At 42.7% G+C, this 144,179-nt stretch overlaps 6 protein-coding genes across 6 annotated transcripts; 1 reads left to right on the top strand and 5 right to left on the bottom strand.

Moving 5' to 3' along the window:
• Positions 1–2,181: 2,181 nt before the first annotated feature.
• On the bottom strand, positions 2,182–10,980 carry LOC139294532 (E3 ubiquitin-protein ligase RNF166). Its single transcript, XM_070916444.1, has 6 exons — positions 10,778–10,980; positions 7,773–7,929; positions 7,212–7,324; positions 5,838–5,952; positions 4,890–4,997; positions 2,182–2,360 (listed from the first exon to the last, which is right to left on the bottom strand). The coding sequence occupies exons 1-6, from the start codon at positions 10,978–10,980 to the stop codon at positions 2,295–2,297; spliced, it is 762 nt and encodes a 253-aa protein (XP_070772545.1). The 3' UTR covers positions 2,182–2,294.
• A 10,314-nt stretch (positions 10,981–21,294) lies between these two features.
• On the top strand, positions 21,295–31,113 carry ctu2 (cytosolic thiouridylase subunit 2 homolog (S. pombe)). Its single transcript, XM_070916090.1, has 13 exons — positions 21,295–21,354; positions 22,249–22,309; positions 22,439–22,548; positions 22,641–22,882; positions 23,148–23,283; positions 23,478–23,609; positions 26,453–26,544; positions 26,776–26,873; positions 28,493–28,591; positions 29,038–29,146; positions 30,160–30,226; positions 30,337–30,395; positions 30,549–31,113. The coding sequence occupies exons 1-13, from the start codon at positions 21,334–21,336 to the stop codon at positions 30,607–30,609; spliced, it is 1,287 nt and encodes a 428-aa protein (XP_070772191.1). The 5' UTR covers positions 21,295–21,333; the 3' UTR covers positions 30,610–31,113.
• A 2,258-nt stretch (positions 31,114–33,371) lies between these two features.
• Positions 33,372–40,140, bottom strand: cdk1 (cyclin dependent kinase 1). The gene is made up of 8 exons (XM_070915526.1): positions 40,100–40,140; positions 39,314–39,355; positions 38,983–39,139; positions 38,535–38,658; positions 37,286–37,456; positions 36,937–37,100; positions 35,649–35,790; positions 33,372–33,667 (listed from the first exon to the last, which is right to left on the bottom strand). Exons 2-8 carry the CDS (start codon positions 39,348–39,350, stop codon positions 33,551–33,553), a joined length of 912 nt encoding a protein of 303 aa, XP_070771627.1. The 5' UTR covers positions 39,351–39,355; positions 40,100–40,140; the 3' UTR covers positions 33,372–33,550.
• Positions 40,141–45,022: 4,882 nt separating this feature from the next.
• LOC139294077 (heterogeneous nuclear ribonucleoprotein L-like) lies at positions 45,023–89,401 on the bottom strand. Its single transcript, XM_070915856.1, has 14 exons — positions 89,180–89,401; positions 71,745–71,863; positions 68,052–68,161; positions 67,830–67,957; positions 66,910–66,995; positions 66,721–66,817; positions 61,367–61,439; positions 51,110–51,181; positions 49,703–49,920; positions 49,008–49,129; positions 46,837–47,038; positions 45,968–46,025; positions 45,662–45,760; positions 45,023–45,157 (listed from the first exon to the last, which is right to left on the bottom strand). The coding sequence occupies exons 1-14, from the start codon at positions 89,399–89,401 to the stop codon at positions 45,102–45,104; spliced, it is 1,662 nt and encodes a 553-aa protein (XP_070771957.1). The 3' UTR covers positions 45,023–45,101.
• An 8,513-nt stretch (positions 89,402–97,914) lies between these two features.
• Positions 97,915–108,684, bottom strand: galm (galactose mutarotase). The gene is made up of 9 exons (XM_070916055.1): positions 108,625–108,684; positions 107,207–107,400; positions 106,462–106,616; positions 104,869–104,982; positions 104,229–104,321; positions 102,796–102,877; positions 99,999–100,149; positions 99,264–99,438; positions 97,915–98,299 (listed from the first exon to the last, which is right to left on the bottom strand). Exons 2-9 carry the CDS (start codon positions 107,391–107,393, stop codon positions 98,222–98,224), a joined length of 1,035 nt encoding a protein of 344 aa, XP_070772156.1. The 5' UTR covers positions 107,394–107,400; positions 108,625–108,684; the 3' UTR covers positions 97,915–98,221.
• Positions 108,685–116,439: 7,755 nt separating this feature from the next.
• LOC139294260 (rap1 GTPase-GDP dissociation stimulator 1-B) lies at positions 116,440–135,711 on the bottom strand. Its single transcript, XM_070916110.1, has 14 exons — positions 135,699–135,711; positions 130,893–130,997; positions 129,608–129,730; positions 127,296–127,421; positions 126,784–126,912; positions 126,140–126,265; positions 124,918–125,061; positions 123,011–123,142; positions 121,583–121,717; positions 121,032–121,157; positions 119,966–120,105; positions 119,692–119,818; positions 118,232–118,360; positions 116,440–116,567 (listed from the first exon to the last, which is right to left on the bottom strand). Exons 1-14 carry the CDS (start codon positions 135,709–135,711, stop codon positions 116,440–116,442), a joined length of 1,683 nt encoding a protein of 560 aa, XP_070772211.1.
• Between the last annotated feature and the right edge of the window lie 8,468 nt (positions 135,712–144,179).

Raw genomic sequence — 144,179 nt, 5'->3', positions numbered from 1 at the left:
CACAACCTGCCTCCATAGAAGTATGTGTGTCAGTTTCAGTATGGCTCTGCATGCTCTGCATGTCTGGAGAGGGACTGCCATCTATTGGTTAATCTATAGAAAACACCAGTGTTACATATCTGACCCATGTCTGATATTAGTCCAGTGGTTTGAAACGGAAACATTTTCCAAAAATATATCTTTTTATACGCATCTATCTTGGCAGATAGATCATAAAAATATTCCTTGTAGAGCTGAAGAAGCAGATAACCGTAAAATGGAGGTTAGACCTCGATCCAGCACTTCCATCCTTTCTGATTTTTTTCCAACTAATATCTACAGATCAATCTGGTAGAAAACAAATGTTGATAAGGGCAAAAACTCACATGAATGAAAATAGGAAGTGGCCAACTTTGCTTTTAGAGGAGACAGTGAATGGGGTGCTAATGTCTGTTGTTGTAAACGTTAAAATACTATGGAGTTCATGATGATTGGCATTCTGAGCTGTTATGGACATGACAAATGATCCTTCCTTCATTGGTGCAGTTTGATTGGTTCAAGCTGCACATGAAGCTCTGAAGTCTGTCTCTTTAGGTCTCTCCTGGTGTCTTCAGCTGGGAAGCTGGGATGGACAGTAATGGATAAGCTACAGCTGAGCTTCCCAGGATTTGTATCAGCCAGTGAAACTTCCTGTTGGTGTTGCTATGTCAGAATTATGAGTAAAATATCAATTTATCATCGAAACATTTGAAACTAGTTCAACATCACGGTAAAGAGGATAGACCACTGATCCCACACTCAGCTTTTTCCCACAGGTTTGGATGTCAGCTGGCTGTCTGTCTCTGACAGCTCTGTTAACTTCAACACTTCCATATTTGGCTCTCGGGGTCACTCTTACCAATGAGTCCAGCTGGTCTGGGATCCAGTTAAAGGACCATATCGTATTTTCAGCCCCTGACATAAGTCGACTGACAAAGATAGGTGCATTGAATGTTGACAGCAGCAATGGATTACCTGATTATTCTGTCAATGCTGTTCCCTTTGGAGTAGATTTTACATTGCCAAGTCTGACAACCTGCCATTAGCATCTGACATCAAGACCGACTTCCACAACACTCTACACTCATTTTAAGTTTTTATGTCTACAGTTTGGGAGTGAGCCTTCAGGCAAAGAACTGAGATGACAATGAGCCAAGGAAACCAGGGATTTAAGAGAGTGTATGTTTGAGTTAGTTAGTTAGTCATAGACTGCGCTGGTAAGAGGCTAGGGCCAGATGGGTTCCATTTATACTACAATGGGTGTCTGCATACACGTTTGTTGCCGTAGACGCTCGTGGACATGGACAGAATTATCATTACCTTACCATTAGAAGCCGTCATGGACAGTACCATTGCGGGTGTTACCATGCAACCACACTACGAGCAGCTCAGTCAACATGTCACCTGAAAGTCTTTCATTTCCTACAGAGCTGCGCAACAAAACTCTTCTGCTGTGTATGTGGTCAACAAGCATGCCAGTGCTTTTCTAACTAATAGGATTTTGTTTTGTCTGGTAAGTGCTAAACACCATATACCAACTCTGGAGTAAGTGGTAACAATTTGTGGAGATGAATAGAAGAGCTATTCATTCATTGTGTTTTGTTTTTTTTACCTTTGCAAAATGCAAATTAGCTCATCGTGGGCCTGACTCGATCACTGCAGACCATTCTATAGAAGAAACTGGATCCTGTGGCCCTGCTCACTATTTCTCAGACTGACCATCAATGAAGTTACTTGACCATCAATGAAGTTACTCGCAGTGAGTACCAGCAGTCAGGACTTCCTAGTAAGTGACTAGTGGTCAGAGACCACTGTTAGTTGAAGTGAAACTGTGAGTGGATGGACTGTTTCCAAGCTGTAGGTTGGGATTTTTAAAGTCAATGTGTGATGGGTTTTGTTTGGATTGGTACAAACAACTTAACACCGCTTATCTTGATATGGTCACTGGATTAATTCCAAAGCCACAGGATGTTTTGTCATCAAACCACCAAATCCAAATGAAGCTGTGAAGATTCATACAAACTGGTTTTGTTTTGTAGTGTAGCAAACTGGCTGTACTGCTACACCAGGAAAACACTTCCTTGGCATGAGAAGGAAGTGAGGTTATCACCAAATCCGAAGCTGGCTGGACTTCTGTGATGTCACTGTGTGAACCCGGCTCGGTCAGGTGTGTCTGTTGGCTGGATGATAACTTCTGAGCCATAAAGAAACAGCAGCAACACAGTAATGGTGGAGTTGATGCTAACGGTGAGAGGATGGTGGTGGTGTGACTGTTGTCAGTTTTCAGCCAGTGACAGTGCCAGAGCTGCCTGCAGTGCTGCCTCTTCATCAATGCTGTAGTCCTGACAAAATGCAAAGAGAAACAGCTGCTTGTGACTGCAGACGAATGCAACCCTAATCTAATATAAACACCATCCATTATTTAAGGAAGTCGATCCATGCACCATGTGAGCATTTTTTACCACAGATCCAAACCTTTCACTTACATTTAGACATAAGATAATAACTCTGATTTTGTTAGGTCAAACCCCCAAGTTTCTTTGAGCATATCATTGAGGATCTGAAACTCGTCCGTGTTATGTTTAAAAAGCTCATCAACATCACTGGACACATAAACAGAGCTGTCCCATATAGACGTATAAATAAGTATTACTTAAATCAGTCTCAGTTCCTAAAAAGTTACTGAGTTACTTTTATAACGAATCGTCAACTGGGAGAAATCTACTAATGCAAGCAGGCGGTCATGGGAATTAGACATTGGGAGTACAATAAGCCCCCTCCGAGAATGGCTACCATATCATGGTGGAGAGATTTGTGTGTCCCTGTGACCCTGGGAGCTGTGTTGTCTGGAGCAATAGCTCCTGGTGGGGTCTCCCTAGGCAAACTGGTCCCGGGGGAAGTAGAAAGAAATTGGCTAAGAAGGAGCTGCAGCACTTTGAACAGCACTTTAACTGTTCCTGGAACAGGGAAACTGGGGCCCCCTTGCGGAGCCAGACCAGGGAGGGAAGCTCGCTGGAGATCGTCTAGTGGCACAGCCGGATAAAACCACCACAAGGATAGAAATCCCTGAGGGTGGTTTCTCGGGTCGGGTGCATTGCCAGCAGGGCAGCGGGCAAAGGTGGGGTCCTAGGCATGTTGACCCCTGGCGTTGCAGACTAGTACTAGTACTTAAGCGCTTACGCAGGCAATGATGGAGAAACCTGGAGGAGGGTGATTGGGAGGAATGGCCTACCCTATCTAAACCCAAGTGGTGCTTTGTTATTGGACTTCTGTGCTAGCCATGGATTGGCAATAACAAGCACCATGTTCGAGTATAGGGTGATTCATAAGTGTACTAATGTCCTTATTTATGGTGTACCACAGCACCACAGACCAAAAATTGATGATCGACTTTGTGATCATATCATCAGATCTGTGGCTGTATGTCTTGGACACCTGGGTGAAGAGAGAAGCAGAGCTGTCAACTGATGACCACCTGGGTGAGTTGCATCCGAGGGCAGAGGAGGCTGCCAGACAGACATGGAAAACCCAAACGTGTAGGGTGAACTGGGAACGTCTGGCTGAGGCCTCTGTCTGCAAGGTCTTCCACCTCCGGAAGAATGTCTAATGCATCCTGGGGGAGGTTTGGGACATGGAATCCAAGTGGGCCATGTTCAAAGCCTCCAGCTGCTAGGACTTGTGGTCAGAAGGTTGTCTGTGCCTGATGTGGCAGCAACCTAAGAACCCGCTGGTGGACACCAACAGTGAAGGAGGCTGTCAAGCTGAATAAGGAGGCCTTTCAGGCTTGGTTGGGCCAAGGATCTCCTGAAGCAACAAACACCAGGAGGCCAGAAGGGATGCGGCTTCGGTGATCACGGACGCAAAAACCTGGGTGTGGGAGGAGTTCGGGGCAGCTATAGAAAATAACTTTTGGTTAGCCTCAAAGAAGTTCTTGCAAACTGTTAGACGACTCAGGAAAGGAAAACGATTTGGCTCAGGCTGTGTTCAGCAGTGTTCAGGGCTGTGGAAATTTGACAAATGGTGAAAAGAGCACCTCGAGGAATTCCTGAACCCAACAAACATGTTCTAAGTGGAGGAGGCAGAGAGTTTGAAGACTCAGGAGAAGCCTCACCCATATCGTAAGCCTCTGGGCTAGGTGCTAGGTGTGGGTGAGATTCACCCTGAGCTGCTGAAGGCTCTGGACATTGTTGGGCCATCTTGGCTGATTCCAGGGTGCCGCTCCTGGAAAGGAAGCCCAACTGATTGTTGACCTGAGATCCAGGAGGAGCAATGCGCATTCCGTTCCAGTTGTGGAACAGTGGACCAGCTCTTTACTCTCGCAAAGTTATTGGAGGGGGGTCATGGAAGTTTACCCATCAAGCCTGTTTTGTGGACTTGAGAGTCATCTCCAAGTCTGAGGCCATGATCCTCTGCCAGAACAGTGGATTGCTCCCTCCAGGTGGGAGGAGGTTGCTGCCCCGAGTGAAGGAGTTCAAGTATCTCAGGGTCTTGTTCACAAGTGAGAATCGTGAGATCAACAGGCGGATTGGAGTGGCATCAGTAGTAATGCAGGCATTGAAAAAGGAGCTCATGGTAGGAACTGTTGGGTCCCTGCAAATAATATTATATAGATTACGGTCTATCTTTACCTGCTCTATATGTAAAGTGTCATGAGATAACTTTTGATGTGATTTGGCACTATATGAATAAAATTTAATTGAATTGCAAATTCATTTTACTCAAAGAAAGACATCTCCAAACCTGGACAAATATAACCAAAAGTATCTGACTGGAGACATACCACTCAAGGGGAAGTGAGAGAATATGTTTTCTTTCAGCGTTGTTAAAATTTGTTTGAAAAGACAAAAAAATCATGACAGCACTGGACTTACAACAAAGGTGTCATAAGAGAACTTGTGTCTGTGGAGGAGATGCTGGAGGAAGTTGGAGCTCTTATAGCTGGGGTCTCCCCACGGCATGGCTGAACACACCGGACACACCTGGAGATGCAAACACACAGCTCATTTGGTCCTGCTTCTCATGAATCCATACAGATCTGGGTCTTCAAAGTACAAGTAGTATCTGCAAAGTATGCTTCTGGTTTAATTCAAATACACTTCATTTCACACAGTCACTGGCTCGAGGGGAACTGAACTGCAGCCACTGGAAGAAATACGGGTGCACAGCAAAATGAGTTACAAGATTAGGGAAGCTATCAGTGAACACACTCAGCAATGGTAAGAGTGAATTACATTGTAAAAGCCCACTTCAAACCAAATAGTCACAAGAGCAGGAACTGGTCTGATTTGTGTACTAAACAAATTTTTCCACTCTCCCTTACTTTTTCGCCGTCACTTTTTAAAGTACATTTTTGGAAAGTAGACGGCAGTCAGGAAAAGAGGGGAGAGGAGAATGACATGCAACAAAGGTCCTTGGACGGACTCAAAATGGGTCTTTTGCGATCACGTGGTCAGCACCTTAAACCCCTACACCACCAGAGTAGCCCCTCTTCACCTTTTTTTTAGATGATCTGGGAAGTCAGCTACAAAACTTTTGTTTAAATGCCAATAACATTAGACTACACTATTAAAGTTCCTGAGAACCGGAGCCTTGGTGGCCAAATGGTCACAGCGCATCCCAACCGCAATGTTGCCAGTTTGATTCCAGCCACGGACCTTTGTTGTCATACCCCCTCTCCCCCTGTTTCCTCTCTGCCTCCTCACTGTCCAATAAAGGCAAATATGCCGAAAAAGTACTGTTTCCCTGACAGAATGAAGATTTAGGATCCCTTAAGTTCATTTAGATAATGTAATCTTGTGTATTACAGCGTAGTCTCTTACCACTTTATTGGGGTCATTACGGTGGTTGTCCATACAGTGCTTCACCAGTTCCTGCTGGTCCAGGTTTCTGGCCCCACAGAATGGACACACAAATGTTGAGCGGTTTGGAATATTGCTACATATGGAAGGACACACATACACATAAAGACACACATACACGAACAGAAGACATGAATTACCACAAGCTTAAAGCAGCTAATTCAATACTTCTAACATTTATTTTATTTTATAGGTGCTGGCCTCTAACGACTCACAATGTTCTGTGTAATTGTTTATCACATATTTTATGATTTGCATATGAGTTTATTTCATTGCGACTTCGATGCCTCTACTAAAGCCGGGTTCGGACTACAGGAGTTTTAAAATCCTGCATCACGCACATTAGGACAAAAGTTCTTCTCTCTAATCTCAAACATGCACACACTACAAGATTTAAAAATAATGGCACATCACACACTACAGTATTAAGATTATCATGCCAGAGGGAGCAATGCACCACCTCACGTAATCTCATGTGATCTCATGGGGAAGCAGATGTAAACAAATGGAGACTGACATGGTGCAACAACTTGCTGTAATAATGCGTTGCAGTGAGAAAAAACAAAAGCAGAAGGCTAAACGGGTCTGGATGAGACGCGGTCAACAAGGGTTGTCTATTCTTCAGTGAGAACTGGAGGTGAGAACAGTAGTATGCTAGCTAACATTAGCCTCAAGGGGCGAGAATGCTTTAAGCCTCGTTTATGCTCACGTGAGCTTTGAGATTGCACAGGGGCGTTTATGCTTATCGGGCGATCCGTTGCAGTATTCCCCGAAACACCAGGGGGCGTAAAATAAAATAAAAAACGAGTGCAAGATCATGATAAACAAACATGGCTGCACTCTGCACTAGAGCTTGTTGTTGCTGAGGAATAATGTATCTGTCTTTATCTATTAAATGTGGAGGCAGTCTCAGAGTCATGTGGCTATCCCGGTGGTCTCTCATGGAAGGGTCGTAGAGGCCCTTGAAATGACGTACCGGCTCGGCAAGTCTAGTTTCACAGGCGTCCATGTTGAAATGTGTCATGCCTTCAGCATGGCACAATATAATTTTAAACAAAAAGGAACAATGATAATTGTGTTTAAATTCAACAACTTACAGCTCAAATGAGGCTTTGATAGCACCCCTATGGCTGGGAATCATGGGAGCTGAACTTGTTGAAAGCAAAAAAAAGAGATTTTGGCAGTTTGTGTGATTGTTTAGGCATATCAGTGTGCCAAGAAATTTTAGGATAATATCCTGAAAATGCTCATGTGAACATACATTGTTTGTGCACGTAAACTGCATTTTTAAGATTCGGTGAGGCAAGCATGGACGTGGTCTGTGTGTATGTGTACCTTGGTATAGGCTGGGAAGTGGGTACCACAGGGACAAACTTGGGACAGTTGGCCATCTGCTCCTGTACTTTAGAACAGGAAGCAATGTGGGACCTCATCTTTACCAGAGCCACCTGAGAACAGGCAGAAGCAAACTCTTAAACTCTTGTTAAACTTGCACAACTCTGTGCTCATGTACATTTTTAATTGATGCAGTTACTTTGTTATTTTATGTCAATCAATGATGATGCTTTATATTTTGTATTATTATATTTATTTTATTTGAGTTCTTTTGTTGTTAATTTGTTTTCTAAAATGTCTTGCACCTCAGGGCACCAAAAAGTAGATAGTAGTAGATAAATAAAATGCTTCTTTTTTCTTTTTTTTTTTTTACTGTATATGCTGCAAAAATAAAATGTAAACCGTATCTAGTGTGACACTGTATAAGGTGTATATCAGTTACACTAGACAGTCACAAAATGATGATTTAATTATGTACCAAATAATAAACATACACCCATAATGTGTGTGAGAGTGGCACCTATGATTTTTGAACATGGGTAGTGAATGGCTAATATCTACCTTCTTGCTACAGCCCCTGCAGGGTGCTTTGTATGAAGTCAGCTGCTTCTCCACACTGGAGGAGCGCTCCACTTTCTTGGGGTCAAAGGGCACGCGACAGAGAGGACAGAGGGGCGAGGTCACCTGAAGACATGGCTGCAGACACTCTCCACAGAACCTGGAACAGCAGACAACAACAGTAAAGGTTAAGTTCTTGCTCAAGGGAACCGCAGTGATGGTAATGAAGGAGGGGCAAGCACTGCTCCCTCTCTTTTTTGATCCTGATTTATCCTGCTGGTCCAGGGAGCCCCTCCCTGACCTTTCGGCCACCTCTGCCCCACAGTTACACCGATGCTCAACAAAGGTATGTACAAACAGAACCTCATGGAGAGCTTGGTCAATGTGTTCTCTCAGCACTGCTCACAGAGTACAAGTGGACTGCTGGCTCCATCACTATAGCTGCATTTCCACCACAGGAACCTTTGGTAGAATTCAGTGCGTTTCCACCGCAGGGACCAGGGTCTAAATTAAATTCCGGGGACATTACTGTAAAAACAGCCATCGCTTTTTCATGTATCAGCGGACTAATTTGCCTTATCTTCGGGCTGAAGGAACCTTTCAGTTACTGGGTGGAAATGCGGCTTATGTTACCCTAATGGAAATCTTGACTTTTGTTTTTATTATAATAGGGTTGTTGTTCTACAATGCAGAAACCTGAGAGACACCTGGATAATAGCAACATAAACATACAAAAAAAAAAGTCCCAAGACATTCAATTTACAACTAATCCACATTTGAGAAGCAGTTACCAACAAATGTTTGGGTTTTCTGTTGGTATTTAACAATTAACCAATTATCAACATTCTCATTGATTTTCGTCCAGTTGACTAGAATAGTTTAATAGAATTTGCGTTTTGGCACTAAAAGATAATATAGGGTTATGTTATAAAAGATTCAATTTTGCTACACGTTGCCTGTTAAATACCACCATGAGCCTAAGTGGTCGGTTCTATGAAGAAGACTCCAGCCACAGTTCTGAAATTAGAATTCTACCATATTCAGGATTCTTCATTGTATAAATCAGAAACTTCGATGCATTATTGCTCGTCAATTCCTCATTATTTGCTTCAAATTGGTGAAGTGACTAAATGTCACACGATACGGTACAACACATAGAACCTGTCTGTCTGTAAGGAAAGCTTGGGTTGTGACTGAAACTGAGTGAAAAGGATCTGTTCTAGGCAGATACATTAATTCAACAAGTATTTGGCAGATGTCGGCTTTAACTGGAGACACTGGGAGTAAAAATAGCTGCATTTTACTCCTCTGCTGCATTTTTCCTTTAACTAGAAATAGAACTGAGGCTACCTGAGGTCTGCTCTACTCTTTGTTGTTCTTTCCGGCTCCAGACTGAGAAAGATTAGAAATGCAACTCTCCGACTAACTCTCTAATTAGATATGGTAGGAGCTGATAATGTCATTTTCCCATCAGTTACACATGTCACATCAAGTCACCATTTACTTGACTGCAAATGGCGTAAGATCACCTTGATTTTAAGACCCCCTATGTTCAGGTATAAATAATAAAAAAAATACAAAGTGGAAAAGCTCTCAAACGCAGCTCAAAGCAGAGGTACAAGCCTCCAGGTTTCTGTTTTTGGTATTTTAGTCTGATGTCCGTCACCAAACCCTGCAGAATTTTGGCCTTGTTTTCTCCTTGTGAACCGCAGTCAACTGGGGAGGCCTGTGCAGAGCTGCAGATAGATAGGTGCTATCTCTGTGTCACATGATGCCAAGTCAAGTCAAGTCACTTTTATGTAGCACATTTAAAAACAACAGGAGACACAAAGTGCTTTCCAGTCAGGTATATATGATTAAAGGAATAATACATTCAGCATATGTAATACAATAATACTATATAACACCTTTGGAATAATTATATAATACAGAGAAGGCAAAACTAAAATGGAAAAATATGAATCAAAGTAATACAACATATTAAAACGCAGCAGGTACCACTACTGGGAATCAAGCACAACGGGTCTCCACAGAGGGGGGTGGCAACTCCTGCACCTTAACAAATCTGTTTGACTTAAGGCTGCATTCAAAGTATCATAAAAAAGCACTCAAAAAGGCATATGTAAATACACTTCAGTGATCTCTCTCATACCCAGAACATGAGACAATGTTTTGAGACATTTTTGAGTTGGTTATAATAAAATAATTACATTTTTACGATGTAATATATGTGTAGCCGAATCTTCTGTTGATTAATTAACCTGAATAACCTGATTACAAAATAAGAATCACATACTGTATGAGTTTTTTGTGTCTTACTATTGCAAATACTGTGTTTTCTGGACAATCCAAGCATAGTAAAAAAAAAAAAAAAAGGACCGCCATTTCTTTCCCAGCCCTCTCAATTAACTAGGCACCGTGTGTTACAAACCCAGCTGAACTTTGACCTGTGAAATAGTGACACTCACCAGAGTGTTTCCCCCTATACAGGGTCTTATCGCACAGAATCAAATCTATTCATAAAGGCTGCAGTGATCGGTGCATTTGTGCTGAAAGACAATATCCAAAGGAATGAGGAGCGGTGGATGTCTAAGAAATGCACAAGCAGCCTAAATGTGACTTCACACGTGCCAGGTGATGTGTGGAGCTGCAAAGAGGATTCATGCCAGATAACCCCATAGAAGAGTTCCTGAAACTCCACTTGCCCTGAACTGTTATCATGACCCGAGTGTAATAACTGTAGTGATGAGACTGACCATGTGACAACATCAGAGCCTGGTGAGGCTGCTGACAGATGCTGCTGATGCTGAGTGCATCGAAAACAAACAGCATGAGCCAAATGAACTCAGCCAGGTCAGCTGTTACGAACATATAAAACACATTACATTAAAACCGAAGCTGCCTCCGGCGGGACAGTGGAGAAGCGATAACATTACACCGCCGTAACGTTCTGCATGTCCACAACAACAACAACAACACATATCCAAACAAGAAGTAAGCTACTTTACGTGTGAGCACAGCTGGCGATGCTGACGGGTTTATGGTAGACCTCCAGGCAGATGGGGCAAGAGAACTGGCTCTCGATGCCTTCAGCCGGGGCTGCCAGCGAGCCTGCGCCGCTGCTGGGTGGCTGCTGCTGTTGCTGCTGCTGCTGCTGCTGCTGGAGGAGCTGAGTGCTCGCCGAGACGAAGCTCCGAAACATCGCCATCATGGAGCCGGAGAGGAGCTGCAATTGTCGACAACAGCTCGCGTGCCCGAGAGAGGAAGCCGTCCAACTGCTCCAACTGCTGTTAGCTAGTGCATTATCCGTACAGCAATTTGAATATGTGCCGTACAAACATGGTGGCTTTTAAATTTAGCTACGTCTCATAAAATATTGTACAATAAGCCGCAGCATTACTTTTCCCTGGCTGGAGAGGACACGCCGGAGAAGTAAACATTGGGAGCGGTGCTCGTTGGCGAGTGTCAGCGCGGTGCTACGAGGGTGACCTGAATAAAACACATCAATCTGTAAACTCCTGGAGCAGCTACAGCTAATGCTGTATCCACTTGGTTGTCAGATTAGCCGCTTTTGGAAAGACGCCAGCGAACGCTCGCGAACAGCACGAGAGGCTACAACAAAGCCCCTCTTCTTCTTCTTCTTCTTCTTCTTCTTCTTCTTCTGCTTTTTCTTCTTCTTCTTCTTCTTCTGCTTTTTCTTCTTCTTCTTCTTCTTCTTCTTCCGGGCGGATCATTATCGCCATCAACTGTCGTGTTATATTGGATATTTGGGAAGATTGTATTAAAGTTCACATGTTTAATACGTCCCTGTCTTTCATTTCCATATTTAGGACAGAGAAGAATGACATGATGTACACACACGTGAGAACATGTTCCGCCTGGATACTTCCCAATGAGGAGTTGCGATTGATTTCATTTAGTGTGTCCCAGTCTAATCCTATTAATCAGGCACTCCTCTTTCCTACTTTTCCCCACTGACCTCCTCTCTCCGACTTCTTGCTGGATCTAATACAAATGTCTTCCTTTAGTACCTTTCTCCCATAACCTCTGCCACTGCCTCTTAATTTCGTTTCAAATGAAAGCTTTGGTTTCTGCCTCACTTATTGCCATTGCCAACTCTTCTTGATTTGCTTTGAATCCATTTTTGGCAAGATGGTCTACTGTTTTCCTTGGATGCCGATGTGAACTGGCACCGAAGTCCTAGCCTAATAAAGATTGCAAAATTTCATAGAGAACATCCTGTCTGCATCCTGAAGAGGTATGTTTAAGACTAGGGATGCACTTGATCCTGAACATAGTACTCGCAGGGGTTTGATTTCCAATATCCACTGTAGAGTGGATAAAATTCATTCAATCATTTCAACTGCATTTGCTCAAATATGGTCAGTTGTTCTCTTGGTCACCTTAACTTTCAATTCTGGAACATGAAATGCACTAGCTTTTCCATTCTCTGGATTTTTAGGCCCATCAGTAAATCTATGTGCATAACAGTTTGACTGATGACCCAATCATTGACGTCTAATTCCTTAATTATATGTGAAATTGTATGTATGGCTCTGCAGATTTGCCCAATAACTGGCCATTAATTGTTTCCTTTTCCCCCGAAGAGGCATTTCACCCAACTTCCATCTGAACTTGACTGCCCCACAACACAACCACAGTGCTTGAGTCTGAAGTCTGTCTAACCATGCATCTTTATTCAGGACATACAATAACATAGTAGTTACAAAATCATTCCGGGAGCACATGGTTTTGCAGCAAATCATATTTCAGAACGTCATTCAAGCACTTTTCCTAACTACTAACTATCAAAAACAACAATTTCCAATATTGCTAATAGGTGAACATAAAGTTAATATTTAATTTGATTACGCAATACAGTATAATAAACTACCATTTTACACACTTACAATTGCATCCTTAGTAAGTGGTATTCTCTACGGTCAGTAGATGGCACTGTGACCACATGGTACACAGTGTATTAAACATGAATTAATAATTCAGCCGTCTTACATCATACAGAGCTCAGAGTTGCACTATTTTCCAGTAGAACATATGTTAAGTAATGCTAACTATGTTACTGATTTTGATTTACCTCTTATTTTACCTTGATTAAGGATTAAGGCTGGGAAAAGAATATAACAGTGATACTTCCTCAGGAATGCACTTAAGTCTTATGACCGGCCTGGTGGTCATTTTATCTCAGACCAGATCAGAGGTGAAAGAGACAGAGAGAAGAGGTTGCATGTGTGTGAGAGAAAGAAAGAAAGGGGGGAGAGTGGTGTTTTCAGTCGTTCCTCTTTGCCCTAATCTCCAACTAAAATAATCAGAAGAGTGATGTTGTGACTTCACATCTTGACAAGACGTGTATTTCTCAGGGGTAGAAAGTCCTGGTACTTTCTCTGGGAAGTGTCCCAATGACACCTTTACTATTCAAGATTTGAGAAGTCAGCTAACAGATCAGGAGCGGTGTCACCAAAGGGAGATCTTCACACCCCTTGGAATTCCTGAAAGTGAAGAGTCAGTCCTGCAGGATGTCTATGAATCTGGGGGAGACACTCTCCTCCATTGTAGTCACTACATTGTTCAATATGCTCCCCAATATCTCTCTCCCAAGCCAATTTAAGACCATCAAGTTTAGGTGCATTGCAACCTCGCTGTCATGCTTGGAAAATCCAGAGTTGCACCATTAAAACAAACTACAATCTCCAGACTCGAAATTGCAGCTGCTCTCTTGGCTTTTCGAGTTGACAAGATGCTCAGGAAAGAGTTGCAGCTTGATTTGACTTTGTATGTTGCAAATGAAACCAAGAGATCTGACACGTTTTTGGGAAACAGAGTGGATGTTGTTGAGTGTTCCACCTGTGTTGTGTCCGAGTCATACCCTCACCCCCCCTTTCTCTTCTAAGTAACACTTCAAACTCAGTTGATATGTTCAAACTAAGTTCAGCGAATAAGGACAGGAAGTGCGTTAAACCGACCTCTTCTCCAAAAATGTCTCAGAACAACCTGTCCCTATACATTGTGTTAAACTGACGTCTGGTAGGCACAGATACGAGTCTTGTTTTTTGCATCTGCCTGACACCCTACAAAGTGAGAAACCTCACACTTGCTAAACAAGGAAGATGAGGTACTCGGAAAATGTGTTTTATGATCTTAATGTGATGAAGCGATGTGTTTCTCAGAAAATAACTGTTTTGAACCCCTGGCCCCTTGGAGGGGGGCAAGGGGTATAAAAGAAAAGGAAGAAGAGGACAAGAGGGCGGGTGCGAGCAAAGAAGACCTGTCACCTCTGACTGACTGACTGCTTAGGCTTTTGCCTTAGCTGTTCGTGAGACTTTGTTATCTGATTGTTGTATTTTCTTCTTTTTGAACATTTTGTATCCATTTACTCTTTTTGATAAAACTCCAATAAAATTGGGTTGTACTTTGTACACTCCAACCAAAGTCTTGTGTTGCTCCTCTCTGAGATCATCTAGGTAGCCTCCCTCAGGTAAGAAGACTCCTCTCCTCGAGATATGCTGACAGTAGATAAAAATTTGGCTTTGATTAATGAATTCTAAGAAAGCTGCTATGTATATATTATGATGTTTAACATGGAAGGACATGTTGAATAGGTTCAACTCAGTTGTCTGATGTTTTGCTGCTGCTGTGGATAGTTTGGTGGTTACTGTTGAAGTTTCTAAATAGTTGGGACACGGGGAGGGATTTCCTAAATTTATCTCTAAATTGTGAATTAGGGATTTGGGCATTTGAGGCGGCCCAGTGTGAAACCAGGCGAGTGTCTGCCACCCTTCACTGTGGACCTCCCCCAGTATTGATCTTTTCCTTCAGGGGACTTACTGGGGTACCACCAATCTTCAAACACCTATCACACACAGATATTCCTGCTAATACCCGGTCGTTGGCACATAGTCAACTATATAGGCCATATTGTAATGATATTCCGGGAACGTAACCAGGCTCCCTCAGCAGGCTAAGGCGGTCTTGCGTGTAGATTTTGGGAGTCCGTTCGAAAACCTAAAGATTAGGTCGTAGAACAGCCGTCACTCAATGTGATATCTGCGTTGGGTGGGGGTATCGGTTGTAACACCTAAGAACCTCTTCAATGTGATACATGGGGCTACAGATGTTACTCAGTGGAGACACATTGCAACAAAGTTGAATCCTGCTGATGAGGCCTCAAGAGGATTATGATGCAGAAGCACTTCCTGGAAAGTAAGCGATGGTTAAAAGGACCAGAGTTTCTTCTGAAGTCACAAGACCAACCATTTATTTCAATGGATGAGAGCTCAAAAGGTATGTTATTGTCAATGCTTCCATCTGCAAGGACTCAGAGTGTGCTACCAGCAGGTTGTTGCACCACTTTTCTGATTGGACCAAACAGAAGGTTTCAGTCAATGTACTTATGGAACTGAGAAGACAAAGAAATCTATTCAAGGTCTATTCAAGCTTCTCTCTGCAAGGATAAGAATTCCAGCACACTGTCAGAGAAAGTTGGAGAAGAGATGCAGAAAAGCAGATCAAAGATAAAGGTTCACTCATTGACTCCAGATGATCTTTCCAAAGCAGAAATGGCCATCATTCACTTTTGTCAACGAGAAAGACTTCAAAAGGAAATCTCCAATTTGGAAAGTGGGAAATCCGATGACAGAAAAGTCTGTGATATCTGTAAACTGGACCCAGTGCTTCTGGATGGACTATTGAGGGCAGGAGGACGATTGTGGAAAGCAGCTATGCCCGAGGAAGGAAAACACCCCATCATTCTGTCGAAGGATCAACATATCTCAAGTCATTTTACAGCACATTCACAAACAAGTGGGCCATGCAAACTCAGCTAGCAGAAAAATCAGTGCTGACTGTGTTGTCTGCTGCCACCTTCAAGGGAGAGTTGGCCGACTTGCCTGTTGAAAGAACTCTGCCAGATTTGCCACCATTTCCCAATGTAGGAGTGGAATACCTTGGACTGACTGAAATTAAGAGAGGTAGTAGTTGGGTTAAGAGAGATGGAGTCGTCTTCACATGTATGACTAGTAGAGCAGTACATCTCGAGGTAGCCTACTCCCTGGACACTGGAAGAAAGTCAGCTCCATGGTATAACACCCAAACCCGCAAATTAAAGCAATCAGTGCAGAAACTTGAAAGGAAATAGCGCTCCACCAAACTGGAGGAATCACGTTTAATTTGGCAAGATAGTGTTAGAACTTATAGGAAGGCCCTCTGTAAAGCCAGAGCAGCCTATTACTCATCATTAATAGAAGAGAACAAGAACAACCCCAGGTTTCTCTTCAGCACTGTAGCCAGGCTGACAGAGAGTCACAGCTCTATTGAGCCATGTATTCCTATGACCCTCAGCAGTAATGATTTCATGAGCTTCTTTAATGATAAAATTCTAACTATTAGAGACAGAATTGATCACCTCCTGTCTTCAGGTTGTACCTTACCTTCAAACACAGGAATCTCAGAAACAGCTGTAAAACCTGATGTATATTTAGATTGCTTTTCTCCCATTGACCTTCACCAAATTACTAAAACCATCTCTTCATCTAAGCCATCAACCTGTCTCTTAGACCCCATCCCAACCTGGCTGCTTAAAGAGGTTTTACCTTGAGTCAGCACTTCTTTACTAGACATGATCAATCTGTCTTTATTAACAGGCTACGTACCAAAGTCCTTTAAAGTAGCTGTAATTAAACCTCTTCTTAAAAAGCCCTGTCATTAAAGTCTGTAAGCGATTGGAGGCATAAGAACTGTTGGTACCTAGTCTGACTCACTGGATGTAGGCTGCTGGGATAAGTCTGGCGACTACTTCAGTGGCCATTCTCCTCCCCCTCAAAAATCTGTGCGTTACTGTTTTCAATGTCCCTGTCCCGCTACATGAAACATCACAAACAACCTCCGAGCTAGCAGCCTACACGATGAAAGTGGCAAGTTTTGACTTGGACTGACTGTGGTGCTCCTCCAGAATTAAAGTATAGGGAGGCTTCACCTCTAGGACACAGAGGATCAAGTTATGTTTGTCTTTTATTTAACAGTCAAAGTTGTATCACATAGCCTACAGTACGTCATTTACTATTTTAGGTGGAGTTTTCTTTAGCAGGGATTTAACCATTTTAATCCCAGGGCTCGCCTCCCCATGAGCAAATGTTCCACCAAAACAAGTCTCTCCCCTCCCCGACACTATTTTGCAAGGGCACCGTTGCTGAAAGATGATTGTGATTGATAGGTCTGGCTATGCAAGACTAGTAAAGACCAGATCTTAACTTGGCTATGTGCTAGTAATCCCTAACCAAAAGAAGATCTTGAGTAAGTAGTTGTAGGTGCACACCAACACAATTATGGGGCCGGTGTGTATTCATTATGTACTACATATTGCACACTGCTTTTCATAGTAGTATGCAGTGCGAAAACGGCTGACTAGTTCACTCGGTGATGAGTAACTTTGAGCAGGAAAACAATAAGTTGTCAGTGACTCCTATATGTTTCCGTGCACATAGATACACCATCACTCCCTTTAATGATAGAAAGCCAGAAATGAAGACTCAGCATAGACTGAACAGGGTGATGGTTTTTATCGAATGAAAGAAGAGGAGTGATGGCAAAGAAGCAGAAATTAGCAGAAGAGGGTAAATAATTATTCCTTGTCTAAAATTTGGTCATACATTGTTTTGTACCTGTTGTATCTTGTTGTTGCACCTCATATGTAGTCTTAATAATTGCTCCACTCCCACTAAATGTTGCGTCATTCATTCTTTTTTGTTTTGCACTGGGGACCAGGAGAAACACAATTTCATTCCTCTATGTACTGCACAGTACAACTGTGTGCACTGTATACACATATCTAGTCTCTCTAGATATAATATAACACAGGGAGCAGTGTTTTTTTGTAAATAACAGACATTTAAACCAATCAATAAAATGCGTTGATTCCGTGTCTCAGATATTATGCTGCCAGAAGTGACTTCTGAGCTGTAGAGAGCTTCAATTACATTTTTATGATTACTTTACAGAGGTTTTATTTCAGATCATCTGATTGAATCAGAATCAGAATCAGAATTACTTTATTGATCCCCGGGGGGATATTGTACAGTACTGGTGCTCCCATTCAAGAGTAGAAAGTAGCAAAAATTTAGAACTAAAAGTGTGTACAAAATATAAAAATAAGAAATAGAAAATAAAAAATATACACATTTACAATATTTAAGTAAAAAATTAATGTAAAAAATATATACAATAACAATGTATATGTATGTATATATATATATGTATTGCACTGGTAAATTATTGTACAGATTATTGTAATTTTTAAGTCAGTAATTCAAAAGTAAGATTGACAGGATATTATTATTACATAATACTCTTTGTAGTCGCTATTATTTTATCATGTTATCATTTGTATTTATATAGTTAGTACTTCTTATTTTGAATACGAGAGCATAACATTTTGAATCCAGACCCACACTCCACACCAGTTGGTGGCGGTAAAGCGCCTTTCTGTTGTTTGCCAACCGCCATAAATCATAAAAAGAAGATTCTGTACGTCATCAAAAAGAGCCACACGATACTGTCTTGCATGGGTGTGTTACCGAAATAAAGTTAGTAAATGAAATATATCTCACGGCTGTAATACCGTATGTATCAAGTTTATCTCAACGCTGCTTCAAATGAGTCAGCGGGACCCGGAAAGACCCTCTGCTAAAGATTTCGCTGTTAAAAGTTAGAAATTAACGTTAGTCCTGCTGGAAGCTATTATTCGCACCTTGTTTTCTGGTTCATTATAACCAGCGATTAGACTGAGCTGTAGACAGCTGTCGGAGCTGTTGTTAGCCATCTTTCCCAAATGTGCCAGGTGGATGAAGACTACCATGATCCGCTGGAGCGCGTGGAGGTGCCCAGGTAGGTAACTTTTTTTTGGTCATCACGTCAGCGCGCCTCTCACCGCGAGCCCACCTAGTGTGTTGAGCTCGTGTGGTCATTTTCACACGAGACTGACCTGTTGGTTTATACAGTGCACGTGACACTGGATATGCGTGTGTTCGCTATCTGGAGTCAACCAGGCTGGCAGATACTGAAGCTGGCATGTGTCAGAATGCTGTGCGCGCGGGACGGGATGTGTTAGAATGCTGTGCGCGCGGGACGGGAACTTGACCAACCTGTCAAAGTAGATGACCCCCCCCCCCACCTAGAGAGTCTGGTTCTGCTCGAGGTTTCTGCCTCTTAAAAGGAAGTTTTTCCCTGCCACTGTCGCCAAAGTGCTTGCTCATGGTGGGAACTGTTGGGTCTCTGTAATAACATCATAAAGAGTCGGTCTAGACCTGCTCTATTTGTAAAGTGTCATGAGATGACTCTTGTTGTGATTTGGCGCTATATAAATAAAATTGAATTGAATTGAATTGGATGCAACAGGTTACATACACAGTGAACTGAGGGGGGTTCAGGGGGCCCCCCCAAATATTTGCCGCAGGGCCCACTACAGGTCAATCTGGCTGCAGTTGGGAGTCATTTCCTATGTAACGGAAAAGACAAGAAACACTTGTGGAATTAAGTAATGCATTTGAAACCGTGAAGGATGTCTCCATTACTGTTGTGGTGGTGCAGCTATTGTGACATTCTAGTTCACACACACACACACACCTCCACTGTGTTTTTGCAGTATGAAATGACACACACATAAATGTGTCGTAACATATTAAGCCATGCACGTGGGTTTCTTAGATGTCTTTTGTTTCCTCCTTTTCATTAGTGTTTCTAAGAAATGTGTCAAATGCAAAGAGGCGACTGCAGCCGTGGTCATCAGAGCAGGAGATGCATACTGCAGGTAAGACTGGTTTACTGCTATCTACTGTGGCACTGTCAGGCAGTGTGTTATACCACAGACTGAGAATATGTTTGTGGTGATTGAACGCAATGAGTTTTGGAGGCTGCAAGGTAACCCAAAACAAATGTTTTTGTGATCATAGCACCATTCAAAAGGTTCTGATGGCATTCGTTTGGTCTTCCTAAAGCTTCATTTTTATTGTCTGTGGGTATAATTTGTAAAATAAATAATGACAAATATAAAGAATGGTTGGGACACATCTATTGGGAAAGTTGCACTAATACATTCTGTATATTAAAGACAGTTGGTTGTACTAAATTTGACCAAAATGACTGCTATCTCCTATCATAAAAAATGCTAAAATAAGAATATTTCAAATGTTGCACACTAAAATTATCTTGTTTGTCAAATACATGATGCACTGTAATTTTGTGTCAAATCGTGCTTGAACACTGCATGCCGGTAGATTCTCAAATAAAAGCCTGGTAGTTTAAATAGTCCTCTCAAAATAATAGCTGGGGGAGGCGGGACACTCACTCCATCAGTGCAGAGTCACTCTCTTCTCATTTAATTAATTATTAAATATTAAAACTAATTATTCCCACTCACCCGCAAATTTCCGTTTTTAAACTCAAGTGTTCCTGCAGATGTTTCACATTAAAAGCCTACTGTTGAAGAGAGGAAGTACACCTGTTGAGCCTCTGGAAGGCTCTCACTGTGAAACTTCTGTGCAGGAAGTAGGGATGCTGATTTAGAATTTTTTTTTCCTGGCCAATAGCCGACCCTCGTCATTAACCGTTAACCGACAAGATTAAAATGTACAATTTAGAATAGACGAATATCTGTGACCCATTTATTAAAAAAAAAAGCTCTACAACAAATGTTTTTGGGTTTTTTTTTAAAGAAAGGGAATTATTTTTTACATGCGACAACAACAGAACATGGGGATTCACACGTCGTAGGCTGACACACATTGAATCCTCCAGCGCTGAGACCGCTGTATAGAACCTTTAGTAACAGCCTGGATCTCCTGTGTAGAAAAATATTTTATAACTTATTAAAATAAATAGCGTCGCAAACTAATTACTATCGCTAATTACTGATCAAAAGCAGCCGACTGGTTAACAAAACGGAAAACATTTCAGACCTCAATTAGTCCTGCAATAAAATAAACAGGCCAGGCCTACCTCAGTCCTGACTCGCGGACAGCTTGTCTACTGGTTTTTATTCAGAAATAGCAACGTGTCCACATGCTGGGGGGTTAGTCTGGTTCTCAGTCGGTCGACTGCGAATGCCCAGGTCCGGGGGAACGGGGCCAGCATCAGGAAGAACGCCTAGATACATTTATCTCGCTGTGTTGATTATCTTACAGTGTTTACATGGTTTGAGAAGACATTTGCTGTGTTTTACTGACTTTGTTCAGCTAATCTCCCTGTTTGTGTTAGGGGCTGTTTCAAGGAGTACTTCATTCATAAGTTCAGAGCCATGCTGGGCAAAAACAGGATCATCTTCCCCGGAGAGAAGGTGAGCTGTGTGCTTTATTGGTACACTCCAAATACTTAATTCTCTGACAAAACATAACCAAATAACTCACTGCAATTCATTTTTCTGGATTTGTTTTACACACAGAATCATTTGCATAAACTAAAGATGTGATGTGTATATTTGCAACTGCTCCATATGTGTGGGTGTCTACTCTGGTTGTAGGTGCTGCTGGCTGTATCTGGAGGCCCTTCTTCCTGCTCAATGCTCAGTCAAGTCCAAGAGGTGCACCTGTTTTGTCTCTCAGTCCATCCGTCTCTATGTAGTCACCATGAACAGAACATAGAAGATGATAGAAACTACAATAATCCATGCGTCTCTGGTGAATGTTTGGCTCTGGTGCTGCATACTTTTAACTGCACATGCTTCTTGTTGAATGACAGCTAAGGGCCATGCGTATTAGAGCAAGATGAACAACAAGTCAGATTACCTCTAGCTCTGCAGCAGCAAAATCACCTGTTTGTTGTTTGTTCTGTCTAACGCGTTCCTTTTCTTGGGCTGTAATGAACTTTTCAGCCTCTAGGGTCCACTAGGCAGGGCTAAAAAATGTTATGAGAAATGTGTTTTAATAAGTAATAGAGTGCTGCAGGAATGGGTCCTAAAACCCAGAAATGAGTTTGCATTTTTACACTTCCTGTTCCCTCGCTTTTAGTTGAGGGAAACAAGGCGATGCTAACTTCAAGGTTTGCCTACAAGAATACGTCATCCCTGCAACACTCTTAAATCTATAGACACCCCAAAACTCACGCAGACGTCCGATAAACATGCTGTTGGTGTCAACAGTTGACCAGGTTATGTTACTGCCACCGTCTCCAGTGCAGCCACAATGAGATTTGAGAAAAGCTCTAAACTAAAACGTGAATGGCTTTTGTGCAGCATGTATCATTCAACACTGAAATGTCAGCATGGAGCACCAGCGACTTAATGTATGAGGACAAATGGATGATTTTCACTCATGGGCCAAAGAACCAAAAACCTTGGCCCTGTTTCCCTAACATTAAATGATCTAATAGATGATAAAATCGAGATTCTGTATAAACCTGTTGATACAATATAACCTTGTTTCCTTGTTTTTGTTTTAATATTATTAATGCAGCCAAAAACCTTTTTCGTTCTCAGGGTTTGAGTCAGAATGCTCACAAGAAGTTGAGATTCTTACCTGGCATCGTCTACATTGACGGTAAGTTAAATTCAGAGTATCGCCCTTTTAACGGAGGGCAATCATTTTCATTTTTGGTGGGAAGAATTTTGTCATTTCTGAAATGATTCTGGCTGAAACATTTTACACTGACTGCGTCTTTGTTCCCAGAGGGTGGCGCTGTGGGTCAATGTGTGGAGGAGAGACGAAGGACGGTGGCTGAGGTGCAGGCTGTGCTCAAAGCCACTGGTTTCCCCTTCCACATCGTACCTCTGGAGCAGGTCAGTAGTGGACGCAGGAGGGGTGTGCTAAATCTCAGCAGTCTGTTACATGAAATTCAGGTTGAGTCTAAAGCCCCTTTTGCACTTCTCAGGTTCTGGACCTTCCCAGTTCAGCTGTGGTGGCGGCCCCATCACCTTCAGAGCGACCAGCCAGCGCCTACAAAGCGGCTGTGGATCACTACATTCAGGCCGACGGCAGCAGCTGTTTGACACCACAGGGACAGGAGGAAACGCTACGGCCTGATGTTCAGGAGTCCCGCACGCAGTTACTGCAGCAGCTGATCGGCTCTGTGAAGACGCTGACGGCCAGAGAAGACCTGCTAAACACATTAAGGTCAGACCAGAGGGGCCCCTCTGCAGTACCTGACACGCGCCTCCATTGTCGTGACATGTATGATGAAACAATTGAAGATGAGACGTCAAGATGACCTCTCATTCTTTTTGTGCTTGGTGCGCTTGGTGGCCCTCACCTTATTGTGAGGATTATGATGTTGATTAAAACACGTCAAAGTCATGTTGAGAATGTCAAGTCTGTATTTTTTTACATTTTTTTTAGAGTTGCCCGCTCTCAAACCGCTCTGCGTGTGTTCTCTTTAAAGGCAGCATCTGCTGGTGCACACAGCTCGCACTGAAGGCTACAGTAAACTGATGCTGGGAGACAACTGCACCAGACTGGCTGTTAAACTGCTCACCAGTATATCACTGGGCAGGGGAGCACAGCTGGCTCAGGACACGGTGCGTATAGATGATGGACAGAGACGCAAGCCTCCTGTAGTCAGCCTACAAATCAGAATGTTTTCTTTCCTCTCCTCCTTCTTTAGAGTGTATCATGATGATATTGGATATGCGATTGAAAGTTTCTCTATGGAGGCAAATCTGACTTCCACAAATAATGTTAATATTGCATTTGTGTGTGTTTGTGTTAACAGGGTTTCGCAGACTCCAGATATGGTGACATAATATTAGTGAGGCCGATGAGGGACTACTCAGCCAAAGAAATAGCTTACTACAACCGCATGTTCAACGTGCCCTCTGTGTTCATACCAAGCCTGGACACTAAGGTGAGAGGGAATGAAGAGAGAATCAGAATCAGAATCAGAAACTGTTTATTGCCAAGTAACATACATTACAAGGAATTTGCTGTGGTCTGAAGGTGCTATTGTTTTGATAACAAATAAGTAGAATATAAAATCTAAAATAAGAATAAGAATAAAAATAGAAATAAGATAAGATAAATAACAACAGTGCAGTGACCAGAATAAAGTAAAGTGTCCAGGTAAAGTGTCCAGTAGGGGGTGGGTGCGTTAATGTAACGCAGGGGGGACAGGGGTGATGTACGTTAATATAACGTATAAGTAGTGTTTGTGTTCGGGGGGGGGGGTCAATGTAAGTTCATCAGGTTGACTGCAGAGGGGAAGAAACTGTTTTTGTGGCGGGAGGTTTTGGTCCTGATGGACCGCAGCCTCCTGCCAGAGGGGAGGGGGTCGAACAGATGGTGTCCGGGGTGGGAGGGGTCGGCAGCGATCTTCCCTGCTCTCCTCAGGGTCCTGGAGGAGTACAGGTCCTGAAGAGATGGGAGGTTGCAGCCGATCACCCTCTCTGCAGAGCGGATGATACGCTGCAGTCTGCGTCTGTCCTTGGTGGAGGCAGCAGCGTACCAGACGGTGATGGAGGAGGTGAGGATGGACTCTATGATGGCAGTGTAGATGTGAACCAGCATTGTTTGTGGCAGGTTAAACTTCCTCAGCTGCCTCAGGAAGTACATCCTCTGTTGGGCTTTCTTGATGAGGGAGCTGATGTTCAGCTCCCACCGGAGGTCCTGGCTGATGATGGAGCCCAGGAAACGGAAGGACTCCACAGTGTCCACTGAAGAGTCACACAGGGTGATGGGGGCGGGTGGGGCTGCGCTCTTCCTGAAGTCTACAACCATCTCCACTGTCTTTGAAGCGTTAAGCTCCAGGTTGTTGTTGTTGCACCAGGTCACCAGATGGTCAATCTCCCACCTGTAGGCAGACTCATCCTCTCCAGAGATGAGTCCGATGAGGGTGGTGTCGTCCGCGAACTTCAGGAGCTTGACGGACTGGTGACTGGAGGTGCAGCTGTTGGTGTACAGGGAGAAGAGTAGAGGAGAAAGAACGCAGCCTTGAGGGGAGCCGGTGCTGATCGTCCGCGAGTCTGAGACGTGTTTCCCCAGCTTCACGTGCTGCTTCCTGTCAGACAGGAAATCTGTGATCCACCTGCAGGTGGGGTCAGGCACGTTCAGCTGGGAGAGCTTGTCCTGAAGAAGAGCCGGGACGATCGTGTTGAAGGCAGAGCTGAAGTCCACAAACAGGATCCTGGCATAGGATCCTGCGGAGTCCAGGTGCTGGAGGATGAAGTGTAGAGCCAAGTTGACAGCGTCGTCTACGGACCTGTTGGCTCTGTAGGCGAACTGCAGGGGGTCCAGCAGAGGGTCGGTAATGGATTTGAGGTGGGACAGGACCAGGCGTTCAAATGATTTCATGACCACAGAGGTCAGGGCGACGGGTCTGTAGTCATTTAATCCTGTGGGCCCTGTTTTTTTGGGGACGGGGATGATGGTGGAGGCCTTGAAGCAGGCTGGCACGTGGCATGTCTCCAGTGAGGTGTTGAAGATGTCCGTGAACACCGGAGACAGCTGATCGGCGCAGCGCTTCAGGCAGGATGGGGAGATGGAGTCTGGTCCAGCAGCTTTTCGCGGGTTTTGTCTCTTGAAGAGATTACATACACACTTTTACATTACATTTTAAATTTTTTTTTGAAGCCTTAATTTAATGAATGAGTGTGAGGGACGCTGCCCTGCTTCTAACAGTGAATCCACTGATACATTTTCGCATCGGTTTCACCATTTAACGCTATTTGTTGGTGAATTCCGCTTCCTGTTATATCTTGTCTGACTCACCTGATGTAGGCTGCTGGGTCGCCATTCTCCTCCCCTTCCGCTAACTGCGGGTGTTTTCAAAGTCCGTGGTTTTAACGGATCCAGCAAGCAGAACTAGTATAGTATAGGTATAGGTACGCTTCACCTCTAGGACACCTAGGATCTGGATATGTTCGTCTTTTTTAAAAATAAATGTCATAAAATTAACATAGCCTACATATGTTATTTACTGTTTTATGTGGCAGGGAATTAACCATTTTAATGCCAGGGCTCGGGTTAGGGTTAATCCCAAAGTTAGCTGGCTATCTCTCTAATCCTGCTCTATGAGACAGGCCCCTGTCTTGCTATAGCTGCCCCAAATCTTGGTGGTACCAGTGGGCACTATGGAATACTGTCGATTGATTTAAAGGTCCCATATTGTAGAAAGTGAGATCTCCATCTCTTGTTTGATTATAAAGCAGGTCTCGGTGCTGTATAAGTACTGTGAAAGTATCAAAACGCTCAGTCCACAGAGAAATGCACACAGCCCGTATTCAGACACTGTGCCTTTTAAACGAGCCGTCAGGACTTCTGTAAGGTTGTGATGTCACAACTATACAGTCACCGCCCTTAGCCACGCCCCCCAGTAGGTCATCTGCTCCAGGCACAGCACTCCCACCAAGTACAGGGATTTGACCACTCTTCAAGTTTTTGGAGGTTGTTCAGTTTGTCTAAAACGGCTTGTTTAAAACAGAGGGGGGAACTGAGGGGCTGCAGAAAGGGCCAGGAGAAGATAAAGGAGGACTTCTTTTGAACTGTGAATCATGTAAAGCTGCTCTAGTGGAGTCCCAGAATAAAAATATAAAGCTGAAATGAGCAGAATATGGGACCTTTTTTAATGCCTTTGAGTTTGTGTAATCCTACAGACATAAATATGCCCCTGTTACTGCATGGACAAGTGACTGTGATTCCACATGCACATCCCCAGACTGTTGCGTTCAGGGTGCGTTTGTGTCTGTCCCATAGACGACCGACAAGGCCAGTATCCAGCGCCTGACCGAGAGCTTCGTCACTAAACTGCAGGCAGACTTCCCCTCGACTGTCAGCACCATCTACAGGTCAGTAGGAGACTACGAACATCACGCAGATAAACATGGATTGAGCTGAAGTACTCACTCTGACGTGAGGGCCTTTGACAGAGCATCTTTTGGATAATGGATGCTGGACATTTACAGCCTGCTTTTTCAAATAATGTGTGTTTTCTACACACACACAAACACACATACACACAAAGCAGCTTTGGAAACTCGCCAGAAGGTCATTTAAAAAGCCTACTGTGTGTCCTGTAGGACCAGTGAGAAGCTGCAGACAGCATGTAAGAGCTCCACCACAGCGGACCACTGTGACAGATGTCTGCTCTGTATGTGCGCCCTGGATACTGCTGTTGGTGAGTGCTAATAGACTGCTGCAAGAGCTTTTAGAAGAAACATGAATACATGCAGGGCCTTTTGAACAAGGAGCTGAGTTTAACGTTACTGCCATTACAATAAACATCCAACACAGCAATAATAAAATGTACAAAAATACACAAAATCCTATTCAAATAAAAGATTATTGTGCTGAAGCTTAACCATTCGAGAGTGGAATAGCCTCAGGAAGTTCTCTAAGAGCACTTAGACTCATAGCAGAGGAGCCAACCGAGCCAACCTGATGTGGTCCTGCTTGGGTAGCGCCCAACCCGTGACGGCCTCCTCCTCTTAGCTGTGTCTTTTGACTGCTCTGTGGTCAGCTCTCAGTTCTTTTGTAGCTTCTACCTTTTAATCTCTGTGGTTTGGAGTTAAAGTTTCACTCGCTGTGTTCACGTCTGTAATTCCAGGTATCGGCCTCATTTTACCGTTTACTGATCGCGTAAACTTTTGTTTCTGCAGTAGTCAGACCAAACTGTTAGCAAAAGTTCGCCTCACCCCATGCATAAAAAATATAATGAGCTGATTTCGTAAACAGTGCTGTCCCATTTAATGTTCGCAGAGATTTAACCTCTTTTTAAGAAGTAGTTTCCCTCCTTCCCCAGTCCTGAAGTTGATGTCCTTAGTTTTTCCCAATGTGGAGCTGTAAGTTATCAACCCGATGCACCAGATGGTTTGTTACAGAACCATCTGAGAAGTCGTCCTTGGAAAACTGTTTGGAAAAGGGCACTTTAAAAAAAAAATGACTTGGAAGGTGATTGGATGAAGCATTTGTCTATCATAGGCTAACTTCAACCAATCCGATCGCACTGAAGAGGAAACACAACAACAAGCTGAGGAGCTTTGGAAGCCAGCAAGTGACGTAGCTAGCTATGAGTTAGCATGTCGATAGAGGATTCTTCCAGAATTCAAAACTTGTAAAAGGCTCTCGCTTCTCGCTTCTCGCTGCCGTCACACCTAAGCTACGCCCGTAGGTGCCAGCAGATCCTCATGTGATGCTGAATGGCTTGAACCACTGTGGTTTGGGCCACAGATACGTAACTTGAAGCCTGGCAAGATGGATTCTCGCGTGATCTGTCGTGATTATGTGAATCCAGCTGCTAACAATCGAGATGTTTTGGCTTCACTTTTGGGAAGCTGTCGCGTCGTCCATCTTTATATACAGTCTATGATAGTAACGATAAGAGACACCCATGTTATCACAGAAAATAATGACAAATAACTTGTACCAGACCTCTACAGAGCACTTGCTTAACCTCCCAGCACAATTTTCACCCCACAAATCCTCCAGAAGGCCTTTGACCTATTGCTGTCTTAACAGGATCCAAAGTATGCATACATCAAACACCTCCAAGTCATGCTACCGAAGAGACTGCAACTGCTTTGAGCAAAAGATTCAGGGAGAGGGTGTTCACAGATCCTGAATCACTGATGTACAGAGAAAGGGCACATGTTTTAATACAGAAAGTGCTACGGAAAAAACACATCTGACTGATAGAATTATTCTTTATCCCACATGAAGCCCTTGATGAGTTTGTCCTCTGCCCCTTCTTTTTCCCTCTCGGCCTTTGTCTCCCTCTTCTTTCTTTTTTTTCTTCAGAGAATGCTTCCGCCTTCAAGGCCACACTGATCTCAGAGCAGCTTTCCCAGACTAAATCTCCTGGTGCTGTCAGTGCTGAGATCGCCAGACAAAAGCCAGGTACAGCATACTCTCCCGATCAACGAGTACAGTTCACCTCCACTCATGCCTCCCATATTTCTTGTAGCCGTTGTCTCTCCATGAAGCGGCCATTTTAACTTTGAGTGTTTTCATTTGCAGTCCTTTTCCAACAGGATGCGGAGAAAGTTCAGGAATATGTGCACATGTCGTCAGCACAGTAATACGGATTAGCATTAAAGCTTCTTTAGAGGCTTAGCTCAGTTCTGAAATGTAATTTGAGTCGGATACTTGTGTGTATTTCAGCGCTGCGTTTGTATAACAGCACAGTCACAGGCAGAAACCTTCTCCAGCTGAGGTCACATGATGTGTTTGGGCCTTTGGGACCCTGCAGTGGGAAAATACAGTGTAACACCAGGCAGTGCAGTAGAAGTCCACTATTGAGTTGTTAGGCGTTCATAAATCTGTCTCTTGTGTTTCCGTTAAAGCTCCAGTGGAGCCAGAATCAACTGCCCCCCCTGGACAGTGCTGTTCCTCTGGTGGAGGAGAGGATTGTGGGACAGCAGCAAGTGGTGGAGGCTGCTGTTCTTCTGCCAAGTAAGCGTTCACGATTAATTTCTCTTGATTTGGGCAGTGATTAATCTCGTGTCGTCCTGTAAATCGCACGTAACGGGCAAAGATATGTCAACAAGCAAATTCCAACGCATCACTCTGCATGGGACTCAGGATCTCGGCCATCATACTGTCTTTTATTCATACAGTTTCCCTCTCTTAAGTCAATTAGCGGAAAAGGTTACTCATCTCTGCATGGTGTATGATAAGGTGTTGCCCTTCTTTGATTGTCAGAACCACTGGTATTTGTCATCTTTAAAGGGACTGTTCACCCCAAAATCAAAAAGACATGATCGGTCCCTTTTTTAAAGACTGTGTCAGATGTCTCACCTTTGCCTCCATTCGCTCATTAGCTCAAGCTAGCTGCTCTGTGAGGCCGTACCATAGGCTGTATATAAAGATGGCCGACGCGTCCCCACTTCCTCCCACTGTGCAAAAATGAAGCTAAAATATCCCAGATAGGGAGATTGGTGGGTGGAGCCGGGGCATCAGGGTCCCGCCCGACCCAATCGCGATCACACCACAGTCAATTTCAGCTGTCAATCCGGTGTTTTCCCCCCCGTTTTTATAGCATTAAATAACTAATTAAAAGCAAACTTATCAGAAAAATGAACACTTGAACAAACATCAGTGTGATTTGAACTACATGCTAACATGCTGATGTTAGAATGTAGTTCAAATCACACTGATGTTTGTTCATCATGCTGATGCTAACATGCTGAGGTGCAGCAGCATAATGTTAACATGTTCACAATCTTAGTTTAGTTTAGCATGCTAACATTTGTAAACAGAAAGTGCAGCTGAGGCTGATGGGAATGTGGTGGGTTTTGCAGGTTTGCGTCTGCGTTCTCATCATTAGTTACTGTATATTTTGGGTGTCAAGTGTAAACAGCGAGTTACCAACTTACCTTGCTTAAATGACTAAATAAACCCTATTATCTGCTGTATGGCAGACCAGTAAACTGTCATCATCTTCACGGTGTGTTGTTGTATTACAGAGTACCAGAGACAAACGATCTGAAGAGCCTGTTGTGTTACAGCTGTCAGCTGACCATCAAAGACATGGTGAGTGAAACGCAGGAACGTCGTCATGATTTCCACATACAATCTAAACTTGCATGTTTGTTGTTCATCCAAGATCTAAATAAATCATGGCCTCTTTTTTTTCCTTCCAGTCATCAGTGGAGCGTCTTCCTCAGTACATCCTGTCAGAGGCTCAGAGGAGGCGGAGGAGGTGAGGAGAGCGGTTGGTTAATGTCAAACATCACAACCGCTGATCAGTTGTAAAACATAAAATAGTGCTGTTCTCGTTTTTGAATGCATTTGTCGGCCCGTGTCAGCCCAGTATGAATACCTAGATTCTATGAGCCTGTGTTTTGTTGTGCAGGTCTCACATGAGAGAGGAGATCAGTGAGTTCCTGCTGAATGACGGTGATGAAGGCGATTAAAGGAGAGGAGAAACGGAAGTGAAGCTGAATGCAGTCCACTCTGACAAAATGTGCATCACAATTATACTCATTTCAACCTGCAGGTTTGCCTGCGTTGTGCCGCTGAGACGTGAAATATATCCAGAATGTCCAGTTGAACTTACAGATCAATGAGTTTGAAGGTTGATCTATCACCCAAAACACCGTACAGAGGTTTCTAATGATCACAGCAGCAACTCTTTTTATCTTTTGTCATGTCAGTCACAAGGTCAGACAGTAGAAACATAGCGTTCCCATTACAAAGTAATCCACCAGGAATCTGCACTCAAATGTATGTGATTGGTCACTGCAGCGTGTTGCACAGCAGCCAAAGTTAAGCCTAGTTCAACTTTTTTTTTTTTTTTTTTGCTGGACAAGCCTGCATTTTATTTTGTGTCTGATAACAGATCAGTTTGACACTGAGATGTTGTATTTGTTATTGCTGTTATAATAAACTTAAAGTTGCTCACAAGCCATTAAAATGCATTCTTTCTGTGCTGTTGACTCATTCAAAACCGTCTGGTAACCCCTTAATGCAGAGGACAACAGTGAGCTTATTTTCTGCGGTGCTGTGTACCACACCATGTTTCGTACCTCAAAGAAGACACAGTGGTTATGTATGGAGACTGATTTTTAGAGCACACCTTCCTTAACACAAAATACTATAGAGTGCCAACCCATATGTTCTGGATGCACTGGATGGATTAAACAGTAGGAGTTATCCAAACCTGGCCAGTGTGGTTGGGACTGAGGATGTCGTGTGACATGCAGCCACTCAGCCAGCACACAGGCAGACAGAGATCCTCAGCGTGTCTCATTATTCAGTGCTCTGATGTGCATATATATATATATATATATACCTGCCTAATATTGTGTTGGTCCCCCTTTTGCTGCCAAGACAACCCTGACCCTCCACTAGACCCCTGATGGTGTGCTGTGGTATCTGGCATCAAGATGTTAGCAGCAGATCCTTTAAGTCCTGTAAATTGCGAGGTGGGGCCTCCATGGATCGGACTTGTTTGTCCAGCACATCCCACAGATGCTCGATTGGATTGAGATCTGGGGAATTTGGAGGCCAAGTCAACACCTCAAACTCGTTGTTCCTGAACCTTTTTTGCTTTGTGGCAGGACGCATTATCCTGCTGAAAGAGGCCACAGCCATCAGGGAATATCGTTTCCATGAAAGGGTGTACATGGTCTGCAACAATGCTTAGGTAGGTGGTACGTGTCAAAGTAACATCCACATGGATGGCAGGACCCAAGGTTTCCCAGCAGAACATTGCCCAAAGCATCACACTGCCTCCGCCGGCTTGCCTTCTTCCCATAGTGCATCCTGGTGCCATGTGTTCCCCAGGTAAGCGACGCACACGCACCCGGCCATCCACGTGATGTAAAAGAAAACGTGATTCATCACACCAGGCCACCTTCTTCCATTGCTCCGTGGTCCAGTTCTGATGCTCACGTGCCCATTGTTGGCACTTTCGGCGGTGGACAGGGGTCAGCATGGGCACCCTGACTGGTCTGCGGCTATGCAGCCCCATACGCATCAAACTGCGATGCACTGTGTTTTCTGACACCTTTCTATCAGAACCAGCATTAACTTATTTGGCAACTTGAGCAACAGTAGCTCGTCTGTTGGATCGGACCACCCGGGCCAGCCTTCGCTCCCCACGTGCATCAGTGAGCCTTGGCTCATGACCTTGGCACTTTTGATAGATACTGACCACTGCAGACCGGGAACACCCCACAAGAGCTGCAGTTTTGGAGATGCTCTGACCCAGTCATCTAGCCATCACAATTTGGCCCTTGTCAAACTTGCTCAAATCCTTACGCTTGCCCATTTTTCCTGCTTCTAACACATCAACTTTGAAGACAAAATGTTCATTTGTTGACTAATATATCCCAGGTGCCATGATAAAGAGATAATCAGTGTTATTATTATAAAGAGTCGGTCTAGACCTGCTCTATTTTGTAAAGTGTCATGAGATGACTTTGTTGTGATTTGGCGCTATATAAATAAAATTGAATTGAATTGAATTGAATATTCACTTCGCCTGATCGGTGTATATGTGTATATATATATATACATTTGTCTTGCTTTGGAAGCGTGTACATTACATTCTTTTAGAATTAGTTCCTACAGTATAAATATGCAACTGGGACAGTGTTTGTTACAGGCAGTTCATGTTTGTACTGTGTAATGTTTTTAACAGCACATTTATACAGTACCCATTCAGCCAAATTCAATAGTAATTGGATGTCAGATAATTATTTTAGTCACAGAAGGGCGTGTACAAGTGGATCATTAACGATCCATACCCACTACCACATATTCCTACTGTAGCATCCTCATCAGGTCAGCATACAGCAGATAAAGCACACAGTGGGGGGGGGGGGGTCGACTTGCTTGTTCTCGTCTCAGATGAGGAGGATGAAGATCTTGAGTTCCTCCATCACAGCCAATGACGGATCCTGTGTGTAATGAAATGGTTCTGGGGGGCAGCCCATAGTGAAAGGTGGCATGTTGCTTGCGTTTGTTGTGGCGTCCTCACGCTGTATGTGTTCATGTACATTTTTCTGGACTCTGGCATTATTACAGCTTTTCTGATGCAGCACACCGAATCATTCAGGGACTTAATGGAAATAATTACTGCAGTGAGGCCTGCCAAAAACACACAAAGAGCAAACTCTTGTGTAGAAAAAAAAAAAAAAAAAAAGACATAAAAACGTTATAAAACACTAAGTTTAAAGTTTAGAGAATCACAGAAAGTGCTGGTTTATTGAAAAGACATTGTTGAAAGACAAAAACCTCACCAAAAAAAAAAACAAAAGGTCTACAACAATTTTCACACACAAATATTTACAGAATGATAATTCACAATGGTTATATGAATGTGTTTGTATGGAAGGTCATGTATGCGTTTCAGATTTTGTTGATGCTGGCAGCAGGCAGGGTGGATTTGTCCAAGTCGTCAAAGTAAGGGTGAGTCATGGCCTCGCGCGCCGAGATCCTCTTGGGAGGATTGTAGGTCAACATTTTCTGAAAGGGGGGGGGACAAAACAGTAGCAAAAAGGAGGCAGTGTCATTCAAGATATTTTATGTGTAGTAACATTGAAAGGTGGTTACAACCTGATTTATAGTGAGTCTGAAAGATGCTAATTGCTGACTGCGATTCCCATTCCTTTATTTTACCTCGAGCTGCAACAATTACTCGATTAATCGATCCAATGAAAATTAGTTTTGATGATAAAATGTCAAACGCTTGCTGGTTCCAGCTTGTTAAATGTGAGGATTTGGTGCTTTTCTTTGTCGTTTATGACGGTAAATGAAGAGTCTTTGGGTTTTGGACTGTTGGTCAGACAAAAGAAGCAGGTACTAAAAACAATGAATCGTGACAATAATGGGAAGATTATTCGATAATGAAAAGAATCATTAGTTGCAGCCTTAATTTTTTTACCGTTTTTCTGTGTTTTCAGAATTGCAGTCATCTGACGGTAGTGCCAAAGCCATTCTCAAATCTATAGTTCATTTTCTCACAACAGTGTATACATTTGTTGTTGCTGTCAAGTGCACAAGTGACCCAGTCATTGGAAGGAATGCATTGTGTAAATCCTCAACTACAAAAAAGTATTACACACACACCACACACACCCACACACAATGTGGTGTGCTAGGTGAGAGGAGGAGGTGGACACAGAAGGACAGAGATCTTGTTGTCCATTGTCCCCATCCCCCCCCAAAAAGACCCGAAACCCTCATCATGAAGTGCTTTGAGCGGTTAGTCAAAACCTTCATCACCTCTTCTCCTTAATCACTGGACCCACTGCAGTTTGCTTACATGCCAAACAGATCAACAGGTCATCCCCATCGCCCTAGCCCTCCACACGCCCTCTCCCAGCTGGACCACATATGTAAGAATGCCGTTCATTGACTAGTTGATTCAATACCATTGTGCCCGCCAAGCGCCTCATCAAGCTCAGAGACCTGGGACTCTGATTGGATCCTGAACTGAACAACCCCCATCTCAACATCAGAAAAACAAACAAAACAGCTAATTGTGGACTACAGGAAGTGACAGGGAGAGAGGCAGGTCACATCACCATCATCACAGCTTCAGGTTCCTTCTGGGTTCACCTCAGCGAGGACCTGACCTGGACTCGCCACACCAACATCACCACAAAGACAGCGCAACGCAACGGCTCCTCTTCCTCCGCAGGTTGAGGAGGCTCAACATGGACCTCCAGGACACTCCAACCTCTACAAGTTCATCATTGAGAGTATCCCGACTACCCTCAACCGCAAAAAAGGCATGTTCAGACCAAACGCAACTTTTTGTTTGCGCGACACGAATATATGCAAAGATGCAAATAGCTGTCTGAACACAAAATGTGCCGCAAAAGCCTTTCAGCGTTGAGATTCTCCCGACGTCACTGATCATCAGAAATGGAGGACAACATTGTTGTCGCCGCCTGTGGGTATCCGTCGCTAACGGTTGTATTTTACTACAAACCAAGTTAGCACTAGCGTTAGTTGCCTTCCCCAGTACTCCCATTGACTGTTAAGGGCAAATATTTGCAGGTTACTCCATAAAAAAAAAAACAACACATTACAGAATATTCACACTTACCCATCGACCATGTGTGCAGTTTGTAAATTTAGGCAGAATGTCAATCAAACCAGTGGCATTTTAAAAAACATCGATTGGTTTAGTTCATTATTGACAATTGAGTCAATCGTGATTGTGTTCATAAAAGCCATCCGGTGCACAAGAGCCCAGAATTTGATGGAATCTGGGGAGGAAACAAAACAAAAACAAAAAAAAACACCCTCCCAAACATAAAACCCGAACTGTGTTCAGACACAAGACGAGGTTTAGAGGTGATTTCATACATTGTCAGTGAAATGACAATTAGACGTGACTTTACAAGGGACAACCGTGTGAGTTCAAAACGAACCCTTGGGTGTCAGAAAAAGTCAGAATTATGATGCTAAGAATGAATGGTTCAGCCCTAGTCCTTACCGCCAGCAGGTCCAGGCCATTCTTATCCAGGTTTTTCACCATTGATGACAGGTTGCCAGATTTCCATTTAGGGAAGGTGTTTTTGTAGTCGGGTAGGCTCTCTACATCAGGCCACACGTCATTGTTTGGGGTTCCCAGAGTCCTGGAAAGAGCAGAAACAGACAGGAGTATTCAGAGAGGGAACTGCAGGTTACAGGTCATTTCCACCGCAGGAACTGTCCCAGGTGGACCAAGAACCTCAAGAACTAAACCAGAGTTATGACCAGAGGAACCGGGGACTAAAGCCTAATTTCCAATGCATGGTACAGCTCGGCTCGACTTTTGGTACCAGGTACTTATCTCGATTTAGTTTTCCACTGCAAACAGTACCCCCTGAATGTAGGCGGGATTCTTAGCTCCATTCTTAGCAACAACGGAGGACATCGAAGGGATGGTGTTCTTGATTCTCGGTTAGTGTCGGCTCAGCCCAAAAACAAATGGTTCCCAGCGAATCAAGCGTTATCATGCAGTGGAAACAAGGCATAGATGTAGTTCCTGTGTGATGGTTTCAGGTGTAGAATTTAAAGAAAATAGTGCTTTTTGATAGCTCAGGAACTTTCAGGGAGGGGTTTGCAGGAAGAGAGAGAGGAGGAGTGATGATGACAGAACTAAGTGAGTGAACACGAGAAACAAAAGCTGATTTGCTGCTGGTTTTATGGCAGTTGCACACTAAAGCAGATATGAATAACCGCCAAACTCTCAGCAGATCATCACTGTGGAGATTCTGCAGTCTTTTTCCACCTCCGCAAGTCTCCTTTTTATTCATTCATTCATTCATTCCGGCCAACTCAAACATCAGCATCACAACAGTAAATACAAAGAACGCGACTGTGTTGTCGCTTCATTGTGTGTGGAAAAAAGTGTTTTAAAAACACTGTCTAAATCAGTCATTGGATTTAATTGGCCAATCTTCTTTACCCAACCTGACCATATCTGTAATAATAAAACATATCTCAAGTGTGTTGCTGTAAATGCATCACTACCAAACTCATCAATCAAATACAAACGTGTGGTGGTTGTTAACAGGATGATAACACTATGAATGCCTTACTGTTTGGCCATTTTTAAAAATCAGAAAACAGGGCTACCTGTATACTACATATATTTACATTCTTCTCTGTAGCCTGAGTTGACTGATCTCTTGTATCAACAGCTATTTCACTACTTTCCATGCTTTCATTCACATGTGGAGTTGAACAACTGACGAGGGTTCTACCAAATGCATGTAGGTATGCTCTGGTGCATCTACCTGAAGATCCTGAAGAGCTGGTCTATCTCCGAGTCTCCATGGAACAGAGGCTTCTTGGTGGCGAGTTCAGCAAAGATGGTCCCAGTGCTCCAAACGTCGACAGGGGTTGAGTATCTGGGTGAACCCAAGAGGACCTCTGGAGCCCGGTACCAAAGAGTTACAACCTGGGAACACACACACTTGGGTTCATTCAGCTCAGTGGACATTTTAGAGCCTTTTTGTTTGTTGGCAGTAATCAAATATCCCCTTAAAACATCTTCCACTCAGTGTTGGTGATCCTCTACCTCTAACCTCTGTGTCACAGCAGTTTTAGTCCACAAATCCCAGTGATGTGTGAATGGATTCTCACCTCGTGGGTGTAGACCCTGACAGGAACGCCAAAGGCCCGAGCTAGACCAAAGTCCGCCAGTTTGATAACTCCCTTGTTGTCGATCAGGAGGTTCTGGGGTTTCAGGTCCCGGTGAAGGACTCGGCGACAGTGACAGAAGTAAATTCCCTCCAGGATCTGGTAAAGGTAGCTCTAACAAGGTAGTGAAGGGTGAGCATGGAGATGGACACATGTTTAGAGTTGTGAAACTGTTAATGGGCAGAACAAGACAAGTGGGAGGAAACACATCTGTTTGAAGAGCAGTGGCTCCCAAACTTTGTTTTAAACCTGAACACCGCTTCATAGATTTTTCTTAATAGCACCTCCCCCTTCCACTATAGACTCAAAAAGGATGGTAATAAAGAAGGTTGTTTTTTAATCAGCTAATCGTTTCAGCTTTACTTCAAATTATGAGATTGGTATGAAAAGTCAGTGTCAGCTGTACCCCAAAAATGGCAATACCACGCTCATCACAATTACAGCAACAAATACATCAAATGCTTGCTGAGTTGCCATTTCTGACTGTCCTGTGAACCTGGAAACCTCATGCACCAGAAAAAGGTGTTACTGTGACAACCAGCACGCATGAAGCATCATGCCATCAATCTTTGCTGCACATTGAACAGTTTTTGAAATAGTATTTTTTTTTTTACTTTTGTTTATTTTTTTCTCCGTTTTGATGTGTTTGAAAGTGTAATATAAACAAAAACATAGTTGACTGTTATAGCTAACCTGTTAGCAAGCAACTGCCTACAACAGGCTGTTCTGAATTCATGTGCGAATTACATTTTGTGGCAGCAAAGACTTAATTGCGGTAAAGAAATGGCCTGTTGAGCTGGAATCATTGCAGACCAAAAATTGACATTTAGATCATTTCAGATTTACAGTAGGACTTCTTGGTTTTACTGCCAAACATTTTATCTAACAGACTTTACCAGCACATCACATTTCAAGAATAATTATGAAAACATTAGAATATTCCCTTTTTTGGAATGTAAAGCCTTATGTGTAGGCTTTGAAAAAGTCTGACTATCTGGGCACAACAGCCAAGCCGCCTCCCCAAAGTTAAAGCACATGACTGGTGTTACTGTTCAAGAAGTTTAGGTGACCACGTTCCTTAATCCAATTCAAAACCAAAACAGACTGCTGTACTACAGGTGTCACACATAAACAGACATAAGATCCCCAAGATTGACTACTGAGAGTGTCTATGAATCAGAAACACAATTACCTTGACCAGCATAGGGTCCATGTACTGGCCAGAGGGGATGGAGTCCAGGTACTTCTTTAGGTCCATGGACAGGAACTCGAAGATGAGGTAGAGACGAGACTCCTGCATTAGGACATCCAGGAGTCTGGGATGCACACACAAGTAGTACTGGGTAAGTGTGTGTGTTTGTGTGTGTACTTTGTTTTCATAATTGGAAAAAAGACCCAACATAGTATTTTTGTTGTTCTGTAACTGAGCAGATACTTTATACTTGCAGATTGAGTGGAATCTACACAGTGTCAACAAAACCTGACCATTATAGGATTCACAAAGATAGCATTTCACGCAGGGCTACTTTACCAGATGGCAATATACGCTGCTGCACATTGAGGTCTTCTTGTGATTTCTAAAATAAGTTGGTGACATTGTTTAGCATGACCAAAAAGCCTCCACACCAAAACGAGTGTACCTTACAACGTTGGGATGCTTCAGCTCTTGAAGCAGAGAGACCTCTCTGACAGCAGTGCTGGGAACCCCCTCTTCCTCACTCTCCAGACGGATCTTCTTCATAGCCACTACCTGCCCTGTGGCCTTGTGCCTGCCCTTATACACTACCCCATAGGTACCTGCAAGAACAACAAGTTACCAAAGTAATTCTGATTGTATTAAGCAGAGCCAAAGTGCAATTTGACAAGGTAACTTTATTTCCTTAAAGCCAAAACCTGCCATCATTTCGGCAGCATAACATTTGCAGCAATATGTTCGAATAATTTAGAAGAAGAAGAGAAGACAAAACCAACCTTCACCAATTTTCTCTATTTTCAAGTAGTCTTCCATTTTGCCTGAAAGAAAAAAAAAATGTCAAGAGTGTTATTTCAACAACTATCACTAGTTTCCAGTCGCTTCAGCTAATGCTTGCCTTTTTATTACAAACTTACATTTTATTATTGGCACATTCTAGTTAATGACATTAAAGTTAAAAGGGGCCTATTTTACTTCCAATGTAAAATGTGGTCTAAAAACTAACAAGGCCGTGAAAGGGTAACGTGACGTCAACTTGCATAGACATAATTAACAGCTTGAATTAGGCACATCATATAACTAACTGTTCATTCAACAACTTACAGCAGCGAGTCATAGGCTTCCACTTAAAGATAGCAAGCTCGTATTGGTAACTGTGACACCGAAGCAAATTAACGTTGCAAGTTACCTTTCCTGTATAATGCTGTAAGTTATTGAAGCTAACGTTATAGATTTTCGGTGGCTCATGTCTACGTTTACATATTCCTTTTAGCATCCGTTGTTAACTGTTAACTAATGTTTCGACAGTAACGTTAATAGACGGCAAGGGTATAAACTTGTTGCCCAGCCGTTAAAGTTGCCGTTTTCTTCATGCTAGGCGAGCAAGTTAAGGTCACCAGCGTTAACGTTGCTAATGCTAAATAGCCAAGGCTAACGTCACCTTCTATTGATATTCTAGTGGCATCTGACCCACTTTCTGTCCATATTGAATGGTCTACGTTTTCACCTACCCTGACAAATCATTTAATTCATATTTAAACTGTGTAAAGTTGAATAATAATTACCTGGCTGCCCTTCGCTTCGTGTCGTATGTACTCTCTGTGCAGTGACTGCCGCTGGAATGCTGACAGACTCTTTTGAATTCACCGCAGTACAGCAGCGGTTCAAAACAGACCAATGAGCTCACACGATGTGTTTCAAAACCGCCAATCAGGCAACGGAAGGCTGTCATGTGGTCTGAGCGGGAGAGAACGCGCCGACGTGAAGGGACCAACATCTATGTCCCGGGTTTTGTCTTCCAGGCAGGGATCACCTTCTCTATTTAATCTACAGTATATCCGAAAAGCATTTATTCTATCGGTGGCGTTTCAACTGGTAGGGTGTTTTGCGGAGGGACAGCACGGCATGGATGCATGTGTACATCCATGATCAAGCATGTATCTTTTTATTTCACCTATTAAAGTGATGCCTTAATTCATCGTCATTGCTCAATCTGTTCCAGGCTAACTTCTTTCTCCACACTGTCTGAAAAGCTGATACATAATACTGGGCTTTTCTTTCCTCATGTTCAAGGATTTGTGTCTACTGTCATAGTTGTTTTGTCTTTGTCTTTTTTTTGCTCAAATTGGACTAACGTGCAGTTATAACGTTATCCAGTCGTTTTAGAATATGGACAGAAAAGCACAGCAACATATTTCAGGTTATTTAGACAGGCAGAAAGAAACACTGAAAAAACACATGAACCAGGCTGGTCGAATAGAGTCTACAATACTGAAGACACCCAAGCTGATGAGATGTGATGGTTAGGCATCAGTGTTGAACAGCACTGCTGGAGCACTGAAGTGTTAAATTACTCTTTGTTATGAATGAAACAGTTTTAACTGGACATTCACAAGGAAATATCTCATCTCTCTTTGTAACCAAATCTGTTGGGCTTACAGAACATTTGTGTGTTTGTGTGTGTGTGTGTGTGTGTGTTTCTAACAATAGAAAACAGCAATTCACAAGAAAACGTCTGGTGTAGTAATTTCTTTAAAATGTACACTGCCAAAAGAATGAAAAGTACCATTTAGATTATTTTTTTTCTGTTGATTCCTCGAATGTGGTGGAAAAAGACAAATAAGAACACCCTTTTTTTTACGTGAAAATACCACGTTTAGCTGTAAATGAAGACGAGTGAGAGACGGCTTGTTGAGTTGAGCTGCATGTAGCTGACCTTACAGCCCCAAACCTGGATTTATTCAATTTGAACATGTACATATAAGTTACAACCACACAAATTCTTAAATGAATGGAACAATATAGTTGTATGTATTTGTCTAAGTGTTTTATTAGTGATTACTGACTATTAACATTAAACCTTTCCAGCCCGAAAATCATGAGATATCAGTTTTGTGATTTAAAACTCACATCTGCTTCAGAATAACAGCAGCCCTCATTTATCAAACCCCCTTAAAGGCTTAAAAAAACTTTAAAAAAGAAAAGAATAAATAAAACCTCCTTAGAAATACAGTAAGATCCAAGTGCTGTAAGAGACGTACAAACAACATCTAAATGAGCAATAATTTAACAGCAGACTAAGTGGGATTCATCTGTCGAAACTTTTCCTATTTACATATGTACAAAAAGCATGCCTTAATCAACAAGTGCGACCTAAAAGAAAGACTTGGAGCAGTAAAATGTGCATGTCCTGTATGAGATACACGGTCGAACAGAGACAATATGCGTTTTTGTTACTGTGCTTCACCAAAGAACTGGCCTCCGAGAAGCCCAGTGTGTCCCAGTCCAGTCATCCACTCTGCGCCTCCACAAGGAGCCTTTGCATCTTCCAGATTTTAGGTAGCCTAGTCACATATTTTAAGTAAAATCCACACACAACAAAAATCTTGTATGTATTATTATAAAAATAAAAGATTGCAAGAAAAAAAAAAGAATATGCTATTTAATATGACAGAGCAAAATGTCCTTTAATATTATGTAATTCCAGTAGTTTTCCATGCGCAGTGCAAGTAGGTATATAATTCTGTCTTTGAAACGAGCATAAACATTTTCCGCACAGACATGACACTGCTTTTAAGGAACGACAAAGAGGGAACTGACACACACCGAGTTTGAAGGTAAGATCGACCTAGTTTTTAAGAAAGGTGACCGTTTGAATCAATACCCAAAAACGGAGAGCTCCTTCCTGGTTCTACTTTGACATACGTGTAATGGATATCTCAGGCACATTCAACCCCTCTTTTAAAAAGTGAAACTGGACTTAGTTAAAACATGTCTTGTGTTAAGTTGCACCATGGACTCAATTGTAATACTGAGCACAAGCAAGTAAGTTGATGAGTGAACTGTTACCATGTTTCCTGACTGGAATGGAAAACTTGCCACATGGTAGAAAACAGTATGTTTTTCAGTGGTGACTTTATGCTGCACTAGTGGGTGTATCGAGTTTTCAACAATCCTGCCTTTCCGATCCGTCACTGTGTCTCGCCCCAACTGTTTCAAGAGGGAACACATCACATGAAGGAAGTAACAATAAAAAGAGGACTTTTCTTCAAAGATCAGACTTGAATATTGACAGGTTGATGCATTATGTCCAGTATCTCTAGTCAAAAGCATGTAGCAAACACTGACTGTGTTTACATGCAAGGCAGAACTCTGGTCTCAAGCCCATCACTTCTCTAATATCGTTCTTGGCTCAACGCATATTAAGATCAATACTGGGTTTGGAAAACAAAGCTGACCTCATGCTCAGATTCTGATGCCTGACTTTCCAAGGAGACATCGTAGACCTGCTCAAAGTTCTGGTTTGTGTCCACAGCAGTATCTAAACAGTAACGACTGGTAATAACTGTGAAGTGCCAGCAACTCTAATGTCACAATAACCTACTAGTTGATTTCTGGATGGGATTCAGCATGGAGTCAGCAAATAATGAGGCCCTGAGACCCTAAGAACTAAAACCCACCAACATTTATACGTTATTTTTAGTGAAAAGCCCAACATCTAGCATGTACAACACAAAGAGCAGGGCACTACCTCATACTGAATATACTGAGTATATGAACAGTTTTTGTTTTTTTTACACTGCTGTAATTCTACTCCAGTCCACCATATCATTAGCCTTCCATCAAAAAAGTCTCGGGCCGCTCGTCAGACGGCAGTAAACTTGCACAATTAGCTGATAACTCTGTTGCTGTGTTTTTGCTCACAGACAGTAATAGAGGTGCCATAAAGTCAGTGCCACATGTGTTTAATGTGGTCATTCTGATAGTGGGCGTGCGTTTTGAACACCCTAACAATGAACAGACCCATGGGCAAAATACAATTCAAACAGTCTGATACCACGTGAGAAAAAAAGCACCTTGAACCTACTGCAACATGTATGAAAAATAAAAACATTGTATATATCGAACACTGAGTGACAGAGAAATATAATGAGTTTTTAGCCTATGAAAATATTTCAAAAATATTGTGACATGTTTTTAAGTGAATTCTAAACAAGATCACAGTAAAGTCAAGAAACCAGATACACCTCACTACTTGACGGTTTATTGTGTGTTAATGGAAGATGTGATAATGAAATACTCGGGTTAATACGATTAGTTTTGTCTCGAGGCTTCTCTGGAATATATAAAGCTGAAATAAATGCTCACGGTATCAGTAGTTTATATATAGGTAGTGCACGACACTCGCAGCTCATTGTTTTTAATTAGCTCATCTCTGCATTAACTTTGACCTTGCATCACTCTTTTTAGCGCTGCCAATAACATGTAGTGCTTCTGCCGCCAAACATCTAAAACCCTGCTAGCGGCCCCACAAGTTGAAAGACAGGACAAAAAAACCCCACAATAATAACTTTGCTATTCCTCACCAGAGAAGTCTGGCTGTCCTGATGGGTGGTGCTTGAGAAAAAGGTCATAGAAGCATTGAAATCAAAAGGATCTCTTTGGGAACATGAATGCGATTGGGCAACATTATGGCAATCCACCAGTTACATTTTTGGGTATGCAAAGTTGATGTTTTGGCCTGAGGTTGGCGCTGAAGGGAAGATCACGGAGTGGCCAAAGTGTCGAGAGGTTATCCTCGGAGAAGAATAAATCTCAGTAAAACTCAAGTAAATTTCATGACAATCTGCCCATTTGATTGATTTCTAGTGTCTAGGTTAGAACATTTGGTGATTACAATTCATCCTCTGGGAAACATGAATATTCTTGGGGAATTTATTTCATGGAACTCCTGCCATTAGCTTTCCAGATACCAAGAGACCAAAGTGTTGGCTGAAAATTCCGATCTTGTGCTGCCGATAGGGAAAAAATCAGGTAAGAGGGTCACCAAAACCATAAAGAGTCTTCGTCTGGGGAGCATGAATATCCACTTCAAACTCAACAACTGGTCAGTAGTTGAGATATCTCACTCGGGGCCAAAGTGCTTGACCAAACAGTGGAGTGACACCTCTGTCTTTTCATATAGCACTAATGAGAACTCCTAAATGAGAACTTGTGTTACAAATCGTATCCACGGTTACTGTACATATTCAATGGCAATTCAAAACAAACACACTGTATTTATCCTTTTTTTTTTGAAGATATCATTTCAGTCAGCACGGTGATGTCTGACTCACATGGAAGTGGACTCAGTGTTTGTACACTTCGGAGTGGGTCCCTGTCTCTAGGTCCACACTCAAAGACAGGTTTGCCATGCAGTGGTGAAGACTTCTGGGGCAAACGCTTGAGCAGTGTCCTCCAGATGTCCCACATGACAGTATAAACACATTATCAGAGTGCTGCAGACAGTCATTAGTCTGTCCGCTTGTTGAGTTGTGACTGGATGGTGGGATAACAGGTGTGCCTCTGATGGACAGTTCGGTGTCTTCTTTCTTTCCATCTTCTTTATCTCCTTTAAAAGGCTGTCTCTCTCTCTCTGTCTCTCTCTCTCATTCTCTTCTTCTTTCATACCTCTGTGTGTTTATCTCTCCTCAACTTGTCTGTGTGTCCGTCTCTCATGGTCCCTCTCTCAGGTCAGAGGTCAGCCGTCATCAGGCTCAGCAGCCTCCTCTCGTGCTCTGCAGCTTTTTACAGATGAGACGAGGTGGAGAAACACAGTTTCAGGGTGTATGGGTTGGACCCATCTGAAACCACACACACACACACACACACACACACACACACACAGTTTTAGAGCCTGACTCAGACATTAGTCACGCCCTATCACAGAAATGACGGCAGAAACAGCAGGAACAGGAATGCCAAAAACAGGTATAAATGAATACATAAGGCTGAGTCAGCAGTCTGTGACAGGCTAGTTAAACTAGCTGTGTCAAAGAATATATAATTATCATATTTTTTAAGTTTTCAAATCTAAAATATTGGCAGTTTACAAAATGGTAAGGAAAAACAAGTAGAAAACCAACACCACAGAGTGATATCTAACAGTGTAACGCAGAACATTTCAAAACATTACATTTTTAAAAAATGCTACTAGGAAGTAATCAACAAGGAAACTACAAAATGTGTATTGGATATACATATATTTTACTCTCAGGTGTAAATACAGTCAAGCTGTATGAGATCTTGACAGAGCGGACAGTATATGAATGCTTGTAGGACCGGAGGGGTCTTTCAGACAGACTTACTGGGTATCCTGATCTGGTAGTGGTTGAGTACAGTAAGAACCTCCACAGCCTCCGTCTTACTGTCAAACTCCAGCAAGCCAGAGATGGTCTTCGAGGAGGCTGAGAGAGAGAGATACAGAAAGAGAGGAGTAGATAAATAAAAGCAACGGTAGAGAAGCATAGACACAGAGGGAATAATATGTAACCCTAACCTTTAAATTCATCAGTTCACACAGAGAAGTAAAGGAATCAATCTGGACTGGAGGAGAACATGTACTTTATAAACTTGAACCTAATGAAAAAGTTATACCTTGAAGTTCTACTTACGTTTGGCATCAAACATCTTGAATTTGACGAAGCCGGGCACGTCATGCTCTGTGCACAGCTGTCAAGACACACACACACACACACACACACACACACACACACACACACACACACACACACACACACAGCAGCTAAAGCACGAGTAAAGCTGCATCAGGCAAGACTTAGATATGAAACTTGAGTCATCCTAAGGCCGGATCTGGAGGTGGGTTCATCTGTCCCCGGCAAGACATTCAGACACTGCCCCCTCCCTGCATCACGACTGTTTCCAGAGCTGATTTACATATGACCTGTTTATTTGGCTTGATGAACCTGCAAGAACATGTTCTTCAGGACGATACTTAAATAATTAGGAATAATAAAGTATGTTTACCTATGTGGACATTATATATATTTTATATATTAATATCTGTTTTTCACACTTATTAAAAACCATTATGTAATATTGTGTAGTATGTACATTATAATATTCATGATGGTGCATTTCTCAAACATGTTTAATAAACTAGGTAAATAACACAGTTTTGGCATATTTGTGACCTCAACAACGTAAGAAACAATATATATTATATATTCTATATTTTGGATATTGAGAGACACACACTGACATACATATTACATATGTCATTTAATGAGATTAGTGTCAGATTTTTGGACAATTGGGGACTCTTTAATACATTCTTAACCAAGTTTTGTTTAAGAGCACTGTCAGGATTCAACAGCAATTATTCCATAATGTAAAGACAGTTAACTTTGTCTAAGAACTGTTTAAGTTGACGTTCACCTCGCCAGAGAGACAGAGGGAGGAGGGACAGGCATCCTGGACGTATTTTAAACTAAAAGGTATTTATCAGACAGATGTACCTTACCCTCAGTAAATGGTCCTGGGATACGCACGGAGGAACATTGTAGTAGTGTAGCACTGCAGATGGAGGCTGGATGATATTTTTGGAGGCCTGTCCGGCGCTGCTGAAGCGGTTGTTCCTGGTCATGGCGAAGTCCTTGTAGCTGCTGCTGCCATCCTCTAACTCAAACACCTGGCTGGGGATCACTGCATGCTGCTTAGACACACTGCACACAAACACAGTGCCGGTGTAACCTGATCTGATCAGATCTGTGCATGTCAAACCTGCTTTTTTTTTTGCATAAAAAGAGCAAAAACACTACAAGCACATCGACAACATGTCACAGACCAGGTTTGTATGCAGTCATGACATCGTTTCACATTCAAAAGCAGCATTATTCAATGTTGAGACTGAACTGTTGAGCTACTAGCCAGACGACATGACCAGGGGCCTCATTTCTCTACGGAATGTTTATACAAGCTCATACATACTGATAAGGCCATGAAAGTATTAATAATGAATACAATTTATTATAAATCCGCAGTGGGAATCGGCCTTACTGTGCATCTATGATTTTATTTAAGGGTTCAAGGGTTCGTTTAATGGTCATTTTACAACACAAGGTTGTATGGGAGGCTTCCCATGATGCACTGAGCTCCTCTCCTTCTCCATCTGTACGTGTTCTTAACCCATTAATGCATGTTACTGACTGGACATCTTCTCTCTCCCGTAGTTGAGTGCTCCCTCTGTCTCTCTCTTCCTGTTGCTTTCTGCAGGTATTTCTGCCTCCAGAGCTGTAGAGTCTGGATCTATGACTGCAAGCCACCTACTGCCCCCATGTTCCTGCTCATCACCCGCTGCTACAAATATTATTATTAGCAGGTGGCATGGCGGTGCAGTGGTTGGCACTGTTGCACAGGAGGTAGGGCGGGCGGTTCGCTCCCCCGGCTGAATATATGGGAAATTGACGATTGTTGGGCTGACGGTGGCCGGTTGCAGTAGTATTATTAAAAAAGAACCTTGTCTACTGATCATAGGGTCGATGGTTCGATCCCCACCTCCTCCCGTCCACGTGTCAAAGTGTCCTTGGGCAAGACACTGAACCCTAAGTTGCTCCTGATGGAGGCCAGCAACTTGCATGGCGACACGGTCGCTGTGTGAATGGGGTGAATGAGACCAATCCGTAAAGCGCTTTGGGAACTGTTAAGGTTGAAAAATCACTATATATGAAGACCATTTAGTCTCATTACTTTTTTTATCAATATCAATATTATTACCACTACCATTACTATTACTTTACATCTCTATGCCACTGTATGTTCTCTCTCTGGGGGCTTTCACATAAGGGACCTGGGCCTGGATCAGATCACACTTGACCCCAAAGTCCAGTTCGTTTGATTAGTGTGAACACTGTGTACCGTACCCGGGAACGGATTAGCGAACCGAAAAGGTGGTCTAGGGTACGCTTCATGTGTACTCTGGTATGTCAGGTGTGAAAACAACTGTAGCTTCCAAAACACAGCAGAAGATCGCTATTTAGAATGTGAGGCCATAACTATCCGACTGTACCGTTCGGGTAGCACCAATCTCATCCTTTGCACTGCGCGGCCATGGCTGATAAAGTAGGAAGGAAGGCGAGCAGGTTGTTCCTGACTTTGTCTCCACAGTAGCAGTAATAGTAGGCAGAGTGCTCATAGTACTCTTTTCTACACTGGAGCGACAACATGCGCGTATGTGCGTAAATGATGACACAAGTGCACTCTTCTTCTTCTTCTTGATGTGTTATGGCAGTTGCAAACAATGTTATGGCGCATTACCGCCACCAACTGCTACGGTGTGTAGATCAAGTGTGCTCAGGTACGGAGCAATGTGAAAGCTGACCAGTGGGGGCAATCATACTCAGGCACGGTACGAATCAGTCATACCTAATGTGAAAACGCCCCCACCCAGAGCCTGGTTCTGCTCGAGGTTTCTGCCTCTTAAAAGAAGTTTTTCCTTGCCACTGTATCTTCTCTCTATTCATTCAATCTAACATTGATTTAGATAGATGTGACGCATTTTGGCTCCATAATTTAGCAATATCACATTTGACTCACATTCACCTTTACAACACACATGGTGAAAGACAATGAGACCTCAGAAATAGTCAAATAATGTATATGTGTGTGTGTGTGTGTGTGTGTGTAACATCTCACCAGACGTTGAGTCTCTTGCCAAACACCTTGATGCTGTTGAGGTGTGTGATGGCTCGGTCCACAGCATACTCATCTCCCATCTCAACCAATGCGGTACCAGGAACACTCTTCATAAACTTTACCTACAACACACACACACACACACACACACACACACACACACACACACACACACACACACAGTCACAGTTAACAGCTATCTTGTGAAAGCGACATACAGCATGATCAAGCTCCACTCACCTTTTCAGAGATAATGGTTCTGTCTTAAAACAATAAGACATTCAGGTGCCCAGACGAACACTGAAACTGAACACCTCCTCCTGCACTTCCAAAGTTGATCTGACGCTAACATGAGGAAAATATTTCTTAATTTGTGTTTATCAATGAAACGAGGTGGTAATTTGCAAATTCTACAGGGTCCTTACAGAATTGAGGTGTAACAGTAATTAGATTAGAGCTCTATAGAGGTTTTATAAAATGATCATGTTCTATGGTCCAGTTCCGCGTTTCTAACCATATTGGAATGAGGATGTTACACAGCTCTACAGTGGAGTCATTCGTGTGTAAACCTGCACCCTAATCATCCAAACAGCAGTGACGGCTGTGAAGCCAACAGTTACAACAGTTGCTCTTGTTTCTATAATAGACATGGAAGAGCAAAACCTGTCAAACATGTTAAGAATACACACACCTACCTTTTCAATGTTGCCGTAAAGGCAGAAGAGGTTGAAGATGCGGGTGCAGTTCATTTTGGATGGATGGAGCCCACTCACCATGGCAACAGAGCTGGGGGCATGGCCAGAGTATGAGGAGGATGACTGGGGCAGAGGGTAGGACACCATGTCTGGAACGTCCACTGAGGTGAGCTTGTACCTGCTGTTGCCGGGCAGAGGCAGCAGGGGGCAGGGCGGACCTGAGGGGGCAGAGGCAGGTTCTCAATCCTGTTTACTGAACAGTACTGCCTGTGTCTTTGCAGTTGGTAACGTTATCAATATGGTTTGCTATGCATGCCTTCAGTCCACAAGCTGATCTGAACACACACTTTATCATCCGTAATCAAGACACTGAGAGCTTTTATATACCTTCTGCTCAAAAATCTGCACCATGCATGATCTCTGTGCAGGGTTCTGCTCCTGAGAACCCCAGGGATGATGGAGATATCTGACTGCCTGAGGGGATACAGCCTTGGACGGCTGACAAGTCGACAAGCTTGGTGGTACATTTCCTTGGTGGTACAAGGTATTGTGTGCCCGTTTGGTCATCTCAACATTGGGCTGATACGGTTAATTGGACCAAAAGACACTGATGTATAGCCGCGCATTTTTTTTTTTATTACATTCATCTTTCTGCTTAATATCTAACTTTGAGTCACCAACTCGCCTGGTTATTGTCGATTCAGGCAACTAGTAATTGGTTAAAAAAAGAAACTTCAGATACCTGATCTCATACACATAACACGTAAATAAACAAAATCATCTGATCAAATTCATATCTGTTTTCATCATTTGGAACCTGGGGTGGGGCAACTAAACTAAATGTTGAATATTCCAGTCGCTCACTATTTTTTTGTATGGAAGATTTAAAATGCCTGATTAAAAACAAATCAAACAAAGTGAAATATAAAACACAGTTATGCCTGTTTCCTTTTTATGTATGCATTTACTGCGTCATAATTCAATGCAAAAACATGTTTAAAGGAAAATAATCTGGCTTTTGTCTTTAATAATTGAATGTTGTTGTTATGACTCTTCTAACGCCCCATAGTGTGTGTGTGAGTGTGTGTGTGTGTGTGTGTGTGTTGTGAGACTGCTTAAATTAAAGAGAGAATGTAATTGGCAGGGATCAGTTTCCAAATGCTGGTGAAGATATACCTACTGCTTCACCTCTGGCCATTACACATGACTACACCTATGCTGAGTGAATGAGTATGTGTGTGTGTGTGCAAGTGTGTGTGTGTGTGTGTAGGAGAGCGTCAAGTTTCACTTCGGAGGTATGGGGACTGTAGATGAAGAAGCAGCCTTGTGTGAGGCAACGGATTCAGTTACCAATGTCATTTTAAGTGTGTGTGTGTGTGTGTGTGTGTGTGTGTGTCTTAGTCTTACCATAGCCGTTATCACTGTAGGATGATGGGTGTTCTCCTAAAATGGCCTGTCTCTGCCTGCCCTTTCCACGGTCTGAAACGCGCACACACACACACACACACACACACACACACACACACACACATTATTAGATTGTGAACAGGGCCCACAGTAATTTAGTTAAAAACAATGCGCTTCTTTCACAGATGTAGACTTTGCATTTACTACTCCTGAAGGCTCCACAGTAAAATTGAAAAAAGTATTTAATCCAGAACAAGGCCACATCAGTGTCTACTATATGAAACTTTTCTCATCCAAACAAGTCTGACTAACTACTTACAACCAGCCTGACTGTCTGACTGCTAGTGTTTCTTGACCCATTGGACCTACTCTATCTTTAGCGATGTAGATGTGTTCCCAGATCTCAGCAATCAACTTGATAGAAATGACACAAAAAACAACAGGGATAAGACCCAAGTTCGTATATCCTCCATTCGACAGCCACAAGCTTACACCACAGTAGCATAATGCCACAAGATCGTGTTTGAGGTAAACTGTGATGTTGTAGCATAATGCGGAGCGGGAGCTGTTATTAGTCGAGGCTCTATAACATGGAAACATGAACACTAAAGGACCATTCCTATAAGCAACCCAAGTAACCACCTTATTAACAGTGGCCAGATTATCGTGTAATGTGTTCCAGGGGTTTGAGCGCACAGCACAGTCAAAGGTGCACTTGTGGCCAGAAGTACAAGGTGCATTAGCGGCACAGCTGGAAATTCCTCACCCTTGAGCAACATGAAAAAATACAGGAACTTCCAGGAAATCCTTGTTTTCATGATTTTGTCTATCATGTCTACCCATCCAGGGATGGGATATGTAATCCCTCACTGTATGTTCTGGGTCAGCCCTGGGGTCTGCTCCCACTTGGACGTGAAACCTCTAGAGGGAGGCCTTCAGGAGGCATTTTAATCAGATGCCAGAACCACTTCAACTGGCTTCTTTTGAGGCAAAGGAGCAGCAGTTCTACTTGAAGTTACTTCCAGATGTCTAAGCTATTCATCCTGTCTATAAGGTTGAGCCCAGAGTAATATGTCCTTTTATGTTCTGTTGATTGGTTGGTGGTTATCTTAACTAATGAGATCATTTGTATGGCTGGTGTCCTCAGTATGAGCCCTGAGCTCCATCAAAGAGCTACCCTACCCTGCTCCCAGATGTCTGAGCTACTCACCCTGTCTCTAAGGTTGAACCCAGCCACCCTGCCAAGGAAACTGATTTCCTCCACTTCTACCCACAATGTCAGTGATTTGGTCACTACCCAAAGCTCACAACCATGGGTAAGGGTTGGTAAACTGAGATCTTTGCATTCAGGCACAGCTCTCTAATCAACACATATGGTGGCAGCTTATGTAGTGACTCGGAGCACTGGGCCCAGGTGCTCAGCCCAAGCGAATGGCCCCGCCTACCAATTACCTATACCTGCGAGAAACAAGGCCAGAGGGCTGTCACAACCACCAGTAGGGTGGACTTGGAGGTCCTGCCACTTCACACTTAGCTGCAAACCGCCCCAGTGTGTGAGGGGTCACAGGTCAATGACGCTAACATTTGCAAAAAGCTGCAATTCTAAGGCCACCATACTGGAAACAATGGCTCTGCAAATGCCATTCTCACCAAGCTAAAAGCTGGGATCTGAGACACAATAACAAACCACTCTTTTGGGCACCAATCTCTGCCATAAAGCATCCTATAAACTGTGGTTCTAATATTTTGGTTAAATAAAAAACAAACACACAATGAAACTGACCCCTGAAATATTGCCCTGACAAGAGATGGCCTTCACTCATATAATGTGCATAGCTCAAGAAAAAGATGGACTTTAAAAAGCGTGTCATTTCTGCCTCTGCGCCGTCATCTGTAATTCACAGATTAGAAATACAAAAACAAATCGAAATGGGCAGGAGGTTCTTTTCCAAAGGAGTGTGAGAAAGGGAAAGGTAGAAGGACACTCTGTAGTCCTACACACATGTTCATTTTTTTTTTGTGAGTTGTAAATATGTGAGTTGATTTCAAGTTGCATTCACTTCTATAAACCACACTCATGAGTAATGACCCCCCCCCCCCCAAAAAAAAATAAAACTTCAATACGCTCTCTATGGTAATGATGGAGGTGAGTAAATAAGAAATCATTTATTCAGAGAGTGATACAGAGGGGGGTGATGTGAACAGGGACATGAAAGAGACAGTACCTGTGAGGCATCAAGCTTTCTCTTTTTTTCTCCCTCAGCACGAAAGAACATCAACCTGCATTACATTATCATCATAATGATAAAAACATCACCATCGTCACTCACTGGCTGTCAAACACAGTGAAAGCATTACACACTGCAGTATATGTGCTACATTACATATATGCTACATACAAGCTATACACTACATTGGAGGCACATTGAAATGACACTGAGAGCCCGAGTCAGCTGATAGGAACAGAGAGATCTATCCCTCACCCCACACACACACACACACACACACACACACACACACACACACACACACACACACACACACACACACTGGTCAACAGGTCAGCAGATATGTGGCTAGAGTGCTGATGCGTTGCTGTGTGATGTCCTGAAGACAGACACACATCAACATACACAACCATGTGGAGGAGAGCTGCTACAGCAGTGAAAAATGAGAAGGCCTGGAGATAATTCAGTCAGCAGGATGTCCATCCACACTGACCTTCACACCACAGATTAGGAGCACACACACAGTCAGCGCACATGCTTCTGTGCTATGTTCAGGGGACCTGGTTAATCACAGAGGCAGCCGAGCTGAGCTACTGCGTGCATCAGCGAGTTGATGACACCAAGACCAGCGTCTTCATTTGATCTTCACTGCAATGAACACAACTGACTGAGACGAAACACACAGTCATTAAATGTTTCATCTCCTCAATTATGCAGTCATAACGTTTTATAAAGATACAAATTGGACACAGAGAGTGGTACTGCATTTCCAGGTTATTTGAGCTGCTTCTGAACAACATCACAGAATTCAAAATCTAGACCATGAGCCGTCACTCCTCCTTGAATATGGGGAGTCCTTGAGTTTCGGAGATATTCAGGAATGTTAAATATGCAAAGAAGACTTTTGTATGTGTACCAATGACTGATGTGACACAAATAACTAGATATGAGTACAAATATGTCACCATCTCTAACAGCACAGGAAAATGCTAGGAACGCCAAGGTCCTGCAGGAGGAGGTAGGAAATAAATGACAACAACAAAGAAGTCATACAAGCAGAATGCAGATGTAAATGCGACCCCCATGTTGTCGCTGGATGAGGTTGCATTTCTGCTTGTTCAGTCCACCTCAGATCCCAAACACAAACACAAAAAGCTATCATCTCCCATGTCTGAGAGGCAACCACTCAGACATCTCCAAAGCCACAAAACAAAAACCCTTCAGTTACGTTGACTTCAACCTCTTTCACTTTGATATGTTTGTTAACTTAACGGCTGATTCTTACCAACACTCACTGGCTGTAGAGAGTAATACGTCCTAAATCTTCCAACACAGCAAGGATCTAATAGTAACTGACCTTCTCTGCTTTACACTGGTGAGATGTTCCACACTGATCCCACATTTATACGATGAGAATAATTTGTATAGCTGGTGTCCTCAGTATGAGCCCTGAGCTCCATCAAAGACCTGCCTGGGTCAGAACTGGTGTCTAGTTTCAAAGGCCAGGACTGAAATAATCGGAGATCAGTCTTAACTTTATCAAGACAAGCTAAATATTTACTTGGTCTTTCCACCACATTAATACAACTTTCAATTTGCACTCTCTGTCTGCTGCTTCATCACTGACAGTAGCCATTGCTTTGTTAGCCAAACACCACCACACTTACAACTTCCTGTCGACTTAAGTTTTGTATCATTTGCAATCTAATTCTGACATGTTTTTCAGTCTGTAATGGGTTCACACTGGAAACGCGTAGTGCAGACAAAACTAAGTACGTGAAAAGGCCAGTAGAGCGTGCAGACTAAAATCAGTGATTGTGGTGCTGGCAGCTGACAGTGACAGAAAGACAGAAAAGTAATGACAAAGAAAGAAACAAACCCTGGCTCACTATTTGTGATGTTTTCAAAGATCTAATGCATCCTCACTGCCACTACTTTTTTTACTTTTATAGTTACTATGTTTTGAGAATCACGTGACCTCCCACAATGAGTGTTTAATGAACCACGAAATCAAAGCAAATCCCTCTCTAAGACCACAACCCCTGGAGGTTTGATTCATTACCAGCTGGAGTCAGCAGCTGCTCCATGAAGGTTATTACTACCAGCACAACAGAGAAGAACCAAATCTACAGCAAGCTACAGTCACTTTGCACCCCAGTAGACCCAAGCGGACCTGCTGTGCCTATAGACTGGTATCTGACTGCAGGACAGCGTTTATATGACTGACTAAAGCTTCTTCTCTGTCCTCAGTCGTGACCTTGTGAAAGCTGATCTGAAGCATGAGCCTTACAATGCCTCAACACACACACACACACACACACACACACACACTGTGGATAATGTTGGCTTAATGTCAATGACATGACAAGAGATAGTAGGACAGGAGACGGAGAAAAGGGGAGGAGAAGAGTAATAGAGAGGAGAGGGTGACAAAAAAGGGAAGGAGAAGGGAAGGAAGCTGTGGAGGGCAAAGGGAGGACAAAATGGATGTGAGCTGAACAGCAAACAGAAAAAAAGAGAAGGAAGGAATAAGTGAAAGAGGAAGGATGTGGATGGAGGAAAGAGGATAAACAGATTGTTGAGGAGCAGGAGGGAGAAGTGGGGGGGGGGGGGTATGTCGGAGGAAAGACGAGAAGGAAGTGACAGGAGGAAGAGGAGGATTAGCAGAAACAAGACGACAAGAGTGTAAAAGATGAAGAGGTAGCAGCATGCATGAGAGGGTTAGCACAGAGGTGGAGGGAAAGGTGGATGAGCTGAGAGGAGAAGAGGGACATGGCGGGGTGAAAGCTATTACCAAAGAGATGAGACCTGTTATTTGATCCTCTACACTGTGAGTAAGTTAGCACGAACATCTTAGACAACAGTATAAAAACATGAAATATTACAAGCCTCATAAAATACTTAATACATAGTATCTTTTAGAAGGGCTGTCCATTATACAACTGTGTTCATCCCTTTACTATAAACTACATTTCTGACTCTTTGGCTGTGTCCCTATTCTCTTTCAGATATTTTCTAAATTCTTAGTACCAAATGTAGTGCCTTTATAAAATCTTATAATAGAGTGCTGCAGGAATGAGTCCTAAAACCCGGAAATGAGCTCGCATTTTTACACTTCCTGTTCCCTCGTCTGGAGGTCAATGGGTTATTTGAATGGGTTTTTGGTTAGATGCCTGAAATAAGGTCTGTGGTTAACACAAGCTTAAGAGTTTTCAATCTTTTGTTCTATGACATAAAATACGTCAGTAGATACCCTCACTCGTGAATTTTGAAGCTTTTACGTGTCTTAAAAAAGGTGGTTGCTAACAAGCGGCTAAATGAGACTACAGAGATTGTCGGGGACATTAAACACGGAAAGTCATCTACTCACTAGTCCGCCTTTACAGCCTCGTTGTCTTAATACACTATATCTATCTGTCTATATATCTATATCTATCTAAATTGTCTTAAAAGTTGAGCTTAGTGGTGGTGACGAAGTAATGCGACCGTGGTGTAGTTCCTTTATAGCCTAACGTTAGCTTTTTACTTCTGGTGATTCCATTTACGCTTCAAAAATCCTAGAAGTGGTGTGTCAAAAGTATCATAAACTTTATCTTCTGCAATAATCCAAAATCCCATGGAAAAATCCCATTGAGCCATTTTCCTCTGACGTCACGCTCAGTGTTTCAGGTTTTAAGTCGTATGATTGTAGGCAATCTGACAAATCGTTATCGTTTCACTGCTTCCCATTTGATCAGCCACTGAAAAGACAATAGATAAGTGAAAAACCTGGAGGGACATTGGGCCATATTTCAAGGTAAACAACATATTTAAATGGTAATGAAAGCTAGGAAGTGGTTGATGTGCCTCTGTTGTTTTACCTTGAACCTTCCTTACGTTTATACGACTTGCAACCTGGATCACAGCAGTACGGCATGATAACAGCATTCGAGCTTCCTACCCTGAGCGTGACGTCAGAGGAAAATGGTATATAGATGGAATATGGTGTACGGAAGGGAAAATTCTGACAACAACGTACTGCTTAACAACTTTAAGATAAGATAGATCTTTATTTATCCCGATGGAAACTGTTGTGCAGCAGTTGCAGCACAAAGTAGAAAGGAGTGCAAACATATAGAGTGTGGGGGGGGGGAGGAAATGAAGGAAAGGAATAACTGAACAACAGGTCTACACACAAATTTGAACAAAACATCTGAGAAATGTTTCAGTTCATCCTTAAAAAGTGATGGTCTAAGATGGGATATTAACTAAGGATTTGCAGACACCGTTTCAAACAGCCACATTTGTGTTTGTCCTCACTGAAATAAAACCGCACCAGGTTTGTGCAAGTATAATGGAAAAGAAGCAGAGTGAGAGAGACTAGCCGAACAGCGAGAGAGAGAGAGAGAAAAGGTGCCTGATGAGAATGTCTTTGTAGTTCAGACAATGAAAACGTTTCAGTAACGGGAGTAAAGATCATAAGGCCACTCTTCAGCATCACCAGACAAGACTAAAGGGCAGCAGGAGAAGCCTGTTACTGTTTTACACGACTGCTTGAACATGTATTGTTCCTGAAGTCTAGTCTAGTGATCACAACATTGGGGGGGGGGGGGGTCCTGATCCTTTTATTAAATAGTATCAGGCTATTGGTTGGGGGTTTGATCCCCGGCTCCCCCCCGTCATGTCGAAGTGTCCTTGAGCAAGACACTGAACCCTAAGCTGCTCCCGATGGAGACCAGCACCTTGCATGGCAGCTCGGTCGCCATCGCTGTGTGAATGTGTGAGTGAATGGACGAATGAGACTTCGCTGTAAAGCGCTTTGGGAACCATGAAGGTTGAAAAGCGCTATATAAGTGAGATCATTTACCATTTACCTTCCCCCCTCCTTTCTGTCTGTGATGAGCTTTCATTTTACAGTGTGATTCCCACAACAGCTTAAAAGATAATGTTCAGTCAGGACTTGGTCCCGTCTGTGTCCTTGCAATGTGCCTCCATTGAAAACATATAACACAGTAGATACGCATTTATTTAGTGAATATTTCATCTATAAATAGAGTTGGGATCAGTTCACAGTGCTATCAATCATTTCATGAATCATTGTGAAACTGCATTTGTCTGCATTAGTGAGTCCGACAGGCTCCAGTGTTCATCATAGACCCTGCAATATCCCATCCCTAAATGTTCCCTGTGAAGCCTTCTGTTGTGTTTTGTTTATCTCGTGCACGAGGACGCACATGCACAGTCCTACTACTGGCTTCACACTATTTTGGTGATAGATATAGTGCTCTGGACCAGAGTTGGTTAGAAACATGGACAGTGTCATCACCGTCCTTGACATCGCCGCTAGCGAGAGACAAGAATGTGAAAGAGAAAAGTGCAGCAGTTTTTAATAGTTTGACTACAAAGAACCTTCCGATGTCACATATATTTTCATTCATGTTTGTCTGTAAGTTCATCTGATTTCCTGAATTGATTGAATGAAGAATGAACTGACCCCCAAACATTGATCTCATCACACAGTTTCAGACTCTTCAGAAAGAATCCTCAGTTACACACCAGATAAAGTACAAAGAATGCAGCATTTATAGCAGTTCACTGTACACAGGACCGTGCATAGATTACACTGATTGGTCATATTACAGTAGGTTGTTTGGCTTAGTTATAAACAAGACACGATACATTCCAATGAGTCTCAACGCACATCCACGCACTTGTCTGAATGTACAGCTAGAGTAATGAGGGGATTCAGATTAGGGGTGTCACGATATATACTGGTTTTCACCATTATAACGTATAAATAATAGCATTGCGTCAATTTAGTCAAACAGTACAGTTACTTTTCAAACTTGCTTGAATTTGTGTTTTATTTTTCTCAAACATCGATCCGTCACGCATCACTGAAGGTGAGTGTGGACCCAGAGGAAACATCTGACCTCACTAACCATCCTCTGCAGCCAGCACCCTGCTGCACTCCAGCTGAAAATCAGCTTTTCTTTCTCATATTGCATCCAACAACCTGGTGTTACATTAGTTTAGCAGAACGGCCTTCCATAAAATATCAGAGTGATAAACAAACGAAAAAAACAAGAGGGAGTCAAGTCAGATCAGGTGAAATTGTATTTTTGCACTGATGTAGCCATGCTTTAAAGATTATTGTTTAATTCAATGTTACATGTTTTCTGTCTAAGGACCATGGTTGGACTGCTGTGTTTTTTTCAATAAATCCAATCAAATAACATCATTGTACTGTATTATTTTGTACCGAATAGCAAAGCTGCAGTTTCTTTGTCGTTGACAGGGTGGCTCACACACTTCTTTTATTCCGCAGGTTTTCTGTGGTTTGTTCTCTGTTTGCACAAAAGAGGATGTCCTTTTGAATTTGGCGATGAAATGGTCAATGAAAAGTTAAGTAACAATTGTTGTGGTTCTTGGTTCTTAATATTATCATGTTATTTATAGTACAGTGTTATCATTATTGTGATTTGTTGTGCCGCAATAAAGGCCTAATGAGAATCGTGACAGCCCTAATTCAGATGGAGTAAAAAAAGACTTTTATACTATAGACTCGCATAGCCAGACTTCTGACTATCGGCATGTTCAGTCTGGTCCACAATGCTGAGCGTTTAACCAGAAACATCTTTTTTTTTTTTTTCTTAAATCAGATTTTGCAGTGGAAACAAATAAGAAAAAGGCAGTTTAGGGAATACAGTACATTTTCACTTGTTTGCTGGAAGACCCGCATGATCGTCATTAAAGAACCAGTGAGAGTAAAATCTAGACCAGTGCTTCCCAACATTTTTCTTGTGGGACCCCTATTTTACCATTGTATATACATTGGACGACCCCCCCCCCCCCCCCCCCCAACCCAAATAGGGAAACTAAATACCTGCCTCAGTTTGTGTAAAACTAGCAATTTGTATAAAATTTCCTGTGGATATTGCAATGTATCAGACAATTTTTCTTTATATTTTTATGAACACAATTCTATGTCAGTTTTATGATTCTCTTTTAATTTCACTATCATACATACGTTTTAATAGTCCAAGCTGTCTGGCTTTATAATAAATAAGTAAAGATATAAACTTCCAAAATAACCTTTACATTGAGTTATCTTCTTCACAGATTTTAATTAAATGCATGTATATTATATTCTATAAACATAAAAATTCTTAAAATCAAGGGGGGTGGTGATCTTAAAATCAATCACCAACCCCTGTAGAGATTTGGCGACCCCTGATGGGGGTCGGGACCCCCAGGTTGGGAACCACTGATCTAGACTCTAGAGGCTCTGAAGAGCTCAACACACTGTGTGGACCAGACATCAGGCCATGCGAGACTCCTTCTCCAGACAGAAGAGAACATTAAAAACTAGATAGGAGGAGGTGCTACTGGAGTCCTGCAGACAGAGGAGGGGCTGAGGCCTCCTGGGCATGTTGAAGCAGCAGCTGCATGGTGGTCAGCAGGAGTGAGATCCATCTCTGTTTCTCCCTCTCTCTCTCTTTTTGCTGGGTTGCAGAAGGTGAAGATGGAAGAAAGCTGCTGTGCATGGTCAGCCTGACGTCCATCTCTCTCTCTCCCTCAATGTTTCTCTCTCGCTCCTCATGGTAAGCAGGGGTGCAGGCTTGTGAGAGGCCGGTGATTGGCTGGTGTGAGAGTGTTTTGATTGGAGATGGAGAGACGGGAGGCGGAGGAGTCTCGGTGTGATGGAGGTCTACGGTCCAAACTGTTTATGACTACAATCTTAATCCACAGTTGGAGACTGACCCATAATGACTGAAGATCTGGACTCAGTTTTGCAAATTACTGCGAAAACTAGACCGCTTTCATCTATCGGTGTAACGTGAATCAAGGCTGGCTGCAGTGGAGGGAAATGTGCCACTGCAGAGAATTCAGACTAAAAACAGAGTCCTACCTTCCACATCACAGGATCTCCCATATTGTAAATAATAGGGTCATCCCAAAAGCTCCAGTGGTCATAGTCTGACTTTAGAGTAATAAGAAATAGAGACAAAAGAGAAAGAGAGAAAGAAGGAGATGGTGTATGTCTTACCTCGTCTGACCAGGTATGGTTTAGTGTAGTCCCAGCTCTCGTTGTCGTTCTTAATCACGTTCAGACGCGTTGGCTGTTCACACAAAGATGAAAAAATGAATCAGGATCCACTCAAATGTATCACAGTTAGATCTGCTCACTGTATATATAAAGAACATCATCTCTGCCACTCCACATTGTACGGTACTATTTTATGCAGATGACACAATTTCATACGTAACAGGCTCTTCTCTAAATGTTGACATTGCAAACCTACATTTCAAATCTCTGTCAATCAGCATGCGCTCGTCTGTTGAAAAAAGCAAAAACAAAAAAAAAGGTACACTGTTTTCAAGAAAATAGAAGAGAATCCTGCCCAAAGCCCATACCCTAACCCTCCAGGATACTCAAACTGACATTTTTGAATGCTATATGTAGTATGATAGGAGTCTGGCTAGATAACAGAGCCATGTGGAACACCTGACTGACTTTCACATGCAAATTGAATGTCAAAAACACATGCACATTTCTGCACAGAAACATCAATCTACCATTCCACCTGCACTTGATTATGTTGATATTGTATATACAATAGTTAACTCGTGTTTTTCTGCCACTTTGTTGTTGCATGAATGCCGCAAAGTGTAAGCGAGGCTCTCTAGGGCAGAAGAGCGTCAGAATGGAACCGCCAGTCTGATTCCCAATATGGCCGCGTCATCTCAGACTGTAAATTAGCATTTACAGTATATTTATTATTTAAGATTTAAGATTATTTAACCTTATCCAAGGGGTTGCATTAACTTAATCATAATCACATGAGAGAGAGAGAGAGAGAGAGAGAGAGAGAGAGAGAGAGAGAGAAGGCTGCACAGGTAAAAGACCTTTTGAAGAATTATTTTTTAGACCTGAGCTTCAGATTCTGATTTATTTATTTTTTTTTAATAGCCAATAATTGTGAAATTGTCAAAACGTGGCCCTTATTAAACTTCCATCAAGACTGACAAACTGTGAAATGTTCCAGAAACAGTTTGAAGCAACAACCTACACTTGTTTTTGTGTGTATGATGGTGCATGATGACTGACGGATGTGTTCAGTGTTCGAATTACACTGTAGCTTTTAGGGGTCCCTTTCCTTTCAAATAAGCATTTAATTGAAGTTCAATGGTACCAATTTAATCAATTTGTCACTAGTTATTATGATAATGATTTGGCATTAAATGTAATACATCAAGTTATTTCTTTTCTTATGCAAAAACAACAAAAAACAACAACATGTATCCTCAAACTGCCAAGTGCAAGCCCTATAATTGCTACTTGTAGTAGACCTTTTTGGTGGTAAATTGGTCAAACATGAACACTGGCTGCTACAACTTGTGTACACCATAATTAATTTACACAGGCTCTGGCTGTTACTACTTTTTAATTATTTTGCCTTCGTTATATAGTGGCAGTGGAGAGATGGGGGATGACATGCAACAAAAGGTCTCACCTAGATTCTTAAACTCAACTAGTATCAATAGTAACACCAGAGGTGGACATTTCTTGGCATGTTTATTGATATTAAAAACAAAACGATACGTAGCAGGAATTCCCCATGAGCGAGATGGAGATAGAGTGTGTGCAAGCAAGAGAACATGAGCAAACAAAACTTAATTTGCTAATTGATCCATCGTGGCTGCATATTTGGAAGCAGAAATGAAAAACATCGGCAACACTCAGCAGATTGTCTACTTTAGGGGCAGCCCCAGTTTTTGGTCTCCTTTTTCACCCTCTGCATCTCCTTTACATTCATTCGATACATACGCTGTGTTGCCGTTTCCTCATGTAAAAATTACGTCTCAAACAACACCATTGGTTTTTTATCTGCTATCGCACCAATTAGCCTATAGAGTGTTGCATATTTCTGTAGGCCAACCCAGAAGTTAGCAATCATAACAATACAACTGAAAACCTGAAACACAGCAGTACATGATAACAGCATTTGAGCCTCCCAACCTGAGCGTGATGTCAGAGGAAAATGGCCGCTGTGTGAATATGGTATTGCATTGATTTTTTTAGGCAAACCCAAAAGTTAGCATCGCCCTGGTTCCCTCGACAAAAAGCAAGTGGGATTCTCCCATGGGATTTTGGATTATTGCAGAAAATAAGCTCTGTGGCAAACAAACGTTTATGATACTTACACGTTTTGTTCAGCAAGATAAGCTTCACTAATGAACACCACTTTTATGATTTTTGAAGTGTAAATGGAATCACCAGAAGTAAAAAGCTAATGTTAGGCTATAAAGGAAGTCCACCACGGTCGCATTACTTCAACGTCACCACCACTGAGCTTAACTTTTAAGAGAATATAGATAGATATAGAGTATAAACACAACAAGGCTGTAAAGGCGGACTAGTGAGTAAATTACTTTCCGTGTTCGGCATGAAGACGTTAATGTCCGCGACAACCTCTGTAGTCTCATTTAGCCACTTGTTAGTAACCACCTTTTGTAAGACATGTAAAAGCTTGTCGTATTTTATGTCGTAAAACAAAACATTGAAATCTCTTAAGCTTGTGTTAACCACAGACCTTATTTCAGGCATCTAACCAAAAACCCATTCAAAAGACTCATAGACTTCCAGACGAGGGAAGAGGAAGTGTAGGAATGCGAACTCATTTCCAGGTTTTAGGACTCATTTCTGCCGCACTCTATTTTTAGTAATGCAAACAGGATTTTGTAAAAGGAACTTATATTTCCTGATTTAGTTGATTAGTTTAGTTCCTGAAAGAATTTTGTCAAAAAAGGTGCATCTGACTCTGCTCAGAGGATGACAGCGATCCATCTATCGCAATCAAAGCGGCACGTTGCAAAGTCAAGAAGGAAAATACATTTTATTTTCTTATTTTGTGTTTTTGAGGGCAAATGTCTGTAGCTGGCTCAAACCCCTTTTATACAGGGGAGGCGTGTATAGCATGGCTGAACTGGCCCACTTTGTACCCGTTTACAGTTGTCAAGTGTTCATCTCATCTCTCTGGTAGCAGTGCAGATCCATACACTGATGAACCACAGAATTACACTGAATCACATGATAACCAAATGAAGTTTCAGTTTCACTTCTCTCCTTCTGTCCATACACACTCTCTCTTTCTTGGGGAGTTGGTTGACTGACATTTAAAGGTCCCGTATTCTGCTCATTTCAGCTCTATATTTTTATGTTGGGTTTCCACTAGAGCAGCTTTGCATGATTCACAGCTCTATATCTCATGATCTGAACCCTGTCCACAATCTTGTACATTGCATTTTTTGTTATCAGGGAAGAGTCCAAACCAGAGATCCTCATTTCACTGGCAATCTTACCCCCCATTAAGTCTGTGGCTAATAATCTAGGGGGTAATCTTTGATTTAATTGTGCAGCACAAATTCTAAACGCTTTTTACCACTTAAAGAACAATGGGCCTCATGCAGGAAGCACTATACAAAGAAGTCTTCCACTTTTGTTCATATCCACGATTTGTTCTAGTTTTGTTAGTACCCATCGATTTCTGGGATTCACCAGTGTTTTCTTATTTTTGCTCTTGTCTTAAGAGAAAACTTACAAAGATAAGATAAAAAAACGTCTCGCTTTCAGAGTCCACAAATTGTTTGTTCAACGCAAGGAAACAAGGCAACAAAGTTTTACATTTGAGGATTACGTTGTGCTGCATATGTATGTGAGTAATTATCATGATTGGATTATTAAATTCCTGGGATAAAGAAATACTATTGGTCCACTGATCCCAATTAAGACTATAAAAGCGCTTGGCTTGGGCAATGCGTTTTTTATCTTCCATTTTCATGTCACACCCTTTTAATTTCAGTTACTGCGCGTCCCTCTGCTGACACGGCATTTACAGCATCACAAATGTTTTGATGTTCTTGTAACGCAGTAATGACGCTCTGGAAAAATCACGTTTACTTTGTTTAAAGAGGACCTATTATGCTTTTCCTTATTTTCTGTCATATACAGTGTTACAATGTTGGATATTCCTATTAAACGTCTACAAAGTTGCCAAATAATGAGGAGAACGTATGTAAAAGTGATCCCTGTGAGCCAAAAGCTCAGTCTTCAGACTGCTCAGAATGCTCCCTTCGCTTTTTGTGTCTTACTTCTGTGAGACGCATTGCAAAATACATCCCGGATTTCCTCAGATGGTCATCTGCTCAGGCCACAGCAGTGACAGCACGCCCACGAAGTAGAGGGCCGCTCATCCACCCGCTCCGTCTGTCTAAGTTGTTGGGCTGCTCTGCTCAGGACTACTCTTAACTAATACTCAGGTTGTTCAGTGTCTCACAGAAAGAGCTTTTTCTGTTGTGATGGAAAGGAGGTAGGTAGGTAGGAAGTTTCTTGACGGACAGATGGCTTTACTTGTTGCTAAAGGGATCGTTAACTACTGCTAACTGTAGCTGCCGTTCGCTAGTTAGCTGCGCATCTAGTAGTCCTCTTAGCCATAGATGTATATCTATGTTCTTAGTTAGCTGACTTTAACCTTCTGACTCTCGGAAATGTCCTGTTGCTGTCATGCAGTCGACCACAGTGGCTCGAGTATGAAGCGGTGCACTGTGCTCAGGGCTCAGAGGCGTCCCCCTCTGCAGGGAGCCGGCCAATCAGAGGAAAGTGGGCTTTTAGGGAGGCGGGCATTGAAGAGACAGGAGCTCAAACGGCTTGTGTCAGACAGTGGGTGAACTGAGGGGCTGCATGAAGGGCCAGAATAAGATGAAGAAGGATTTATTTGATCTGTGAATCATGCAAAGCTGCTCTAGTGGAGACACAAAATAAAGATGTAGAGCTGGAAATTAGCATAATACCTCCTCTTTAAGTTTATTGAACAGTAGCTCGATTTCACTACTGCTGAGGCTCTTCTTCTTCTTCTTCTTCTTCTTCTTCTTACAGCCTTTTTTGGTGGCATCTCTCCAATTCTTGGGCATGAGTATTTGCACACAGCACAACACCTGCCCTTATGTAGAGTTTAGGGGGGCGTTACCTATGCTAATAACAAACAATTGGACACGCGCCTCCAATTTATCATCAAGTGGGATTCATCATCCAGCATACCTGGGTAAGAGCAGATTTCGATGGTTAAGAATGTTTGGTGCATCTGTAGTTGGACTTCTCTTATTTTTTCTCTTAACAGGAAATTAAGAGAAAATATAAGAGACATTTAAGAGAATGTTGCTGAATGAGGCCCACTGTCAAAGTCACACCATTTGTTTTGTGGGACCTACAAAAACCTACAATTTCATTTCTGTCTGTAATGTCCTGGAGGGAACCCTGCAATCGCAGCACACCAGTGCTAATATCAACATTATAGAATGACACCAGGCTTGTGACTCGCTGCTGTGTTTTGTGTCTCTCACCCTTGCGTATTCAATCTTGAGTGTACAGCAGCCAGCGTAGATGTCGGCTCCGTTCAGAGCAGCTTTGGCCTTCTGAGCACACTGAACGGACTCAAACCTGGAGGAGCCATGGGGTCAAGGAGAGGACACTGGCACATTCCAGCACACAGCATGGAAAGACACACATGCTCACACACTCAGTAAGGATACTCCACCATGGCCTGGATTCCATTTCGTTTAAAGATGACGATCCTCAGCACACTGCCGATGGGGTTACACACTGTGTACAGAACATCCTGGACCAAAAAAAGCAAAGAAAGAAAGAAAGAAATTCAACATTCAGCACAATTGAAAAGGTTTCTGATGCTGCAGTTTGTCCTAACCTGCATGAGGCGCTCAGGCCATGTGGTCTTTTTCTGGGGTCTGGTGAATTCTTCTCTAAGACTCAAAACTCATATTCTTGACAAACTATTTTTGGTTTGCTGACATTCAGTAAATCAGCGATTCACTCCCAGATAATGCAAACACACCTCAAGAGAGTTTCAAGCATAAAGTACTGTGTTTGTTTCATTACTCTTGTCCCAAAAAGTACCTCATACCACATTGTAATACTCACACCACACACAGCGTACAGAAAGAAACTTTCAGTCAACCTTTGATGATGCTACAACAAGTAACCTTGAAATGTCAAATGTCAGTGTGTCAAACAGAAAACTCTGCCAAATTCAATTTTGTATCATTTTGGATTTCCTAAGAACATTTTTTGTAAAGCCCTCCCTCATCCAGTGACACACTTTATGAAGCATGTAGTCAAAAACTGACTGAAACTTGGTAGCGAGTGGTGAAATTGGCAAGCGTTTTTGGATGGATTGAGTTTGCCTTGATTCTTAACATCTTCACATGAATGTGTGAACCCAAAGATGTTAAATAATCTGAAATCCAACCCATAAAAGGTACCATAATAGAAAAAGAGTAGAAACTATTAAACCACTTGCTTGGTTGTTATATAATCTATCATTCTAATCTAACATTTTTTTTTACAGATCTATGATCAGCCATTCAAATGTCAGCTCATCTTCTACGAAAGATATGATAGAAACAAGTCCACATAGATGTGTGTGTGTGTTTACCGTGGTTATAGGGTAGAGGGGGTTCTGTATGGACAGCAGAAGGACCTTGTTGCCACTGTTGGGGTTGTCAGCATTGGTCGGCCTGGTGATTCTCTTGGATGTGGAGTAATTAAAGTACGCCTGTTGGCCTATTGAACAGATGGATGAAAATATGAACACATACAAGCATGTGTAACTAATCAATGAAGTAAATCTTGACAGTGAAAAGCCTAGGAATCGAACCTGCGATGTATACGGGCTCCTTGGCTCCACATGACACACAGCGGTCAGCGCTCTCCACCGCAGAGAACTCCACCAGTGCCTGGCGCTTGAATGGCATCATCATCACATAACTGAGAACACACACACACACACACACACACACGCTGTTCATTCAAATCTTTCCCACCTAATGGGCTTTCACTGGACACATCACCTCCTCTGCCAGCTGTACTGCAGAACCAACACCTCAAAACAGCTGATTGTGTTTCAGTCCCAGTACTCAAATTCTCAACAGAGGAGGTAAAGGAATTACCTGCCTTCTTTCCATTAAAGACAAAAGTAATGAATGACGAAACAATGTGATCCCTGCAGGTGCATTCAGACGAATGAGAGGTTAATGAATACTGCACCATGCAGGGAGTGTAAATAATGGAGAAGGAGTCGTTTAGAGTGGAAACTGCAGTATCACAAAATGTATACTTCAATTATTCAGCACGTGTAACTACCCTTTTACACTAAAGCTACTGAAAGTCTCCGCAGGTTATTACACCAATCACTTCATGTGTCCCTGATAAATATTCACGTTCAAATGTTCATGTTAGTCTATGCAGAACACTAACAAAAGACAAACAAGAAATACAATGTTCAAGTGAAGTCATGGTGGTGAGTGAGGTGCTTGTGGGAAACGTATAACATCCAAGTTATAATTTGTGATTTCTGTTGTTTGACTTGATGTTATTGATGATGATATAGGTATTTATATAGCAGATGTAGTAGTATGATGTCACCTACTCACCCGGACTCAACTGCATCTTTGCTCTCTCTACATTAAGGACCACAATGATGGGGAAAAAAGTACTTGGAATGTATTCTGTCATGCTTTGTATTTTTTGTAGGATTATTAAATTGATCAACTTAAATTATAATCATATGATATGAGTAAAAGTTGAACTGGGAATTTCACGCCCAGCTGCTATTACTCATTTAGACACCCAAAATTGGTTAAAATAAATAAATAAATAAAAATAATAAATAGGGCCCAGGTTTAAAAATACAGGAATTTCCCTTTAACTATCATTAGCGACAGCTGATATAATCTGCTATAGTGGCGACATTTGTCATTTTTGACCACTGAAAGCTATGCTCCATGCTAGGGATGTTAATAATTAACCGTTAACCGGCAATAAGAATTTTGGCCAATTAATACTATCAGTTAAACAATGAAATTTCTTTTATTATTTATAGCCACGATGTTGCTCCTGAGAGACGGCAACAGCACCCCTCATCAAGCTAATGACCGGGAGGCAGAGGTGGACACCTGTATGAGAGGCCTGGCCACTCCAGCGAGCACATGTAAAAATAAACCCTTTCTTTAAAAAAATATATATATTTGACATTCTAAATAGTCCAAATAGTCTAAATAGTACATTTTTATCTTAGCATCCCTATCCATGCCAGATAAAAATGAACAGCCTGCTAACCTGAATGTGTTCATGAATCTTTGCTAATTAGGAGGAGGGAGGTGAGATAAGAGATCTGATAACAGATTTGTGAGCCACAGAGTAAATCCAGTGTATTTTGCCAACCTGAGTATCAGAACTATGAGTCACTTGCACCTGTGTTCCCTTTCATATGCAAGTGAAATGCTCAAACTGTAGAGCCCTGCCAGTATCCTTTTCTTCTCTCTGGTGCCGATATGGGCCTGGACACCTCGCCAAGACTTTGTCTGTGAATTTGACTTAACTTGTCTCTGACTGTGTTTCAGCAGCTGAGCACAGGGGCCTCCGGACTGAACTAGGGGGACATGGCTGTATGTTTGCTCTAGCAAGACTAATATATATGTACAAGTAATGTAATATATATACACTGCTCAAAACAATTAAAGGAACACTTTGAAAACACATCAGATCTCAATGGGAAAAAAATCATGCTGGATATTATATATCTGTAATTATTATTTGTATATTGCTTTTCTTTTGTAAAAAATACTTCTAATTATTATTGACACAGTGCTTGTCTGCTGTGATTTCCCCGCTGTGGGATTAATAAAGTCTATCTTAATCTTAATCTTAATCTTAATATCTATACTGATATGGACTGTGTAATGTGTTAGGAACGAAAGGATGCCACATCGTTTGATGGAAATGAAAATTATCAACCTACAGAGGGCTGAATTCAAAGACACCCCGAAAATCAAAGTGAAAAAATGACGCGGCAGGCTAGTCCATTTTGCTGAAATTCCATTGCAGAAACTCAAAATGGTACTCAGTACTGTGTATTGCCCCCACGTGCTGACAACATCGGGGCATGCTCCTAATGAGACGACGGATGGTGTCCTGGGGTATCTCCTCCCAGATCTGGACCAGGGCATCACTGAGCTTCTGGACAGTCTGAGGAGCAACCTGGCGGCGTCAGATGGACCGAAACACAATGTCCCAGAGGTGTTCTATTGGATTCAGGTCAGGCGAGCGTGGGGGCCAGTCAATGGTATCAATTCCTTCATCCTTCAGGAACTGCCTGCATACTCTCGCCACATGAGGCCAGGCATTGTCGTGCACCAGGAGGAACCCAGGACCCACTGCACCAGCGTAGGGTCTGACAATGGGTCTGAGGATTTCATCCTGATACCTAATGGTAGTCAGGGTGCTGTTGTCTAACCTGTAGAGGTCTGTGCGTCCCTCCATGGATATGCCTCCCCAGACCATCACTGAGCCACCACCAAACTGAACGATGTTACAGGCAGCATAACGTTCTCCACGGCTTCTCCAGACACTTTCACGTCTGTCACGTGCTCAGGGTGAACCTGCTCTCATCTGTGAAAAGCACAGGGCCTGCCAATTCTGGTGTTCTATGGCAAATGCCAATCGAGCTCCACGGTGCCGGGCAGTGAGCACAGGGCCCACTAGAGGACGTCGGGCCCTCAGGCCACCCACATGAAGTCTGTTTCTGATTGTTTGGTCAGAGACATTCACACCAGTGGCCTGCTGGAGGTCATTTTGTAGGGCTCTGGCAGTGCTCATCCTGTTCCTCCTTGCACAAAGGAGCAGGTACCGGTCCTGCTGATGGATTAAGGACCTTCTACGGCCCTGTCCAGCTCTCCTAGAGTAACTGCCTGTCTCCTGGAATCTCCTCCATGCTCTTGAGACTGTGCTGGGAGACACAGCAAACCTTCTGGCAATGGCACGTAATGATGTGCCATCCTGGAGGAGTTGGACTGCCTGTGCAACCTCTGTAGGGTCCAGGTATGGCCTCATGCTACCAGTAGTGACACTGACCCTAGCCAAATGCAAATCTAGTGAAAAACAGTCAGAAAAGATGAGGAGGGAAAAAATGTCAGTGGCCTCCACCTGGAAAACCATTCCTGTTTTGGGGGTCGTCTCATTGTTGCCCCTCTAGTGCACCTGTTGTTAATTTCATTAACACCAAAGCAGCTGAAACTGATTAACAGCCCCCTCTGCTACTTAACTGACCAGATCAATATCCCAGAAGTTTAATTAACTTGATGCTATACTCTTAAAAGTGTTCCTTTAATTTTTTTGAGCAGTGTACAAGACTCAGTTGCTCTGTCTTTCTCTCTCTTTCGCACACACACACACACACACACACAAACACACACACACACACACAAGCACACAAACTCTCTCACACACACACACACACACACACACACACACACACACACACACACACACACACACGTGTGTGCTGTCTCACCATATGGGGCCAAACTTCTCCAGGGCATCTATCAGGTCTGCTTCCACCACGGCCTCACACAGACCCCTGACATGGACCACTGGGCTGGGAGAGATACGATGGGAGTCCTCGCCATTATCCTGCAACACACACACACAGTCCGCCACAGTTACACACTATGGCTGTGTTCACATCAAGCTGATCTGCGGCTTGCTGCATTTGCATCCCTGAGGTCCCCACACAAAGGTATCTGCAGGGTCATGGGGCAGGTTGAACCTGACACAACTTAAGCCACAATTAAATGCAATGTCATGAAGCGAGGTGCTGCGTTTAAATTAAATACATCCAAGTGCACATGTGCATATTCCCATATTCCTGGCTGATACATGAACAACATCATTCTACTGTTCCCACTGCAATTGTCTAGGAAGAGGATAAAATAAATGTCCCAAAGATAACATACACTAGCACTATAAATAGCTGTGCAGTGTTTTAGCATCTGATAAACCTTCAAACAGTAATCTGCTACTGAAGCTGGACTCCCTTGATCTTCTCACCAGGACCTGAAACAACACGCTCCCACAAACGCATCTTTAATGCAGCGCTGTTTTCTGTCTGCCGCCAGCAGCAGGATAACGTGGAGAGCACATTCAGATTAAGTGATGCTAAAGGCTGTGGTGGTGTAATAATTCACTGCTGTTGCATTTCTAACTGTGAAAGATTTAAGACTGATGTGTATCTGTGTAAAAGTACATTTAAAGCTACAGTAGGCAATATTATTGAATTATAATTTTGGTTGAAATAACTAATTTTGACGATTGCATGTCACTAACAATATCTAATTGAAAGGCTCTGTCTGTGAGCACCCGCCCCCTTTGTATTTAGTCAGACTGTACATAAAGATGGCCGACGCATCTCCACCTCCTCCCACTGTACAAAAATGAAGCCAATCCCAGCTGTCAATCATGACGTTTCACCCCGTTTTTATAGCATCAAACAACAAATAAATAAAATCAAACTTATTAATGACAGAAACAATCTTTTGGAAAAATTTATTTGATGTGTACTTTGATTTTTTTAATTTGGCCCATGTCCCATCCGCTCACATGGGGGGGGGGGTCTTATGACCTATACTGCAGCCAGCCACCAGGGGGCGATCGAGACGGTTTGGCTTCATTTTCAGGGAGCTGTGATGTCGTCCATCTTTATGTACAGTCTATGTATTTAGTCTTTTCAAAAACCGGACCCAGTCTGAATCAAACAACCAATCAAGGTTAGCTAGCACGGAACTGGCCAATCACATCGACTCTGTACAAACGAGGGCTTCTACAGAGGGTTCCACCTTCATCAGAACGGCTGGAAGAGAGGAATCAAAACCCAGAGCCCCTGATCTGCAGTAGCTGTGTGATGCAGTCATGTCAACACAGAGCAGAATCTCTAAGGAATGTTTCCAACATCTTTTTGAATCCATGCCACCGAGGATCCAGGCTGTTCTGGGGGGCAAAAGGGGGTCCTATCCAGTATAAGACACGAGATAGTAGGTGTACCTAATAAAGTGGCCACTGAGAGTATATTAACCAGTGTAAGCAGTGTAAAGACAGCTTCAGAAAACCCTTTTTCATTCTGGTTGCTAATAATTTTTGCACGGCCAGTTGCTAAGTGGACCACCAGGCTGGTGCCAAATCTTTGCTGGAGAGTTCTACAAGTGAAAAGCCTCCCAGACCAGTTTGAAGGATGTATCAGGCAGCTACTACGCATCCAACCAGTCAGCTTAGAATTACTTAGCAAAACAATTGAATTCTGTCTGTAAGAAAATGAATTAGTGGAAGTTTGAAGTAGTTCCAAATCTCCCAGTGTTTCAGCTTGAATAAATACAAGACATCAACGACAAGCAGGAAATCAGTGGTCACTCAAGAGTAGCAGTGCTGGCAAAGGCCCACGTTGCAACTCAATAAGGCTGTTTTGGACTGTCATTTATGAATATGGAGTATTCTTGAAGACTCAGGACATGGAAATGAAGACAGGAGAGAGAGAGACAGTACATGTGAAAGGGAATTCTAGTCAAACCCTCACACTTCTCTCTAATCTTTTCTTCTTATCTCGTTCATCCCCGTCAGATATTCTGTCTCTTTTAAACTTTAATCTCTTCCCTCATCTGCTTGTCTCATTCTCCTTCTATCATTCATCCCTTCCCCCATCTTCCCTCTTTTTTGTCCTTCTCTTTCACATTGACATTCCTTTTAGGCTATTTATAGAGGCAGATGGCTCATCTGAGTGTTTGGAGAGGAAAAATGGCATGAGACTAACTTTTCCCTCTGTTGACTGGCTTCTCTGTTTCAGACACGTTAGCATTATTTCTTCACGTGGCACCCCGGCTAGCAGGGAAAGTTCCCACAACACTGGCTAACGTTACCTACAAGTTCTAACCATGTTTTAAAGAAACTGTTTTAATCTAATGTTCAAAGACCATTTTAAGGATGTTTATCATTTAAGGGTAAATAACGTTTTAACTGCAACGTTCTGAGAATGTTTTGAGGACATTGTTGAGGTAGCAGATTGTAGAGTGTTCTTTTATAAAACATTCCCACAATGTTACATGATAACAAAGAAAGAACATTCTCAATGCAACATTCGAAAATGTTTTCAGGATGTTATTGAGGCCTGAGATGAAAGTGCTGGGATGTCCATTGTGCAGGTTTTTAAAAAGGAGAGACACAGAGCATTCACATTACTTAACAGGGTGTCCATTATCCACCATTGTAAATTGAGTAGTTTGATACCGATTTCTGTAGATTAATATGAATATATTCAGCTGTAATCTCAGACATGGTTATTATCTCTACATCTTTTTTTTCCTTCATTGAGTTTTATTGATCTCTACTGTTGTTGCATACCTTTATTTAACCTCTTTTCTCCATCCTGATTCCTTACATCCAAACCCAGGCGATCTTAAATGGGCCCTATTCATTAATCAATACACAGGACATGTTTAGCCTTCAGGATAAGTGAGTGTCGGCCCTGGATGTATTATGATCCCAAACAGATCTTAATCTTAAAACAGACCAGTTTTTTATTTTAGTCTAGTCTTGTCTCTATGATGACAGGTGGGGTCTACCCCGCCCAGGATGACATGGTTAATGCACACTAGCACACAGACACATTTGTAGAAAATCTTGTTTTCGCAAACCTCCAGTGGTTTAAGGTCTCACTTTGCTGCAGTGTACTGCAGGTGTGTCAGTTGCACGGTGACGTCACAGTTGGGTGTGGCTACAGGTGCAACAGAGCACTCTTCTGACCACACACACAACCAGAGAGTACAGCAAAACACAGGCTGCCGTTAAGCTGTTTAAAGGGGAAATATTATGCTTTTCCTTATTTTCTGTCATATATATAATGTCGGAGGGGGAAGAGAGGGACGCGCTGTCCACCTGCTCAGTCTTTCTGAGTTGTTGGGCTGCCCTGCTGAGGACTGCTCTTTACTAATACTCAGGTTGTTCAGTATGTCTCACAGAAAGAGCTTTCTCTGTTGTGAAGGAAAGGAGGTAGGTTAGTAGGTAGTTTCTTGACGGACAGATGGCTTTACTTGTTGCAAAAGTAACCGTTAACTACTGCTAACTGTAGCTGCCGTTTGCTAGTTAGCTGTGCATCTAGCAGTCCTCTTAGCCACAGATATATATCTATATCTATGCTCTTAGTTAGCTGACTGTAACCATCTACTCTCAGAGCCCAGGACTGAAAACCTCCTCCTCCCGGCGGTCCAAAGTTCCTATGCTGGCAGTGTAAACACCAACACCTCCCTGGTGCTCAGAGCGAACTGAGCTAACAGCAGCTACAGTTAGCAGCAGTTAGCAGTTACTTTATAAAGCTTTCTGTCCATCAGGAAACTCCGTAAAACACAGAGAGTTAAGGCAGAGCAGCCGGAGGACATCAGAGGGAAAACCAGAACACATTTTCTCCATAAAATGATGGAGTTTCACTAATATCAGTGAAGAAAGTTGTGTGTTTTTGTACAGTAATCAGTGAGGCCCAGTCCCTAGAAACACTCAGCTCCAGCAGCATCTATCGTTTTTGATGTTTGATTTGTATGATAAGTGTCCCATATCTCTATTTTCCAAGCCAAGTTACTGTTGCCGTCATGTGCCATTGAGCACAGCAACACTTATTTGATAACTGAATCATGCAAAGCTACTCTGGTGGTGTCCCAAAATAAAAATATAGAGCTGGAAATGAGCATAATAGGGCCCCTTCAAAAATAGCATTGACTTATGGACAACATATAGTTTAGGTACATTCAGTTTAGAATATTTCCCTTGTGTCAAGATACTGTTGCCACGTGTTTTTTTCTAGCATACTTCCCTAACATTCAAGCAAAACTGCGACATGCTTGTTGCATAGATCTAGGACGGTGGATTAGCGATGGCTCTGTTGTGTGGAAGGGTCAAATGCGCTCTTGGCTAATAAGTATTGAGCAGGTAGCAATCATTCATTTTGAGCGATTCTTTCTTCTTCAGTAACTCATAGCAGTAATATCCACAATCACCACATTTTTAAGTGCATCTAAAGAAAATGCAATGACCAATGACATCAGTAGTATTGTGTCATACAGTATCTTTCTTCCACTTCTTTTTTCTTCTAAAGCCCCTTCCGAGTCTTCATGTTCTAAGTCAGCAGTGCAGTCTGAAAATACCATATCTCTCTCTCTCTCTCTCTCTGTGCTGCAGCCTGCAGAACACTGACTGGACAGCCGCCATCTTCTCACTGCTCTCAGCCTAGCATGAAGTCATGCTCTTAGTCATCAGCTCGCACACTAACACAAATAGCCAACACTTCAATTCCCCTGGCAACAAGACGACTTCCTGGTTTGGATTTAGAACAGAGTTTAGATAGATCCTAGGACCTGGTTTCTCATTAATAACAAACCAAGTGGTTGAGAAGTTGTGCATTATTTGGTGGTTTTGCGATTGGCATTGCTTGGGCCAGAAACTAAAAAACACTATTACACCATAAAATGCTGATTCAAGGTCACAATTACCTTTAGGAAGGGTTACATAACTGTCACTCCCACCAGAAAACTAAAAAGTACATTAACCGCCAGTCAACCAGTCCTTCTGTATGCTTGACTTGATTTCACACAATTCTGGATTTCTCAGTTCTGCACTAATGAAGCTCAGTGTAAGTTCAATCAGGAAGACTTAATGCCTCATTCATTCACATCCTGCTCTCTCTCTTCCTGTTTCTCTAATCAGCTGATCTCTCACTTATCCAACCAGATTTAGCCACAATCTGTATCAGCCAATCATATTTGTTCTCCTCTCGCTTGCTGTCAGCTGTCATTTCAGTGTGGAATTGCTGCAACGCTTCTCCACCCCACTCACCTCTAGTCATCACATTCAGTGTCTGGGTGGAGCTCATCAGAAGACCACTCCTTATCACATCCAGGTCTTCAGCCGTCAGCCTCACAGCTTCACTGCCCCCCCCCCTTTAAAATACGATGGGGTCTAATCGCCAATGACTCTTCACATTTCTCATCTTCATATGGACGTGTCAATAAAATATTTGTTCACTCGTATGAAGCCTCTCCTGATTGAAATGGCTTCATGTTTATCTGGAGCTGTTGTCACAAAAAGTCAAAACCTGTCAAAGTGCAGGCCTATGCTGAGCTAGATGATGACCAAAATCTTTCAAGTTGATCTCCATACGTGAACTCATTTTTCAGACACAAATGACTTTGGAATTGGAATAGTGAAAAATGAATTTGGCAATAGTTAGAATATCTTTAAATCCCTCAGCTTTAAATCTAATAATACTGTTTAATACTGTCCAGCTGCAGAAAACCACCTTGTCTGTACCCATAGTGTCACACCAGCCAATCATAAGTACAATCATATGATCAGCACTCACCGAATCAAATGAGTGCGAGTGCTGATCATGGTCTTGACTCTCTACTCACGTCGCCTTGTTGTTTATTTCACGTTTATTTCAAGAGGGCACTGGTATAATCAAGATAACTTCACCCGAACGAGCTGGATGAGAATTCACAGGATCATATTAGGTGTCTGACATCACGTTAACCTGGATTGGTTGCACCATGTTTGAAGAGCAGGGCCACATTCTTTCACATTCAATTCAATTCTTCATTCTTCAACATTCTTCTTATAATGAAAGAATGTTGATGGATGAGAACATGCCGGTTATTGAGAAATCAGTTTGATCTGTTGGTTTACTACAACTAAGTCTCCCAATGAAGATTACCTTTACTTATACATGACAAAATATACAACAAAATTTGGACTTATTTCACCTCTGTCAGCAACCACTACCTCGTCATTTACACTTTAAATGTCACAAGTGCACATGCGCAACAGAGCAATACATACATATATATATATATATACTGTATATACATATGCATTGTTTTTGTATATATTTTTACTTTATTTTTCACTTAAATATTGTAAATGTGTATATTTTTTATTTTTTCTATGTTTGTACATACTCTTATTTCTAAATTCATGCTACTTTCTACTCTTGAATGGGAGCACCAGTACTGTCTAATTTCCCCGAATAAATCAATAAAGTATTCCTGATTCTGATGAAATTGAGTTTAAGATGCTGTGAGCAAAAAAACAAAATACACTCAACTAAAATATCCTGACCGTTACAAACACAATGGAGCCGTTTGACATTAAAACGGGGATTTGTCATTTGAATACTAAAACTATTAAATGACTCACTCACTCAAAAATGTCGCGCAAGTAAAGCTGCTTTTTTAACAGATTTTAGTAACGTGTCATTTGATTGTCACTACGATTGTCACAATAGTCTCTTGCGGGGGGGGGGGGGACCTAGTGAGCAAGCCATGGAGTAGGTCACATTTTGTGAACCTCTGCAGAAGAAGTGATGCATTTCATTTTAAAATGTTCTTACAGGGGAGCATGCCCACGGACCCCCCCCCCCAAAGGGTTCCGAGGTCCACCCACAGTCTATCATTAAAAACACACACTCCTTCTTTCATATCAGACACCTCTATTATATTCTATGTACCCATTAGATTGCATTACATTTAGATTAGGTTAAAATTTAGATTAGATTGTATTAGATTACATTTAGATTAGTTTAAAATTTAGATTAGATTTGGTTATAGATTAAGTTAAAGATTAGATTGGATTGGATTAGATTATCTTAAAGTTTGCATTGATTAGAGAGGACTGTAAAAAAAAAACTTTGGGGTGGGTATTGTTTGAAATTACTAGTACTGACACCCGAGTTACTACAAAAGAGCCAAAGTTCTCAAATGTTGAATGTTAATCTGCCAAGGAAGCAGCACTTTGCCTGAGAAATTACTTGACAATGACAACGAATAGAAATTGTGTACATTAATTATCAATTAATTATACATTTATACATTTCAATGTCGTTGTATTTTTCATATTTTTGTGAAAATGTAATTCTTTAATACTAATACACCGACAGATTTCAATGACTTCTCAATAATTCATTTTAACATGAAATCATCAATTCTGCCTCTAATGAAAGGGAGACATTTGCATCTGAACATGACTTCATGTGTGAAAAGTCTTCATCAGGATCCAGTTAACTATAAACTGCACTTTCGCACTCAGCTATGGATCAACTTTAAGCCACCTTTGAAGAACTGGAAAATCCAGGACTGTGTCAAATCATCAACAATCAAATCATGCTAACTCAGATATCCACATATTATGAAGAACAGAACCCAGTTGATTGTTTCATTTCAACCTGGCCTGACCTTGCAATAACACACAGCGCCTACAGTTTCAGTACTGACATAGTTGTATGAGTACACACTTTTGACAATACATACAAATGCACATCATACATATGTATATAATATTACATTATTAGCTAGAAGTTAGGGTTTGGTTGTAAAATATGTTCTTCCAGGACACAGTGGTGACATGAATACACCCTGCACGCCAAACACACCGTCCTCACACTGACCTCATAGACAGGAAGAACCCATCGAAGCTCCCCCTCATCTATTGTAACCCTTTCATGAAAAAGTGAGTGTGTTTTTAACACAAACATATGGAATTTGAATTGCTGACTATTATTTGTATTTCAGAAACAAGGCCTTTTTTCATGAGACACTTGTTTCCGTGACTTTCTTGTCTGTGCTATATAGTGATGTATAATGCATAAATGGATATACTTAGTGCAATTATGCTTTAGATAATGTTCACATAGCATTTAGGCTCATTAATAACTGCAAAGCCCGCAGTCATCACTGTATTTATGAGCAATGTTAACCTCGGACTGGCATTCAAGTGATTCTCGGTTTATCACTGCTAAAGCTTCTTGAGCACAGTTGCTCCCTTTAGTTCTAGCACGCATTTTTCTGACAGCAGGGCTGGGTGCCATCCAAAATAATTCACTTCACAGTTCAAACAAAGTTGGAGAATTTCAATCAACGCTCAAGCCACTCTTATCTGACTGCCAATGTATTGGTGCCTGTTAGACCCTGCAATATATCATGGCTCCTAGAGGTTTGTGTACATTCTACAGTGCATCCGGAAAGTATTCACAGCGCTTCACTTTTTCCACATTTTGTTATGTTGCAGCCTTATACCAAAATGGATTAAATTCATTTTTTTCCTCAAAATTCTACACACAACACCCCATAATGACAACGTGAAAAAAGTTTTTTTGAGATTTTTGCAAATTTATTAAAAATAAAAAACCTGATAAATCACATGTACATAAGTATTCACAGCCTTTGCTCAATACTTTGTTGATGCACCTTTGGCAGCAATTACAGCCTCAAGTCTTTTTGAATATGATGCCACAAGCTTGGCACACCTATCTTTGGGCAGTTTCACCCATTCCTCTTTGCAGCACCTCTCAAGCTCCATCAGGTTGGATGGGAAGCGTCGGTGCACAGCCATTTTCAGATCTCTCCAGAGATGTTCAATCGGATTCAAGTCTGGGCTCTGGCTGGGCCACTCAAGGACATTCACAGAGTTGTCCTGAAGCCACTCCTTTGATATCTTGGCTGTGTGCTTAGGGTCGTTGTCCTGCTGAAAGATAAACCGTCGCCCCAGTCTGAGGTCAAGAGCGCTCTGGAGCAGGTTTTCATCCAGGATGTCTCTGTACTTTGCTGCATTCATCTTTCCCTCTATCCTGACTAGTCTCCCAGTTCCTGCCGCTGAAAAACATCCCCACAGCATGATGCTGCCACCACCATGCTTCACTGTAGGGATGGTATTGGCCTGGTGATGAGCGGTGCCTGGTTTCCTCCAAACGTGACGCCTGGCATTCACACCAAAGAGTTCAATCTTTGTCTCATCAGACGAGAGAATTTTGTTTCTCATGGTCTGAGAGTCCTTCAGGTGCCTTTTGGCAAACTCCAGGCGGGCTGCTATGTGCCTTTTACTAAGGAGTGGCTTCCGTCTGGCCACTCTACCATACAGGCCTGATTGGTGGATTGCTGCAGAGATGGTTGTCCTTCTGGAAGGTTCTCCTCTCTCCACAGAGGAACTCTGGAGCTCTGACAGAGTGACCATCGGGTTCTTGGTCACCTCCCTGACTAAGGCCCTTCTCCCCCGATTACTCAGTTTAGATGGCCGGCCAGCTCTAGGAAGAGTCCTGGTGGTTCCGAACTTCTTCCACTTACGGATGATGGAGGCCACTGTGCTCATTGGGACCTTCAAAGCAGCAGAAATTTTTCTGTAACCTTCCCCAGATTTGTGCCTCGAGACAATCCTGTCTCGGAGGTCTACAGACAATTCCTTTGACTTCATGCTTGGTTTGTGCTCTGACATGCACTGTCAACTGTGGGACCTTATATAGACAGGTGTGTGCCTTTCCAAATCATGTCCAATCAACTGAATTTACCACAGGTGGACTCCAATTAAGCTGCAGAAACATCTCAAGGATGATCAGTGGAAACAGGATGCACCTGAGCTCAATTTTGAGCTTCATGGCAAAGGCTGTGAATACTTATGTACATGTGATTTCTTAGTTTTTTATTTTTAATAAATTTGCAAAAATTTCAAAAAAACTTTTTTCACATTGTCATTATGGGGTGTTGTGTGTAGAATTTTGAGCAAAAAAATTAATTTAATCCATTTTGGAATAAGGGTGTAACATAACAAAATGTGGAAAAAGTGAAGCGCTGTGAATACTTTCCGGATGCACTGTATATAGGATTTTTAAAAATATTTTTGATCCAGTATCTTGTGGTATGAATGATATCAAGTCTGTCATGGGTTGTTTTTCTGCAACTCTATCTTGGACAGAGCACTGTTGAAATTTGCAATCTGAATTTAGATGTTTCTGGCCTTTTTTCTCCCTTCCACATCCTGTCACATTCAGTCGGAACACAATGTGCACAGCACACAGTACAACATAACACTACACATCACAGAGTGTCTGACAATACAGCATGGCACTACACACAATCTCACAGTTCAACCTGATACAATGCACCAAAGGGCATCTGTTTGGTTTTGATGCTGGCGATCTCTCTTTCTCTCACACACACAAATAATATGTAAAACAGGACTTTTATGAACAATTACGTACAATGTACATATCACAAATAAAGGTGCAACAATTGGTCAACTGAATGAAAATCAATTGCCAGCTATTTTGATAATGGATTGATGGTTTTAGCCATTTTTCAAGCAAAAATGTCAAATGTTCGCTGGTTCCAGCTTGTTAAATGTGAGGATTTGCTGCTTTTCTTTGTCGTTTATGACGGTAAATGAAGAGTCTTTGGGTTTTGGACTGTCGGTCGGACTAAAGAAGCAATTTGAAGACGTCACTTTTTTTCACATTTTATAGACTGAACAATTAATCGTGGAGAAAATCAGCAGATTCACCAATAATGACATCGTTAGTTGCAGCGCTAATCACAAATCAGCTTTTATAAATGTAAAATACAATTTACAAATAGCAGATAGTGTGCAACTGTTTTAATTAACAAATCCACATGTAAAATTATTTGTAACCGGAGACGCTGTGCAGAATTAGCATCATAGTTTCAGTCAACCGATTTGTAACTTTTAGAATCAGGCCGTCGACCGGTTCTTGGTCCATTTAGATCGATCCAGGGGTCCGTGTACCGATGTAGTCGCATCTTTAACGTTAAACCCGGATTCCGTTTTGCATTGGTGAATCGTTACACCCTAATCAGCTAACAAGGTCAAGTTTAAATTTTGACCTGATGTTGGAGCTAGATGAAAAGTCAGGGGATCACCAAAGTTATTGCAATTCATCCTGAGGGGGACATGGGAATGTCATGATATAAGATGATGATATAAATTCCATGGCAATCCATCAAACAGCTGTTGGGACCTTTCACTTAAAACCACATGGTGGCGCTAGAGGAAGAGTCAGGGGATCACCAAAGTAAGATTCGCCATCATCTGGGGATCATGAATGTCTGTATAAACTTTCAAAGCAATCCATCCAATAGGTGTTCAGGTATTTCAGTCTGGACCAAAATGGTGGTCCCTAGAGCTACACCACTAGCATGGCTAAAAATCATAGCTACGATTTGCAGATCTTTATCTGTGTGCTCTGACCCAACATGCACACAAGAAATCAGGTTACACTCAGAAATCAGGTCACACAGGATGTTTACATACTTTGTAGTAACTTACTTGTTGACATATTGGGAAATGGCTACATTTATTCAGCGCTTTTATCCAAAGCACTTTACAAGGTTTTTGCCACTCATTCACCCATTCACACACACATACATACTCACACACCGATGGCAGCGAGCTACCATACAGGGTGATGGCCAACCATCAGGTGCGATTTGGCCCGCCATAGTCCAACACTGCTGAGGTTTTAGTTAAAGGACAGGCTCTGCAGCGAGAGCATGTCAGTGTGTCTGTTATTTAGAGGCTAACACCTTCATTTGGACTTTGAATTGAACTATTTCGAATACAACAATGCATTGCAACATGTAACAATCTTTCCTTTAATCCAGCCGCTCTACAGTCACAGCGACACTTTCTCTGTCTGAAGTCAGTATATACACAGGATACATTCAGACACAATGCAGACTGTAGTCACCCATGAAAACACAATCACTGAAGTTACATGCATGAAAAGCAGAAGAAGAACAGTAGCTGTATTGATTCAAATGAAATGCTGGTGAGACAACTCCGGTGTAGACAGACTGTTTGAAACCTAGTTACATATATGCTAGGGAAATCAGGTTTCTCTAATCTCCTACCCTGGTTAAGGACACCGGGTTTCTTGTTTACATGACATTTAAGAAATAAGAAGTGCATGTGCACACACTAGCTGAAACTGAATTTGTAAGCATAGGTGACCATCACCATGACTGGCTCGCGGGCAGATATTTGTACAGAAAACCTTAAACAAAATTCAATCTGAAACAACCAGACCAAATTTAAAAGTTAACAGTTCCTCTGTAGCAGGCCTCAGCTCTACAGGGGTCTTTGATGTGGGTATGAGGATCCGACGGCAACTGAAGATTCATCTCCCAGTTTGGGTTCGGGAAACAGACACCCTCCCCACATTTAAGAGTAGGCTTAAAGCTGGAGTGCAGGACTTTTAGATGTAAGTGAATGTCGAATGAAAGTTTTTAAATCTGGCGTCTGTGGCGACATTCCCACACCAGTACTGGTGCGTTTAACGTCAACCAGCAATGATTGGTTTGCCAGAGCTGAATGGTATAGTTCCAGGAAGACAGAGAGACAGAACTGCCATTTTTGGTAACTAGTTAGAGAACGGAGTTGACGCAACTCTCTCTCTCTACATGGCTCTGGGCTACGGAAAAACCTGTAGGCCTATGCCAGAAGGGGGGAGTTATAGTTGTGCTTAGTTATGCTGCTATAGGCCTAGACTGTCAGGAGACTTCGCATGATGCACTGAGCTCCTCTCTCCTTCTGATTATTGTTATCATTATTATTACTTTTATTATTTTTATCAGTATTAATATTATTACCACTACCATTACCATTACTATTACTTTACATCTCTATGTGCTGTATGAGTGTTTTTTTGTCGCCATAGTGCTTGCTCATGGTGGGAACTGTTAGGTCTCTGTAATAATATTATAAAGAGTAAGGTCTAGACCTGCTCTGTGTGAAAAGTGCCCTGAGATAACCTCTGTTATGATTTGGCGCTATATAAATAAAATTGAATTGAAAAAACCCCCGAAAGAAATCATTAGATGTTTGATGGATATCTTTTTCCCAATGCTTGTATTGCAACCCTTGTAATGTATCTTTCCGACTGTAAATAATGGTTGGAGGAATGAACATCCCTAAGTAGCCCATCCATCTTCTTAATCACCCGTTAATGATCGTGACATGTGTGTGTTTGTGTGTGTGTGTGTGTGTGTGTGTGTGTGTGTGTGTGTGTGTGTGTGTGTGTAACTGTGTACGGGCATGCATACCTGAGTGTGTGTGGAAACTAGACTACATGCATGTAATGCTGATTATACAGCAAGGTGATACCACATTCACTCAGGCTTGTGTGTGTGTGTGTGTGTGGGGGGGGGGGGGTATTGCTTTCTTTGTGAGGACCAACTTCAGTTTTAAACAATAATACTTACCTCGAAGGACTGTTTGAAGGTTCAGACTTTGTTTTAAGGTTCGGGTTAGAATCAGGTTTAGGTTCCGGTTGGGATTAGGCATTTAGTAGTGATGGTTACGGTTAGGAGCTAGGAAATGCATTATGTCAATAGAAGTCCTCAGAAGTATAGAAAGACAACTGTGTGTGTGTGTGTGTGTGTGTGTGTGCGTGTGCGTGTGTGTGTTGGCCAATCTAGTACCCATGCATCCTGTAATGGGGAGACAGTGAGAAGGGAAACACAGTGAACTAACACAGTGTGGTTGACAGTGATAGCCACACGTATATGTTACATCTGTCTACTGGAACCAAAAAACGCCCCACTTCTCTGTTTACTCTGTTGGTTATTTATCTCGGCAAACAGTTGCATGTACACGACACTGACCACGATATTAGAATTGTGCTCGCTGTTGAAGATTTGATTTTTATCTCTTAACCTGTTAATAATGTAAACAAGTTCAAATGTTTGAAAAATGGAATTCTTTTCTTGTGAGATGCTGTATGAGAGGTGAAGTGACAGTGAGGAGATATAATCATAATGTACTCATAACAAAGAGTACGAGACACTGGACTAAAACAAAAACTAACACATTGATTTACAGTGATCTAAATGTATAAAATGTATATATACATGTCTTATATGTTGTGATTGAAGTTGCAAATGGAACATTATATGTTGATAGTGCCATAGATCTGCCAGTGCTATTCTTAAAAGTATATGTTACGGTCCAAACTCTAATATCCGAAAATAATAAATTCCACACTGTACCAACTCACACACACACTGAAACGTTACATGAGTTCGCTGTCAAAATGTTCCTGCTTGTGGGCTTATAGGGCAGTGGTTCCCAACCTGGGGGTCCTGACAGGTCACCAAAGCTCCACAAAGGGGGGGGGGTCATGAAGCAACCATGATTTTAAGGGTGTAAGAATTCCTATACAAATAAAATAGAATATACGTGCATTTAATTCATTTCTGTGAAGACAACTAACAATTAAATTTAAGTTAACTAATTTGTTATTAGTTAGTTAGTTAGTTTATATCTTTATTTATTCTTTATAAAGCCAGGCTGCTTGGACTATTAAAACATATGTATGATAGTGAAATTAATAGAAAATCATATTGCATGCAGGTATTACGTTCACTATTTAGGCTAACAGTACAGTTAATTGTTCTGTGCTGTTATTGTTTTTTATGCAATGAATATAATGAAATATACATGAAGATATTTCAAAAGAAGTAGGCTACTTTTTTGTAATTGTATGTGCGTAGGGGGTGGGGGGGTCGTCAGTGTATATACAATGGTAAAATGGGGGTCCCTTACGAAAAAGGTTGGGAACCACTAGTATAGGGGAGTGGTTCCAGGGTAGAAACGTCAGTAGCAAATATCGGCTCAAACTCACGGTTAACGAATGTAACCTAGACGGCGTGGGTTTTACGAGGCCATGTTTTCTGATATGATTTGATTATCTAAACTAAGCATTTTATTAAACGTAATTCGACACCTACAACTGTGTACAAATATGTGTCTAAAGCCCTACTCCTGTCAGCGCAAAATAAAACTCAGGCACTTAAACGACGCTCCTGGAAAAAAAATCCTCGGGGAAACACTGTACAGTATGTAAGCACCATGGATGTCCCTTTCACTATTTAATCTCCTGACCCTGAAAAGGACTCTGCGTGTCTCTCTGTACTCTGAAGTAATGCAACCGTGGTGTAGCCTAACGTTGACTTTTTACTTCTGGCAATTCCATTTACGCTTCAAAAATCCTAAAAGTGGTGTTCATTAGTGAAGATTATCTTGCTGAACAAAATATCTATCATAAGTATCATAAACCACAGAATTTATTTTGTGCAACGATCCAAAATCCCATGGAAAACTCCCATTGGCTTTTTGTCGAGGGAACCAGGGAGATGCTAACTTCCGGGTTGGCCTACAAAAATACGTCATCCCTGCAACAGTCTATATACAGGCAGCGTGTTGGGCTAGTATTCCAGTTGCTTTTCACAGTAAAGGCTTTAAATACTGATTTGTGTTCTGCTGTCTAGTCTTTGTTTGACACAAAATAATTGAAGAGTCCGATCAGGAGAGGAATTGTGGTTGGCCTGAGCCAGCCGGCCAAATCAGGATCAGATCCTACTCAAGGTACTGAATGGGTCGTTATTATTATTATTATTAGATACATAAAACCTGATCCATGTACTCTATTACCATACTGGAATTGGCTCCTAATGCCCAGTGTTTGGAGAGAGTGCACAGTAGCACAAAATGAATGAAGAGCAGCCAGCAGTTTCAAGTACTGACATGTCAGCAATTATATATATATTTATATATATCATATGAAATTTGGCATTGGGAAGTACTCAATATTAAAGGAATAGTACAACATTTTGGTTAAAAACGAGACTTCATGATGCTGTCCCTGGCTGTTACCTCCAGCAGGTAACTCAGTTTCATATTTCTATTTGTGTGCAGATTAAACAAACAAAAACATGAAATACAACATGTTAATCAGTGAGCTTTAGAGGTGTTAGCAGGTGTATTTTTTTACTTTCGACAGAGCCAGGCTAGCTGTTTTCTTACTGCTTCTCCACTCCAGCTCTGTAACACACAGACATGAGATTGATCATCTCACTCGCAGAAAGAAAGCAAATTAGAGCATTTCCCAAAATGCTGAAGTACTCCTTTAAGGTAATGTAGACAGCCATTATCCCTATAAATTAACCAAACCCCAACTTACCATTGGTGTTCAGGGATATATTATGAGAGTCTTGACTGATACAAGTATAATTAAAAAAAAACAGAACTATGGGACCTGTATTATTAAAACACCTTCACCTTTACTACCAGTAACCACAGGGGTCGCCAAATCAACCACGGGCCCTGTTTCAAGCACGTTTGCAACATGAGATAATTTCCTCGTGTTCATTTTGACACATTTCACTAGCCAATACAAACACCGTACACTCGGCACATTCATGAGAGTGCAAGAGCCCTGTCGGACCCGCAAATGTATCTGCAAATTTGCGAGCAACAATCATTTGTGACACGTGACGCTGGCACCATGTGCAACTTGGCACGTCAGCAGTGCTCACAAATCGCTTTAGTGACAGACTGAAATCTTAAATCAGGACTATTCTGTCTTCAAACATTGCTTTACTAAACGCAAGATGGGCTGAAAGTAGCCTAAATATGCATTGTCAAAATCATAATCTAAAATAAATCTCAGACTGGGCTCAAGATTGCCAGACCCTCAATATTAAAAAGGACTGAGACTGGGATCAGTCCTTTGACTTTCCAATGGGAAATGTTAACACTTCCTCCAAACAGTGGCTCTGGTTTTGGCCTCTTGGGCCCCTGAGTGTCTGCCAGTAGGCTGCTACAGTAACCCTTCCAAGTGTTCTGAAACTCATCACAGTTCCCAGTGAGCTGGGAAGAAATGTTGCAGCCCCACTGGTAACAAAATCAGCCAGATTAACTTCACCCCCAAATACCTGAGTCAAAATCTGATGTGCAGCAATAGCTTTTATACTGGAGGGGGAAAAAATCATTATAAAAAAGTAGGGACAAAATGTTCAAGGGTATATTTATCAGTGTACAAATGGTTTAGTTTGAAAGCATAAATTGTTGCATGTTACTTGTTATTTAAACGTAACCTGGGTTGCTGTACGTGATGCACAGCTGACATGCAGTAACCTGTAGTGTGGCAGCGAGGAGATGCTCGCTCTCTGACACAATGACAGCGGCAGCAAACACGCGGGCGCGCGCGCACGCGCACACGCACGCGGCCGCCTGTGATGCTGTGCTGCAGGGTAACGTTAGATAATTGTTTTTTTGTTTGTTTTTTGCTCTCCTCACCCTCCGTCCTGCTCCGTATTGGCTGGCGCTCCACCGGGCCCGGTTGTCCACCGCTGACTCTCCGTTACCGGGCAGCGAGCCGGAGTCCGAATCCTCCCCCTCCTCCAGCTCCTCTTCCCCCTCCTCTCTCTCCTCCGCCTCCCTCTCCTCCGTTTTCAGCCGCTTCGCCGCCCTTCCGTACTCCCCTTCCTCGCGCTGGCCGGCTCCTTCTACCGTCGACATGCTCGCGGCTGCGGTGGACCTGTTGGAGAGACTGTGTCTGGAGCTGGTCAGACTGGCACGTCCATGTCAGCAGTTCTCCTGTAGTGTCTCCTCGTTAAGCAGCCTCCGTATACCTGTCTGTGTCTACTCGTCTCTCTCTGCCCCTGTCTCGCAGCTCCACTCTCGGTCCCTGTCTGTCTTTCTACTGCTCTCCCACACCAGTGATTTTCTGTGTGTGGAGGTGTGAGCGGACAGGACTCTTCCCGCCCCGTGCTGTTCTCTTATTGGTCAGTCTTGTCCTGCACCTTGGAGATACGGTGTATGATTGGCCGGCGGTCGATGCGTCACCAGGCAGCTCTCCACACTCTGCAGAGGAGTGCGCAGAGGGGAATGGTGGGCTAGCTAGAAACAGAGGAGGCAGACTTCAAATTGCAGAGCATAGGAAAAGAGAGAGACACGGTGTCAATGAGAGCATTTATCTAACGGTATTTCTCTGTGTCATCCATCATGTCTGCCTTAATTTTTCACAGGAAATCAATAGACCTTACTATAGAGACTAACCTTTGAGCATTTTTCTAAGTAGGCTATAACGTCCTCAAAATAAGGTCAAGCCAAGTTTCCAAGGGACAAGTTAGCTGCATTGATTGATCAGACACCCAACTCTACAGATCAGGGTGTTTGGGCTGGTGGGATGGTGATCAACGTGATTTTCTATTACTGTATTGTGTATTATTGTTATGCTGTGGGGGAAAATTAAAGGGGTAGTACTCCAGACATAATTGTAAGGATTGTATGGAAGATTTAAAATGCCAAAAAGTAAAATACAATACTTGTATTTCTTTTTTTGTGTACGCATCAACACATGTTTACACTTGTATTGGTCATGAAAACCATATGTTTTTTGTCTTTGATAACCGAATGAATTGTTTTTCATTGGGACATGAATTTTCCATGCCACCTCAAAATCAAGTCTCAACACAGAGAACAAAGTGAAGAGGTGTATTGCATTTCAGTGTTGTCCAGAAGAGAGTAGCTTAAACCTGCCAATATTAAACGCAAAGCACTGTCATTAGTTTTCATGAGGAGGTGCAAGGGAGAATTCTCTGTTATTTAAATGGTAATGCATTGTCAATGCCAAATGAAACTGCCAACTGTCCAATCACAGCCTGGAGGTGCGACACATTGCTGAGGTCAGTTCCCCTAAATAACCCCTAAACTTGTTCTCACTTCCCTCTAGTGGTATCTGTCCCTACAGTTTTATTTGTCCAGGTTTTGAGATAACTATCTCTTGAGATTTCTGCCTCCACCTCAACACAATATAGAGGTGAATTTGAAAAGTGCAACAGCAACATCTCTTTTGGTAATCTCTTGCTGGATAAGATACTGTTAACCGTTTTCACAGGGACAATTTCTTTGGAAGAAAGTCACTTGGTAGAAAGTGTTTCCACATCAAGCTCAACTAGAGCCAGTCTGCCTGTCATTTTCAACCACGAAAGTATTATTTGAGGTTAAACTGGGATTAGCCCTGGCACCCGAAGATTGGGAGCCCCCATTGGTGGCATGGGGAGGGGATGGCAGGTCTCCTGTCAACATATGAATGCACCACTTTTCACACACTTATGAAATAAAACAGAACCTTATAATAGTTTAGTTTTCAACTAAAAGTGAATATGCATTTTTGTCAAAAGAACAACTTCTACAAAAATCAGCAGTGAAAAGTTTTGCAGAGCTCTAATCAAATTATGGCATCATGTCAACAGCATCTGAGTCATCAGGGTGGTCAGTAGCTGCTTTCCTGTAACTGCATGGGGAAGTCATCAGCAGTTGTATGTATAATCTTACTGTTCACAGCAGGCTGTAGCCCTAACATGCAACATCAATCTTTTATTCTTTAATATATACACACATTCACAGTCTGATCTAATCTAAAAGGCATTTTTTTCTGTCGAGCATCAAACTGACAATAGATCTTTTTCATAGCAGACATTTTGACAAGTCACAGCAGGAACGTTACAGGTGTATTATGTATTATCAACCTCAGTAAAAGCTGCATTCCAGGTTAGGCGCGTGCTGCCTCGCTGAGATGTATTACTGAGACAACCAAATGGAAAAGAGCCCTCTCTAATCTTATTAATAACACCAGTTATTCTGTATAAATTCTCATTACACAGAATGGCCCTTGACAGTGTTAGATTATATTATTGGATCATTATTGTTGTATTAATATGTAAATGGTAGTTTAATGGTTGGTCGAGGTGGAGGACATTTTCACCACTTCACCACTGTGTAATAGATGTTGTGTAATTATGCAGTTCATACTATGAATCGGTACAATCAGTTTTCAAAGTTTAAAGGTGATATTCTATATTTTTCTTAAAGTTAACTAATTCCATGTCTCTATAGTAAAAGTTCAGTTTAAGTCACGCAATGAACAAATGAATCTGTTGGTGTGGGATTTGTTGACAGTAAAACCAATTTTGAATACTGCCAGCCTAGTCCTTAAAACTACTAACTGGCATGCAATATAACATTAAGAGCTTATCTGAAGCAGGCATGAGTGGTACTAATCATGACGAGTGAACTGATCTTGTGTAAAATTGGAGGAGTGCCCCTTTGAAAAAAAAAAATTCTTAGACACAACCCTTGCAGAAATCTTGCAAGCTTAAAATGCCTCGGTGATGCAATGTTTCAACATGCTACAAGTTAGTCAGTGGCTCAAATAATATGCGTGACTCTGTCAGTCACAAGGTTACAGCCATGTTGTGCATGCATGTGCTTCTACAGACATGCGTATGTATCTATGTCTATGTGTGTGTGTGTGTGTGTGTGTGTGGCTGTGCTTGGGAGGCCTGGGAGTGAGGTCACACACAGAATTAAGCAATACAGCAGAGCCACTTCCTGTTCCTCCCTGTCTAACCCCTGTAGACACACTTAATCTTCCTCTCTGTCTGGTCTTTCCCATGCCGCCTGTTTTCACACGCTGAAGCTGTGATTCAGATCAGCTTTCAGGCAGCTCGGCCTGTTGGACAACAGTGCAGCTGAAAGACGAGACCGTTCAAATGATCCCTCCACTTAATACTTCCAAAAGGGTGTGATTCACACACGCACATACAAATTCACACACACATGCACACATTAATAATGGGTGGGGAGTGGAGAGGGTAATGATGTCAGTAATTATATCAGCTTACATACATACAGAACTGTTTAATTATTGTTAGAGTTTTCTTTCCTTGGCAGCACAGCCAGCTTTTAATCGGTGTCACCGTTACAGACTAACGGTGCTAACCCTGGGGTATATCTAAATATATATAATGTGGGTATTGTTAAAGAGTTTAAGTTTTTGCACCAGTATGAGCATAAGCTTTAAAGTCTGTTGTACGGAATATGAACACAACACATCTCAGGCCTGCAAACCTCAAGTGAGATGAAAAAGGTACCCTCCCCCTGTTTGGGGTGTCTGGGGTGAGAACAAGCTGTTGACAATTTTAACATGTAAATGAAGAATTGTGGTGTACTCTGAGATTGAAATGGAGTGGGGGTGGGGGGGGGGATGCATCTTTCAGATATTTTAAATTAAGGCTGCCGTGGGGGCCTTGCAAAAAGTCAAAAGAACATGGCATTGGCAAAAACCCTGCCAACACCTCTTGAAGCCCCGTGTCTCAATGAGATTACCTGTCTACATAAAGGTTAAATTAAGAAACACTACCTCCACGAGTTTAAGTGATTGTTGTTGCTGCTTAGCCGTGGCTTAGCGTTGCAATAATTTGATGTGCGTCAATGGCAGACAAAAGAAGTTAGCTGGTAACGCAATGTTTTGTTGATTTGTGCAAGGTAACATTACTGTAGCTTAAAATGCGACATTTCAACTGGCATCACTGAAAACAAAAGTGCTTACCTCAGAACGGTAGTATCCAAACGTGTGGTCACAGGCTCCTCCATCCAAGTACAGTAGGTTTCCAAATGAGCTGGATTGTGTTGTGTATGTTACAGGTTGTGTAACAGCCCATCAGAGCCAACTGGCTTTACCTATTCTATTTACATATTCCCATCATCGTGCAGGTGATCAAAGTGCACAAAAACTAATCTTAAAAATGTGAAGCGGCTGACAATGTGTATTGTGTGCACTGGACCTGACTATGTACATATCCTGACTGTAACAATCCATGGATTCTGAACCTCATTCGAACCATAAGCAAATATCTGATAATGTCCCAAAATTCTAGCAAACCATGTGTAAAGCACAATTAGGATCCTTTCAGCTCCAAGCTGTTGGTGTGGTGTGGAAATCAATGAACACTTTTCATTGATTTCCCCTTGTGGGTTCAAGCAGCCTGATGATGCAGGTGGCAATAAGTGACCTGTCAGTCCACAGGAAACAGGAAATTGACCCTTTTTTTCCGTTGGAAACTGAACTGAACTACATGTGGAAGCTTTTCAGTTTTACCAGCAGTGGGGGCTAAAGAATGTAGTTTGTCTGGTAAGGGGGCACACAGCCAGGTTATCTATACAGTGACGTGGCACAGGTAGTACAGGTAAAATTATTTGTTGATCAAAAAAGTTAGTCGAGGGGATTTAATTACCAAGATCAACTCGCTAGCGGCTGCCACTTCACTTGTTCCCCTCAGTGGCCGCTCACACTGGTCATGTGGTTGGTTGGGCCGGCCGGCCGGCCGGCTCTGGTCTTCCTCTCATGTTGCCAACTGTGCACTGATCAGTTTACTTTACTGTTTCACAGTTAATAGAGTGCTGCAGGAATGAGTCCTAAAACCCGGAAAAAATGAGTTCGCAGTTTTACACTTCCTGTTCCCTCGACTGGAAGTCAACGGGTTTTTTGAATGGGTTTTTGGTTAGATGCCTGAGATAAGGTCTGTGATTAACACAAGCTTAAGAGATTTACACATTTTGTTCTGCGACATAAAATACGTCAGTAGATACCCTCACTCGTGAATTTCGAAGCTTTTACGTGTCTTAAAAAAGGCAGTTGCTAACAAGTGGCTAAATGAGACTACAGAGGTTGTCGCGGACATTAAACACGGAAAGTCATCTACTCACTAGTCCGCCTTTACAGCCTTGTTGTGTTTATACTCTATATCTATCTGTCTGTATATCTATATCTATCTATGTTCTCTTCAAAGTGAAGCTCAGCGGTGGTGACGTTGAAGTAATGCGACCGTGGTGGAGTTCCTTTACAGCCTAACGTTAGCTTTTTACTTCTGGCGATTCCATTTATGCTTAAGAATTCATAAAAGTGGCGTTCATTAGTGAAGATTAATCTCGCTGAAAAAAAAATGTGAGTATCATAAATGTCTGTTTGCCACGGAGCTTATTTTCTGCCATAATCCAAAATCCCATGGAAGAATCCCATTGGCTTTTTATCGAGAGAACCAGGGGGATGCTAACTTCAGGGTCTGCCTACAAAAATACGTCATCCCTGCAACAGTCTATTGCCTACCTTTACATCCGGCAGACATGGAACAACATAGCATTCATTTGGGGTCATGTTTCTGTCCACCTGATGTATTTACCCTGAAATCAATATCTGGCTCCTTGGCTCCTCGATGCTTGTCGACATTCACCATCTGCCTGACACCATAGTCTGTCTGCTGTTGCTGGACAGGTAGTGTGGGTGGGTGGGCTATACTGATAACTAGTACAGGTACAGCTACCAGAGTCTGGCAATGCTGCATACACACCATTGTATTTCATTAACAGACTGGTTGACTTGAATTGCTCTTTGTCCTCAAAATAAAGCTGAAATTAAGGATTTACCCATGTATTCCTTCTCTCAGCCTTACATTGTAATGTCATACATAAACATCTGAATTTTAAAATAAAAATCTTGACGATCTTTGCTTCCAGCGCAGTTTCACATGATTCATGCTCAGCCCTGCTCTCTCTCTCTCTCTTACTGTTACAGAGTGCAGCTAAATGCCAGGTTCTCCTTCCCACTCACCACCTCATCAGTTTTCTGTTCGCTCCTGCTAGCTCTCTCTCCCCCTTCACATCATTCCTTCTTTTCAGCATTCTTTTTTTAAGGCACGTGTTGCTCTTTGGATCGATTTACACCTACATATTTTCGTACTGATCATTCACTGATCATCACTTTTTTTTTTTTTAGAGCCACTTAACAATGTAACAGCACTGTAAATCAATAATCATGTATTATTAAGACTTCCAGCAGTTGTACAGTAAGGAACAGATGGTGGGGATAGTGGTAGTGTCAGCACAGTAAAATGGCTGATTACACACACACACACACACATTTTGAGAATGGTCACAAACTCTCTCAGGACTGCTTTTCACTGCAACTCCCCTGTAAATGTTTTTCAATAAACAGGCTTTTGTCACTATATATTCGACCCTGAAACTCTGATCTGTCCATATGGTTTCATACAATGACACAAGGAATACCAATTATATGCTTTACTATTTGCAATTACATTATTATGTGTATTGCAAATTGATTATGAGAAAGTTATTCAATAACATGGCTGGAAACCTTTTATGTGGAAGTTAAGGGATGCTACCATTAAAATGAAATTGTAAAAAAAAAAAAAATGTCATTAAAACATTTTTTTTGGCATTTCTGCTTTATATGATAGGACAGTAGAGAGAGACAGGTGGGATAACATGTAACAACAGGCCTGGCTGGGCTGGATTCGAACTTGGGACGCTGCGGTAAGGACTAAGCCTTGGTACGCACTCTTCCAGGTGAGATACTGGGGCGCCCCCATTTTCATTTTTGACAATGAATCACTACGGCCAAAATGAAAATGAAAGCTTGTACTGCCATGATTAAAATTAAATTAAATGTGAATTTGAAATTCGTATCCTTAACTTGAAAGTGAAAATGTAAACTGAGCTTTTTTGCCGTTTAGTAGTAGTTTATATAATATAATAGTTTAAATCCAAGCAACCTGTCAATCACAAGGTAGTCACGCCCTAAAGCATACCCTGCTTTATCGGCTGTTTTACTCTAAATGGGACCATCATTTACAAAATGAACACCATGCTGTATTGAACATGACTTGAAACCAGCGATTGAGACCATAAACTCATTAGGAAAATGTTTACAGAGGTAATAAATAAAGAGAGAATTCGGGTCATTTTCTCATAGACTTCTATACAATCAGACTTTTTTTCAGTGGAGTCGCCCCCTGCTGGCCATTAGAAAGAATGCAGGATTAAGGCACTTCCGCATTGGCTTCACTTTTCAGAGCAGGGGGTTAGTGCTTGGTCATGATTTTAGCTTCTATCAAATGTAGTGATAATGGAAATGGTATTTTTAAATTTTCATTTCATTAATAGAAATGGTTTTTTTTCTCCCAGGCTTGTTTTGTTGATCTGAAGTCATCCATTAAAACCATTTGTCATAATATATTGTCATCATATATAGATTGACGCCAATACATTGCTTCGGTTTTGGGGCAAGAATGCCATGTCTACCTAGTATATGGGAATCTGGGCTGAATTTAGACTGCCTTGTCCGGAGGTGCAGTCCTTGATGTTTTAATTAAAAGATTTTCAATAATATATGTATTTTCTAATTTTCACTCTTAATAGCAGCGTTTTATTACATCATACTATATAATTATTTATATTAATAACAGCAAAAGCTATTGAGTTAGTCTCTTACACATCCAACTTTATATGAAATGTATTAACTATGAACTATTTTTGTTACTGTCCCTCCACCACAGTTCAACGAGGAAACACTGTCCATGGAAACACAAAGAGGGGATTTTGTTCTAAAAAGACTGTAACTTTGGAAGACGTGTGCACAAAATGAGGACTGTGGATTTCGTGCCCCATCACTTACAATGAAAGCACATTATGAGGGGATATCTTAACGGCCTGTTTCAATGTTCATATGGGCACCTGCCTATTGTTTTAAGATTGTGAACCTATCCTTTGAGACAAATGTGGCAGAAGTGACAGAATAATAGTAACACGCTAGAACCATTGTCAATATTTTAAACTGAAGTAAATCATGGTAAAATTGATTAATAACACTGCCAAGACTGAAAACATCACAGGCCTCCTTATATATTAACAAAATAGCAAGAAAGACGAACCAGCTTATGGTAGGAAATAAACTGAACTACCTGAGAGTGTTTCCCCTCGTTCCTCCCTGCATGACATTCAGCTGCAGTTTCATGATGTGGACAGTGAAGGCTCTGCTCCCTACAGTCAAACAAGGAACGTCAGTTAGCCAAACAGCCAGTGTTCGATGGAGATCAATTTTCTGTTCGTTTCTCCATCTCTGGGGCAGCGAGACTCACTACTTCTACGCAATCTCAGCTGTTAAAAGCATCTCTGAGTGATGGATAAGAGGTTGCCGTAGCAACACAACATGTCTCTTGGCAGAGTAGTAGGATGCCCTCTCACCCAAACCTGCCTCCTCACTTGATGTTCTAGGAATATTTCAGCCTGTGTAGAGATGAGGACAGATGGACTACAATCAGTGGACAGGGACAGCTCTGATGCAAAAAAAAAAAAAGAACAAATTGTAACAAATGGCAATAACCTGCTTGAGTGAGTAAGCTCTTTATTATTTTTTTGTTTAATGTAAAAATGGAATGGCACAGGATCATAAATCACATTACATATAGCCCATTACCACTGGCATCAGCATCATGTCAGTGCACCCATATGCACAAGGCTGTAATTATTGGCAGCCATAACAGCACTAGTGTACAAGAATCTGCATCAAATGACGACAATTACAGAGTCGTGAAACTCGATATGTACAATTCATGAATGCATTTCCTTTTTCCATTTAAAAAAAAAAAAATCCCAATGTTCTTCTTTTCTGCCCTGCTGTTGGTAGAGGGCAGCTCAGACAGTGGTGAAGGTGAAGCGAGTGACATGTTGGTAATCCTCACCAGGACGCAGAAGACAGTCAGGAAATGAAGGCTGAAAACACAAACACACACACACACACACACACACACACACACGCACACACACACACACACACACACACACACACACACACACACACACACACACACTACATATGATATATATCTGTTTGGTCAGAACCTTACATGGGGTTTCTTGAAATACAGACAGACAGGGTTGCAGGAGATTTGACAGGTTAACACACTGGTAGTAGGGGTGTGAAAAATTATCACTATTCTTTTTTTTATGAAAACTAACCAACTGAGAAGCATGACATAAAACAATACTGAATGGTCCCTATTCTTCAGTACTATTGTTTTTAGCATGTAAGCTACAGTTACACCTCTCCTCTTTGTTTGTCTGACTTAGCTGTCGGTCAAGCACAAACTTGTCAAACTTGTCAACTCAAGTCAGTGCTTTTCATACTGTATATCCCAATATCACAATTGACTAATTTGCCTCAGAGAGCTTTACGCTCTGTATCTCTATCCACAGACTCTCTTATCTGCAATATGTTTAATCTACCTGTCAGTGATAAAAACACTAACAACATATTTGTATATATCTCTTTGATATGACAGAGCTACGCATTCAACAGCGGCGCAGCTCAGAAACGACTGTATTTCTTGAGAAGGCAAAATTCCTGTGCCAAGTTCTTGTTGACAGAGGAGCAACAGAAAGCATCCTGACTGGAAACATTACAAACTGGCATGGGATGTGCACGACCCAGGACAGGAGGGCTCTGCAGCGGGTGATTTAAAACCCCCCCAGGACATCACTGGTACCCATCTACTGAGCATTAGTGATATTGGTGAGGTGAGGTGTCTGCGCAGAGCCCAAAGGATACTAAAAGACAAACCCACCCCAGCCACAGCCTGTTCACCCTACTTATTACATTAAAGGAAACTTGCAATTTCAACCCTCTCAATAATATAATAAACAACAGATCTCCAGTTTCTATCCATTATCATCATACCTGGTTGACAGCATCAGGCCAATTCTGTGTCTCTAGACAGAAGGAGCTGTGCTTCCTGTACCTGGCTCCGCCCTTTCCTGTCATAGAGCCATCCAGGAAGTTGGCAGTGTAGAACTGGACTCCTGGTTGGCTGGTAGAAACCTCCAGGACACGCCCACTGGCTGGGTGGCACACTCTGGGGTGAGGAAAGGAAAGTTTTTCCTGGCAGACTTTATTAAAGGTGTGTGTAGTGTGTGTAGTGATTGTAAAGACTGATGTATACTTCAACGTTGAATCTACGCAAGTGGCCTACGCTGTTGTGAGCATTTATACTGGTGCGTTTGTGTCGCTCTATTTGGCGGTGAGGTTTCTATGAAACAGTGTTGAATTTCTTCTGGTTTCTTCTTGCACATCAAACAATGGCGACTGCACCCGAGCAGGCCATGTTTAAGTTGGAGCTGATAAATGTTGAGCGACAGTTACTTTTACTGGAATTACTGCAAACGCAGACAAGAGAGAAGACGTCGGATGAATTCCCTGTGCTTGTCCGGCCACTGAGAGACAAGAAGAGGGAGCAGGAAATGCGTAGGAGGAAACGCAATGCTACCAAGTCGACCAGTCACAGTTGTTGGGGTCTGCATCGCTGCGACGTGTAGCTGCATTTCCAAGGGAGGTGCAGGTTAAGCTGCGGCGCAGGGAACGCGGAAGTACAAATCAGGCTCAGTTGTGTTTGTGAGAAACAAAATGACTTCTAACCTGGCAGCATGCCTCTCTGTCCAGGCGTCTCCAGGTGACGACAGACAGAAATTGTGGTCAAACCCTGGACCCGGAACATCCCTCAGCCGAGGGCCAATCAGAACAGTCTTTCTAAGGTCAAAGGGCGTGCCTTCTACTCCTCTGATCTCTCCTGTGGATAGATTGGGTTATTGAATGGTGACTGTGTATCACTGAACAAACTTTATCCTCACATAGAAATCACGTATTAATAATCAAACGGGACTTCCACATTGTCTAATTTATACCTGCTCTTATTCTGCAGCATAAAGACGAGGAAACATGTTAAAGTGTTCTATTTTTCCAGCAGATTATCAATCTGTGCTTTCATTCAGAGGCTATAAGTAACAGATTACATTAATTTAACACTGTCGAACACCCATACCTTAAAGCTGCAGTAGGCAATATTATTACAATATTTAATTGAAGGGTTCCTTTAAAAAAAATGTCAGGGTAATCAGGGGTTCTGTGTTTTGATTCCTCTCCTCCAACTGTTCTGATCCACACTCCAATCCGGAAGATGGGACCTTCTGGAGAACGCCCTTGTTTGTACAGAGTCGATGTGATTGGCCAGTTACGAGCTAGCTAACCCTGATGTTGAGTTTGAGTCAGACATGGTCCAGGTTTTTAAAAGACTAAATACAAAGGGAGCGGGTGCTCACAGACACATATTCTTTTTTAAAGAAGCCCCTTCAATTAGATAATGTTAGTGACATGCAATGGTCAAAATTAGTTATTTCAACCAGAATTATAATTCAATAATTTTGCCTGCTGTTGCTTTAACTGAGGGTGTGAGGGAATTATTCTGTATCTGCATCTGTAGCAACAAGCATCACTGGGTCCCGCACCAAAAGGGGGTAGAGTAATAATTCAATATGATTGTTTACTGACTTTCAGTGGCATTGTATAATTGATATAATCATATCATCTTGTCAGTTTTACAAATTAGCGTTGTCCAAATGAACATGTCAAAGCAAACTGTAATTAAAACAAAAGGGTTCCAAGTGTTTCATCAGCTACACCAGTGGTTCCTGACCTTTTTCTGAAGGGACCCCTACTTTACCATTGTATATGCACTGACGACCCCCACTGTCCCCCCACCCACATACAATTACAAAAAAGGGGGAAAAGTTAGCCTTTTTCTTTCGAAATATTTTTATGCATATTTCATTATATTCATTGCATAACAACCAATAACAGCACAGAAGAATTGACTGTTCAATGAACCTAAATAGTGAACTTAATACCTGCAGGAAGTTTGTGTAAAACTAGCAATGTGTATAAAATGTTCTATTATCTATGTATTTCCCGTGGATATTGCAATGTATCAGACCATTTTTACTTTCTGTTTTTACGTTGTCTTCTTCACAGAAATGCATGTATATTATATTTTACATATAAACCCCTGGAGCTTTGGCGACCCATGATGGGGGTTGGGACCCTAAGGTTGGGAACACCACTGTCTCTCTGATGCCGTATGTGCATGAGCAGATGGACGTAGTATAAGCGGGACGTATTGCTGCTCTTTGACGACGTTTGAAATGTGTGATCACAGAGAAAGTTAGAGGCGACACAGAGTTGTCACACGGCCCCCGCGGTGGGCAGCTTATGTCGGTGTTTTGCAAAAGCTCTGTTTTACCTGAACACACTAAAACGCCAAGCCAGCATGACCAGATTTCTACCCTTCTGTTTTTGGGTTAGAAAAATGGAGGGCTGAAATGGAAAGTGGCTTAGTGTTGACGTACTCTGGGACAATACTGTCCAATCCCTCACAGAGGCTGGGAAAGGCTTGAATTACAGCCCTCTACCTTTAACTATGTGACACAGAATTGATTTCCATATTTTTTAAGTTTTTGTTCTAATTGAACCCTTGAGGTGAATTTCCATTCTAACACGGATCCTGTGATATAAATAAATAGTCATTAGCTTCTCTGTCGCCAGGGGAAACCAAAGCTAATTGCAGAGTAATGAGAACGTTTGTCTGACAGAGCACGAAAGAACACACTCCCACACAAAAAGTACAAGTGTTCATGCTTCCACACTTCTGTGTCAACAGTGGCATGGTGGGAAACATACACAATAATTAAAGTTCAGACTGTACAAACCACACAGTGAAGGTGGATTCAACACAAACACAAAGCCAGGAATATTGCGGCAGCGAGAACGCTAATAGTTAGGTAGAAAAAGAGCACTGTGCTCTGAATGTTGAAAGATAGGAGCTTGCTGTGTCTTGATAGTAACACATTCTGATTAACACATCTTGTAAGTCATATGTTGACTCTTCTCAATCTCAAAATGTGGCTCAATTGATTCACTGTTATTTACATGCAAGATGATAGAGATGGTTTTTGGCACTTCCTGTCCTTTTTAGTGACTAGTTGCAGGACAGCTATAAAGAGTGCAAGAGAGGAGGGGGTTGGACATGCAGCACAGGTTCGAAAGCTGGAATCAAGCCTGGAATGTTGCAGTTATATAGCATGAGTCTTGAACCATTAGGCCAGCAGGACACCCCTAGTTTGCACCTTTTAAGAAACCCAATGCGAACAATTTAATGATACCACTGGGCAAAAAGCGCTCATTTGTATCTTCACTTTTTCTCAAATGGGACCAAAAGTCATCATGTAAAATGATACTTTTTCATAGCATTCCATAATACAGCTTTTTTTTCAAAGCACACAAACATTAACTTATTGTTAATAAGCCATAAAATAATTGTTATCAGTTTTGCAGTTGATGCATTTAAAGAGCATCAATGCACATACATAAATGAGGAACCTACCTGTAGGAATCGATGTGTCATCCACAGGCAGGTAGGACTGAGCAGTGATGGATGCTTGGTGGTCGTAGATATCTGTTGCACCCTACACACACACACACACACACACACACACACACACACACACACACACAGAGGAGAGGGACATAAGTGTTGACATCAGAGATTTCAGTTAATTTGCCAATCCATCCATCCATGCATTCAACACAACATATCTTTACAACTGCTGAATACAATGAAATATGTTATGGATATTCATGGTCCTGTACTCTACAGTAGTGCCACCATCAGGGCACTTGAACACAAGAAATCAAGAAATATATTCAAATGTATGAATTGATTTTTTTTTTTTTTTTAATACCATCCACTTTCATTCCTCCCAGAGGAGGAGTCCTCTTTGGAAGCTCCACGAGTTGACTTTGTTGTGTCCCCAGTTGGACACCAAGGCTGCATTCAGACCAAATCCGGTCTTGCCGAGAAACACAACCTGACGTCGGGAGCTCCGGGGCCACACGTTGAACGCCTGATTTGATCTGAATGCATCCTGAATGTTGTAAATTTAACTCTTTCTTTAATCAACGATTAAACCTGGGCTCTGTCTCAGACCAGCTTTACTAGCTTATATTTTCAATAATATTTGTGATTGTTTGAATTAATAGTGTGGCTGTGTGTGTGTGACGATTGTTTTGTGTGAGTGAATTGTGATCTGAGATCTCCTGAATAAATAAAGCCTGCCTGCTAATAAACTAACTAACTCAACCAACCTCTTCTTTCCCCTTGTATTCCCTCGTCTAGCTCAGCTTTTCCTCCCTCAGTATTGCCGTTCTCCAGCTTAAATCCCAATACATTTAAAGGTCCCATATTGTAGAAAGTGAGATCTCCGTGTCTTGTCTGATTATAAAGCAGGTCTCGGTGCTGTATAAATACTGGGAAAGCATCAAAACGCTCAGTCCAAAGAGAAATGCACATAGCCCATATTCAGACACTGTGCCTTTAAACTTCTGTAAGGTTGTGATGTCACAACTACACAGTCACCGCACTCAGCCATGCCCCCCAGCAGGTCATCTGCTCCAATCACAGCACGTCCACCAAGTACAGGGACGCTCATCCACCCGCTCAGTCTGTCTGAGTTATTGGAGCGCTCTGCTCAGGAACTACTCTTCAAGTGTTTGGAGGTTGTTCAGTTTGTCTAAAATGGCTTGTTCCAGACAGAGGGGGGGACTGAGGGGCTGCAGAAAGGGCCAGGACAAGATACGTAAGGACTTTTTTCAACTGTGAATCATGCAAAGCTGCTCTAGTGGAGTCCCAGAATAAAAATATAGAACTGAAATGAGCAGAATATGGGACCTTTAAAGATGATCATAATTAATGGTGAATTGGAACAGTGGCCCTCTTGCATATTGGATGTGATCATCCAGCTGATCATGAGCTCTTACCTGTCCAGCCAGGTTGAAGTAGGAGTGGTTGGTGAGATTGATGGGGGTGGTTTTTGTAGACCGGGCTTGGTATTCAACTGTGAGTGTTTCCCCCTGAACACACAACAAACATCTTGCTGAACTGGCATCCATTTACCCATTAACCATTAAACCATTTATTTACATGCAAAATCAATTAAATTTCTGGGCTGAAAAAAACCCCCAGTGGATTGTTGTTCTTTTAAGTTCGAGAAAGTTTTCTAAACTCAGTGAAACAATTAAACAACACAATAAATATAATATTTTGCCATGTTTAAGACACATTTCTTTGGGGAATAAGAGGTCCTCCTAATTTTGTGCTGTAATTACTCAAAATCTATCAAATCTGGGACCTTTTTCATACAAGGTTGTTTAATTGGGGCCATGAGACAAAACTCTTCAGTCAGATAAATTGACTTTTCAACCTTAACAGTTCCCAAAGCGTCTCATTCACACACAATTCCACACATCGATGGCGACCGAGCCGCCATGCAAGGTGCTGGCCTCCATCCAGAGCAAGTTCGGGTTCAGTGTCTTGCCATCATCCCAGTAGAAAGCCATTTGCGATGCTTTGAGGGTGCTCAGCTACGGAGCTGTGAAGCAATGAATCGGATGTGTTTACCTGTACGGTGTAGGAGACAGAGACCTGAACCTCTCCAGGATAACCCTGGTCTCCATCTGGACTAGTATGACTCAGCTGTACACCACCTTCCACTGCTGTAGCGAGCCAGATAGCCTGAAGAGACACATACATACATACAGTATTATACAGTATATACATATAGGGTTATAAAGTGAGATAAACAGCTTATGTCAAATGAAATACTACAATTGCAGGAAGCACACGAGTAGCACACGGGAAGTGATGGTGTAGGAAGAACACCTGCATATATATATTCAGTGGATATACAATTATATATAAATATGAAGCTTCAGCAGTCTGACTCAGACCAATCAGGTGAATATCTTCCTCCTAACTTTGTCACAATTCTTTAATAACAAAATGAAACAGGTCTGTCTTTATGTGATGTGTTTAATAACATGAATATCGTGTGAATAATATAGCGTGAATATCGATATATATACATATAGTCAATGGATTTTTTTTTCAAACTCTCAAATATCAATGTTGATAATACCTTTAAAAACTCTGTTGCGGTGCTTGTAGCGAAGGATGCATTGTGTTAACAGGGACTGTACAGTGGGCTATTACCTCTTTAACTGCTCTCACTTCTTTTAGTTCCTACTTTTCAAACCAATAACCACAGCCACAATGATGTAGTTTGTTTTAACCATTTAATCTGCGTTGCTAACAGACATCAGACATCTGCTGAATATGTCATGATGGTTGTGAAATGTATGTGCAATAACTGGCAACTGTTCTTTTCCGGATTTTGTTGTTTTAAGCCGTGCTAGTGGCAATGGGATTGTCGGCCTGTTGGTTGGCCGGTACACAACTTCAGCCAAAACTGAAATAACTCAACAGCTATTGGATGGATTGTCATGAAATACAGACATTATACAGACATGTGGTCACCAGGGGATGAATCCAATTGACTTTGGTGATCCCTTGACTTTACATCTCGTGCCACCACAGTGTTTCCCATAGTTCTCATCTCTGGTGAGTATCTCAACATGGATTGGCACACAATTTGGTACAGACATTCATGGTTCCCAGAGGATGAATCCTTATGACTTTCATCACAGACACTCTATAACAGAAGATGACGCATTACAAGCTGTGCCAATGGTGTGAAATGCTATACACTTCCTGTCTCCTAAGTGGGCGTGGTCACTTCACCGCTGGTTCAGCACCAGCAGTCGAGAGGTGATGCCAGATCTCGCGAGAGTGTGTTGCTGAGCCAGAGACAGGTCTCGAACAAAGTTAATTTTCTCCAGATTTGTCCGTCTGAAAAATGCCATTTCAGTGTCAGAATGTTCTGAGGATTTGTGGCTTGTGAAAAATGAGTCCAACATTTACTTCAGTGACTACGGGACGAAAGAATCGGTCATAATCTGTAATCTGTGTTCACTTCTCCCATTGGAATGAATAGACCAAGAACCCGCAACCCAGGTGGCGAAACTTATGACAAACAAGTACAAAGAGGGAAAACAAATAGTTTCCCACTCTACAGGTTCGACAGAAATTGCTATATGCTTTCAACAAGCTCATTCAAGTTGATGAAACACAAACAACATTTTCACTTGGTCTTACCTTGTTGAAGCCCTGCAGCCCTCCATGCAGTGAATTAGGTCCATTATTGACATCTAGTTGGAACTCTTTTCCCTCCACTACAAAGCGTCCCCGCGCAATCCTGTTGGCCACACGGCCCACTGTAGCTCCCAGGTACCGCTTATCTGACACATAACCTGACAACACAACACAGGCTATTCTTATTCACCTCCTCCAATGTAATGCCTGGTCTCACTTACTCTGTCTCAGCTCTTTCCAGAAGCACCTCCCACTATTGTTCCATCAAATGCAAGCTCACATAGTATGTCATAGATTTCATTTCGTTTTAACACAGCAACACCTTATTTCTGTGATTAGAGTGCGATGACCAATGTAAATTTGTTCAATACATACAAAAATAATAAATACAAGAAACAATCTGGGGTAGAATAAAGACTGGTACCTATCGTCTTACAGTCACCATGAATATGGATGCAGACATTTTCTATTTAAATTCTGAAAGCCACATGTAAGTATGCCTTTAATACAAAAGTTACTTCAATTCTACTTTTCAGGTCTATAATAAGATAATTTCCACTCCAATCTTTCAATTTGTGGGGTAGCCCAGCAGAACATTTCCACAAACTCTGTTTAGAACGCCTGGCCCTGGCCAACATAATCTTCAGGTATTATTTCATTCTAAAATCAAACCATCTCATTCATTTTGGCACTTTTTTGAAGCAGCCCAGAGCTGTATGCGGAAGAAAACAGTTGTTTTCCTTCCTACCTTCCAGGTCGTCGTAGCCCAGGACTACGTCTTCCTTCTGACCATCTTTCCCTCTGCAGACCACAGATCTGATGATGGCACCCAGGGTGATAACCTCCACCTGCACCTGGGAGGACTGGAGGACCCACAGGTCCACACTGCCCAGGCCGGACACCTCTCCCCACTGCTGATGGCTTACCTGAGTCATCTTAGACCTTACAACAACCACAACGGCGCAGAATAGAACGGGACATCACTCTTCACTGCTTTAGCTGACGCTTTTACCAGAAGCGACTAACTGTTCTTTATTTATTGTTCTTCATGTTTCCATATTTGATTTTGTTTCACTCATACATGTATAATTACCATTGTTCAGTAGTCAAATATGTGTACACGCCTATATCCCCCAAATGCACGCACGCACACGCACACACAAAAATCACAAACTTATTTTCTGCTTCCATATTGATATTACTATTGCTATTACTGTTGTTTAGTATTATAGAATTGTGTCATTAGTTTGCCATCATTTTTATGTGGCCATATCATTTTCTGTATCTTCATTTTGTGTTCTTCGTAACTGTGACATTTTAACATTCTTTAGGTGGAGTGGTGCAGGAATAAGTCCTAAAACAGGGAAATTAGTTAGCATTTTCGCACTTCCGGTTCCCTGCCCGAAATAAGGTCTGTGGTTACACACAACCTTAAGAGACTTCAACGTTTTGTTCTGCGACATAAAATACGCCAGCAGATACCCCACTCGTGAATTTTGAGGCTTTTACGTGTCTTAAGAAAGGCGGTTGCTAACAAGCGGCTAAATGAGACTACAGAGGTTGTCGCGGACATTAAACGTCTTCATGGCGAACACGGAAAGTCGTCTACTCACTAGTCCGCCTTTACAGCCTTGTTGTGTTTATACTCTATATCTATCTGTCTATATATCACTATCTATCTATATTCTCTTAAAAATGAAGCTCAGTGGTGGTGACGTTGAAGTAATGCGACCGTGGTGTAGTTCCTTTATAGCCTAACGTTAGCTTTTTACTTCTGGCGATTCCATTTACGCTTCAAAACTCATGAAAGTGGTGTTCATTAGTGAGATTATCTCGCTGAACAAAACGTGTTAAGTGTCATAAACTTTTGTTTTGCCACGGAACTTATTTTCTGTAATAATCCAAAAGCCATTGGAATCCCACGTAAATGTACGTGACCCGAGTTGACGCATCGCCGTAATGAACAGCGGCGACCAATGCGGTGTCAGCGCGTGTATATCTGTAGTCACAGGTAAACACACACACACGCAGTATGTTAACTGCTGTTAACTAACGTCATACAGTAAGTTAACTGTAGACAACCAACATATCTCTGCAATCAACGAACATGACACATCTTAGCTAGCTGCTGCAACAACAACTGTGGTTCATTACACTGCGTCTCACCTCAGAACACTTCATCAAGTCACAGGATTTTGGACCTTGACATGTTTACGTTCCACTTCCTCCTTCTTCTTTGCGTTTATTGGCGGATCGCAAACCAACGTAAAATATGCGTACCGCCACCTACTGTATCGGAGTGTGTAGATTTATGACATGAAATCGCCTGAACAATGATTGGTTGTTAAAAAAAAAAAGAAGCATCACACTGATGTTCAAAAAGCCTAGCCCATGCTGACACAAGATATGAATGTACCTTATTAGTGTAATTTGAGGTCCGGTGTCACAGTGGGCTAACTTCATGGTTGTTGTTTAAGTTTCATATCAGTCACAATGTGATGCATTTCTTGATATTGTCAGATGGAAATACTACGCACGGCCATGTCTCTCAGTTATTCTGCTCTCTCTCCTTATTTGCTAATGTGCTGATCTGATTCTGATAACAGTTTTTGAACGACTGGTCCCAGAAGATCAATAGTATGCTCTAAATAACCTGCCTGAAACACGGAGAAAGCTGACACCTGTTGCTCAGCTAGAAAAGGAGGCTGAGAGTGATTGACAGTAACATATTTAGCCGCTGAGTCTGCAAAAGCGTGACCTCTGACCTCCTCTGGGCCTGATGAACAATGTCCTTTTGTTTTAACTATAGACAATTTAGCAGGTAATGGTAAAATAGGTTTACCATCAGCTGATACAAAACCTCTTCATTGCCGAAGTTGACCAAAATCAATCAGCTACACCAAATGCATAGCATGTCATAACTTAAATAGTTACAATTTGTCCAGCCATGAGTGTACACACCCTGGTAAGAGCGAGTAATTCAGCAGCTTGAGTTGAGCTATGAGGAAGTGAGTGAACTTCTATAACCCAGTCAGGCACAGACTGTAGCCACACTGATACACAGAGTCACTCGGTTTGGAACAAGAACCATCAATAAAAAGGGGGCTCGGGCACAGTATGTTGGTGTTTTGGTGAGTTTGTATGTAACAATTTATGTAACAACTGTGCTGGATTAGACGTTGAGGAGGTGGCAGCAATAGCAGTCAATGTGTTTTCATAACCACTTGTGTTGAGATGTCAGATTGTTTCAAATGGTGGTGACCTGATGCGTGGTGTGTGTAGAACGAGGGCATCAGAATCAGAATCAGAAATACTTTATTGATCCCCGGGGGTGAAATGATACAGTACCGGTGCTCCCATTCAAGAGTAGAAAGTGGCATCAGTTTAGAAATGAGAGTACGTACAAAAGACACATTTACAACATTTACATGTGTGACTACTAATCTTTCGGCATCCTGTGACATCATTGCACAAGCAGCCACAGCTCTTAAGCAAGCAGGCCTGCCTTGAACCACAACAGCGTCTTAAACAGTTAGCAGCAAAGGCCTGTAACCCTCCTCCCTGTTCTTGTGCTAATAATATTGCAGTTTCGACGATGAAGCTTTGTGTCCACATTTAGCCAGATGTTGCAGCAGCAGTGAGCAACAAGTCATCTACATACTGAATCAGCACAAGAACCACCTGGAGGTGGTGCAAAGCCTAGCCCATGTTGCTGTAACTACAGCAGAAAAAGCTGCGGGGGAGTCGATTAGTCCTTAGGGGGAGACTTGTGAGTGTGTGCTGCTTCCCTTTTAAAGGTGAAAGCAAAGATTGGCTGAGTGTGTGGATGAACAGGAATGCAGATGTTAAAATCTACGACAGTGAAAAACTGCGTCCTTTGCTGGAATGGGGATCTAGGATCCTGCGTCAACCTCCACTCTGCCATGTTTGGCCTTGGCGCTAGGATTAACAGGTGTGTTAAATGGCGATGTAGTCGGTACACCTTTGGTTCCAGCCATGCATCAGTGATTGGGGCCAAGCCTGCGTTCCTCTTCAGCAGACAGTGGATACTGCTTAATGTACACTGGTTTGCAGTTAGGCTTGAGAGATGCTTGAGTGCAATGAATGTGTCCTGTGTCAGTGCTATGTTCAGCCCAATGTGATGATGGAATTTGAGAAATGTGTGGTGGTGAAGGCGCAGATGTTCTAGTGGTGGGCTGATGGGTGATGTGAGTGGCTGTGCCTGACATTCATGAGAACCAACTGACACTGATGAACAAAAAACGGTGTTTGGTCAACTGTAGATGCCAAATCCATGTCCAATCTATTTGTCAATGTGTGTAGGTGAGTCTGTGGTGAACACCTGAGAAAGCATCTCTTTCAACCAGGCCAGGACTTAACTGGACTTAGAGCTGAAACCACAGTCTGTCGCCTGGCAGAAACTGGCCCATTGTCATTTTTTTATAGATATGGAAGAACAACTTGCTCCAGCATCCGCAAGAAAAGGAGTCTCAATTCACCATTCACCGCAAGATGAATCACGGGAGGGTCTCAAAAGTGCCACTAAATTTCAAATGAACACAATGCTGCAAAGTTGTCTGTGGGCACGTCACGGCACGTTGCTACATCCTGGACATTTTTCTCCTGTCCCAGAATGATAATGGGTTGAGCCAGACCTTTCTCCGAAGTGTGGAGATAGGTCTGGCCATGTGAGACTAAACAGCCTGACAAGCAGCAGACAGCTGGATGTGCCACCACTGGTAACGCAAAGTGTCCTGCAATCAAATGGTTATATTTGGAAGTTGCAGAAGGCTAAAGTGATACTCGAAAGCTATGTTTTGAGAATGGCCATGAAATCAGCTTTATTTATACATTTATTGCGGTTATTAATTCATGGCAGCTGTGAGGTAAGGTGAGGTCTGAGCTGAAGACTGCATTTTTGGTTTGATGACTGCATTTTTCCTCCAACTAGTGGAGATCAACAACCATCATCTCCTGTTATTGGATTGATTTAACTTGTTGGTGAGCTGATTGAATCCTTATTTCCTTATTTACTATGTCTCTTTTTTTAGTTGTTTCATCCTAACTCAGCCAGTGAGGAGCTACTTTTAGCAGCTGTTGCGGTTTTGTGAATGCAGCCCCTGTTCATCACGTACTTCTTTCATGATTGGCAGGTGCAAAACCACTTCTCTCTGCCAAAGAGGCTACACCACCAACTCGCTAGACATGGCAGCAGTACCAAGAAAGCAAAAAGTGGGCAGTGAATGCAGAGAAAGTCCAGACATGGTGGTAAAATGACTACTTTTTATTTGACAGTGTTTAAGGGTGAAGTGTGTCTGTTTAATTTACTAACTTATGATGAAGGAATATAGGACTATAATGTAATATGATATTTGTGAAAGAAAACACAAGTCGTTCAAGTACTACATGGGGAAAAAGTGAGAGGAAAAAGTGAGACAACTGGTAGGACAGGCCCAGGAACAGGAGGGGTCTGCAGCAGGTGACTAAAACCTGCCAGAACAACATTGGTACCCAACTGCTAATATCACTGATGCTATCGACTTTGAGCCCATCACAGAAACCAATTTGCAGAGGACGACTTTATAAAGGAGTGTTGTGATCTGCCCAGAAAAGCAGCAGGAATTTAACAATGTGAGTTTCATACTACCAACGCTGCTGAACTGTCCATGTTCCATTTCTTGAGGAATTGGCTATGATTCTTTCATTTCAGAAGATCTAAAAAAGCCCTCACGGGACAAGACAACGGGGAAGGTCATTTTAGAAACTGTGTCAGATGCCATCAATGGGGAGCTTATCTATGTTCCCAGGGTCCTATGTTCCCCAGCTGACAGACAAAAACCTTTCAAAGGGTTTCCCCTGGGTCCGATGTTCAATGTATGTTTCTTTGGGTCGATATGTTGAACTCACGCACCTACAGCACCTTCTGATGTTATACTCTTTGAAACCCACGCCCTCAAATTTGTGGGCAAGACAAGTTTTCTTGACTTTAGACATTGATATCTCCACAGTGGTGAACTGAACAGATTTTTACCATTCAAACTGCATTTGAAATGTCCATCTCCCTTCATTCTTTTGCAATTTAACTGCAAAAAAACTAAATTAGAACAAAAAACACGAATTATTATTCACCAATGCGTCAACTGTATCCTAATATATATGTCGATATATCGATAAGAATTAAAGAGAAAAGAGATTAGTAATTAGACACCAAATGGCGGTGAGACATTGCATAACTTTATTGTTCTGTCTCGAACAAAGCTCAGAAAATGTCAAATACGTCCCTTCTGAAAAATATACAGATTTAGTTCAGTTAAAATGTCAAGTGATATCTAGTTATGTATACAGAGTCATGTCAACACAGATATTACATGAAACATTAGAGCGAAACTGTCATGTCCATTGCCAGATTATTCATGTTATATAGAACACACACGTTCACCCGTTGCCTATGATTAACCAACTATAAATTCACACTGAATTGCTTAGAGCACTGTTGTGCTTATTGTGTTAGAATGATTGTATACTTCACTGGTTACAGTTCAACATGTTGTGCCAGTGGCTTCTATAGGACCCCTTTGTCAGATGGGAGACTTGCTTTTCTCCATTATGTTTTCTGCATAACATAACACAGGAGGCTTCCTTTACAGAAGAGAGTAAGTCAGTTCTATTGCTGTTACGCTGGAGCCAATTGGGCAAGCACTTTGCTAAATGCCAAATTGGGTAGACTATAAAGTAACAAAATAATTCCAGCAAGATGAGTGAAAGGTTTTTAAAAAACCTACATCATTTGATAGTACTTACCCTTTAACAATTGGAGGAAGCATAGTTGCAGTAGATAAGTCTAGGCACCTGTCAGTCATTTTTGAAGGAGTTATCATGGAGATTTTCATTCAAATATAGCTGCAGATTCCTAGTCCCCACCCACGCAGCCTACCACCGTTAAGCTGCGTATGTGGTGTGTGTTTTTTTTCCCTCAATGCTGCACTGCTGACAGTTCAAATTTCTGGATTTTGACCCGAACTGCGGGGGCATTTTTGATTAAAGGTGGTAAGCTAAATTAAAGCTTAAAATCAATTTGTTTTGGGGGGCCAAAACCAAGATGAGAAAACGCTCATTTTGGCAGACACTGACAAACAGCGTTGTCCCGATGATAGAGGTCTCAGATCAGAAAACACTTCATTGTTGTATACTTTGGGGGGGGACTTGTTGGGCATGTTGATTTTTTTTTTTTAATCAATTTTTAAAACGTGATAGTTTTCAGATAGCTTATTCATTGTGGCCGATGAGGCTGCACCCCTTCTGGATTTAAGTCAGCATAATTTAAGTTAACACTAGTTTGCTACTGGTTAACCTGCATGTGCATATCAAAGTGACAATTGCACCGTTCAAACAAATTCCATTTGATCCTACATGCTGGTGCGATAAAGCCTTTATGCTGCATTCATGTCATATCAGAGTTACTTTAAGTACCAGTTTCAACATGATCGTCATTCTCATCAACATCTGGGTCATAATTACAACCAGCAAACAGAAGTTTGTGCCTGAAAAAGCCTCAGCCAAAATTCTTCATTCAATGTAACTAAACCCAAATGTAATGGTTATAATACTACATTGCCAATGCAGAGTATTATCTTTCTAATCTCTACCATCCATCACATATGAGATGATCGCGACATTAGCATGCTTCAGTCTGACACGTGCAGATGCAAAGAGCACCTTTAGTTAGGACTGCCAATGGAAAATCCTAAAAGTGGTGTTCATTAGTGAAGATTATCTTGCTGAACAAAATGTGTAAGTATCATAAACTTCTGTTTTGCCACGGAGCTTATTTTCTGCAATAATCCAAAATCCCATTGGCTCTTTGTCGATCTTTGGCGATGCTAACTTCTGGGTTGGCCGACAAAAATTCATCATCCCTGCAACACTCTATGGGTTTTGGCTATACCCATCTTAAACCGTGACATAATGCAAATATTCATATAGACATCCCCAATTTATGTACAGTACAACTTTTACTAAAGGAGCTCAGGACCGTTTGCGGAGAGACAGCATCCAATAAAGGTTCTAGGACTAGGCCATGCCATGCAGATTCGTTAATGTGGCTCCATTAATACTTTTGTTCAACTCTGACTCAGGTTTCAGTCTTCAAGTACATTTTACACCATTGATTGGCAAAGATACAGAGAAATCAAGCCCAAAGCATTTTTATATCAACAACCTTAGCCAGTGGTTTCATTTGTAACTGGAGTCATTCAAATTAAATTAAATATTTTAGGTCAAACAATATTGCTGCACAATCCCCAAACTTTATAATTGTTGTCACTTGTTTTGTGAAAATGTTAGTCTGCAGGGGAAATGTTACTCCTTGGATTTAAAGTGATGAAAACTGAGCTAACCATTAAAGTTGATGGGCAATGTTTCCCAGATGTGGAGTTTTTAAATGTTTAGATGTCGACCACATTGGCCCAGAGAGTTTACATTCCCCCAGAGGTAAATTCAAAAAATGCTCTACAAGAACTGGATGAGGTAATGAGTAGTCGCATGATAAAACAACCGGATGGTATACCTCAGAACTGTTTTACCTAAATTTCACCAGCATGTCCACAAACCCGACCAGGGGAAGCAATACCCTGGACCATGTTTTCTGCCAGACCCCCCCCCCCCCCCCAATTTGGTAAATCATATTTCCCTGCTTCTCCTGCCCTACTTACTGCCAGACGATTAAAAAGGCACTCACCTCTGTTCTGATGAAGTGCTTTGAGAAACTGGTTCTCCAGCTTGGACCCTCAGACAGTTTGGATTGGTGATCACACCTCAATCACGCTAGTGTTTCAACACCAGAACCTCGAACTATCTCCATGACAACAGAGCAAACTCCATCCGCTGATGAAGGCCATGAGATGTGGCTGAAAGCTCTGAAGGAAATGCAGTATGTGGACCTTGGAAGAAATTTCTTATCGCCTAGTCATATTTTGTCACCTTTTTGATGCAGAAAAAGAAAGAAATGCCGTTTGCAGTCAGTTTGTTCATAATCTGGATGCACTTTCAATAAATTTGAATTTGAATAAAAATATTTTTTTTTGCCAATTTTCTGAATGTTCTGAGACTTCTGAACTTTATATGATATACTTGCAGCTGAGCCTGTACTAAAGGAATAGATGTCAGTATTGAATGTTTGATAGTGGCAAAGTTCACTGTATACTAAATGACACTGTTAAAATTAGCCGGCATCCCATAAGGATAAATCATTTGCCCTAATATTTTCGACCCTCAACTAGCAGACCCCAAACAAGGTGATGTCAAGTCCATCAGTCCATCCATCCACCACAGAGCAAGACACCGCAACAACTACTGGCCAGATGAAAGTGGTAAAGGTATTTATAGTTTACACTTATGGTTTCCTTCTTTTAGGGTCATTGTCAAATGTCCCTAAAAGGGAAACGTCATTGTCATCATTTTCCTTTGATTAAATTTGTGTTCCATGACAAAGTGTCTGGAGAGGCTGCCATGCTCCCCAGACACAAACCCTTTCCGTTTGGACACTCTGTAAACGTCCTCTAGCTCCACCCTCAGTCCAAAATGCACGTAGGATGTCTCATGATCTAGCCGGTGGATTGTCATGCCATGCTCCCGACTGAATGAACCCCCTTTTTGTTTTGAATGACCTCATGGCCTTTCCTTAAGAGCCAACACTCACGGCAAACATTACACTTTTAGTTCTACTTCTCATAAGGCTTTAAGAACTGAAAATATTGTGTCAGTATGTGGTTTATTCCTTCCGCAAACAGAGGCTATTGGGGACAACAGTCTTGCTTGTCTTCAATAAGTAATTATTGCCACAAAACAGGTGACATTTTTAAAAGCCAATTCAATATTTAGCAGTATCTGTGCAGTAAGATCATTTGGATTAAAGTATGTCGTTGAATAAACTGGATAAATCCATACGGCAGACGAGATCCTTTGCCGCTGCAGTGTGCTGGTTTAGCTGGTGTCACCGAGAATTGCCAGTATGGAGCTGGCCTGCGAGGCAAGTTTACTGCTACTATGATCTGTCAGTTTACTGAGGCTTTCCTTCATATTCACAGAGTTCAACTCCTCCTTCATCACACCTGGAGACAAGGATTGGAAAGAAGAAGAGAGAGACGGTGAGAAGTGTGAGATGGATTGCAATTAGTAGTGGAGGTAAAAAAAAAAAGTGCATATAAGATATAAATCAGGTCCAGAGTATTCTCTGAACATCTGTGTGTGTCCCATATATAACCTTTCCTCCTGTCTTTTAAAATGAGGAACAGAGAGCACAACAGAGGAAATAGACACACACCTGCAGTGAGGCCTGGTGATCATTGCTTGATTCAACAGGCTATAGAAAGAACCAGTGTCTCAAAACATCTGCCTCCGCTGGACCTAAAGTGGCAACATCACCGCTGACTGCTAAAGCAGTCTCAAATGTTTTAAACTGCTAGTCCCTCAAATGGCCACTAGATGGCCGGCTCCAAAGAGACATCAACTGTGCCGAAATCTACGTAAAAAGTCCCAACTTCTCTCTCAAGACACAAAGAGAGGTCCATGTCGTGAAACATAGCTCCATTTTAGAATCAGTCCTGGGCTTTGGATAGATGATTACAGCTGTTTTTGTCTTCTGTCTGGGAACTCACTGGACCCCACCCTAAATGATATCCTAGGTACCATAGCACCGTAACACATGTCTTTCTCTTCATTTGTTTTTGCTGATGAGACCACTCCTCAGGCTACAGACCACAATGGATCCTCTCTAGAAGCAAGCTTTGTTAAATACTGATAGCCCCCCCCCAAAACAAAACGGGGACTTCCAAGCTGTCAGCAAGATAGCCCATGAACGTGCCGTATATATGGAACATGCAGCCCTTTTTGCTGCCACCGGTGATCCACCTGTACAATCAATGCAATTCTTAAAGCTACAGTAGGCAATATTATTTAATTATAATTTTGGTTGAAATAACTCATTTTGACCATTGCATGTCACTGACAATATCTAATTGAAGGGCTCCTTTAAAAAAAAATGTGTGTCTGTGAGCACCCGCCCCCTTTGTCTGAATCAAACAACCAATCAGGGTTAGCTAGCACGTAACTGGCCAATCACATCGACTCTGTACTTCGACTCTGTACACTCCAATCCAGAAGGTTCGATTGGAGTGGGAATCAGAATGGTTGGACGAGAAGAATCAAAACACAGAACCCCCTGATTACCCTGATTGGTTGATGGTTTGATTCAGACCTGGTCCAGTTTTTTAAAAGACTAAATACAAAAGGGGGGTGGGTGCTTACGGACACACATTTTCTTTAAAGGAGCCCTTCAATTAGATATTGTTAGTGACATGCAGTGGTCAAAATTAGCTTCTATAGCTTTAATGTGTTTCATCATCAGCTATTTTTCAAATATTTGTCAAAACACCGAAGACGACTCTCCGCTCTCTACTCAGCAGGACACGACCTGTCACATTCATATAGAGCATGTGGTGGCGGGTCAGATGTAGACAGATAGCCACGTTTCTCTAGCATCATGCTCGCATTGTTTTGAAGTGGAGGCTAGTGGTCGAAAAAGGTACTCGCAACTTGTTAATTAAAACTATTTTTATCAGAATCAAAAACTGAATATAATAAAGCAGTAGTAACTTGAGTGAGTAGGCGGCTGCTTATGGAAAGCTCTGGTCTTTGATGAGTTTTTCTCACACATCTGGAAATTTGCGGTGGAACAGGACGTGTGTGAATGTGTGTTGTAAAATCAAACACATACCGGAGTTCGCCAGGCTGCAGATGAGACCTAAAGCACTGAACTTGACTTCGACTGCCCCTACAGGATCCTCCAACATCTTCTTCAGCATGGGCAACAGCTCTGCGTCCTTAAATGGATCCTTCATGGCCTCTGTGGTGTTCACACACACACACACACACACACACAAACATATGGTGAACACAGATGTCACATCATATGACTTAACTGATCTGTCTTGTATCATGAAATCAACCAAACTAGTTAGTAGCTAGTCCTGCGTATTCCTTGGTGTAGCACATTGATTGCATCTGTCTGCACTTGTAGCTTTTTGTCTTGTTTTTTGGGTTCTCTTGATAATATACAAGCAAATACTTTGCTTCCTTCGTTTTGTGTCGGGTGGTTCTTTGCTTCTGCATCACCCATTACAACAGTGAAACACAGCCCGCTTGGCACTATACACAGTGTTTATTTAAACCCTGGTTGGCTTGAGTGGTCCAACCATTGTGGTGCTGATTACTACTCACACACAGCAGCTCCTCTTTCTTCCCTCTCCATGTCTCCGTTAGTGGAATCAAAGAACTTACATAGAACCTCGCTTGACTTCCTTTTTTTTGGGGGGCTAACACGTAAATCAACATCAGTTGGTTCTTAATGAATTGCCTTGTTTAAAAGGTCAAAATGTAAAAGCATGTTAAAGAAAACTTTAAATTGAATTCAGAATTTCATATCTTTCATATCGGCAGGATGAAACACGGCACACAGATTAAGGTTAACAGCCATAACCAGTATGTTTGAGCCAGGCGAGCCATTAATGACCCGACCTGAAAACACTATAGAGCAGCTTTACCATGTTCACCCCAACAAGATGTTTGTGCTGAGCACTGACAGAGCATCCATAGGCTGCTCCTGAGGAGTACAGACAGGCTTACGCATCATACTATAGACACCAAATCATCTCAACAACCCCATGAATGACAAATCAAGCTCTGTGTTTCACGCTGTGCCTGTATTTGTTGCAGAGAGAAAACAAAATTTTCCTTATGTGACGAATAGTGTTCAACTATAACTATTACTACAAACCCAGTGTCTGAACAAAGAGATAGGGATGATAAAATCTAAAAAAGAAAGAAAAAAAGAAACAATATAGGAGCTGATAGCAGGGCCTATATTTATCAAGCATCTCAAGAGCGGTAAAATCTGTCCTAATTGGCCAACAATTCTCAGAGTGACTCATATTTGGTTGTACTTCTAGGCTTAGGAGTGACAACATTCTCCTCCTGCGGGATTTGGAAGAGCTGCAGAGCCGTCCTAACCCGTAAGAAGTTCCAGGCAGGTCTGCTATGAAAGGAATATCCACGACGTGCGTAAACGGCTCAGATCACATTTAGTTCCAGTCAAATTTTGTTGGAGGGATTCTCTCATGCTTGATAAATTTCGGGCCCAGAACTTTTGACTTAGCATAGTCTCGGAAATTGCTTTACCAATGTCAGTGGCAGATGCTATCGCCAGGGCAACCAGGGCCTCGTTCTGCATGATGACATGCTCACTTGTTGCCATGGAGATAAGGTGCCGAACCCCATCTGCTGTGGTTACAGCGTGGACAACTTCCTGTCAGAGAGAGAGGAAAGCAGCCCATGGCAGGTGTTCAGTGTACGTGTGTGTGTGCGTGCACACATACTGTCATTATGTTAAACTCCAACAAACTGGGTGTGATTCCCAAGAAGAAAGAGGTTTTAAGTTTTAGCTCAAAGTTACCGGACTGCGGCTGTGTCTGATGAGGGCAGCCAATAGGCGACTGGCTTCTCCTCGGACTCCTGCGTGGTCTTTGGCTTCACACCACTCCATGACCCGAGCCAGCAGCACAGCATCTCTACCCAGCACCAAGGCTGCCTCCTCTGACACACACACACACAGCATGGCAGAGAAAAAGGAAAAACGGAGAAAGGTGTAAAATCAAAAACAACTTAATATGGCCACAAGTTACCACTAGGGTTGATGTCAAATGTTTGATGAACTTGTGATGGACCATCACTAGTTTCTGGCATTTTACAGGCCAAATGATTAATCGAGGAAATAACAGGCTTGGTGTCCCAGGGGACAAGACAGAATGTAATTGGGGAATGGAAAAACAAATCAAAAATGCGGAGGTAATACTTCTGAGGCTTAACAACCCACAATGAATAGGCCCCGGGGGACGGTTCTAAGTGGGACACACAGCGTCCTTCCCAACTGGCCAGTACAGGGATGCTCATCCACCCGCTCAGTCTGTCTGAGTTATTGGAGCGCTCTGCTCAGGACTTACTCTTCAAGTGTTTGGAGGTTGTTCAGTTTGTCTAAAACGGCTTGTTTCAGACAGAGGGGGGGAACTGAGGGGCTGCAGAAAGGGCCAGGACAAGATACATGAGGACTTTTATCTGTGAATCATGCAAAGCTGCTCTAGTGGAGTCCCAGAATAGAAATATAGAGCTGAAATGAGTAGAATATGGGACCTTTAAACAAGGGAAGAATAACAAATGATTAAAAGATGAGACTGAGAAATAGAGGAAGAATGATGGTAATAATGACAACAATAATCAGACCTTCAATGTTTGTATGTTGTGTTGTGTTAATCTCTGTTTATTTGTCTGCTGTGGAAATCTGCCTGTTAGATAGCTAGTCATCCAAGTTGACATTTTGGCCTGAGGGGGGAGCTAAGGCAATCATAGCAATCTTCCCATTCAATTTGAACATTCCTGTAGTCCAAATGGAAAACCTGGCACTGAACGCAATTAGCTTCATGCATGAATATTCTAAATCCTTAAAACTAAACAGCCATGCTCACCTTGTCCGTCTACCATCATACGTAGTGTACCCAGCAGTTTGAACTGAACGGGGGGCATGTCAGAGCGCAGCAGAGTCTTTATCCTCTCAGTCACCCCGTCCTCCAGCATCCGCACTTTGTTGGTGGCTGGAAGACACGAAAGGTCATTCTGGTGCACTTACCAAGTATCTCAGTGTGAGTGGTGTGTGTCTGCATGCACTGCTCTGTATGGTTTATAAGGGCAAAACACATTCAGGACAATTTTAGCATCCTTGTCATTTTCAATATAATTCAAATGACAAAACTTGAGAAGGTTGTTTTAAGCCTTCACAAGTATGTTTACAGTTTTGGTGGGTTTTCCTGATTGACCCATGTAAAGTATTTTTCTGGCATTTGCCCATAAAAACCCATCTGAGTTGTTCCAGTAAGTTTGATGAAGATGACTCAGTGAGTGTGCCTACACGACAGGACTGTGTCCTTTAAAAGGTAAGTTTAAGTGTTAAATTTTTAAGTAATTACTATGATCTTTGGTCAATGGAACCATATCTCTACTGTCTTTGTTTGATCAGTACCAGGAATGGCCAGGTTTCTGAGCGCGCTCAGTCCGGCATGTTGAACAGACACGTCTCCTTCATCGACATGCTGCTCCAACAAGGTCAGGATGTGAGGAACCACGCCGAGGTCCAGCATCTTCACACAGTTACTGTCTGACAGAAACACAGCAGGCCAACAAAGACACCTTCAAAACCTGGTTACTGCATTACATTACATATACATACGTAGCCATGTAATCCGATAACTCACACGAACTTAATACAATTACAGATTAGGTCTCATTCACCCATTCACACACCGATGGCAACCGAGCTGCCATGCAAGGTGCTCAGTGTCTTGCTCAAGGACACTTCAACATGTGGATGGGGGGGGGGGGGGGGGGGGTTGAACACCCAACCCGTTCTACCCTGCTCTACCTCCCGTGCACTGTATTTTGAAGATGTTGATGTGGAGGACAACATGTTGACTGGTCACTAGAGCACCAGCATCTCAGACCAAAACAAATGGGCGTGTTGGCCACACCTCCCTCCCTAACCAGAAACAGCCATTATATTGCTCTCCTCAAAGCCACCAGACTCCAGTGACAAAAACACTGATTTTACCTTGCAGATCATCGTAAAACACACTTCATTCACACTTGACAGAAACGAAATAAAACTCCACCAAAACTGTTTATAAATAAATAGTTCTCAACTTGAGAAATGTACTTTACTTCATGAACGTACAGAGAGGAGGGGGGGGCGGGACTGGCTGCCAAAAACAAAGAACGGGGAAACTCTGATTCCAACACACACACACACACACACACAGAGGGAGTGTGACTGTGAAGAAGTTAGGGACTCGATACGCAATAGACATTTTTCCAAAGTGGGTCTCGGTGGTGACTTTGAGGAGAGATATTAAAACTTAAATCTGCTATAATTCTTTGGCAGCAAAAAAACAAGCTGTTAGCACAGCAGTGTTATAAGGTGATAGTTGCATAGTTACACACCCAGCAGACACAGGGCAACACTAGCATTCATTCAGTGTTGGTGAGCACCTGAAGTTCAATACTCACTCTCTTTTAGCTCTGTTTTTATTTTAAATATCTGGCTCTTCAGCTGCTAAATGCTCCGCTATGTCTGTCTGCTGCCAAGCAGCTCGTGCACAGTGGCTTTTCAGAGCTTTGTCTCTGAAAATGATGCTATGAGAGTGCTGAGAGTGAGCCAGAACAGTAAAGCCGAGGACCGGGAAAACAAAACAAAACAATGAGGTGAAAGACGGGTAACTGTTGGTGATAATTCTTTCTGGGATTATCAATATGAGTGACACCTTTCACATTACTCAATGAACCCCTTGTTATAACAAAAACATTGTTAGTTACTTGGCAAGGAGCGTCCCCCCAGAAACCTATGGGCGATGGTCGCAAGAGATCCCTTTACAGTCTTGAGTTTGGAATATCTCACCGTTCCTGGCGAAGTTGGCGATGGCCAGGGCTCCAGACAGCTGCAGCTGGGTGTTGGAGCTCTGCAGCCAGGACAGGACATCCTGATACACCAGACCCGATCCCTCACCAAAACACTTCTGCATAGACTCATCTGACACACACACAGACACACACACACACACACACACATATACACTCTTTTAAACCAGATCATTAGAATACTTACAAAGAAGCACATTATTTCTTCCGACAAGCAGCGGTGACGTCACCATCCCTGTATTATGATATGTGACGTATCATGATGTGAGGATGTTTTCCTGCATATTATTGAGGTAAACAAATAAGTAACCAGTAGCACAATACCAGACACACAGAAACATCATGGTCTGTCCTCTGCCTGTGACACACTGCCACTCCGAAAGGTCACACTATCCAGATTAACAAGGCTGAAAGGGGTCATGATACTCTTAACAAGCTGTTTGGCTGGTTTGTTATGTCATGGCCAGCCCCGCCCCCCTGTGTGCTTTTCTATCTCCTCTTCTGTCTCTTTCTTTAGATGAACACAGATGACAGTTAGCCAACACCACATTTATGGTGCATATTGTCTATCTAAATGAATAGCCACGATGTTGCTTCTGGGAGACGCCTACAGCGCCCCTCATCAAGCTAATGACCCAGAGACAGAGGTGGACACCTGTATGAGACACAGGGCTCCCCTCATTGGATCCTCTTGACTGGTGGAAAAGTATTCGGACGTTCTTCCCAAGGCTGGCCTCTATAGCGAGGCGCTATCTCTGTGTTCCCCGGCCGTCGGTACCATCTGAGCGGGTAATCTCCACCGCGGGTCTCACAGTCGACAGGCTGAGAACCAGACTAACCCCCCAGCATGTGGACACGTTGCTATTTCTGAATAAAAACCAGTAGACAAGCTGTCTGCGAGTCAGGACTGAGGTAGGCTGTTTTGTTACGTGTTGGCTGCTTTTGATAATTAAATTAACCTATTACAAAGTCTGGCTACTGTTTGCTTAGAAAATATTTTTCTACAGGCTGTTGTGACCACTAAATGTTCTATTCAACGGTCTCAGCGCTGGAGAAGCAGAATTAGAATCACAATCCGAAATACTTCATTGATCCCCGGGGGGAAATTACACAAGTTACAGGTGCTCCCGTTCAAGAACAGAGGAAGTAGCATAGAAATGAGAAGTATGTAAAAATATAAGATATAAAAAATATATACATTTGCAGTATTTAAGTGAAAAATAAAAATATATGTAATAACAATGTATATGTATGTATATATATATGTATTGCACTGGTGAATGATTGCACAGATTATTGTAATTTTAAGTCAGTATAAATATAAATATAGAATAAATAATGAGGTAGTAGTTGCTGACAGAAGGGAAATAAGTCCAGAATCAGTCTGTTCATTCTGAGTGTCTGACATTGAGAGGGAGGAGTTGAACAGTATGATGGCCACAGGCGCTCTGCTGTGCACTGGAGGATTCAATGTGTGTCAGCCTACGACTTGAGAATCCCCGTGTTCCTGGTGTTGTTTGTGCTGCTATGGCACATGTAAAAAAATAAACCCTTTCTTATGAAAAAGAAAAATGTTTTTAATGGGTCACAGACATTCGTCTATTCTAAATGGCACATTTTAATCTTGTCAGTTAACGGTTAATGATCGGTCAACCAGAGTTGGCTATCGGTCAGCCAGTGGCATTTGAACCGGCCAACCAGAGCTGAGTATTATAATTTTCTGAATAACTAGATCAGCCCTGTCACATCACATTCAGTGTGGAGCTTCTTTTACTTGAAGGGAAGTCTGAGCAGCTGAGTGAGGTGAAGGACAGACAGTTGTTGGGAGAGTTGTTGCTTTTAAACATGTTTGGAGATGTCCCACAAGTTTGCGACTGCGTCACTCACCTCCTAGAAGCAGGGACACGATGAGGTTGGAGGCGATCTTGATGCTGCAGAGGTCGTGGGGGTCGGAACCTCCCTGCAGACCCCTAATCATCTCTGATAAAGCCTCTGGTACTCCTGACTCTGCAAACTGCAGCTTCAGTGTATCTGGTGGGACAGCACAACCACATCACAATAAATGATGAGACAAAAACAAATGTTCAAAAACAGCCTCACTGGCCGAGATTTTTATTTTTAAATTTGCATTGGTCGATTTTTTTGGAACTAGTCTCATCATATTGGGGTATTTGGGTCCCATCTCAAGGCTGATTGTACAGTAAATCCAGCCATGACTTAATTATACTAGCCCCCCCCCCCCCTGAAACTAAAGTTTAGAGTTTGGTTCGTAAAGTGTCAGGGAAAGGTGATATGAGGAATGCGTTTATATATTTTGATGATACAACCTCCTATGGGGTTATATGTAATTGTATATTATTATATCAGCTTATATCAGTGATACAGTAACTTTTATGGAAAATCAATATACACATGATTTATGGATAAAGTAAACCGGCAGAAATTCAAGGTCATGTAAAACTCAACGATTTCTCAATATTTTCTTGTAACAATATGCACACGTCAAGGCTGCCCCATCAATCCAATCAACCCCCATCCCATCCCATTTCAGTTTGTACCACTACACATTACATGTCGCTCTACGCTGATGATATTATATTTATTCTCTCTCCTTTCTCTTCAATCAATCACTTGTACATCTCTGTGTATATGATTTCTTTACCTTTATTGTTGCTTATGTTGTTCTTCCAAATCCAAATTGGTCTCACAATTCAAATGCAAGATGCCCCAAAATCCTATTAAATCCAAAACTTGGGTAAAGCAGTCCTGCTCGCTGAATTATAATTGACCTACAATAAGCATGTTCTTTTGAAGGCTGAGGTTGTTCTGGCTTTTCCAAATCATCTTTTGTTCAGGGAGTGTGACTTACTTCCATCTGGTCTTTCTTAACTGGACTTAACTGGAAATGTTTCAGGCTAAGGATGTTATAGAATCTGGGTAGGCTGATCTGCAGTGGGGTTTTTCCCCCTCTATCCTCGCCAAGGAAGGTGTTAATCATGTCTGTTGTCCTGTCTGTGCTTTACTGTGTCACCACCTTTCAAACCAGAGTTTCATCAACAACGTCCTCCCTTTCCAAGCCTCCTTCCCTGAAGCACCCCGCAGGTCTTACCACTCTCGCCCAGGGAGCCCAGTATTTCCAGGATGACATGTCGGCGTTCCGCATCAGGTGCCCGTTTCAGCTGAGACGTCAGCACGTCTGCCACATCCAGCTCTGCGAGGGCATCCCGCGCAGAGTCTGTAAACAGAGGGGTCTATAACTATAGACAGTGTTGGAGGTAACTAATTATCCTGACTACCAGTTTAAATGATCATACATCTGGCGTCCACAGCTAATTTAACAATTGAACAACCTTTGGGACAAGCTTTGGTTCCTTTATCCTGGTGGCATCGCCGTGTAAGCTCCGGCTCATTGTTTTACATATTCCACAATGAAATGAGTTTGGGGGAGCACTGAAGAAAGACTAAAGTCAGATCTGTATTTGTTTGCTCATTATTCCCACTGACTCCTCTTGGCACTGTACACAAACACATTTGGAGATTACACAGGCCTGATGGGGTTTCCACAATAGTGAGTGATAGAAGGTGTGTGCCAGCATTTACTGTGCCTTTGTGCCTGCGCAAAATTAAGAGTGTTTTATATGACTGAGGAGGGGAAACCCAGGAGAGACTGTACAACTGTCCCTGTAGCTGTGAAGGACATGTCTAAATAATAATTATCAATTACTATAATAAATGCAATTGCTAAATAATCACCCATGTCAGCCAGGTTACAGAGGGCCAGCAGGCAGACGTTGACCAGGGGGTCGTTCTCTGGATACTCCCTTATTATGGATACCAGTCGGGGGATCACACCATTCTGGACTAACTGGTCCTGTTGGTATGCTGGGTGGGAGGTCAGAGAGACAGAGAGTGGAGGTGATTGAGGATGAAATAACACATATACACACACACACGTTTTATTATGTTGTGTTGGTGTGTTTGTATTTGTGTCTCAAAGTTTCATTGTTTCATTTCAACATCATGTCTCACTGGTTTACTGCAATTACATGGAAATGTCAATTGCACACAATTCATCAAATTGAATTGAATGATAATAAAAGACCATTGGACATTTGAAAATTAGAAGGCACACACGTAGCACCTATTTCAGCCTGAAGACCTGTCTGTCACACTCTTCAAAAGAACACAGTCTCTGCCTCATAAGCACGCATGTTCATGGCCGGTGAACCCTGATGACCCGAGCCAGCGCTGTCAGACCAACTCACAGTTGTCAAAGCAGATGCGTCCGATGGCCCTGCCGGTATTCAGCAGCATCTCCTGGTCGTTGCTGTTCAGATGGGGGACGAGCACCTTCACCAGGCCTGCCTCGATGCATGGCTCCCTGACTGCAGCTGCAACACAAGATAAAACCTCTACAGAAAAAAAGCACAAGAGCCGTGGACCTCTGTTGTACCTGTGACCACATCCAGCTGCACGGGGTGTGGAAGTTAGTTAGCCACCATGTGACAAAAATGTTTGACAATATCTGACTTTGACGCCCCGAGAAATAGTGTTAAAAAAAGACACTGTGTCAGACAACAATGCATGGTGCCCTTATATGGATTTAACAGGTTGTTGCTGCCACTTTTTTTTTTTTGCCTCTCCTGGACTATGGGGATGTTTTGTATATGAGCTCAGCTGTCAGTTGGACGCTGTCCATCATGGAGCCCTGAGATTTATAACTCCTCACACATCATTGTATATATACTGACAGGAACCAGGAAAAGAGATCATAGTTCTCCTGTGTTAGCTTCTCTGCACTGGCTCCCTGTAAAATCAAGAATAGAGTTTAAAATCCTTCTCCTGACCTACAAAGCTCTCACTGGTCAGGCACCATCATATCTTAAAGAGCTCATAGTACCCTATTACCCCACTAGAGAACCGCGCTCCCAGAATGCAGGGTTAGCTTGTGGTTCCTAGAGTCTCCAAAAGCCGAGCAGGAATTAGAGCCTTCAGCTATCAAGCTCCTCTCCTGTGGAATCGGCTCCCAGTTTGGGTCCAGGAGGCAGACACACTCTCCTTTTAAGAGTAGGTTTAAAACTTTGCTTTTTGATAACGTTTATAGTTAGGGCTGACTCAAGCCTGCCTGGACCAGCCCCCTAGTTAGGCTGCTATAGGCCTAGACTGCTGGGGGACTTCCCATGATGCACTGAGCTTTCCTCCTCTCCCTCTTCATCTTTACACATTCATCTCCCTCCAATGCATGTTACTAACTTTATTTCTTTTAGTTTCTTTGTGATTTGTCGTCTCGCAGGTTCCTGTGGATCGTGGTCCTGGTACGCCTGGGTGCTGCTGCCATGGGCCTGCCCGACTCTCATCACTACAGTTATTATGTTTAGTCGTAGTTCTGTTACTATTAAAGTTGTTATTGCTATTATTAATCATATTTCAATTATTATTACAGATATAACTACTATTATTAGTCATATTTCCATTATTATTATGGTTGCTATGGCTACTGCTGGTGCTGCTATACATCCCGGCCTGTCTGTCTGTCTGTCTGTGTCTCTATGTGTCTCTCTCTCTCTCCAACCCAACCGGTCAAAGCAGATGACCCCCCCCCCCTCACGTAGAGTCCTGGTTCTGCTCGAGGTTTCTGCCTCTTAAAAGGAAGTTTTTCCTTGCCACTGTCTCCATAGTGCTTGCTCATGGTGGGAACTGTTGGGTCTCTGTAATAACATTTTAAGAGTTGGTCTAGACCTGCTCTATTTGTCATGAGATGACTGATTTGGCGCCACATAAATAAAATTGAATTGAATTGAATTATTCGTTAGTCAATTGGTCATCATTATCCATGTGCAGAACTTTGCACTGGTACAACTTCATTTGTAAATCCATCCTCGGACTGCTGCCACCACTCATTTATCCACTTACATGTCCCATAAACAGTGCCACCACAGCCTACGCTCCCAGGGCTCCATCGCTCAACTTTGGAACACGCTACAGCAGGAGTCAAACCTGTCCAGTGTGATCCCCCCACCACTTGTGCACTTATCACTTTTATGATTTGTGTTTCATTTCTGTCTCTTTTAATGAATGTCCTGTCTGTCTCTCTGTAACTTTGTGTTGTATTGTTGAACAGGTCTCTCTTGAGAATGAGACCCCACGTCTCACTGAGATTACCTGTTTAAATAAAGGTTAAATTAAAAAAAAAATAATAATAACGTGGGCGTACTGACATCAGTTAGTTAGAAAGCAACACATAAGACTGCACCGATTTGGACTGAATAATGTTTCAACAAATAAGAACGTATGAATGAAACGTATGAAAATAAGTCTGCTGTGACTTGTAAATTTCCCCGCTGTGGGATTAATAAAGTCTATCTTAATTCGACTCATGATGGCTGATGAAAAAAAGATGGAGAAAAAAAACATCTGGGCAAAATCCATCTGCAGTGATGAATAGCGAACACATATCATACTGGTGTGGTAATTATCTGAAATATTCAGTGCTGTATTTTATTATCGCACACAAATCTCATTTTTAGTTTATATTTATCCAGGAACATAACTGACAACAGCAGTAGCAGTATCCTACCTTCTCGGGCCATCTCTGCCACCACCAGAGCCACCTGGCAGCTCAGGCTGCTTTTACCCCGTAAGGCCTGAACCAGCGTGGGTAGAATCCCACTTCTGGCAATCTCAACGGCAGCATCTTTCTCTGTGGGCACACAAATCCATTTACTACAGAATCAAAGCGGTGGCAGGATATCCAATTTCCAGCATTTACTAGAAATATGTGAAGTTAGTTTTGGCACCAGCAGACTTTCACCCCCCGGTGTAATGCAGGGTGCACCTTTTTTTTTCAGTCGTCATCGCGTATACCCACTTCTAAATCCCCTCTGATGATCATTCCTTTTTTTTTTTTCCTAGGATGGCGAAAGCATGACCCGCCCTCTCTCTGCCTCTGATTGGCTAGCACTTCGTTGCCTTTGCTGGTTGGCTTGGTTAGGGTTAGAGTAAAAATATCAGGGCAAGCCAATCAGAGGTAGAGTAGGTCAGGCCATGCAGCCCACCTGCTAATGGAATGAAGACTGTTTAACAGGACTTTGTAAAATATGTTCGTATCATAATTCATAATGATCATTCATTACTCCCTGAAGCCAAGCAGACGTAAAGTGATGTGCAAATATTACTGGCCCATTTTAGGATAAACTACATATGCAGGAGTAGTTTTACATGTCACTTTGTATATACACGACAGGGGGCTTATCATTTGCTGGATGTGCTGCTTTAAAAAAAAAACATTTTGGGCATAAATCAAGGGTGTACCCACTTCTCCAGGCACAACTGCTTTCACCCAATATATGTGACAATCTAGCAGGCCAATTTCCATTTGTGCCAGACTAATGTAAACACTGTCAGATATGCCACCTAGTCATTCAACTGCAAAAAGTTTGAAAATGAATCTCGTGATATCATTATTTTCTGCGAGGATTGTAGTTTAATGTAACGGTCCCATCATGTCTGAATAGAAGTACTGCAGACCATTTATGTTAAAGAATGAGTGCCAAAAGCCACCATTTAAAATTAGGTAGACTTCGGCAGATGAAGCCAGCAATATAATATGGAAAGTAGTAGGCTAGAGTGCTATGACATTTGCTGAGCACGTTCATGTTCCTCAGAAGACTCTTTAGTGATTCTGTGAGTTGTGCTGACTTTTTGTGCACAGTAATACTTTTTTTTCCCCTAGAAATAAATAAGAAATACTTATAGTGAACAAGCTGAGCTGAGGAGACAAGAGGCAAAGCACGATGAACACCCAGTGAAGAAAATTTATCGTAGCCTATTGTGTCTGTGTACAGGTGCATTACATGACTTACTCTTTTCCAGCAGAGCAGCCAGCACTGTGTCCAAATGAGGCTTGAGCTCCTCCTCAATCAGCTCTGTACTCACACTGATAGCCTTTAGTGCCTCACTCAGAGAGTCTGCAACACACACACACACACACACACACACACACACACACACACACACACACACACTGCATGAATATGATGGGACATTACTAGTCAGCTGATAGCCACGCAGCTGTAAATCAGCCAGTGATTGTGAAGCATGAACGACAGCTGATGCCAATCGGCTACTGCAAGTGCAACTTGTGCTTTGCCTAAATATCTTATTCATGAACCTTTAAAGCAATAGACTGTACTGATGTTGGATATTGGTTCCCTTAACTTTCTCATGTATTCTGTGTGGTTTTTGAGCAGTACGTAGATTGTAATTGCGCCACAGTATCTCCATGTATTTCCATTTGGTCAGACTACATGATGGGCCCAGTTGTGATGTATTTTTTTTTTCACAGTTTCTAAAGTAAGTATATGTCCAGTATATGTCCACACCAATATGCAGGAACTGTATCCGCGCTAATCAAGGCATTTCTAACAGAGTATAATAGGCTATATAAAGCCTGATCCATTTCCAATCCTCTGTTTATTACAAAATATTGTGCTCTGGGTATGCCATCTGTCAAAAACACCATATTGTGCTTCATTAAAGCATTTTTTATTTTTTTGTTCATGCTGCATATGAAGAGCAGGCTGCCTAAATCCTGTTCAAACCCTTCTTCCACAACAGATACATGTTCAAACTTCCCCAATATCTCCATGGATACTATATATAACACTATAGGACATTAACAAAACGCCATATGTGAGGAAAGCTGTGATGGAGGTGCACAAAAAGTGCAAAATGTAGGCTTTGTATTAACGTGATATGCATCCCAAAACTAGCATTGTAATATGTTTGCTTTCTTGTTGAATATCTGGCATCTATTATAATAGGGGATTTTATTCCACAATGTATGTTTATACCATGACATGACATGACAGCTCCCCAAAAGTGAAGCCAAAACATCTCGATCGCCCCCTGGTGGCTGGTTGCAATATAGATCATAAGCCCCGCCCCCTCCATGTCTGTGGATGGGACATGGGACAAACTAAAAAGTCAAAGTACACGTCAAATGCATTTTTCACAAAGATGGTTTCTGTCATCTTAGGTAGTTCTTATCACTCTGATGTTTGTTCAAGCGTTCATTTTTCTGATAAATTTGGTTTTAATTCGTTATCTGATGCTAAAAACGGGGTGAAGCATCGTGATTGACAGCTGAGATTGCTTGTGGTGTGCTCGTGATTGGGTCGGGCTGGTGTATGGGCGGGACCTCGATCCTGCGGCTCCACTCACCAATAACCACTGCTCAGAGTCACCAGCGCAAGATGGCAGTGGCCGAAAATACAACGATTACATTTTATTTATATAGTGCTAAATCATAACGAAAGTTATCCCAGGGCACTTTTCATATAGAGCAGGCCTAGACAGACTCTTTGTAATATTATTACAGAGACCCAACAGTTCCCACCATGAGCAAGCACTATGGAGACAGTGGCAAGGAAAAACTTCCTTTTAAGAGGCAGAAACCTCAGACAGAACCGGGATCTGGGTGGGCGGTCATCTGCCTCGACAGGTGGGCTTGAGAGAGCGAAACAGTAGCCCACATCAAGATATCTGAGCAAAACCCATACCACTTATAAATTAAAGCCATGCCCACTAATCAGCACAAACAAGGGTAGACTGACAACAATGGAATCCATATAGAGGAGGAATCGTTCTCATTTTGATCACTCAGTATCTAAACGTCAACATTGCCCACATGAAAACTCACCATGGGAACACAAACGCTGCAAAGTGACTGAACACTTTGGATTTTTATGACCCCATGATCTTTCATTGCTATGCAGATGAAACCCAATTTCAAAGCGGACGACTGCCCACCTAGAGTCCTGGTTCTGTTCAACGTCTCTGCCTCTTAAAAGGATTTTTTTTCCCTGCCACTGTCTCCATAGTGCTTGCTCATGGTGGGAACTGTTGGGTCTCTGTAATAATATTATAAAGAGTCGGTCAAGACCTGCCCTATATGAAAAGTGTCATCCGATGACTTTTGTTGTGACTATATGCATAAAATCTAATTGAATTTTTAACAGTTTTTGCCCCACTAGAGGCCTCTAGATGCTTTTCCCACTTTTAATATTGTTGCTGAATGTACTAATTTCAATTTGATTAGAAATAAACCAGCTCAGTATCCAGGAATTACCTTCGTATTGGACAGTCCCTCACCTCACAATTTACGTCCAGTGCCAACATTCCGTGTCAAGACAGGAAATAGTGTGCCCTTTATGTCGCAAAGGCTGAATGTAAGGGTGTGGACGTTTGCAGTGACAGATGGGCGTGTAGCACGCCCGACTCTCATGCAGGGGTTTGCCTCTGTCACAGGCCTGCAATTAACATTTCCCTTTTCATTAGCGGTAACCACAATCTGTAGCCAACAATAGGCAAGTGTTTTAGTTGCCTTACCTTAACCCGACCTTAACCATGATGCATTTGCCATAACCACGGCCTTTCACTAACCTTAACCATACCATAGTTGCCACGGGCAGAAATGGAAAGTATAAACAGAGTTACTTTAGCCCGATTGGAACCTCAAACATCTTGTATATTTCTTCCACTACTGGTATGGAATAAAGCTCAGACACAATCCACAATGCATCACACACACACACACACACACACACACACACACAAACACAGTGAGGAGAAACCTGCAGATGGTAATCACCTCAGCTAATCCCTTGTAAGTCGAATGAAAATAGCCTGAGTGGAGGGGGCTATCAGGCTGATACACAGCCTGCTACGTCAGGATCTAACCCCCATGTCCTTCCGTGTGTGTGTGTGTGTGTGTGTGTGACCATGTGTGTTTGACAAGAGAGCAGGCGACCAATTTACTAATCAGTCCCACAGAGTGCTGTGAGGGAGTCCCCAGGGTGCTTATTACAGACGCTTCAACTGCACTGCATGTTTCCACATATACAAACATAGATACACATGTACTTACATTAACATAGGTATATGTGCAGGGGGTGGGCATGATATCCAGAACTGCACATTCTAATCCAATGCAACAGTCCAGCAACAAATCCAATAAATCACAGTGAAGCTTATTATGTGTAGTAGCACTTAGACTCAGTGCCTGTGTCGGAGCTGTTGATTCATCACATCACCATCATTTTCTAAACTTCTACATTTATGCAGCTGCCTGTGGTGTTCACGCCTCAGATCAGCAGTTAGCAAGACAAATATCAGTCAGTCAGTCAGCAGCGGTAGCTTCGGATGAGGCTGGGTTGTTGGGTGGCGGTGTGTCCTCAGCTTGTAATGCATGACAGCCACTGGCCACTGAATAGTTTCTGTCCCTCCACTCTTGAGCTCAACAGTGCACTCTTATTGCCCGGTGAGACAAACAAGCTCGGTGTTCCTGGAATTGTGAGTGTGACATCGGGGTGGTGGTGCAAACTGAAAGGCTTGCATCAAAAAATCTGAAAATATCCCTCCTTTGAGAGCTTCATACATAACTTGTTTCACGATACTGCATTGTGGAGAGCTGCTTAAAATGTCTTGATCTGCCAGCAACGCAAAGTATATTTTACTATAATTACATGCCAGAATCCACCACAGGCCAGTACCACACTTTATGGTCCCCCACAACCTGCAAGAAATGGTATGTGATGGCAATACAAAGGCCCCAATACACATTTCACTCAGGAGATACTTGAGGGAAGCACTAGTCTGTCGGAGTTACTGCGTCAAAGTTCAGCTATATGGTACATTTTGAGGCCATTGTTGTTGGCCTGTTTTTGTCTTTTTTTTTTGCTTCTTTGGACTGCACTGCAACACAAAAAGATATTGCAGCTGACCTTCAGCAGTTCAGAGAAAAAGTGCACTGAGACGAAGAGGACAGGAGCAAGAAAGGAACGTCAGATTACAAAAAATGAATTCCACCGACGTGGAATCAAATGAGGTGATCGCATTACAACTGTGTGGTTCTAGAAGTATTTCACTCAATGTTTCATTTGCAAGATATCCCGTGATATCATATTTCCCTTTATGTATCTGTGCATAAGTATAGTTCCTTAAACACTCCAAGGCACATTTAATCATTTTGTCAGTGACCGTTATTTCCATTCAAAGTGATCCTGCTGTCATTTACGTCTCGGAAACGTTCATGAGTTTGAGAAAACGCATTTATAAAGAAATTAGCGAAATTATTGAGTTCAATTCAATTCAAATTAAAAACTAAAAAAAAAAAAAAAGCAAAACTGCAATATTATGTTCTCTGCAAATGTATAAATAAAGAAAAGGTCACGAAAAGGTCTGGTTTCTTGCGGTGAATTAGCATAATTAGTGTTTTTATATGTCAAAATGAACTCAAATGCAATCCTTGGGATCCTTTTTAGATAATGGCTGGAACAGTGTGTATTCAGATTTGTGTGTGTGTATTCAAAATAAAACATATATTTGGTTTCAATGTCAGACATCACTGTAGATTCAATACTACTGCCTGACAATACTTCACTGTTGATTCAGTTCTCTCTATCTGTATATCTATCTATCTAGCTGTATATCTCGCTAGCTAATGCCCTCATACACACATTCACACGCACACGTTCACATTCCCTGGTGTGTGTGTGTGTGTGATGCCTAAAATCCCATAACCACAGCTGGTATTATACGTCATCACTCGTATGAAACCGTGCACGCACGCACACACATACACACATGTTAGATATGGAGCTACTCACCGGTGTCTGTCATGGCTGCTGGTCGGCAGGCTCTCTGCTGGCTGGCTGGCTGGCTCTGCCTATTAGCGCTGTGTGTGTGTGTGTGTGTGTGTGTGTGTATGTGAATGTGTGCGTGAGTGTGTGGCTAGCAGAGGAGCTACCCTCCCTCCTTAAGGTCAGGTGTACCCCAACTCCGTCCCTCACTGTCTGTCTGTCTCTCTCCACTCCTCGCTCTCGCTCCCTCAATCCCATTAGCCAACTCTCTCTCTCTCTCTCTCTCTCTCTCTCTCTACATATATGTCTCTCTATCTCGATCGCCCCCCCACCCCTTCCTGCCCCCACTGCGCTTGCGTTCTCTCTCTCTCTCTCTCTCTCTCTCTCTCTCTCTCTCTGCTCCCCCTCGCTCCCTCACTCTCTTTCTCTCTCAATTCACAAATTCAAATAAGCTTTATTGTTCGGACAAGAGCATTTATGATAACAAATAAAGAAAACAAAGAAATAGTTTAAATGCTTTTTGAAATCTGAATCGTTTTTCGAGAAGAAAAAATATTTTGAATTACAGAAAAAAACAAAAAAAAACCCAGAAAGAGTAAATTAAATAATAATTAGCTATAGAAAAGAAAAACAAACATATGACATATAGAACACTTGTGAAGGCTTGATGAGAAATAGTAGTTACCTGGCTGTGACTCCAGTTCTATGAGCATGTGCAGGACAATCTAACCCCTAGTGGTTTACCCCGTCGAGGCTCCACTTCTGCACTCTTGGCCAGATCTTTGCATCCTGCTCCAATCAGGTATAGCATGAAATTAGAGGGCTTTTGCACTTCCTCATAGAACAGATGTTACATCCCATAACTGCTATTTTTATTTTGTATGTGCCTCGCTCTCCAACTGGCTTCGCTATTAGTAAAGTCCAGATGCAAAGGCCGCTTACGCCTTGATTCCACCGGGCACGGCTCAGTGACGTCACCGCCAGGAGTGTTTCAAAAGCAGAGCAGTTTGCCTTTGTTGATTTGCTCGGATTTAGTTGATTTGGTCATTTTTGCTAGATGTTCGGGCTTCTACCAAGGCCAGCCAAGGCTTAATCCCTCAGCAGGGGGAAATTTGCATTGATATAGCAGAATACAGGATAGTGCAATAGCAAGAGACATAAGTATGAAAAATCAAGATATAGCACATAAAAACAATAAAGACCGTTATAAAAAAAAGCTACTAAAACTAAAAAACAACTATAATTTACAAATTTACAAATTCACAGAACAGAAAAAAAGGGTAAAGGAATTATACTGTATTGCACATAGAGAGAGTTATTGCACCATTTGTTATACACTGCTCAAAAAAATTAAAGGTACACTTTTTAATCAGAGTATAGCAGAACTTCTGGGATATTGATATGGTCAGTTAAGTAGCAGAGGGGGCTGTTAATCAGTTTCAGCTGCTTTGGTGTTAATGAAATTAATTGGAGAGGAAATTATTCCTCTCCAAGATGGCGCCGCGGATGGCTGCCTCGGTCTGTTGGAGCGCATTGTTTTGCCTTGTTTTGTTTGTAAACAGTGTTTTTTGTTTTGGTTCACGGAGCTCTTTCACCAGAGAAGAGCTCATGAACATCAGGGGAACATCTCCAGTGGATTTGTTTCCCGAATTTCTGGCACCTTTAACTGCTTTATGGGACATTCTGGTCAAAGGTGCTCTCACCTTTGCAGCTCAACGCCGACGTAGAGGGAAACGTGCCGGTGCGCTCGTGCGTCTTCGCCGGCGAGGACAACGCACACCGCTGCCCGGAATATTTCTCTCTAACGTGCGCTCACTGGGGAATAAGATGGACGAACTCCAGCTGCTGATGAGGAGAAACAAGGACTTTTATTCATCTGCTGTTTTGTGCTTCACGGAGACATGGCTGGGGGAAAGAACTCCCGACGCGGCGCTGCAGCTGGACGGATTCCAGCTACTCCGAGCGGACCGCGACGCGCAACTCTCCGGCAAAACAAAGGGTGGAGGTATTTGTTTCTACATCAACAGCAGCTGGTGTAACGACGTGACAGTGATCCGACGGCATTGCTCTCCTTCCCTGGAAACCTTTTTCATAAACTGTAAACCTTACTACTCCCCCCGTGAGTTCGCTTCATTCATTCTGGTCGGTGTTTACATTCCACCGGAGGCCAACGTGCAGGACGCACAGCGCGCACTCGCCGACCAGATACTGGAAACGGAGCAGACCAACCCGGACTCCTTAGTTATTGTCCTCGGTGACTTTAACAAAGGTAACCTCAGACATGAACTCCCCAAATACAAACAGTTTATTAAATGCCCCACCAGGGAGGGGAACACTCTGGATCACTGTTACACCACAGTCAGTAACGCTTTTCACGCCGTCACCCGCGCTGCACTGGGACACTCTGACCACGACATGGTCCACCTGATTCCCACATACAGGCAGAAATTAAAACTTTCTAAGCCTGTTGTGAGAACATCAAAGCAGTGGACCAGTGAAGCTGCAGAGGACCTGAAGGCGTGTTTGGACTGTACTGACTGGGATGTTTTCAGGACTGCTACCAACAGTCTGGATGAGTACACAGAGGCTGTGACTTCATATATCAGCTTCTGTGAGGACTGCTGCGTACCAACTCGGACCAGGGTGAGTTATAACAACGACAAACCCTGGTTCACAGCAAGACTGCGACAGCTGAGGTTGGAAAAGGAAGAGGCGTTTAAGAGTGGCAACAGAGCAGAGTTTAAGGAAGCCAAGTACAAGTTTAGCAAGGCAGTGAGGGAAGCTAAACGACTGTACTCAGAGAGACTACAAAACCAGTTCTCCTCCAACGACTCTGCTTCTGTGTGGAGGGGGCTCAGGCAGATCACCAACTACAAGCCAAGAGCCCCCAACTCTGCTAACGACCGACGCCTCGCCAACAGCCTCAACGACTTCTACTGTCGCTTTGAAAGACAATGGGACAGTCCTAACACCATCCCCCACACCATCACCCACCAGCTCCAGCCCAACAGCCCCAACCCCCTCATCACACCTGGGGCTGAACTCTCACACCTCCTACCACCACAGCTGCCCCCCACAGCGCCCCCCACTCCTCCAGCATCAACACCTCTGTCTGTCCTTGAAAGAGATGTGAACAGGCTCTTCAAGAGACAAAACCCGCGTAAAGCTGCTGGACCAGACTCCATCTCCCCATCCTGCCTGAAGCGCTGCGCCGATCAGCTGTCTCCGGTGTTCACGGACATCTTCAACACCTCACTGGAGACATGCCACGTGCCAGCCTGCTTCAAGGCCTCCACCATCATCCCCGTCCCCAAAAAACCAGGGCCCACTGGATTAAATGACTACAGACCCGTCGCCCTGACCTCTGTGGTCATGAAATCATTTGAACGCCTGGTTTTGTCCCACCTCAAATCCATCACAGACTCTCTGCTGGACCCCCTGCAGTTTGCCTACAGAGCCAACAGGTCTGTAGACGACGCCGTCAACTTGGCTCTACACTACATCCTCCAGCACCTGGACTCCGCAGGATCCTATGCCAGGATCCTGTTTGTGGACTTCAGCTCTGCCTTCAACACGATCGTCCCAGCTCTTCTTCAGGACAAGCTCTCCCAGCTGAACGTGCCTGACCCCACCTGCAGGTGGATCACAGATTTCCTGTCTGACAGGAAGCAGCACGTGAAGCTGGGGAAACACGTCTCTGACTCGCGGACGATCAGCACCGGCTCCCCTCAAGGCTGCGTTCTTTCTCCTCTACTCTTCTCCCTCTACACCAACAGCTGCACCTCCAGTCACCAGTCTGTCAAGCTCCTGAAGTTCGCGGACGACACCACCCTCATCGGACTCATCTCTGGAGAGGATGAGTCTGCCTACAGGTGGGAGATTGACCACCTGGTGACCTGGTGCAACAGCAACAACCTGGAGCTTAACGCTTCAAAGACAGTGGAGATGGTTGTTGACTTCAGGAAGAGCGCAGCCCCACCCGCCCCCATCACCCTGTGTGACTCTGCAGTGGACACTGTGGAGTCCTTCCGTTTCCTGGGCTCCATCATCAGCCAGGACCTCCGGTGGGAGCTGAACATCAGCTCCGTCATCAAGAAAGCCCAACAGAGGATGTACTTCCTGAGGCAGCTGAGGAAGTTTAACCTGCCACAAAAAATGCTGGTTCACTTCTACACTGCCATCATAGAGTCCATCCTCACCTCCTCCATCACCGTCTGGTACGCTGCTGCCTCCACCAAGGACAGACGCAGACTGCAGCGTATCATCCGCTCTGCAGAGAGGGTGATCGGCTGCAACCTTCCATCTCTTCAGGACCTGTACTCCTCCAGGACCCTGAGGAGAGCAGGGAAGATCGCTGCCGACCCCTCCCACCCCGGTCACCATCTGTTCGACCCCCTCCCCTCTGGCAGGAGGCTGCGGTCCATCAGGACCAAAACCTCCCGCCACAAAAACAGTTTCTTCCCCTCTGCAGTCAACCTGACAAACTCCCACTGACCCCCCCCCAGAACACAAACACAAGCTATACGTTATATTAACGTACATCACCCCTGTCCCCACTGCGTTACATTAACGCACCCACCCCCTACTGGACACTTTATCTGGACACTTTACTTTATTCTGGTCACTGCACTGTTGTTATTTATCTTATCTTATTTTTTATTTTATTTTTATTTTTATTCTTATTCTTATTTTAGCTTTTATATTCTACTTATTTGTTATCAAAACAATAGCACCTTCAGACCACAGCAAATTCCTTGTAATGTATGTTACTTGGCAATAAACAGTTTCTGATTCTGATTCTGATTCTGAACAACAGGTGCACTAGAGGGGCAACAATGAGACGACCCCCAAAACAGGAATGGTTTTCCAGGTGGAGGCCACTGACATTTTTTCCCTCCGCATCTTTTGACTGTTTTTCACTAGATTTGCATTTGGCTAGGGTCAGTGTCACTACTGGTAGCATGAGGCCATACCTGGACCCTACAGAGGTTGCACAGGCAGTCCAACTCCTCCAGGATGGCACATCAACACGTGCCATTGCCAGAAGGTTTGCTGTGTCTCCCAGCACAGTCTCAAGAGCATGGAGGAGATTCCAGGAGACAGGCAGTTACTCTAGGAGAGCTGGACAGGGCCGTAGAAGGTCCTTAACCCATCAGCAGGACCGGCACCTGCTCCTTTGTGCAAGGAGGAACAGGATGAGCACTGCCAGAGCCCTACAAAATGACCTCCAGCAGGCCACTGGTGTGAATGTCATGAGGGTGGCCTGAGGGCCCGACGTCCTCTAGTGGGCCCTGTGCTCACTGCGGAGCTCGATTAGCATTTGCCAGAGAACGCCAGAATTGGTCCACCCCTGGCGCCCTGTGCTTTTCACAGATGAGAGCAGGTTCACCCTGAGTACATGTGACAAACGTGAAAGTGTCTGGAGAAGCCGTGGAGAACGTTATGCTGCCTGTAACATCGTTCAGCATGACCGGTTTGGTGGTGGCTCAGTGATGGTCTGGGGAGGCATATCCATGGAGGGACGCACAGACCTCTACAGGCTAGACAACAGCACCCTGACTGCCATTAGGTATCGGGATGAAATCCTTGGACCCATTGCCAGACCCTACACTGGTGCAGTGGGTCCTGGGTTCCTCCGGGTGCACGACAATGCCTGGCCTCATGTGGCGAGAGTATGCAGGCAGTTCTTGAAGGATGAAGGAATTGATACCATTGACTGGCCCCCACGCTTGCCTGACCTGAATCCAATAGAACACCTCTGGGACATTATGTTTCGGTCCATCTGACGCCGCCACGTTGCACCTCAGACTGTCCAGGAGCTCAGTGATGCCCTGGTCCAGATCTGGGAGGAGATACCCCAGGACACCATCCGTCGTCTCATTAGGAGCATGCCCCGACGTTGTCAGCACGTGGGGGCAATACACAGTACTGAGTACCATTTTGAGTTGCTGCAATGGAATTTCAGCAAAATGGACTTTTCACTTTGATTTTCGGTGTGTCTTTGAATTCAGCCCTCCATAGGTCGATGTGGCATCCTTTCGTTCCTAACACATTACACAGTCCATATCAGTATAGATATCCAGCATGATTTTTTTCCATTGAGATCTGATGTGTTTTCAAAGTGTTCCTTTAATTTTTTTGAGCAGTGTACATTCAGAAATATTGCATGAGAGTGGATTGTCGGTGTGCGTGGTCTACTGGGAGCAGGTCTACTGGGAGCAGTGCTGATTGTAGAGGCTGACAACAGCCGGGAGGAAAGACCTGCGGCATCTCTCCTTCACACACCGTGGGTGAAGCAGCCTGTCACTGAAGGAGCTGCCCAGTGCTGCCAGAGTGTCCTGCATGGGGTGGGACATATTCTCCCTCAGGGATGATAGCTTAGCCATCATTCTCCTTTCTCCCACCACTTCCATTGAGTCCAGGGGGGGCATCCCAGAACAGAGCTGGCCTTCTTAATCAGTCTGCCCAGTTTCTTCCTGTCAGCAGCTGAGATGCTGCAGCCCCAGCAGACCACTCCATAAAAGATGGCTGATGCCACCACAGAGTCAAAGAAGGCCTTCAGGAGTGGCTCCTGCACTCCAACAGACCTGAGTCTCCTGAGCAGGTAGAGTCTGCTCTGGCCCTTCTTGTCCAGTGCAGTTGTGTTGTCAGTCCAGTCCAGTTTATTGTTCAAGTGAACACCCAGGTACTTATAAGATTTCACCATCTCAATGTCCATTCCCTGGATGTTCACTGGTGTGGGAGGGGTGTGTTGAACCAGCGGAAGTCCACCACCATCTCTTTGGTTTTCCCTGCGTTGATGTAGAGGCGGTTCCACCGGCACCAGTCTACAAAGTCCTGGGTCAGTTCTCTGTATTCCCATCTGTGATGAGGCCGACAATTGCAGAGTCATCAGATAACTTTTGCAGGTAGCAGTTTGCTGAGTTGTGTGTGAAGTCTGCAGTGAAGAGGAAGGGAGCCAGGACCATTCCCTGCAGGGCCACCGTGCTGCAGACAACTGTGTCGGACTCACAGTCCCGTATCCTCACGTACTGTGGTCGGTTCGTGAGGTAGTCCATGCTGTGAGGTGCTGGTCCACCCCTTTGCACTCCAATTTCCCTCCGGGGATCAATAAAGTATTTCTGATTCTGATTTCTGATTCTGAACTTGTCCCTCAGAAGCGTGGCCTGTATGGTGTTCAAGGCACTGGGGAAATCAAAGAACATGATTCTCACAGTGCTCCCAGCCTTTTCCAGGTGAGTGAGTGATCTGTGGAGGAGGTAGATGACAACGTCATACACCCCAATGCCGGGTTGATAGGCGAACTGTAGCAGATCCATAGATGGGCTCACCAGGGGGTGGAGGTGGACAGGGACCAGCCTCTCCAGGGTCTTCATCAGGTGCGATGTCAGTGCCACCGGCATGTAGCTGTTGAAATCCTTGGGGTGCTGGGTCTTTGGCACTGCTCAATCTGGTCTGTGCAGCTTGACGCGGCTTCCCTCAAAAATAGACTAGGCGCAAATTTTAAGCACTGTATAGAGGGGCTGTGATCAGCTCCAGTGCCCGCATTGCAGCTGGAACCCAACGCATGCCTGGTGGGATCAAGCTGTTAGGGATGTGACGTACTCCCAGCTGGGCCCGAATCTGTGCATATAGCATCTCAGACCCAAGGCTTATAGGCTGGTTGGCCACATTGTTCTGTTGTGGTGTAGCAAGGTGGACCCAAGTGCAGGATACAGACACACGAGAAAGGTGAATTTATATTGGATTATTGTGGGGTACCGGGGAGTGGATGTGGATCTGCTTCAACTAAGCCTGCTTCCATTATTTCCACCTCTGCTAGTGCAGCATTCATTTCTTTTTCTTGCTGCAAGGCTTCTAAAGGTGGCTTGGAGGCGAGCGACTTCAACTTTTATTTCTATTTCTCTGCTTTGGCTCTTGCTCTGACAACGGCCATGCTGGAACTGGCACTAACTGAGACCGAGACGTTACGGACTGTCTATCCTCATGCCATGATGATGCAGGATGTGGCAGTGAAGACTTAGCTTGACTTGTTAAGTTGAAACTGCAGTGGAGGCTTTCCCAGTGCCGGCTGACAGCTGCTTGGTTGAGGAATCCTTAGGGCTCAAAGAGGATGCTCCCCTTTCTTCACAGCCTGTTGTGTGGCTGTCTTTTCACTGTACTGGTCTCACCATTTGATGACTATCCAGTTAGTTCAAGTAAACAATGAATTGAAATTAGCATCATTGTAGAGGCAATATTACCATACAAACAAACATGATACCATTCACGTCAGCTTGCTAGCCTCCAGCTTGCTTCACCTCGGCCTGCTAGCCCCCATCTTGCTTCACCTCGGCCTGCTAGCCCCCAGCTTGTTTCACCTCGGCCTGCTAGCCCCCAGCTTGCTTCATCGCAGACTGTTAGCCTCCAGCCTGCTTCACCTTGGCCTGATAACCTCCAGCCTGCTTCCCAGCAACCTAGCTTCCAGCATGCCAGTCTCCAGCCTGCTTTTCAGCCAGCTAGCTTCCA

This window comes from Enoplosus armatus, chromosome 12 (assembly GCF_043641665.1).
Source record: "Enoplosus armatus isolate fEnoArm2 chromosome 12, fEnoArm2.hap1, whole genome shotgun sequence".
Lineage (NCBI taxonomy): Eukaryota > Metazoa > Chordata > Actinopteri > Centrarchiformes > Enoplosidae > Enoplosus > Enoplosus armatus.
Note: the sequence above shows the minus strand (reverse complement) of the source record. Positions and strands in the feature narration are given on the sequence as shown.

Excerpts from the sequence above, each read along its gene's own strand:
- galm (XM_070916055.1), bottom strand. The coding sequence starts at position 107,393 with ATGACTCAGGTAAGCCATCAGCAGTGGGGAGAGGTGTCCGGCCTGGGC. Across the intron at positions 106,617-107,206 it reads GGGCTACGACGACCTGGAAG|GTTATGTGTCAGATAAGCGG; the intron begins GTAGGAAGGAAA and ends TTGTGTTGTCAG. Across the intron at positions 104,322-104,868 it reads CTGTCTCCTACACCGTACAG|GGGGAAACACTCACAGTTGA; the intron begins GTAAACACATCC and ends TTGTGTGTTCAG.
- LOC139294532 (XM_070916444.1), bottom strand. The coding sequence starts at position 10,980 with ATGATGGCGATGTTTCGGAGCTTCGTCTCGGCGAGCACTCAGCTCCTC. Across the intron at positions 5,953-7,211 it reads ACTTCCCAGCCTATACCAAG|CAATATTCCAAACCGCTCAA; the intron begins GTACACATACAC and ends TTCCATATGTAG. Across the intron at positions 2,361-4,889 it reads TCTCTTATGACACCTTTGTT|GACTACAGCATTGATGAAGA; the intron begins GTAAGTCCAGTG and ends GCATTTTGTCAG.
- LOC139294260 (XM_070916110.1), bottom strand. Across the intron at positions 129,731-130,892 it reads GGCTGCTCTGCTGGAAAAGA|AGAAAGATGCTGCCGTTGAG; the intron begins GTAAGTCATGTA and ends GTGTGCCCACAG. Across the intron at positions 118,361-119,691 it reads AGCATCTGCCACTGACATTG|AGGCCATGAAGGATCCATTT; the intron begins GTAAAGCAATTT and ends TGAACACCACAG.
- ctu2 (XM_070916090.1), top strand. The coding sequence starts at position 21,334 with ATGCTCAGTCAAGTCCAAGAG. Across the intron at positions 28,592-29,037 it reads GATCGCCAGACAAAAGCCAG|CTCCAGTGGAGCCAGAATCA; the intron begins GTACAGCATACT and ends TTTCCGTTAAAG. Across the intron at positions 29,147-30,159 it reads GGCTGCTGTTCTTCTGCCAA|AGTACCAGAGACAAACGATC; the intron begins GTAAGCGTTCAC and ends GTTGTATTACAG.
- cdk1 (XM_070915526.1), bottom strand. The coding sequence starts at position 39,350 with ATGGAAGACTACTTGAAAATAGAGAAAATTGGTGAAG. Across the intron at positions 37,457-38,534 it reads TGGACCCTATGCTGGTCAAG|AGCTACCTTTACCAGATCCT; the intron begins GTAATTGTGTTT and ends CTACCTTGTTAG. Across the intron at positions 35,791-36,936 it reads CAGCTCTTCAGGATCTTCAG|GACTCTGGGAACCCCAAACA; the intron begins GTAGATGCACCA and ends TGCTCTTTCCAG.
- LOC139294077 (XM_070915856.1), bottom strand. The coding sequence starts at position 89,401 with ATGTCGACGGTAGAAGGAGCCGGCCAGCGCGAGGAAGGGGAGTACGGA. Across the intron at positions 67,958-68,051 it reads GGAGCCCGTATACATCGCAG|GCCAACAGGCGTACTTTAAT; the intron begins GTTCGATTCCTA and ends TCTGTTCAATAG. Across the intron at positions 47,039-49,007 it reads GGCAAGAGACTCAACGTCTG|TGTGTCTAAGCAGCATGCAG; the intron begins GTGAGATGTTAC and ends GTTTGTGTGCAG.